This window comes from Rhinatrema bivittatum, chromosome 13 (genome assembly GCF_901001135.1).
Source record: "Rhinatrema bivittatum chromosome 13, aRhiBiv1.1, whole genome shotgun sequence".
NCBI classification, from domain to species: domain Eukaryota; kingdom Metazoa; phylum Chordata; class Amphibia; order Gymnophiona; family Rhinatrematidae; genus Rhinatrema; species Rhinatrema bivittatum.
This window is the reverse complement of record NC_042627.1, coordinates 11,499,290-11,643,468: the sequence shown is the minus strand read 5'-3', so window position 1 is coordinate 11,643,468 and position 144,179 is coordinate 11,499,290. Positions and strand designations below refer to the sequence as shown.

Here is a 144,179-nt window from a genome sequence, read left to right as displayed (position 1 = left end):
GGAAGGTGCGGGGGGGGGGGGGGGGCGGAAGGAAAGTTCCCTCCAAGGCCGCTCCGAATTCAGAGCGGTCTCGGAGGGAACAGAGGCAGGCTGCTCGGCTCGGCGTGAGCAGGTTGCGCAATTGTGCACCCCCCTGCATGCGCCGACCCTGGATTTTATAACATGCACGCGGCATTTATGATTCACATAAATTGCATTCAATTACATTGTATAATATTGTATTAATAGGTTCTTATTTAAAGTAATTGTATCTATTTTAATACTATTGAATTATCAAAACATTCAAAATTAACAATCTAATATTATTATTTACTGTTTCAGTTTTGAATAGATATTAGTCCAATATTATTTGCTGTGCTGAGAAGAAGTAATATTTCTGGAAAAATAATGTTCATTAAATGGCCCGTTTGAAATTTCTTTACAGTAGTTCATAGGCTTTTCTGTAGAGCCAGGTTTTAAGTTCTTGCTTGAATTTTTTTTTTTCCCTTAACAGTCTTATTGATCCGGGTATATCATTCCATAGTTTGGATCCTTACAACAAGACAACAATTATTCTATTTAATTCATTAATAACTTAAATGTATTTTTTTTTACTATGAAAGCTTGGTCTAGATAGAAAGTTAGATCTGTCTAGCTTTGTATGATGAAATGTAGGCCACTGTTTGCTCTTTATTCAACAGCAATTACAAGTTAGGGCGAGTTTGATAAATATTTAATCTAAAGCTTTCACAGATCTTTACTTTTGAATCTAAAATTCTTTTTACATCTTTCAAATCCTTAATTATCCTTGTAATCTATATTGAAACTGAACTAGTAGAACCCTTTCATAATGAATTATAACTCCAGCTGCTTATAATTCCAATATATGCACATTTCTTTCTGAATCATCTTCTTTTCATTTTTTAGAGCCAGAGGACTTTGGCTAATGATATCTTAAAAAGGAGTCTCTTTCCTTTCTGCATCCTTTCCTATGACAATCCTTTCCTTATAACAAGCGCAGAGTGGCTCTATAGGAAACTTGGAATAGTTACACAGTACAAGTCTTAAGAGAAGGAATTTGCTTAAATGTACTTGCAGGATGGCCATCTGGTTCAGGTCATATGACATTGATGGAGCAGTCTTTCTTTTTCAGCTTCTCTTTCAAAGTTCTGTTATTTAAAAAAACTCTCAGAATATTTTACTTTAGGAATTAAAAATCAACCCCGGGATTTATCATTCCGCTATAAATATAGCGGAATGATGGCCTGTGGGAAACAAAGGGGCGGGGAAAAGTATGCAGCCGGCCGCATCACGGCAGTACGTTTTCGCCTGCTGTGATTGTGGTTGGGCTGCACACTATCACCACCCCATAGTGCCACGGGAAACGGTGCTATTTCCCGTGGTAATGCCGGCAATAATGTGGAAAACATTATCGCCCGCAGCGCTGCCCAGGCCATAGCCCCGCACAAACCTTGCTCACACTCCTCCCCAACCCCTGTTTAAATTTTACCACCGCGATGCAGCAGGTATCGCATGGGTTAGGGCCTTATCGTGTGCAATAAGGCCCTAACGCACGCCATAACGACACATCGCAGTTTATAGAATGACCCTGTTAGTTTTGTAATTCATCCTGAGACACCTTGGTTCTTGCTGTTTTGTGTTAGTTTCCTTCTGCACAAAACAAAATGAGATTTACTCAATCACAAAGCATGCTGAATGATTTAATTCATCAAAGGGCAGGCTACTCCCTGCATTCCTTAAAAGAAAAATTTTATCTTTATGGCAATAAATCAAATAAGATGTTGGCAAACTTAAAGGTGAATTTTAAAAGCTGGGTGAGCCAAAATCGGGTGCACATGAAGGACATGCACGTGTCTACTTGATTTTAAAAGCCGTCTACAAGCGCGCACATTTCCCGATAAGCAAATATCTCACTTGGACAAAAAAGGGAGGTGGTCTGGGTGAGGTTTGCATGTTCCGGCCTGGGCCAAGAGATGTGTGTGCAAGCAGCTATGAGCCTGGCACATGCCCAGGTACTGTATACATTTACTTCTGCTATGGGCGCACACATTCACATACCCAGGCTATTTTAGAACATACATGCGTTTGTGCGCAAATGTTATAAAATTGCCACATCTCTGGGCTCACGCTAACACATATGTGCTTATGTGCACTCGGGCGCCTGTTTCTGGTTACTGTCCGTGTGGGTAATTAGTTAATGGTACTAGAACGCTGTCAGTATGGCTCTGTTCTGGATCCATTATTAGTGGACTTTGATGCTGAAAAGATATGATAAATTAAATTTATCAGCTTTCTGTTCTGCATGTATGATAAATTTATCATACATGCAGAACAGAAAGCTATCCCAGAGAAATTCAGTGAGTATGTTTTGATAAAGTCTATGAGCAGTACTTTGAAAGAAAAATGCTGGGTCTCTCTTCTTGTATATGGATTTTCCATACACTACATACCAGGCATTAGTGTCTCCAAGAATCAAAACTGTTTCACCCTTTTTAACAGAAGGGGGAGACTGAGCCCATACTTTTATAAATTGCAAAGATACTCTGGATTTCAGTAATGAGGATTGTTTTATTGACCTCCAAGTTAATCATTACATACAGTATATACACTGTTGACTTGAGTGTGGTTATCCACGATATATGAAACAGAAAGGATCCATGTCAAGTCTTTGCACATTTTTATATGCTAAAAGATGAATTTTAAAAGCCTGGCGCACACCAAAACTGGGAGACGCGCAGACAAGTTCAGCTTGCGCACTTACGAAATTTAAAATCCACCCGGTGTATTTCCAGCTGCATGCACATCTCAAATGATTTCAAAAAAGGGTGTGGTCTGGATGGGGCGTAGACATTTCAGGGAGTAGCCAAGAAATGTGCGCGTATATACTTATGCACCCTGGTACGCATCCAGGTCCACTGCCGCGTAACTTTACTTCTGCTATGGAGGAGGTGTAACTTAAAAAAGAAAAGAAATTTGCTATTTCTGCTGGGTTTAAAGGGTTGGGGGTAACTGGGGGAGGTGCAGGTTATCAAACCAGGGGGGATTGGAGGACCTAGCTCTTAACTGGGTGAACTGGTGGAACTGGCAATGGCATGGATGCACCCCTGACTTATGCGGTACAATCAGGATTTGCACACTTAAGTGTGTGCCCAACCAGGCTATTTTATAACTTGCATGCATATGCACGCGCAAGTTATAAAATGGCTACATATTTGGGCATGCGCCAAAGTGCGCCAGTGTGCCGGTTTAAAAGCTACCATCTTAGCCTTCATACCTACTGTTGGTGGCATTTGCTGATGTTTGGCAAAAAGGTTTGAATATTTTTTGGGGGGGAGGATGACTTATACTCTTGTTTGGAGTAGGGATGTGAATCGTTTTTTGACGATTTAAAATATCGTCCGATATATTTTAAATCGTCAAAAAATCGTGAGGGCCACGATACAATACCAATTCCCCCGATTTATCGTTAAAAAATCGTAAATCGGGGGAAGGGGGAGGGCAGGAAAACCGGCACACTGAAACCCCCTAAAACCCACCCCCGACCCTTTAAATTAAATCCCCCACCCTCCCGAACCTCCCCCCCCATGCTTTAAATTACCTGGGGATCCGGCGGTGGTCCAGAACGGCGGCGGTCCGGAACGGCCCCCTCAATAGAATCGTGTTGTCTTCAGCCGGCACCATTTTTCAAAATGGCCGCCGCAAAATGGCGGCGGCCATAGACAAAAACAATTCGACGGAGGAGGTCGTTCCGGACCCCCGCTGGACTTTTGGCAAGTCTTGTGGGGGTCAGGAGGCCCCCCCAAGCTGGCCAAAAGTTTCCTGGGAGTCCAGCGGGGTTCCGGGAGCGATTTCTTGCCGCGAATCGTTTTCGTACGGAAAATGGCGCCGGCAGGAGATCGAGTGCAGGAGGTCGTCAGCGGCGGTCCGGAACCCCCGCTGAACGACCTCCTGCAGTCGATCTCCTGCCGGCGCCATTTTCCGTACGAAAACGATTCGCGGCAAGAAATTGCTCCCGGAACCCCGCTGGACTCCCAGGAAACTTTTGGCCAGCTTGGGGGGGCCTCCTGACCCCCACAAGACTTGCCAAAAGTCCAGCGGGGGTCCAGAACGACCTCCTCCGTCGAATCGTTTTTGTCTATGGCCGCCGCCATTTTGCGGCGGCCATTTTGAAAAATGGCGCCGGCTGAAGACAACACGATTCTATTGAGGGGACCGTTCCGGACCGCCGCCGTTCTGGACCACCACCGGATCCCCAGGTAATTTAAAGCATTTGGGGGGGGTTTGGGAGGGTGGGGGATTTAATTTAAAGGGTCGGGGTGGGTTTTAGGGGGGTTTAGTGTGCCGGCTCACGATTTTAACGATTTTTCACGATAGTTTACACACCCAAACGGCAACAATACGATTCCCTCCCCCTCCCAGCCGAAATCGATCGTTAAGACGATCGAGGACACGATTCACATCTCTAGTTTGGAGTTAATTAATCAAAAGTACTGAAAATGTCTTACAGAGGGAACAGCAGATTCACATTGTACATAGAATGACCTCAGCGGTCAGAGTAACAGATTATGAAAACAAATAGGTGTGAAAGCTTGCTGGGCAGACTGGATGGGCCGTTTGGTCTTCTTCTACCGTCACTTCTATGTTTCTATATATATGTTAATTGTTATGTCCCCATTGCAGGCCTATAAAGCCGGCAGAATTTATTAGTAATTTTCTGAAATGTCATTAACCAAATGCTATGTTAGGATTGTCCCATGATTGATCGATTGTGGCCCAATATAATGTGGGAAATATTGTCTATGACCAGAAAAGACATTTTTAGGACTGACCATTTTTGCCTTTTAGGTCACTTTCCAACTCAGACTTTCATGGGTAACGATCATAAGAGTTTTTTGATGAATGCTACCATTGTAAAATAATGCATCTTATTGAAGTGTCTAGATACCTACCCATGTGATACAACTATGAGGAAGACCAAATTGTATGAAATGGTGTGTATGGAATTCCATACTGCATTTAATTTCTTTTAAGATTAAGCAAGCGTTTCATGGAATTTGGGATCACTTTTTAAAGACATTACCAGTTGCATCAAAAGCGATTGACACTTGTGACATCATGACCTGAGATGCTGTTCCTCTCCGACATGAGTGTGATGGTGTGCTAAATCCCACAGTCCTTCATTTTTGGTTTTGTACAGGTCTGTGCTTATGCACTGATTATTGTTTATGTGTTAAACTCTTTCGAGTGTATTCTGGTGTTATAGCGAAGGGAAGGGAGTGGGGGTTAATGCTGGGTTAAAAATGGGGACAAATTTTGTTATGTACTCTCTGATTGTTTTGAATTTTTGGCAGTTGATGTGTTAATAAAGATATTTACATTTAAAAAAATCAACAAAAGCATTACCCACAGAAAAGGGCTTTTAAAAAATTGCCTGTCTGCTGCATGGGTATGACTTGTTCGTGTGTAAGTTTGTCCAGACTGAGTAGAAGGGTTCCTGGGGGTGAGGTTGGGGAAGGGGTTGTACCTATACCCATATTTTTGGATTTTACAAACAGGCCAATACAGAAAGGTGCGCTCGGCCGAGCATACCGTTAGCCCCCGTTTGGACGCGCGTTTCCGACGCGCTATTATTACCCCTTATATAGTAAGGGGTAATAGCGCGAGAAAAATGCGTGTCCAACCCCCCAAAAACTAATAGCGCCCACAACATGCAAATGCATGTTGATGAGCCTATTAGTTATTCCCGCGCCATACAGAAAGTAAAATGTGCAGCCAAGCCGCACATTTTACTCTCAGAAATTAATGCCTGCCCAAAGGCAGGAGTTAATTTCGGCTGGCACCGGGAAAGTGTACAGAAAAGCAGAAAAACTGCTTTTCTGTACACCCTCCAACTTAATATCATGGCGATATTAAGTCGGAGGCCCCAAAAATAAAAAGAATTGTAAAAAAAACAACAAAATCAGCCAGTGGCTCGCGGGTTGGAAGATGGATGCTGAATTTTGCCGGCGTCTGTTTTCCGAACCTGTGGCTGTCAGCGGTTCGACAACCAACGCCAGTAAAATTAAGCGTCGGCTATCAAACCCGCTGACAGCTGTCGCTTCTGCCAATAAAGAGGCATTAGGGACGCGCTAGTGTCCCTAGCACCTCCTTTTTACCGTGGTTCCTCATTTGCATAGAGAATCGCGTGCCCAGGAGAGTGGCCTGGGCGTGCGTCAGGAGAGCGGGTGCTCACCTTGGAGCGCTGGCTCTCCCGTGCATTTTACTGTATCGGCCCGAAAGTAAGGACATTCATTGTTCTGAAATATTTCTATGTATATTTTATGAGGTATAAGTGTGTATAGGGAGATTTGATTGGATCATTTTCAAAGCAGACTTATGTGCTTAAATCCGCTTTGAAAACTGGTGTAAATTGTGGGAATATTTCTCAGCTAACCTAAGCATGGTATTACAAAATTATCCCCAAAGAGGATTTCTTTGTGGTTCCCAAGATAAGGCCTTTAAGTTCCTTTTTATTTGAACAGGTCTTGAATATTTTTTATTCATCATAGTCAGCGCCAAATATCTTTCTGCTGCAAATATTTCTAAGTGATGAATTGGGGTGATCATCAAGCCGTAATAATTTTTTATCATGGTCACATAATGGAAGAACATCATTAAGAAACAGAAAAGACCTTTATTATCAATCTTTGATTTTAGCAAGCCTCTACGTGTTACTTACAGTTTAAGTAGAGAACGGCTTGTAATTTCAGTGAACTTTCTGTCTCATTAAACCTAATTTTTTTTTTTTTATTTCAGACTCTTAATTTGAATGGTAGAAAATTATAGGCGATAGTCAGTATAAAAGCATATGACTTGTACGATGAACTCCCTGCTATTTACTGAAATAGTACTATCTTTATGAACAAGCCATCTTAGCTAATTATGCTAAATACATCCCTTGCAATGTTAATAAGCCTCCATAACTATGTTTTTAATTGGTATTTAACATACAGTACAATTACTGTTATAATTGGTCCAAACTGAAAGAATAAAGAGAAATGGATGAACAAAACCTACCACCTTGGTTACTGATTCTGAAAAAGTGAGGAAAGGGCAAAAGAAAATGCATGAATACGCTTACGAGGCCAAGACAGTTAAGGCATCAGAAATGTCCTTCTTTTCATGTGTAATAGAATGAGCTCTGCCTACTGTAGGATTATTGCTTCTTCAGCATGCACCTTTGCGGCAGGTGATCTGGAGTGGTGGCAGCAGGGCGAGGGAGCGCTGGGGAGGGGTGCAAGGGTACTTGCCAGGTTCCTATGGCCTGGATTGGCCTCTGTTGGAAACAGGATGCTGGGCTTGATGGACCCTTGGTCTGACCCAGCATGGCAATTTCCTATGTTCTTATGTTCTAAGGGTGAGATCAGTCGGGTCTGTAACTAATAACTATCCACATACTTCTGTTTAGGCTGAATGGTTCTTTACTGTAAGAGATTGTATTATCAAGGGAGGACACTCTCATAAGTCCGGCCTACTTCCCCATTGGCATGTTCTTATTTCCTATGAAGCCAGAGCAATATGGACTTTTTTTTTTGGTTGATTGTGATACAGCGAAGCCAGGGGGCGGATTGGCCTATCAGGGCTTTGGGCGTGGCCTAGTGGGCTGGTCAGAGCAGTCACCTGACTGGTGTTGGTCTCAGCAGCCCCATGCTTTGCGGATCCACGGCAATGAACATCAGGAGCCCTGCCGAGACTTTCTACTGACTTTAATTTTCTTGCGGTGACAGCGACAGTGGCAGTAGCAGTATTAGCAACAGCAGCAACACTGCTCCCCCAACTGTTTTCTCGGACACCACACCATCTTCAGCAGAGGCGTTGGCAGGAAACACTCCCGCTGGGTGGTGTCACCGGAGAATGGGGGGTGTAACGACGCAGCCAAAAAAAGCATAATCCGTGGGGGCCTATCTGGGAGCCAGCATTGGAAAAAGAAGCTCCTTACAAAGGTTTTCCCACGTTCCTCTCCAATTAGTCAAAAATAAACACAGGGGACATTAAATATTACTATTTCAGTACTCATTGGATACATCGCCTTTCTCTCTCGTATCACCAGGGACTCTGAAACCTGTCAGCGGTTATCTCTTGTTGCTTATCCAGGCAAGGGATGCCCCTGGTTCCCTGGCTCTTACCCTTCTGGGCGGGATTGTATTTTGCATTTGTTTTATGAATAATTTACAAAGAACCGATGTAGTGTTTATGCAATTGCCAATTTTTTTGTTTGCTTTGTAGTTGCCATTGACATGCGTTGGACACCGCTGATGTCATCATTTCATTGCATTTAAATCATCGCTACATTGACAAATTCAAAGGATCGTTTGATGCTGGAGACGCGTTCATCCGTTTGGGAGCAGCATGTTGAGACAGGTTGCATTCCACTGTTTCTCCCCGATGCGGTTTTATAAATGAAACATGGGCTGATGTCAGGACAATCTTGGGGGGAAAAAACCCATTGGGACAATTCTTGCATTAAAGTTTTTTACTTTCTAAAAGAAAACTAGTCACAAAAATGGAAACACTTTTGAGGTACATATAGAGATGACCAGCAGGGAGTCAAATAGTAATTAAAATAAAAAGTAACTTATCTCAGACACGGAGGTTACCATTTCAAACATGGACGCGGCGTCTCAGTCTCTGGCCTTAAACCTTACACTCTCTGTTTTCTGTTTGGGCTGAGGGTAGCAACAGCAAAAACATTGCCTAGGGACAGCAAAATCTTAAATCCATCACTGTTCCAAACCATACCATTCTCCTTCGTGCAATACACTTCACTGGTATCACTCTTTCAACTAGTGAAAATCACAAAATTCTTACACAGTTTTGACTCAGCAAGTTGAAAAAAGTGAGAATTATCTGGCTCCCTGCTGCATGTTTGGATGCTGCTGCACCAAGCCTGATCCCTGCTGACCGGAACAATAAAGACAGGAGCATGAAAGTTCATTCTGACCATATTATTTTAAGGAGCTCTAGACGGCCAAAATGCTGAACCTCAGAAAACTATGGCCACTTCCATTGCTTGTCTGAAAAGGCAGTGCCAGTTCATCAAGAGAGAGAGAGAGCAAGAAAACTGTGTCTGACAAAGTGCCCCAAGCACAGAGCTTGTCGTCACATGACAACTCCACTGCCATCAGTCATCAACCCCATCATTATTCCTTTCCAACCAGAGCATGATAAGGTCACTCACCGTGACACCCTGCCATCCCGGGGGACTCTCAGCTCTCAGATACCTTTGCGCTCATTTTTCTGAGTTGCACTTGCTGGCAAGAAATTTTGTGCTTGATTTCTGCACTCTTTTGGTTTTGCTGTAACCTTTTTCAGTTTGCTCCCTGTGTACAGTACAGTCCTCCCCGAGCTTTCTTCACCAAGTGAAAAACTGAAAATGAGCTATTCTTGAGTTACTTAATGCATTAGAAATAATGCATTTGAAACTCATGTTCTGTTTGTCTATGCAGAGATGACTGCATGTGATCATGTGTTTTTCTGTAACTGGAACTCAGGGCAATAGGACCCACAGTGCCCCCTCAAAATCCTCCATTAAAACCAATCAGATTCCCTATATCTTTTGAAGTGCTCTGGCCAGAACACATTGGCAAGACTTTATTTATTTACTTAAGATATTTCTAGCCCATTCATCTAAAATTCTAGGCAGGTAACAATTGAAAGTACATATCTAATCAACTACTTGTAACTAACATAACAAATAGATTAAAACAAGTAAAACATACCAAAATCAAATCAATAAAACAAACAATAAAAATGATAAATATTTTAAGTACTGCCAATCTGGTTCTAATCCAATAAATATTATAAAATTAACTCTGGAATGCCTGTTGGAGTAAGAATGCCTTAAACCTTTTCTGGCAGGTTTTTATACACCCTTCGGAGTAAAGATCTACTGGTAATAAATTCCAAAACACTGGACCTGCAGCAGCTTTTTGTATGCTCTCTAGTTTCACACAGCCATAAATGTTTAAATGATGGAATTTTTACAAGAATGTTTGCCCTGATTCCAAAGCAGGTGAGTAGTAGTAGAAATTTTGAAGGTTGCACTAATACATGAAGGGTACCTTAAAAATTAATAGTATGATTTTAACCTGAATGCATGAAGTAATGGGTAGGGCCCAGAAAACAGCAAGGTAGGCAATCAAACAACGCTCTCTCACTCAGGTATCAGTCTGGATGTTACTTTTTATGTATGTTATATTTGTTTTTATAATTTTTTATATATGTTCAATTTTTATTTATTTTTAATGTGAGGTTTTTAATATTGATTTGGTGTTTAAATGTTTTGTGTTTTATTAATTTTATGATTCTTAATGTATTTATGATTTATTGTGCTCATATTTATGTTCATTTATAGCCCCTTAGGCAGCCACTGGAATGTGGCGAAACCTGGCACAAGTCGGGCTATTTTAACAAATAACATACGTGCCCACCAATAAAAGATTTGGAAAAGACCCTTGGGCATCTATTCTCTTGTTGTTTCCTCATGGTGAAGTAATGGGTAGCCAGTGCAAATATTTCAAAATTGGTGTACCGAGAATCTCCAACCTTAATATATGCAGCAGCAATCTGTGCAAGACCCTTAATGTAGAGGCTGGAAGTGGGTGCTATTACTGCCTGTTTTGTGTATTTCCCTTGTGTTATGGATATATAGGAGGACTTTAGGTTTCAGAGCCGTTAGTCTAGTACCTATCACATGGGCCATATTCAGATACCCTGTTTTACCTATTTTATGGCTAACAAGATGAATCTCCTCTTCAAGTCAAACAATCCATCTCTTTTCACAAGGAATAAATCAATCAGAAAAAAAAATACAGTTTTACATTAAATAGCAACCATTCTGCAATGATCCTTGTATGTGGAAAACAAGCCATTCTGCAAAATACACCTGAAAATGTAACCACAGCACTGGCTGTGCAACATCTGCGATGGAAAAAGCCTCCTTAGAAAAATAAAATTTACTTTTTTTCTGCTTGCAATCCTCTGTTGATGCATTTCAGACTTGTATGCAGTGGCCAGCATCCTGCTCCTTTCTCCTGGGCTCCGAGATGAATGACCAGCCATGGGTTGTAGTTGCACCATATGGAGGCAGTTTGTTGATCAATGAGCTCCCTGGTCACCTTTAGAGGTTGACCTGCTTTAAAGATATCGTCACAGTAAGAAAATACTCCCCAGTCCAGAAGCTTGAAGTAGAGGGCCCCTGGAGGCTTTAAGCAGTTGCGCACTTGTCTCAGATCCGCAGAAATAAACATTGGCAAAACTATAATTACTCAATAACTGATTCCACATTGCATAATCTGAAAAGGGAAATTGGTGGAGCACAAAAACCGAAATGCTTCAAAATGATTTGCTCGCTGTCATGGCCAGGGGCTCTGGGCTTTGCTAACTGGGTCAGCTCTCCCTGTCTTCTACAGATGCAGTTTTTAGTTTTAATTAAAAATTAATTAGAAATTGCTGTTTAGCTCTCATTTCTCTTTACAGCAGGGTCTTGAAAACATGACGTTTGCTGCTGCTGAGCTCTGAAGTATAAAGAGACAGAAGCCAAGGGTTTAATTAAGGAGAATATTATTTCTCTGTTTTATTTTTACCTGGTCCGTACTAGAGGAGTTGCCCTTAACCGTTATGGCCACAGTGAAGGAGAGAAAGTGTTAGACGATTTGACACTCCTCAGAGGGAAGGGTCCTAGGTTTGATGAAATGGCTGTGCACATGTGATACAGATTCACAGGGAAAAAGACTATCGGGGGAGTTTGGGGAAGGCTGAGTCAGGAGAAGCCAGTCTGCAGCAAACCACGGTGTGAAGGTACCTTCTCCCCACCTTGTTGTTCTAGTAGAGTCTTTCCTTTTCCTGGGAAAGTATCACTCCACGTTGCGACCACACCTTGAGTATTGCGTGCATTTCTGGTCACCACCTCTCAAAAGAAAGATACAGCAGAATTATAAAAGGTAGAGAAGGGGGATCAGAATGATAAAGGGGAGGGAACAATTCCCCTATGATGAAACGCTAAAGAGGTGATGGCTCTTCAGCTTGGAAAAGAGATGGCTTAGGGGAGATATGACACAGGTCTATAAAATCATTAAGTGGAGTGGAACGGGTAAACCCAAATCAGTAGTTTATGTCTTTCAAAGAGTACAAAGACTGTGGGCCATGCAATTAAGTTATTAGGTAGTACATTTAAAACAAACAGGAGAAATATATTTTTTACTCAATGCATAGTTAAGGGCTGGAATTTGTGGCTGGAAGATGTGGTAAAAGGTGTTAGTGTAGTTGGGTTTAAAAACAGTTTGGACAAGTTCCTGGAAGAAAAATCCATAAACCATTATTAATGTGCTCTTGAGGAAATCCACTGCTTATCCCTGATTTAAGCAGCATGGAATTTTATCAACTTTTAGGGATCCTGCCAGGTACTCGTGACCTGGACTGCTCACTATTGGGAAGAGGATACTGGGCTTGATGGACTTTTGGTCTGATCCAGTATGACAAATCTTATATACTTGGAGAAGGACCTTTTAACTACTGAGAGAGTCTGGTAAAAAGAAGAATTCCTATCCAGTGAAGGGGCCTGGAGTCTGAGAATCCAGTACTTCCAAGAAGGAAAAAGAGTCCTGGGATTCAACAGTGAGAAGCCTAATAGGCCTGAAGAGGAGAAGAAGTTACTAGGAGGCAAAGGTGTTTGAAATTCTGCATCTGTCTTGGGAGGTAATGGAGAAGTGCATATTGGGAAGGGATTTTGTTCCCAGAGAAAGTTTTCAGAAAAGAAGATACCCAGCTGAGAAAGGAGAACTAAGGAGCTCCTGGTTGCAAAAGAGTCAGCCAGTGACTCCCTAGAGTTGAGAAAACAAGAATGCTTTTACAGTAGGTTTTAAGAAGGCCCAGTCCCAAGAGCTGACCTGTTTTGGGAGGGCAATATATTGCTGGAAGGGCAGTGCTGAATACATTGAGTAGCACTATAGAAGAGTCAAGTATAGGCCAAGAGCTCAACATCAGGATGCAGCCTCCAGGCTGGATCCCGGTATCAGGCATGGGTCTAGGCCAAGGCCTCAGCAATGGGAACCAGCTTTTAGGTGGGCACTGGCATTAATATAACATAGAGATGATGGCAGAAAATGACTGATGGTCCATCCACTCTGCCCAGCAATCTTCCTGATACTATGTGGCTTGTGGCTGATACTATGTGGCTTGTGGCTGCACTTGTGGCTGATACTATGGTAGTATCAGCCACAAGTGCAGGCTACCTCAAGTTTTGCTTGATGTGCTTTACTTATGGACTTGGTCATAAAAGCAGTCCTTTGCTTTTTTTTTTCTTAATGTCTGAGCATCAGTATCCCAGACTGTTAAAAAGTCATGGCTCTTGCTGGTTGTCCCTGAATCCAAATTTCTCTTTCTTTTCATGCCCCGCCCCCTTCCTTCGGAGCATCAAAAGCATCAAGGCTTATTGGTTAGGCCTGGGCCTGGGTCTAGGTGGAGACCTTGACATGGGGACCCACCCTTTGGACTGAGCCCCAGCATTGGGCCGGTGACTGGGCCTCAGCATCAGGGCCCGGCCTCTTGGCCAGACCCCATCAATGGGCCTGGGCCTAGGTCAAAATCCTGGTGACCTGCCCAAGCCTGAGCTTGGGCTTGGGCTTAGGCCTAGACCAAAGCCTCGGCATCATAATCTGGCCTCTGGTACAGGCCCTAGTGTTTGGCCTGGGCCTGGGCCTAGGCAAAGTTACTAGCATTGGTGGGCATAGCCCTAGGGTGAGGCCCCAGAAGTCCAGCCTGGGTTTAGGCTGAGGCCCCAGTGTTGGGTTTGGTTCTGGGCCTATGTGAGCCAGAAGTGTTGGTCCTGGGCCTCAGCTTTGATCCAGCCACTTCTGCAGATCCCTCCTGGACAGGGTAAGGGGGGCTGGGGTCAGATTCTAGCCCCAACAATTTTTAGGGGGTGGAAGATGGATACAGGGGGGCCTGGGAAGGTCCTGTTTCCATTTTTTTTATACCTTTTTGTTTTTGTTTTACGTTTAGTACATTTCTGCAAACTACAGAAGCTAAATAAACATTAAACAAAATGAAACTTGGGGGGGGGGGGGGGGTTAAACAAAAACAAAACAGAAAAACAAAAAGAGTTTTTCCCTTTCACATCACTACTGAGGAATGCCTTTGCATATTTTTTATTATGTAGAATTCAGGGTCAGCAAACAAGTTATAGATGATATCTTTTTACTTGACTAGATTATTACATCTGTGACTAGCTTTAAAGAGTTATCTTCACGTCATCAGGTCAGTGAACAAATAGCACGGTTGCAGTGGGTTTGTACAGTGCAGAGTCATCCAGGCTGCTCAGTAAAAGGAAGAAGAGAGGATGAGGTTGGCAGAAATGATGACTAGACAATAAAACCATTCAGTTGAAAGAGCCTATAACTGATGATGAGTGGGAGCACCAATATCAAACTCTTTTTTTTATTTTTGTTTTAAAAGTGTTTGATCATCCTAATTTCAAATCTTTTCCATTCTTATATGCTCCTAATGTTTCCTTTTAGTGTACTGATTGTAGGAATGTGCACGGAAAATTATTTCAGTTCAGTTCGTTCATTTGGCTCAGTGAGTTGCTTCACTCTGAATACCAAAACTTCATTTGCTTATTTAATCCATTCGGTCATTCATTTTACATTAAAGCAATGGGGGAAGCAATGTGTCCTATTTTGGATGATTTATTTATTTAGCTATCATTCCTGTGGGAACGCTGATTCTAAAAATTAGGATGATTGATGTATATAACTGTTATTTTTAATATGTTAGTTTTATGTTAATGGTTATTACTTTCGGCTATGGATTACCATTGGAAACCAAACTGATTTTATGGAAAGGCAGTATGTCAAAATAAATTAAACTTAAACTTTGTGTTCTAACATTAGGGTTTCCTATCCAAATTTAAGGAGTGACCTAGTGGTTAGATCTACGGGCTAAGAACTGGAGGAACCAGGGCTCAAATCCTGCTGCCGCTCCTTGTGACCTTGGGCAAGTTATTTCAGTCTCCATTGCTACCGGTACAAATCAGTAGAAGAGCTTTCAAACTACTGTGTGTGGCAGCATATACATACATATGCATGTGGTCACATGCTTATTTGTTATAGTATTTTATAATAGGCACATGTACTATGTGCACATTTTATACAATGTGTGTAATTTTACCAAGCAACATATGCGTGTACACAGGCTTATGCAGGGACACATGCAATGCATTGAAACCACATTATCAATAGATTGAATGCATGTACTTTACCCACCTAATTTAAACATTTACATGTGTATATTTTACGTGTGAAAATAAATTAGGACTTACTTGTATGAGTTCCGATTTACACTCATAAGTCATCCAATTTTAAAACATGTGTATGTCGAGCAAATTAAGCAATTTGCCAATGAGTCAACCAATTTGCCCAGTTCCTCTCCAGGTTATCAAGACCCTCCTGGTTTTTAACCTGTTCACCCAGACCCCCATTCAATCAGTACTACACAACACATTTAATGTCACTTAATGCCAGATAATTAGCAGGTGTAAACATACACAAGCAAGTTGGCAAATGTACACTTCTAAGGGGGTCATTTACCAAGCGGCTCGCACGCGATAAGGGACGTTTCGCACGTGCGCGATACCAAGATGGGGGCGGAGTCGGGATGACGTCAGCCCCGGAAGAGGAGGAGTCAGGGCGGCTCTGGGGCTGACGCTGCGAAGACTGCGCCGACAGCGAAAGGTACGCACCTTTATCGCTGTCAGTTTCGCGCCGAATAACTACACCTTTTATGGTACAGTTATTTGGCGCAGCGCCAGCAGCAATCGCATCATGGAGGTGCGATCGCTGCCGGCTATCGCAGGACCGCCCCTCCGTTTCGCCCCCTGCCCCCCGTTACCGCGGGATTCAAGGAGCCCTGCGACGTTGGTAAAGACACTTATCCTAAGTGTCTTTTAAAATAGCAACTTACACACGTAATTATTAGTCCCACCCCAGAACACCCCTAAACTGCCCCCTTTTTTACACAAATATATGCATGCATGAAAGTGAACATACACCCTTATTTTTGAGTTTTATAAAATATGGAATTCACAAGTAGAAGTTATTTATGCATGTATATGCTATATTTTATGTGAGTAACATTTTCAAAATTTACCTTTACATTGAAGCCATTTGGGACAGGGAAATACCTACTGTATCTGAATGTTACTCAGCTTGAGCTACCAATGAGAAGCCTTCAGTGAAATGTAAATAAATATATACAAATAAATAAAAAGAGCACCAGAAACAGTAGCATTAACACCCTAAGGCACCATGAGAGGGGCAAAACGACACCAACAGTGGAAAGAACATCCCAAGACCCCACGAGCCCATCCATAGGTATGAAAACTCTAAGGCACCATGGCAGGGGCAAAGCAGCACCATCGGTGACAAGAGTACCCCAAGGATCCAAAAGAGGGGCAAAGGGAACCAGTGACAGTTGCATGAAGAACCCAAGGTTCCAGAGAAGGGGCAAAAGTGGCACATGAACACCACAAGGAGCCAACAGGTACCAATAACTGGGGCAAAGTGCACCAACACCAGTGACATCAGCACCCCAAGTCACTAAGAGCGGGTCAAATAGGGCCAATAGTAACAGTGCTATGAACACCCCAAGACATCAAAAGAGGTGAAAAGGGCACCGACGAAAGTGGCATGAAGATCCCAATGCACCAAAAGGGAGACCAATGGCATCAAGTACAGTGGCATGAACACCTTAAGGCAAGGTGAGAAGTGCAGAAAGGACATAAAGCATCAGATCAGCATGGAAAGACCAATAGTCAATAAGTACCTTAAGGAAATTAAAAAATAATTTGAAGACAGCAGGATTGGAGGCAAAAACACACAAAGGCACCAAGAAAGGTGCACATTGCAAAGCAGCCAGGAGCATTGTTGTTTAAATCACAGATGAAGGGCAACACAGCAAAAGGACTAGCACGAAATCTAAAGGCTCCAAAAAACAGCAAAGAAGTGACAAAAGTGGCATTAAGACCCCAAGGGAAAAATGGCGTCCAACATCCTAAGGAACCACAAGAGAGCAAAAGCAACAAGAACATTGGCAAGAACACCCCAAAGCATTATGAAGTCGATTTTAAAAGAACTGTGCAGGCGTCCATGTGTGCGTGGTTCCCGGCGTGCGCATGTGGATGCGGCTATTTTATAACATGCACACGTCGGGGGAAATTTCATAAACTACGCGCGGCGACGTGATCGGCCGGTTCCCAGTTCTCTCCCAGTCCGCTCCAATTAAGGAGCGGACTGGGATGGAACTTCCCTATACCCCTTCCTACTCTGCCTCCCTTTTCCCCTCTCCTCCCCGATCCTTAAAACCCCTTTCTCTATCTTTTTTTTTCTTTATTTCTCAGTCCCGGCTTGTCCCCTCCTCGCCCAGACCCTGCCCCCCCAGCCTGCCCCTTTTTGATCTGCCAGGACTTCTGCACGGACCGGCAGATACGCGCGTGGCCGGGCCGTTTCTAAAATGCACTCGGCAGGCGCATTGCCCGGCCACGCGCGTATCTGCCGGATTTTACGTGCACGCGCATTTTAAAATTCGGCTGTAAATGAGAAGTAAGACCATAAGCCCAGTGGAAGCAACACCCTAAGGCACCATAAAGGGTCAAAGGGCCTGTTTTACTAAACATTTTTCCTATAGACTCAAAGTGGGAGAAAACCTTTAGTAAATCGGCCCCAAAGTGTTTCCAACAGTGGCTGGAGTTCTCCAAAAGGTACCATAGGAGGAGCAGGAGCAGTCTGGGCAGTAACAGTGATCAAGGAGCACAGCAAGGCGCAGAACCAGAAGAGAGGCAAGGTGGGAGGAGCAGGTTTTTCACTTCTTTTCTCTTTTTAAATATTTTGGATTTTGTGGCCAATACACCCCAGTATAACCAAGAGATAGGCAGGGCCGGAGGAGCAGGCTAGGCAGTAGCAGTGGTAGAACAACAAAACCAGGTGCTGAACCAGGAAAGAAGCAAGGTGGAGAAGCAGGCTGGCAGCAGAAGAAGGCCGGGCAGCAAGAACCTCAGAGAAACCCAGCAAGGTGATGAACCAGGAGAGAGGGCGGGCACAAGGAGTGGGAAGAGCAACATCGGCAGGAGCAGAGCAGGAGGCAACAGGGCGACAACAACATAACAAGAGGAGCAGGCCAGGCAGAAGAACAATCGTGAAAACTGGGAACAAACAACAGGGCACTGAGGGCGAAAAAGCCCGGGCAGCACTGGGTCGCAGAAGCAAGGAAATTCAGAGAAACCCAGCAGGGGGGGAGTTAGTGCAGGGGCCCTCTCGGAAACCACTAGATGTCCCTAGCTGAATGAGTTAGGACTTAGGAGTACGAGGGCCAGACCATCCCTGGCCTCTCATGAGGTTGCTAGTCCCATCAGCCCAGCCTGTGTAAAATCAGGCAGCGCAGGAAATCAGTGCGGGAGTTTTGAGTTAGTTTTGTGGCAGGAGGCGTCTGCAGTTCTGGAAGTTTCTCCAGCCAGACAGCTGAAAAAAGGTTTTTCCCACAGCCTGATATTTGATAGAGGGGAAGAGGCATATTACTCTCTAGTTCCCAACCGGTCTGGAAGGGGTTGTCTCAGGAGAGTGAAAAATTGTTGAAAAGTTTTTCTTGTTTTGATGTCAAATCTCAGTGCCTGGCTTCAGGAAGATCCCTCCCCCAACTCTAGTGCCAGCCTTGAACGATGTGAATTCACAATGTTCCCTGCCATTGAGAAACCCATTCACCAGGCATGCTAGTTGGTGGGCAGACTACTGCCTTATAGGGATGTGCAATTGTTTAAAATGAATAAGGATTCTGAAGAAAATCAGGCAGATTTATTTTGGTCCATGGGAAATGAATACAAATGGCTAGTGCCCCATAAAATCACAAATTTGTTTTTTGCATTTATTTTCATTAAAGTCTATGGGACAAGCCAAACTTCAGGGTTCTTTGTTCTGCTCGAAGTAAGCTCCTAAGGCTCCTATCAATCTTAGGAATCTAATTTAGGAGCTTACATTTAAGAGCTCATCTTTTTTTGAATATTGGCCTCTAAGATTTCAGCTGAAATTTCACCTAAATATAGGCACCAAAAAATTAGGTCCTAAATATAGGCTTGCTATTCATTTTCCTAGATTTAGGCTCTTAAGTTGTGCCTAGTTCTGAAAAATCAGTGCTAATCTCTTAATTTGAGGCGTCTGATTTTCAAAAGCTTGAAAGTGGGTTATCCATTTAAATGGCCTTGAATACTGACCTGACAATTAGCCTTGGTTACTGTGCCGACAGTTCCAAACTGCTAGGAGTCGCTGGCCATCCTGCAAAGTCTCGGAAATAAATGCCTATGGCTCCACTGAAGCCCATTTGGGCTAATTGTAGGTTTGCTGGAATGCCATGGAGAGCCACAGAGGGCCAGCGGTTGCAGCTCTGAGTCTTATTTATTTATTTGTTTATTTTAAAGATTTTCTTTCTATTCTGCTTTTATTGAACAATCCTTGCTAAGAAGGATACACCAACAACTTAAACAATATTTGAAACAGAAACAAACTAGACAAACAGCACACCATTAACACAATGTAAGCACAGATAAAGGACAGAAAAGGGCCTTAGCAAAGCTATGCATATGTAAGCCAAAACATATGGCCTTGAAGCTTTATACAGAAAAATTTGTAGTCTGTAATAGCACGAAGCTCCTGAGGGAGGTCATTCAAAACTTCAGGCCAATTACTGAGAATGCTGGATTCCTAGTTGACTGCAAACGGTATTCCCTGAAAGATGGAGTGCATAGTAATAATTGCTCGGCAGAATGTAGAGCATAGGAAGGAACATATTGCGTTAAGGAGCCTCACCCTGGAGGGCTTTGTATACCAGCATCAGTAATTTAAAATGCACTCGTTGAGCCATCAGCAGTCAGTACAGTTGTTGCAAAACTGGTGTAATATGTTCTTTAATTGAACAAGAAGTAATCAGCCGAGTTGCGGAATCCTGTGAAAGCTGAAAGGATTTTAGAGAACATTTGGGAAGGCCCACGTATGAGGAGTTGCAAAAATCAATAGTAGTTAAAAGCCTGAATAATTATATGAACTATATATTTCAAAGATCAAATAACTTTTAACTTGAAAACCCCCCACTCTAATAATAGAGGAAAGCTGCAGTTTCAAAGACAATTAAGAGTCAATAACGAAGCCCAGATCCCGAATAGTATCAACAAATGGTGGCAGGTGAATTGTCAAAGGAGTGTTGCCTGAAAACATTATATACTATCAATGGACAATTCAATGGCATATATTGTAGCAATTTCCAAAAGCCTACTTATACAGGTAAAGCCACACCCCAAGCTTTCCTGGGCTTGGGTTGTGGCTAACCCATTTGGGGAGAATTAAATAGAGATTAGTGCATGATAGCCACTTTTGGAAGGCCTGCAAAAAGCTTAAGAAAGAATCAATATTGGAGGACAAAGAGGTATTAAAGGAAGAGAAGCTGGGTGTCATCTGGATAAAATTAATATGAAATGAAGAAAGTATGGTACATAAAGGAAACAAATAAATGTTAAATAGGTTGGGGAAAGATCAGAACCCTTGTAAAGAACAGCTTCCAAGAGGACTGGGATTGCCTAGGATTTATTAACAGCTATTAATCAAGTTTACTTACGGAATAGCCACTGCTATTAATTGCATCAGTAGCATGGGATCTTCTTAGTGTTTGGGTGATTGCCAGGTTCTTGTGGCCTTGGTTTGGCCTCTGTTGGAAACAGGATGCTGGGCTTGATGGACCCTTGGTCTGACCCAGCATGGCAAGTTCTTATGTTCTTATTTGTTGTGAATGCCAAGATAAATAAGAACAAAATGATTGCACCACTAATGGAGGATAATCTGTCCAAAAGTAGGGGATGACTGCCCCTGTCACATGGTAGGAGCACAAGATGGCGCCGGCCGTCCATTGCGCCAACCATGTGACAGGGGCCGACCAATGGCACCGGTAGCCTCTGTGACATAGTAAGGGCAAAGGCTATCTGCGCCATTTTGAATACCGGCCGCCGATGGCCCAAGTGCAGGAGATCGCTTCAGGACACCCGCTGGACCACCAAGGACTTTTGGCAAGTCTTGGGGGGGTTAGGAGGGTGGGGTTTTATTCATTAATGATATGTTGTATTCATGGGGGTTCGCCATATGTTTTGTGGACCCATGAATGCAACGAATAGGGACCTATACATTGCTGATTGGGCATTCGTTCAAAACGAATGTACATCCCTACAGAACAGTGATACTGAACACCACCCCATTTCTTCTATGGTGGGTTATTGTTTCTAATGCATGGCAGGGGACTGCTGGCCTGCTGCCTGACTTCTGGAAGGGCATGGATCATCTTGGGGACTGCTCTTCCCCTTTTTGGCCACTTTCCTCTGGCAGGAAGAAAGGGTCCCCTGGCTAATACTGCCACCCTCCCCAAATGCCTATGCTAATGGATGCTGCTTCTGCAGGTGATGCAGCATACCAGCATAAGTAAGATGCCCCATGTGCTTGCCTCAGCTGATATCCTTGATACAATAAATACAGCGACTTTGCAGAGCTTCCAGATCACAGATTTCTTTCATGCTCTCTTCACTTTATCCTTGGTGGGTGCTGGCACTAGAGTTGAGGTTGAGAGTGAGAAACAATGCCAGGGCATCAGTCACACTCTCTACCTGCATTGCCTGTTCTTCCTCACCATCATCACCAGTTTCCTCCATCACTGACGTGGTGGCTAAGATTCTTGTAATTAATCTTTCAAAACTTTCTTCAGTTAATAGTTCACTAATTTCTTCCTCAGGGAATTTTGTATAAGAAAATTCTTCAGAATCAGATGCAAATGCTGCCATCTCTGCCTCGGCATCGGCAGCGCTATTAAGGAAGGCATGCTGCTGGTATGGGGTTCTTGCACTTCTGCCAGTTCTACTGCCCTGCTACTGTCTGCCACCCATGCCCATGCTTCCAAAACAACAGAGAGCAAGTAAAACAGGTGCCTGCTTCTCCTGCCATTTTGGATTTGAAACAGCCCCTTTCCAATGTAGGTGTGTGTCTCCCTGGCTTACTGCTTCCTCTGCCAACAACATTTTTCCTCTGCTATTGCCTTTCCCTGATATTACTGATCTTGTCACTGTTTTCTGGGGATTTGGATAATAATAACAGGATTTGTATTCTTTATTAATTGTACTGTAACTGACTGTGCGTATACCACTGTACTACTCTGTGTGTGAGTGAGAACTACAAACACAGAGACAATGCACACGGTAATCCATTACAGATGAAAAGTAAATATTTGTAATAAATAAATGGTATGCTGCTTGCTGCAGTCTCTCTGTGCACTGCAGGGCTCACCTCACTGGGCTGGACTGGTGCTGCAGTACCTACCCAGCCAGGGGGAACACCTCCCACCCCCCCTTGTACTGGCACCACTGATCCATCGCTCACACCCAGACCCTGTCTACACCCTTCCCCAGGGGAGAAAAAAATTCACTGCTGCCTGGCATTGCCCTCCTTTCTCTGCTCAGTGGATGAGACCAGTGCAGTAGTGACTAGCAGAGCCAAAAAGCATTTTACAACAAGCCGAATAAAGTACTTTGCTTTTCTAAACACTGTGAGAGACATAAACTGTGTCCTTCCAAGGCAATGTCTCTAGACTCTCAACAGAAGAAATACACACTTTGCACAGACCTTCTCACACATGCTTAGCCTTGAGGCTCAGCTTTGCTGGATTGGAAAATGCTTCCGTTTGATATGTCCCGCTTATTACTTTGATAGGTGCATGCCCATGGGGTGCCCGGTTTCGTGTACGCACTTTGAGGCCGATGCAAAACAGTGCATTCAGCCGAGCACACTGTTGAACCTGTGGTTTGATGCTCATTTTGTAGGTGCGTCCACAGGCCCACAAACGCATCCAATGCGCAGCAAAACTAATAGCCCTCATGCAAATGTTTGTTAATGAGGCTATTAGTTATTCACCCCACATGCAAAAACAAAAATGTGTGTCCAATCTGAACATTTTTGCGCTCAGAAATTAACGCCTGCTCAGAGCAGACATTAATATCTGAGCACCCCAAAATGTTGCACAGAAAAGCAGAAAATTCTGCTTTTCTGTACATCCTCTGACTTGATATCGTGGCAATATTAAGTTGGAGGAAAGAAAAGTTTAAAAGATTTAAAATAAATAAGAGTGCCATGGTCAAGTCAGGGAAATGGATGCTCGGTTAACCAGCATCCATTTCCCTAACCTGTGGATGTGCGCCAGTTAGGAAAATGGACGTTGATAAATTCACTGACCACTTGGTTACCCCATGGACAGCCGACTGCTCCTGGGCACTCACTGCCAAGGAGGTGCTAGGGATACACAATCGATCCTAACGCCTCCTTGGCAATGCAGCCCCTAATTTAAATATTGCATGGCGCCCCAGGAGAGATGTCTAGGGGTGCATTAGGAAAGCGTGCACTGAACACTCCATGCCTGCTTTCAGCATATTTTTTTTTTTTTGCATCGGTCCTTTTAAGGCTTTCAGCACCTTCTTGCATTGGGAGTTGTCCTGGCACATCGTTTTGACAGGCATCATTCATTACTTGAACAATTTTCTATTTTTGGGCTTTTGCAACTCAGATGCCACGATCTCTTCAACGGCTTTCAAACCGTGGCTAGAGATTTTGGCATTCCGCTGGCAGTGGACAAGTTGGAACCACATACTAAGGTGCTTAATTTCCTTGGCATCGAGCTTGACACCATTCAAATATTGTCCAGACTCCAGACCAATAACATTCAGAAGCTGGTAGAATTGATCCGGGGCATGCACCTGGCTCGCAAGGTAACCCTAGCCACCATGCAATCCCTAATCGGGAGATTGGCTTTTGCTTGTTGGGTAATTCTGATGGGGTGGGCATTTCCAAACTGATTGATTAATGTGTCCATGACGTTCACGAAGAAGTACCACCACTTGCGAGTCACGGTGTTGATGGTTTCCTCAACAATATGTCCTTCCCAGGCTGTGATAAGGCAATGAGGTCATACCCGACTCATAGGGAAGGGCTGGCTGCTTCTGTGGTCCATACATGAAAGGAATGAAACGAATAGGATATAATTTCATTTGTGAGATGGTCTCCATTCATTTCAGGGGGCCCCACAAATGGGACAAAAAGGACCCATTTGTTTTGGATGTCACATTTGTTTTAAATGAATGCACAGCCTTAACAGACAGAGGTAGGAACAAGCACTGGGTAAGCAGGCAAGAATAAAATGCAGAGTGCAATCCCTCGAGTAGTTTGTCAGTAAAGTGAACAGTGCTGAAGGCATTATGCAATAAGCAAGCATGTGAATAAAAATGGGATTCGTTTCAACCCTTGAACTGAGCAACGATGAACCGGAAATCATAGAGTAGTCACATGTAGATAAGCCAAAGATCTAATTTTTGCAGAGGTTTTTTCTTGTCACTGGGCATTGCAGTAATGTACAGCATGAAGGGTTGCATGGTCAAGCAGCCTACATAATCCTTTTATTCTTCACCTACCCCTGGAAGCAGGCAGTAATGACTCTATTTTCATGGCTGGATGTTCACTGCAGTTTGTCTCATTTTATAGCTCATATCCTTCATTCCAGGGTACAGAGCTCAGAGTGGCAGCCAGGCTATTAGGCTGTGATCTCCACTCACTCAAAGAAATGGATCTTTCTCAGAGTAATCAAAGCTTTCCTTAAAATACTAAAGGTCTCTCGCTTCAAGTCTTTCCTATCCACATCTCACCAGGAAGCCTCCAGTAATTTCTCTGCTTCCTCCCCTGTTGCCTCTAATGCATAGACAAAGCATTGCAGCAACCATCTGCATTTGAAAGAACAGAAGGCAATTCCTTCATAACTATTGGCAATGCAGTTCCACGCCCTCATCCTACTGTATATTCAAAGTAAGTGCAATGGGGTTTAGAGTGCTATTTCGCACTGCTTCCGGCGCTGGACGGCCTCAAGGAGGATCGAATTAGGAATTAAATCCTGGTGTTCTCACGTGACTGCTTAGAGAACTAATCACTGAGAGGTCATATTCAAAAGATTTATGCAGGTAAGACTGGCTTTTACCTGCATACATTTTGCCTTTTAAATATATCTCCCCTTTGTGTAGGTGCTGGACAAAAAGTAAGCAGGGATGGATATATAGTGAGGGTAGGCTAAAATATTTAGTTAGATAGTGTGATACCGAGTGAGGGCTATCTGGCTAAATTTGTGCAGGCAAGTGGGTCTGCACCAAACAACTGTCCTAAAGTTACCCAGATAACTCTAACCAGGTATTCAATGGAAAGCTTAAATTGGATAAGTTTGTCGAATATCTGGGCAGAGTTATCTATGAAATGTTCCCTGGATATACATATACATTATACAAGAAATATGTAGCTCTGGTTTAGGTGGCTGGCTTTGAAAGTCTGTAGGCTTACATACATTTTAAAGTCAATTAAAATCTCAGGGTTACAATGCTATGAGTTTTAGTAGATAAAGCAGGCGTCGCGTGCCGGGTGTGCTCCCCTTCATGCTAACCTTTGTGCTCCTTCTAATATAATTATGTTTATGTTAATAATTTAACTTTTATTAATGTTATTTAGCTTTTTGCTTTGTTTAAAATTATTTCATTATTGATGTTTAAATGTATTAGACTAAGGAATTTTACTTCCTGCTCATTCTGTTTCATTGTAAACCGGTTTGATATGCATTTTATGCAGGAAAATCGGTATAAAAAAACTTAAAATAAATAAATAAATAAATAAAGCGATGGGGCCAGATGGGATACATCCGAGAGTACTGCGGGAACTTAGATATGTGCTGGCAGCTCTGCTGGCTGACCCTTTTAGAGTCTGGAGTAGTTCTGGAGGACTGAAAAAGGACGGATGTGGTTCCCATTCATAAAACTGGAAGTAAGGAGGGGGCTGGGAACTACAGACCAGTTAGCCTGACCTCTGTGGTGAGCAAACTAATGGAATTGCTGCTAAATAGAGGATAGTGCAATTTTTTTAATCCAATGGATTGCAAATCCAAGGCAGCATGGTTTTACCAAAAGTAAATCTTGTAAGATGAATCTGATCAATGTTGTTCATTATGTGACCAGAGAGTTGAATCAAGGTAGAGCAATAAACATAGTGTACTTGGATTTCAGCAAGGCCTTTGACATCATCTTCATCTATTCCCTCTCCATTCACAAACCTTGGCATCATTACCACCTTTTTTCCCTCTCCCTTCACAAACCTTGGTATCATTACCACCTTTTTGTCCTCTCCCTATTTCCCTGGCATCAGCAGCACCTTCTTTTCCTCTCCCCTGACATCATCACTTTCTTCCCTTCCCTTTTCTCTCCCTCCATCCCCTGGAATCATTACCACTTTCTCTTCCCTCCCCTCTCTGACATCATCATCATCTTAATCTTCCCTCTCTCCTGGCATCATCACATTCTTCCCTTCCCTCTACCACCCCCCCCCCCCCCCGCCCCGGTATATCAACTTCCTTGTCCCTTTACCCAGCCCCTCTTTCTCTTGTCATCATCACCTCCCCTCTTTTCCACCCTCAGGCATCATCACTTTCCCTTCCCTCTCCACCCAACACTCTGTGGCACAGTCATATTCCCCTCTCTCCCCCTCCCCCCCACCCCCGGCACATTCAGCTGTTGATTCTTCCTGTCCCTTCCCTCCCCAGAGCCAGCAGAAGTCTAAGCAGCACTCACTGCAGCTGATGCTGCTTCCTCCTCTGCAACGAAAACAGCACGAGGCCAGCATGTCGGATAAGAGAGAGCTAAGAGAAAGGGGAGCAGCGGGAGTAGAAGCAGAGAAGAACTGCTCTCTGCAGGCAGGAAGGAAAAAAAAAAAACAAGGAAGACTGATGGTGGCTCAACTTTTCATACCCAGTTCAACCCGCAACATACCTGCAGGTCAACCGGGGCCCACTGGTTGGGAAACACTGGTATATGGGGATACCAAAAAGAGGTCTCTAAAAGAAAGTGCTAGGTATGGTGCTGGGGCAAGGACATTGTCTATAAACCCATAGAAATATTAAATTCTTTTTCTTTCTTCTACGGAGAGTTTCCCCTCCCCAGGCCCAGAGAAAATTGTACACTTCTCCAAGGGGAGGGGGCCACATATCTATAGCTAAGAGCTTTATATCTCTCGGTTAATGAATTGCGCCCTTTCTCTAGTGGGACGTGTCAAAATTCACTCTGCTGGAGCTCTGACTGTGACTGTTTCTAAGCTGTGAGGTGGGATTTTCGTCACATTTTCAGTATGCTACCCCTATTTTGGCAGGGGCTCCCGATGTGAAATTCAATTTTTAAACAGTCTGCCCTATGGTATCTTTTTGAGGAGTAGAAACAAACTCCTTCCCTCCTAGAGCCATGTATTGTACAGACTCCCGCCCCCCCCCCCCCCAAAAAGGGGGTTAATACATTATATGAAGTTGGTCTATTGCCATCCAAAAAAAAGTAGTGCCTTTGGCACTGTTTAGTTTTAAGCCAGTCTTAAACGGGGAGTCCCCATTTGTGAGGACTGCCATCCTGCTAGTCCTCAGAGAAAGTGAAGTTACTTCTCTGTAACAGAGGTTATTCAATGGATGTCAGTCCTCATGATGCCCTCTCATTCTGGAGTTGGTTTCTTTTTCCAAATCTTAGCATTTTCATAGACCGAGGGGGCCCTGGCTGGTGGCAGGGAGGTGACTAAGGCTGCACATGCTCAGTAAAGCATGTTCAAAACATCTAAAAGCTTTGAAATCCGAGTTCTGTGCCAGGATACATCAGATGATGTGTTACCCACATTGAGGACTGACATCCTTCTGTCCATTGGAGAACCACTGTTACAGGTATGTAACTTCACTAAATCCATGTCGGCTCTGTCCAATTAATCTGTCTATCAAGATGGCCAGTAATTCTTTCCTTCAGAATAACTTATATCATTTTGCTTGTAAGCTGCTATAGGTCTTGGTATTAGTGGCCTATAAATACAAACAAATAAATAAATCAATCAAGCTCCCTAGTCTATAATTCCCCAGATCATCCCAGAGCCATTTTTAGAAATGGGTGTTACATTGGCCACCCTCCTATCCTCAGATACTATAACTGATTTTAATGAGAAATTAGATATTGCTAGTAATAAATCTGCATTTTTATCTGTTAGTTCTTTCAGTAATCTGGGATATATACCGTCTGTCCCAGTGATTTGTTACTCTTTAGTTTTTCAGTTTGTTCTATTATATCTAACCTGAGAGGATTGTCTTTATAGGACTGACTGAGAGTGAGAGGAAGTACAGAGAGATGTAACAAGAGCTGTTGTATAGAAAAAAAAAAAGGGCTCCTGGGAGGAGGGTTCCTGCCCCAGGGACTTGACTGTGAGTGCAGCAGAGTGCTTTTAAAAGAGATTGAAATATGGGTTTTTTTTGTGCATTTTGGACTTTGCAGTTTGGTGCACTATCAACTGGTATCTCATTGTTCCTGCCAGTAGTGTCAGTAAAGACTTTTGTTTGGAACAACAGTTTTGGTATGTAGTGCGATGATTTTTACCTTGACTAGGCTGATGAGCAGAAGAGCCCCAGAGAGGAGAAACCTTAAGAGCCATGAAAAGAAGAACTCCTAGGATTTCTTGGGGCCTGCCCTAGCTCATGACCCCTATGCCCAGGATCTGATCAGGGCAGGGGTTTCATATGTTTTTTTAATTGTATTCACAATCTGCCTAGCAGGGGAGAAAGACTGATACTTCACGCAGATCCAGCATAGTTCTCTGCTTCAACGGCAGGGGAGAAAGACTGATACTTCAAGAATATCCAGCATAGCTCTCTGCTTCAACGGCAGGGGAGAAAGATTGATACTTCACGCATATCCAGCATAGCTCTCTGCTTCAACGGCAGGGGAGAAAGACTGATAATTCACGCATATCCAGCATAGCTCTCTGATTCAACAGCAGGGGAGAAAGTCTGATGCTTCACTTTCAGTGCATATCCAGCATAACTCTCTGCTTCAACGGTGGGGGGAATGAAGAAAAGTGGATCTATATACAGACAACAACCAACAAGGACTGAATTACATAGTCTGGGTAAACAAATAAGCATGGATGTAACTTGCTTATTGCAGCGGTTACTACCCCTAACTAATTAAGCTAGATATTTCACTTAGATGCAGTTCCAACACTGTTCTCTACATTAATGGTGGGGGTGGAAGGGAAATAGAACCAAAGGGTTACTAAGAGCCAAGAGTAACAGATAAGTATGAGAAAAAAAAATAGTGCGAAACTTGCTGGGCAGACTAGATAGGCTGTTTGGTCTTCTTCTGCCATCATTTCTATGTTTCTATGTAAATGGGTGGTTTGGAATCATTTATCACTGCCATAATTTTGTGATACTAAGCCACATTTGGATACGTGTCAGATCCGATATGGTTATGGTGCTAAGTCCCTTTGTAGCTGTGAACTGGTTTAAGTCCCATATTTCTGAAGATTGCTCTCTGACCAAGTTTAAAGTTAAACTGGCAGTACTGAACCCCACATCAGATGCTGCTTTTTGCATGGTTTCGATCGAGTTAACTACATATGCTAAGAAGAACTTAATCTTGAATGGCAATGATTTTAATGACTGTAAGATTTGTCAAGAGTGTGACAGAAGCTGTATGTGGCCTACATTTGAGATGAGTGGTGCTGTGTGTCACAGTAGTAGTACAATTCTTCCTTGAAAGCAAAATTGAATGTAATTCCTTATTAAAAAATTAATTTGAAAAGCATCAGTGGTAATTATCAAAGTTAGTTTTTCCCATATTACTATACAATTTACTACTGCCAGCTAACTTTAATCCTTGAAAGACAAGTGATAGTTAAAAAAAACTTATTAAAATTATTAAATTACTCCATTAATAAGGTTTCTAATATCCACTGAGACCGGGTTATGGATTGGTGGAATATAATGATATCAAATAAGGTAATCTTTTCCAGCAGAGCTCAGAGAATGTGGTTCATTGACAAGATTGTCATATTAGTCATCCAGCTTGGGGGAATCACTATAATTCTGCCCCATCCCCCTCTCCCCCTTCGTTCCCTCAATAATGATGTAAAGGATTCATCTTTTTCAGACTCCTGCACACAAAGTGCTGGGAGCACTGCCTGCTGTGCCCTATTCTCTGCATCAGCTTCGAAGCTGCCAAAGCCCCTCTGAGAAAATAGTAAGTCCTTAAGAGAGGCATCGCGGCTGGATTTGAGAAGCTACTGAGAGAGCTTGATCAGTACAGACTACTTGCATGCTTCTGCACCAAAGAAATGATGGTTTAGCTTTTCTCTCTCTCTCTCCAAGCAGCTTATTTTATCTTTCGCTGCATAAAGGGTTTGATTGCTAACCCCAAATGTGATTCCTTTTCTGAGATTATTACTTTTGCTGTAATGCATAACAGTAGAAAGAGAACTTTTGAAAGAATAATTCTATTTATGGCTGCCTTGGAGGGCTCAGTCAGAAGCACATTGTAGAACCAAACAAGATTAGAGATGCTTATTAGCTTAAAGGTATATCTAACAGAGCCCTGGCTAGCCTCATAATATATGGTTATTGACTATACCTCCCAGACCATAAAATCAAAACTACCTCATTGAAGCATAGAATTTGTTAGCAGGAAAGGCCCATTTGGTCCACCCAGTCTGCCCATTTGGGCCTGCCTATTGTGCTGTCACAGATATTATTTGATCTGTGTTCTTCTCTCTCTCTTCCCTGCCTCTAAGATCCTTTTGAGGCCAGGATGTCGGTATAGAAAAATAAATAAATAAATATTCAACAAAAGCTGAGCTCCTAAGTTAGATGTCTAAGGGCTGGATTCATCATTCTTTGCAGAATGATGAATCCAGCCCTTAGACATCTAACATAATTTAGGACTGCTATTTATTTGCCTATATTTAGGATCTAGGGGCTTAATTCTGAAAATCAGTGCTAAGCTCCTCACTTTGTTTTCCTGCCCTAACTCCACCATTTATTTATTTATTTAATTAATTTTGGATTTAATTTATATTCTGCTTTTTTTTAGACACTTCAAAGTGGATTACATTCAGATACTTTAGCCATCCACTTTTTAGTCTCCTAAATTTAAGAGCCTAGAGAAACTAAAGGCCCAATAATCAAAGATATTCAGTTTATGTATTTATTTATTTATTTATTTATCAAATTTTATATACCGTCATTCAGTAATGCTATCACAACAGTTTACATATTTAAACAAGGGATATGAAAGTTTACAAATAACAAAAAAGGGAGAAATAAATAAGTAGAATAGAGAATATCACCAGGGTACAAATAAGGTAAATGTACAGTTGGAAGAAGGTATAGCAAGTAAGGTAAAGGAGGAGTGAGGAAATAAAAGTATGGGAAAGGTTATGTTCTCAGCTGGAAATGGTTCAGAGTTAAGTTGAACTTGGTAACTGAGAAAATCTTCATATCATTTGAGAGTTCAGTTGATGAGATGATGTTGTGAGAGATAGGGTTTCATTATAAGCTTTGAAAAACAGCCAAGTTTTCAGATCTCTTTTGAATGTTTTCAAATTGGATTGCGTTCTAAGGTCCATGGGGAGAGAGTTCAATAATTTTGGGCAAGCGATGGAGAAGGCTCTTTGACGGGTTGTTGATAGATGAGCTGTTCAAACAGGGGGAATTTTCATTTTACTTATCTGGATAACTTAGAAGGGATATTCAGCTGCACAGCCATACTGCTGAATATAACTGGATAAGTGCTGGATAAGTTATATCGGGATAACGTTAGACCTGCTATTAAGCAGGTCTAACTTATTCAGTTAACTTAACAGGATAAGGCTGAATAAACGCTCCGGTTAAGTAGCGCCACTCCGATCCACCCATTCCTCATCCATTGACTATCCGGTTATCTACTTATCCCAGCACTGAACTCTTCTTCATGGTAAATAATCAGAGCAAACCTTGGTTTTATATTTCCAGGAATTGAAAATGGGTATACAACAGCAGCTAACAGAATTTATAATCCTCCACAACACTTAATTATGAATGAAAACATCATCCTTTGACAAACGGGTTGTTAATTAGGCCCTTCAAACACATACACTGTAATTAAAAATACATTTTTAAAAACACATTTTGCATGTTAAAATCCCCACCGATCAGCTGTATCACTGGCACGATTGGAACTCAGCTCAGATCCTGCTGTGACAAAAAGAAGGCTTGCTTCGGCTTTTTATAGAAGGGAAGATATTATTTATAAGGCATTTTAAGATATTATTTATAAGGCATTTTAAGATAAGGTATTCTTGCTTTCTTCCTTTCTCATTTAAGGTTCTTCCAGCAGCTCTGAAACTAAACTTGGTATTACAATGAAATCTTCTTGTGGCAAATACATTTTGTGCTATTTAAACAAATTACTTAAAAAAAAAGTTATGTGTTTGATTTATATTCCACCTTTCAGACACTTCAGAGCGGATTACATTCTCATCACGGTAGAGAACCATTTCCCATCTGCTTTACATCAGACAAACTTGGGCCGGCCTGGTAGATCCTCAAGGCGGATCTTCGGTTCCTGGGTCGGCTGGGGCTGCGGAGGTAGCGTTCACAGCCCCCCCCCCCATCCTCAGGTGGGAGGGGGGAAGAAACCATAATCATTGATTAAGGGTGACAGCCGGTAGCTGAATTCAGGGCCCGTGACTGCAGGGACCCAGAAGGAGGCTTGGTGCATGGCCCCGGCCCATGACCGTCACTGCAACTACTGGACTAAGCATAAGCCGGGAGGGGATATCAGCATAGGGGGTAGTTGTGAATGAAAGCTAATGACACCACATCCCAGCCCCGGTCCTGACTGACCTGGAAGTACAAAGGTGTGCAGGTGGAAACTATCAGGTCACAAACATTTAAAAATAAAAAAAATCAAAGATGAATAAGGAACATCGTACCTGCCTGGGCATTTCTATCATGCAGTATTGAAATAAAGGCTGCAACCAGGCATTTCTACACTGCCCTCCTTACGGTGTCATGCTGCATGCAACCACAATAGATTTACTGGGATGGAAGGCTCCAGTCTGGGATTTCATGGAGAGGGAAATATTTGGAGGCCACTGGCCAATGAGGAAAGTTAGCCAGATAAGCTTATCTGGCTATCTCAGCAGGGATACTCAGCGACATGGAAGCACCACTGAATAATATACTCTGCTATCTTAAACTTAGCCACTCAAAAATGAAAGAACTGGTAAATTATGTTATAGAGATTATATGCAAGCTATAGAAAAACCACATATATAATGTACTTTATCTTATGAACGTGTTAAGCCCTCATATATGAGCAAATGCACACTAATGCGTTGCAGAGCTGAAGCGTTCTGAAGCTCTAGCGTCACTTTGAAGAATAAGTGTCTTTTTCAATAATACGTCTTTTAAAAAAAAAAAAAAAAGTGGCATACTTTATGACAAAATCATTGGAGTGAATGTTGAAGTTGACAGATAAATATTTTAAAAAATTCTTTTCTAAAAAAAAAAGTGTTTTGTAGTTTAATGGTCTGAATATTCCCTGACCTCGCCAGGGTGAATTCGGAAACCTGTATGGCTTTCTTGGCTTTAAGATCTAAGGCTGTTCAGATAGATGCAAATGTTTATTAAATTTCCTCGTAAGCATTTAGGGAACAAGTGCCAAGCTGCCTGTATTGGTGCAGAGTCTACGGGTATTTTTTTTTTTTTGCCTGAGGTCTTTGCACAAATTTCCACAGAAAATTGCAGGCTTACATTTTACTTTGGGAAAAGTGCTCGCAGAAATCTGCGCCTGCTTTTCCTCTGGATGCTTTTTCCAACCAAAACCACATGCGACATTTTGAAAAATCTAAAACCGCGCGCCTGGTTTTCTCCCCAAGCTAACCCTGCCCTGGGAACTCCCTCACTGCAATGTGGGGGGGAAAAGTACCCAGGTTCTGGAACTACACCAGAGATCCCTTTGGGAATTGCCCTCTGTATCTTTTGAGATCCTTCCCAGTTAATTAGCTTTAGTGAGGGACATTCCCATTATCCATTCGTTTCCAGAACCTCCAAACCTGCTGGGACTGATCCCGTGTGATTAGTGCTTCTCTATTCTAAGCTCGCTGTTAATTATTGGGCAGCTATAATGCATCCATCGCTTCTTTTTCTATTTGTCTTCTTTTATTTCCCTTTATTGCTTTAAGGCTTCATCTGTCTCTCTTCTCTGGACCTAAGGGGACATTAATTGCATTGCTTATATATTTTCTCAATTTACCTTTGTTTGTCTGGTTTGAGATTTATAATTCTTGCCATTCTGAAGTACAGTGCCAGTGGGGCAGGAGCAACTGGGAATCCAGTTCTGCTCCTGGGGGCATCCCGAGTAAAGGGTGAGGTCATCCAGAGCATTGTAGAAGGAGATGTTAGCAGGCCCACTGAGGTTTTGGTTCATATTTAAGGCATGTTTAGTCATCAGGAAAGAGTTTTAAATGTGTGCTATTGGTAACAGCATACACTAAAACAAAATTTAAATAAATGGGAAAACAAAAAACAAATAACCCCCACCCACATATACACTGACACAAAATAAAAAGAAAATGAAGGAAAGAGAAACTACCTGTACATCCCTATTGAACACTGGTATATGGAATGTCATGTGACTGTATAGCAGATGTTACATACTCCCCAGCATCTAGTCAGGGACACCTAACATCTTTATCACACTAAGAAGTCAGTATACTAAGGGAAGGAAAACTTCACATGCCGAGTTGGAGATCAGTGCATGTTATTTGCAATAGCATGCACTATTTGGCAGTTTAAAGGGCTCTTTTGAACAGCATGCATAACTCAGCGCCTATTTATTTACTTGCAAATTTATTACCTGCCTATCCTAAAAAGTAAAAAAAAAAAAATCAACAATACAATACAACTTTAAATTTGTTAGAAAATACAATACTGGATGACACTGAAGATGAGAGAGGCCAGGGAGACTATAGGTTGCTAGCCTGGTTCGAGAATGCTTTTTTGAATAAATTTTTTTAGGGATTTTTTAAAGAAATTTCATTCACGGAAGCTCCTCAATTCTTTCAGTAAGGTATTCCAGAGAAGTGGAGCCTAAAGTTATGCCTCTATGTTATAAACTCACGATCTATAAAATACTGCATATTAATGCCCCGAAAGTATGCACACATTCTTGTAATGCAGGGAGCTGCATAGTTTACACACCTATTTTATAAAGTACACCCATATATTTCACACGTTAAATAATTGTAACATGTGCATGAAATAACCCTCAGTTTATGCATGGAAGCAGGCACTTTCTAAAGTTGGCTGAGGTCTGCGTGCATGTGCATTCGTTTTAGATGAGATAGACAATGGCAACGAAATTGTCTATTTCATCTTGTTTTGGGAGTGACCCTGAAACGAAAAAAAAAAAAGTCATATAATTAGTATTTTGAGTTAGTGCACACTAATGGGGACTTAGTGCAATGCATGCTAATTGAATGTAGCACCTACTAACTATAGTTAGCACGCACTAATGGGACTTGGGGGGTCATTTTCTATTGGTATCGCACATGATAGCTTGATAGTAGTGGAGTCGGGGTGGAGTCAGGACCGGAAGATTAGAAGTCAGGGCGGCGTAGGGGCGGATGCGGCAGTAAGATAAAGTGACACTGATAAAGTTAGCATTGCTTTTAATTCCGAAAAAAAAATTTAAAAAACTCCGAACAGTATTGTATCACACTCCAATTATTTTATTTTAACAAAACTATGTACCGGACCGATATGGCACCTGTGTAAAGTAATGTTTCAGCATCCTTATTTTTATGTGCCTATTGTAAACCGTTGTGACGGAAGCTACTTAACGATGGTATAGAAAAGACTTAAATAAATAGATAAATAAATAAATAAACTTCGCTGGCAGTGATAAGGTAAGACCCGTTATCCCTGCCAGTAGCGCGCCCAATAGCGCCACCTTTCACGGTGGCACTATTGGGTGCGAAAGCCGGCAGCGATAATACTGCGGTGGTGTGATCGCTGCTGGCTTTCGCAGGCCCACCCCCCCGCTTCGTCCCCCCGCCCCCGTTACCGTGGAATTCAGTAAGCTGTGCGCCGGTAGAAAATCCAGGCCTTAGTGTGATAAGTCCCCCGTTAGTGCGCACTAAGCCCAAAATTAGGGAAACCTGAAAAAAGCACCCTTGAACCATTTAAAAAATGAAAATAAGCACAACCCCCCCCCCCCCCCGAAATGAAAACGACATGAAATAAAAATCAGTGCGCATCTCACTTATGAAAATGCTTACCTGGGCACACACTTCCAAGCCTCAGTTCATCTAGACCTCCACCAATTGATCCAGACTTTAACCATTCCACCCACACCTGCTGTTGGCTCATCCACACCTTTACCACGTGCTTCAGATCCCCACCAAAAAACTGCAGACAAAAGAGTACTCGGATTTAATATCTGAGACTTGATTAGCAGATGTAAAAGCATGTGCATGTTTGATGTATGTGCATACTCCATTTCTAAAATAATTACAAATCCTGTCTCAGAACATCCTCTTTCTATGTGCACGCTTTTCTGTACAGCAGCAACAGCTCATATGCACTCTTCCCCTTATAAACAAATTTGCTTACAGAGGCTACTTACACATGTATATGCTGTTTATATGTGCAATCCCCGCCCCCTGTAAGCCTTTGAAAATTACTCCCTCAAGATGCAAAGTTGTCTTTGCAAATAATAACATTTCATGCATAGTTTATTTTTTCTGTAAAATGTTATTTAAATGAATAGTTAATGAGCTGCTGCAATGCAAAATTATGCAAAGCAGCTTATTAACTTTTCCAGGGCAGATCAAAGTACATGCAAAATAGCCTTCATAGACCACATTTCATAAAATAACTATACTTCAATGAGGGGTATATTTATTTTAGCAAACTTTTGTGTGCTATTTTGCATATATAGAAAAATAGCATGAAAAATTCTGGATAGTGTGCACAAAATCATACAGTTTATTACAATGCCCTCTATATTTCTTAATTAAAGTCAACATTTTCACTAAGTGCTATACGTATAAAAACGTAAGAAGTGCCGTACTGGGACAGACCAAAGGTTTATCAAGCCCAGCATCCTGTCTCTGACAGTAGCCAATATGGGTCCCAAATACCCAGTGGGATCCCAAAGAATAGATCCAATCCTTCTTGCTCATAACCAGACATAAGCAGAGGCTTCTCCAAATCTGCATGGCTAGTAGTGTTTTAAGGACTCTCTTCCAGGAACCTATCCAAACCCTTTTTGAATCCAGCTATATTCACTGCTTTACCACACTTTCTGGCAACAAATTCCACAGTCTAATTGTGTAGCAAGTGAAAAAAATGCTTTCTCTGATTTGTTTTAAAAGCGCTACCCATTAATGTTATGGTGTGTAGGAAAAGGTAGGAAAAGGCAGTTTTATATAGAAGCTAAAGCCTGTTATCTGTAGTTATCAGTTAACTGATGCCTCATATAAACTCCATTAGCTGGAAATCTATAAACAAACACTCTAGCACCCGGAGAAAGGGAGAAAAGTTGGTGGAAACCTTTTTTGCATGTAATATCGGTGCCTTAATAACAAAGAAACATTTCCTTGAAGACAGAAATTGTAAACTACATTGGAAACAAAAGCTTCTGTTTCTTCTGTTAAAACATAAATCAAAGGTTAGATTATTTAGATTTGCGCTTGAGTTGTAAACTGCTGCAGCGCGATAAGTAACTTAGTCCCTGTAGTTATTTAAAAAAGGAGAAATTTAGTTCCCTTTCTTTTTGGAACTAACATCCAAATCAAATCACTGCGTAAAGGTCTCAACTTCTTGGGTTTTTTTTTTTTCTCTCTTTAAAAGTGAAGCTGCAGACGACAGCACCTTGTAAAACTACACACAGAGAGCACTGGGAGCCTAAAACCTAACAGCTTATGCTCCATGAGAGTTTACAGTCTTCAAAATGGTTTCGTCTCCCGTGATCAATACAGCTTAAGCAGTATTGATTGGTAATTGCTTGCCAGAGAACACAGTGTTGGTGTGTCTGTTCATTTTTCAGACTCCAGAACTTGGGCTAAATGGATTTTGGTCCCTTGCACCATTGTGTTGTCACCCATAATAAGTGAAGAGAGGCAGAAAATATCAAAACATGGGTTTCTTTGGAAGCTACGGCCTGCATGTGCTATTTACACAGACAGAAAACGTTGCTACAGTAGAGCAAACAGACATACAATAGAGAGAATGCATGTGATCGCTCTCATGCTGACTGGGTCAGGATCCAGTGCCCAGAGAGAAAATCTCAGCAATACTGAACCAGGACAAGTTTATTTAATAGAATAAAGGAGAACAAAGTTAAACAGGATGAAGACAATTCAGCAGGGCAAGTAACCGGCAACACTAGATGCTTAAATTTAATCCCGAAAATATTAAAACACAAAGTGCCTGTGCACACTGTTTGAATATTAGCTTGTTCCATCTAAAAAAAATGCTGTAAAGCAGTTGTTCCCAAACCTGAACTGGAGGATCCCCAGCCAATCAGGTTTTCAGGATACCTGCAATGAATATTCATGAGAGATATTTGCATGCACTTTTATAGGAATTTTTGAGTTGTGGTCACTCTGAGATTACTGTTGATTAGCAGATGGTGGGGGGGGGGGGGCGGGGTGAATGGAATAATATGCATCAGCTTTTTCTCTTCCACTCCCCTCTCCCCCCCAGCTTTCTCTCTTTTACCCCCACAGTTTCTATTAGGATTTACGAATCGCCTACATCAATACTGTAGGCGATGTACAAATAAAATAGTCACAAAATAATACAAAGACCATCACAAAACAATTGACATCTAGTCATAAGAATTCACAGGGATACCATAACAGTCCATAATCAGGAAAATGAATCATGCTAGCAAATATTCAAAGACCCAAAAAGGCTAATAGCAGGCCTGTTGAAACAGCCACATTTTCAACCAAGTTTTGAAAGCCTTCACTCCATCAGCCAGGCTTAATGCCTCTGGAAAGGCGTTCCAGAGAATAGGTGCCGCGATAGAGAAGGCTCAAGTCTCAGATGCTGCTCAGTCCAGCATGGTGCAGAGATGGTGTCTCCTTTAAAAAAGCCTCCAACAAGTGATTCTCTTTTTGTTATATGCATTGTTCCATGCTGCTCAGTATAAGTCCTGGTTAAGTTATTTTCCTTTCAGTATTCTGATATAAATATGCCACACACCAAACGGAAGGCCAAGTTAAGGCCTCCAGCTGGAGTGACTATGGCAGATTCCGGACAGAGAACTGTAACAGAATGGATAGACTCTAACTTAAATACCCCTGTAGGACAGACCGTTGGAGGAGAAGCATTAGAACGGAATGCCTCCTCCCAGGCCCTAGAAACATCCTTAAGTCCAGGGGCGCCACCTCCCCCTGGAGGAGCGGAAGGTTTCACTTCAGTAAATCCAGGGGATCTGCAGATGGAGTCCCAAAGATCTAGTGAGCGGGTGAATGAGGCCGTGCATTCTGCTAAGGAGACAAATATATCTGTGCAATTAGGACATCTGAGTGTGTTAGAAAAATCTGTGCCGACCCCCAAAGAAACAAGTACCCCAAAGACTTTTGTATCATCGGTAGAAAAACAGGATAGTATTGAAGTGTTAATAAAAACGGATTCTCAAATTAAAAAACCAGTAAATATAACGTTAAAAAGTTTGTGGAACTATTTAGTGAAATTAGATGACTCAATTAATAAATTAACTGGTGCAGTTTTGAAAACAACTAATTCGTCAGCAGAAACATATTTTAAGTAGGCTAAAGACTCTCTTGATGACTGCCTTGGTCTGATGGTGAGTCTTGCTGTAGTGAACATCTGCAATGGTCTATAGGTTAGCTAGTAGAATCATGAACCAAGTTTTAAGTGGATATCCTCTATCACTGTAAGGGAGAACACAGAGAAAAAAAGTTCAATATTCCTTAGTGTTGAGAAGTGGGGTAGCTCACTGCCATGGTTGGAGTAGTCCTTCTGGGCCAATGCTGTCACTCCAAGAAATGAGGGAGACAGAAAGAAGGAGAAGTTAGTTTCCGTGTGCTGTAGGGATAAATGTATTCCTACCTAGAAGCCAACCACAAGTGATGTGTCCTTTCTGGAAGCGGAATTAATTCCTGACTGCGAGAGGATGTAGGCATCATGACAGGATCCCAGAAATCTGGCCATGATGTCCATGATGATCCTCTTGGCATTGCAGACCACCTGCATAGTGAGGGAGTGGAAGCCCTTGTGTTTTCAGTAGGTGGTCTCATTGGCCCCTGGTGCCATTATTGGGATGTAAATGTAATAGCCCTTGAGACAGAATGGAAGTGTGCAATGTGGTAGAAATCAGTCATTATTTGCTGCTGTTGTTGTGTGCTTTGAGGGAAATATATATAGTGCTCCGTATTCTTGAGAAATGCAGCCAGGAACTTCTCAATAGATATGGAGGTGGCAGTGGCTTTTTCCAGTTGTGAACCTTAGAGATGTCTGGAAGATGCGGTGGCCAAAAATGACAGGGTAGTGGTGACTTTGACATGTGATGGCAAGGTGTGGTCCTTGCAGATGGAAGGGTGCAACTCCTGCTCTAACTGCTGGCATAGGGAAAAGAATGGTTTCTTTGTTGAAGCTGAACCTGAGCACAACTTGCTCCTCCGATAGACCCAAAAATGGTGCCCTAGTCCTGTGTATGCTCTGTAAGGGGTACCTCCTCCTCTGTTCTCTCTCTCTCCTCATTTGTTAGATTTTCTACCCTCTACCCCTCCATTATGACTCAGTCTGTCCCAGGTGCACTCAGATCCACACCCCCCCCCCCAATTATGGCCCAGTCTGTCCCAGTCACATTCAATCCCAACCCGTAGCCTGCTGCTGCATCCACTCACCTAGAGAAGCCAGTTCGCCAAACACCAACTCTAAAATCACTATGAAAGTTTGAACCTGGCGCATAAAATAGCTGTAGTAAATCTACTCACGCAGTGTTGATGATGCTTGCGTTCATGTCGTTTTTAAAATAGCAACTTACAGCTCATACATGCAAACCGCTTCTTTTCATGCCCCTAACATGCCCACCTTTTTCACGCATGGAAGGCGGATTTACACACCTATGTGACCCTTTTAGAAAACACAGATTACGTGCAGATGCCTCACGGATTACGTGCAGATGTGTAACGTTTTGAAAATTCACCCCTAAGGAATTAAAACGAAAGTTGCTTAGAACAAGGTGAATGGGGCTTTACTGATGGCTCAAACTTTCTTACTTTGGATCAAAGTCCTTTTGTCCAGTTGTTGGAATATTCCTGCTTTATTTGCTCTCTGAACTGTAGATGTTTAACAGTAGACAGAATGTTTTATGATGCATGAGGAGGCTCTGTTCATCCATGGTTTCTGTTGACTTCTCTCTTTTGCAGACATTTGTAAAAAAAATTCCCCAGATGAGATGATCTTGCAGCTTGCCTTTTGAAATACTCAGCAAAATCGCTAGGTTTAGCCAGCTGGTGAAGGTAAACAAACTGTAAAACTTTCTTCGAGGTGTTGAGTCTCCTTGTTGAACTGAAATCTCTGAATGGTTTCAGATGGCCTGAGTGAGCTTTTAGCACAGCCACCTTTATGCCATAAGGTTTATTTGTGAGTGAAGTCAGAGACACTAATGAGCAGATTTATTTATTTCCAGGCATTTTTATACCGCACAGGCAGAAAACTGATCAGGGGTTCACAGTATCATCATAAAGCAATATAGAAATCATCACAATACAGTCAAATAAAAACATAAATTCCTGAACAGACTACCAACTTTATAATATTCTTGGGTGGAGCCATGCTTTTTCTTCCTAAATGACAGATAATTGGTCTCCAACCTGATGTCCACAGTGTAGGCCCAAACACTGAAAACATCCTATTCTGAAAGGCTACTTTTTTGATTGCTTCTTCCCCAGGGATGACAAACAAAGTGCCAGTTGCATATAATAAATTACAGCTTGGAAGATGCCTACTTACTACTTACTAGCATTCATAAATAATTAGCTCCCTCATCTCGGGCCACCTTATCCATCAGGGACATGATCTTACATTTTATCCTTTCTCTGATGGGGAAGCCAATGTAATTCATTTAGGAGTTGGTGTAGCACGAAGTCTCATTGGGCAAGCAAAGATCAATCTGGCCGCCATATGCTGCATTACCTGGAGCCACTGAATGTTCTTTACTGTCACTCCCATCATAAGCCCCATTACAATAATCAAACACCGACATCGCCAATGCCCGAGGTAGTATCGGAAACACTTGAGATTTTATCAAACCCCTGATTTTCTTTAATTGATATAACTTCAGAAAGACCTTTCGTGCCATCAGTGAGATCTGTGGTTCAAAAGACAGCTTTATCATCATACTGTACCCCCAGGTTTCAGATTATTGTCATACACAAACGAGGTCTCACCCATTTCTAAATTTAAAGATCTGGGTATCTCTGAGGTTGTAAACAACATCCATTCTGTCGTTCCCTCAGAAGTTGTGTTGAATGGACTGTGAAGGTGGGAAGAAGGACCCTAAGGAGCAAGAAGGTCATAAGGCCATAAGACTCCAGAGGCAGAACAATGTTGGCCACCCCATATGGTGATGGCACAAGAGAGGTGCAGAATTAGCTGGGCCCATGGTTACAGTGGAAGTGAGAGCAGTGTCAGTTGGATCAGCACAGCAGGAAGAGAGGAGAACTGAACAAGAGCAGCTTCAACTGGATCTACAGGCCCAAAACAGGAAACAGAGGAGGTTTCTTAAATATTGGGCCTGCCCAAGGATGAAGCTACTACTCTTGCTGCTGCTTGTGTGTTTGAGGAAGAGGAAAAAAGAAAGCGAGAGCATGAGTGCATATGTGTTTGTGAGAGTGTGTGTGTCTGTGTGTGTGTGTGAGAGAGAGAGAGCATGTCTGAGAGCATGTGTGTGTCCGGTCATGTGTGTGTGTGAGGGAAAGAAGAAAAAGTTTGTTTCTGAGGCCCCCTCCCCACTAATCCACGACAATCTCAGGGTGAATGGAAATCAAAATTTCCCAGTATGGAGAGCAAGAGATTTTTAAAAATCTTTATTAGTTTTAATTATTGGGTGTTATCTGTTATATCTGTTGGTTTGAAATATTTTATTGGTGTTTGGAAAAATTATAATTTGCATATGAGTTTTTAATTATTGGATGATATTCTGTTCAATATCAGTTTTGAAATATTTGTTTATTAGTGTGGTTTATTATTATGATAGATGTTTTCTATTTCTTGATTTTATTTGATGTTTTGAGGAATGTTGGGGATTCTGTTTTTCCATTGTTGTGCTGCATACAGAGTCTGGCTTGTAGTGGTTACCTGTTCAGCTTTTGTTTGCATAATATTTCTATTTATTCTTTATGGTGTCCTTATTCTGTATTTGGCGAGGGACAGTCTGTGTTCTGCATGTGCAACTGAGGTAAGGTATTCTGCTAGCTTCTAGTTTTTGTGTGAGGATCTATTACAGCCTGACTTGTTCTGCTTTCCTAATAGAAGGAGAAGTATATTGATGTTATAGGATTTGTGGTGTTGTCGTTTCATAGGTAGGGTTGTTACTGTTTGATTTCCTTCTGTTAGTGCTGTTTTGATATAGGAGATTTACTATGTTATAACTATAAGTCAGTTTACCTATAGCTTTTTGAAGGCCAACCTTAACACGTTTCAAAAGACTTAACACTCTATGAGTTCCAAGTAACTCTTTTGCAGGGTTTTCTAGTTCATGCCACAGTATTGCTTTAAATACATGATATAAGGTTGTATATGATATTTTTACTGCAATGTCCTTTTTCATGTAAAATCTCTATTATAAAAGCATAGAGGATAATGTCCTGGTGAAATCACTCGCCTTGCTCATTGCTCACTGTTCTGTAATTTGGTGGAATAAAACCTGATTGAGTGCAAAAAATGTATCATTAGTGCCATGTTGCATCCAAAGCTTTTGTATGTCTTGAGGAGGTTTTCCACCAACTCCTTGCTGTTTCCACTAACTGGAAGGATTTCCATCCCGTCTTTTCCTTGTCTCACAATGCACGCTTTAAATGCATCATCTCCAGGAAGTTCACGAATCTGAGGGCCAACAAAGATACCTTCCTTTATGTTAGCTTCACTTAACCTCGGGGATTTACCACCGAGGTACTTGAAGGCTGCTTTAGTTTTGTCCATGGCCTTGATAAAGTTCTTCCCAGCTTGATGTCCATACCCGTCATAGATATGTATTCATAGATTCAGTCAAAGATGTTTATTAGTCATTTCTGGTTTAATTTGAGATCTTTTCCATTCTTAACTCACTTATCCTCCGCAGTTCCCCAAGTCAAAGGTCATATATACTGACTCAGTAGCAAATCTTGAAAACTAAAGCCAATCAACAATTTGAAGCAGCATTTTCATTCTCAGTGACTTATATTTAGCAAAACTTGACTACATTCATTTTGGAAGCATTTTGGTCCTAGATCAGTGGTCCTTTATCTAAGTTATCTGGGTAAGTTAGCCTCACCCAGAAAGCCCCTGGAATGCCTCCAATTTATCCAGGCAAGATTTATTCAGCTGGAAACATATTTGGATAAGTCTGATGTGGTTTGTCTGACTAGGCCCTGAATTTAGCTGGACAAACTGTTTCAATAAGGACCTCTACATGAACGGAAACTGAATTAAAAAAAACATCCAAAACAAAAAATTGAGCCAAAATGAACAAAATGTCCCTGCACATCCGTATTAGCTTTCCAAATTGTTTTGTCATGCTGACTGGTTACCTTGAGGTCCTCAGAGAAGAGAGAGAGAATGTTTTGCAACTGTAACATAACAGGTGGATTTCACTTTTTGGGAGTCTGTTTCATCTAAACAATAAAATCTATTACATTTTATTGCAAAAAAAAAAAAAAAATAGTTTGCAGTAATAATCATTTTTTGTACCTTTTCCACAATGTCTAGTTCACATATGTTATGAAATCGTTGTACCTTTTTGAGGAAGTAAAGAAATAAAAAGCCTTAAAGATCTTTATTTTATATTTTGGTTCACTCTTGCATGTTATTTTCATGCTTCCTTGTTTTCTGTATTGTGCATGCATTTTTTTAAATCTCTTTAGCCAGAGAGTGGAAACTTGACTATTGTTTCAGGGATTTCAGGCACTAGACCTGCTCGTGTCTTTTCACAGTGATGCAAACCTGCAGGATTTGCTTATTTTCCTGTGATCAAGTTAATCCTGTGAGTCCTTGAATTGATTTTGCTGGGATGCTATGGTACCGGGTACCCACGGGTTAAAAAACAAATGTATGAAGAAGACCTAAAGACAATACACACTCAGCTTTTCAGCTTCTAAGCAAGTTCCTGAGATAAGAGCCTCTCTAAAGCACCTTCCCCATGCATCCAAACAGATTTCAGTAGGCAATGTGACTTTGCAGCGGCGGACATCTGCTTCTGCTGGAGCTCTTATCACTGTGAAGCTAAATAAATTGAGTGCGCCCGAGGCAAGCCGTGCAGGTCCCCTCCAGAAATATCATATCGGCATGCAGAAATCAGAAGCCCAGTTCCATTAATCACTCATCATAAAGCAGATAAGGGGCAATGCGTCTTGACTTCTGCAGAGCTTCATCAGCATTGCTTGTGACTCATACTGAGGACTCACAGGATCAAAAGTAAGAATCCCAAGGAGATTTTCAATAGAATGGCTGACCTCTGCGGCTGACGAGGCATTTCTGCACCACGTTCTCGTGCATTTTATAGAAGGGATGCTACTTTTTAATACTTTTTGAGCATATATTTTTTCAACTTTGTCAGAGCTAGCCTAGCCATATACCCTAGTTGCTGGAGCTTCTAGCTGTGAATTAAGCTTAAGATCGCCAAACACTTTCCAGCCTGACTTCCATCCTCACTGTACAGCAGTGATCTTGACAAAATCCTGTACTCAGCTTCCTTCTGTGTCTGTCTTACTATTTTTCACTTAAATTATAAGCTCTTAGCATTAATTTGCTCTCTGCATGCACAGAGCTCTGTACACTGAAGAAAAAACAAACAAACCCACCAGGTATGCTGCAGAATTCAGAAGTACATATAGCAAGTAGTAATACACACCTTGTACAAATTCAAAATGCCCACTGCTCAACCAAGGGCTGTTTCACACTAGCCCCACACCCTGCCAGCATGGGAGGAACAGAATTAGCATGTGGCTATTTTAATGTTGACAGTCAAATAACTTTATGCTACATATCGGTATAGAAGTGGCAAATATCCTTGGCAATAAAGAGCATAATTATGCAATTTTGTGTATAAAGGTAAATTACCAAGATGTTCCATTATCACTGCCACTGGAATTAGCAATTTACTTTTAGACCTAAACTTTTAGGATTTTTCCATATAAACTTAAGTTTACATCTTGCAGGCTCTCATTCCTTCTGTCAGTAGTTTTGGTTCTTGAGAAAGGTAACACAGTAACATTATAAATGATGGCAGAAGATGACCAAATTGGCCCGTCCATTCTGCTCGGTTGCTATTCTTCAACTTTGTGCAGATGAGCATATAAATTCCCACACTCAGAGCCACACTAGCTCCCTACTCCCATGTCTTTGATCTGAATTTTGAACCCTTTTCGTACCATTGACCTTCATATCACTCCCAGAATCTGATAAAGTAGTTAGTTGTATTTAATTTAATAAAACCCCTTTAAGAACCAAGGTAATGTAGAATAAAATAACATTTGAAATACAATTAATAACCAAACTGGTATACTGGTAGGCCATTTCAGGCTTTGTCATCCTCATCTATGATTCTTATATACGACCAACACTAAATCCAACACCCGGGTCCTCTGCCATGTTCTCTAATAATTCACATAGCTAATGAGACAAGCAAAGCAATTGTCCAAAACATCCAGCGTCTCCATGCTCATTTAACCTTGGGTTTCACAGTCTGACCGCACTCTCTTTCTATAAAGGACAAAAAGACTGTGATGATCACTATTTGCGCAAGGTTCGTCCAGCATGCTTCACTGCCGATCTGTTCTGACCCTGCCTACCTCTGGATTTAGGAGGGGCAGAATCCAATGGTCTCTCTGTTGAGACTGCCAAATCAGGTGGTGATTGAAGTTAGTGGTGTTAATGATTTAGGCACCTATTTTCCACAAACTGAGGGAATGTGAGGCCACCAATCTATTTCACATAGCGATGAAATGGGAGTCGGCCGCTAACATCTTTCAGTCAATGCCATTCTGGGAGAGATTCAAACCTGGCAATAAAACGGTGGAAGGCTTTGTATTGATAAATCGATCTACTGAGCCAGAGCAGCAGAGTTTTTTTTTCCTGTTTCTTTGAAGTTGTCCCTTGAGACTTGCTTTTCACTTTTTAAACACTTTACTTTAACCAGTTAAAGAATCTGATCTGTTCCAGAAAAAGTAAAAAAAGTTTCCATGTATAGTCATGCTTTCTCCCTTAGATAGTCTTAGCTTTGTCAGCTATGCTGAATTTCTTTTGCATGTTAATGTAGGAATGTTTTACTTTGTAAACAATTTATTGGAAATTTGCAGAACAGAAGAATGCAGAAATAAATACAGTAAGTGGGCGTACATAAATGCCTCTGAAAACAAGGTGCTTGGCTCTAATTGTACTTTCCTGGTAACCCATTTAATCTGTTTATGCAACTATAACAAAGTAACTAGGGAAGGGTTGTTTGTGAATAACAGGACCAAACCTGTGCTACAGAAAGGAGAAACAGAGCAGGCAAAGAGTGCAAGTCATGTAGCCACACTCCTACTTACTTATAAAGAGGCCAATGCAATAAAGTGCGTCCAGCTTTTTGAATGGTTGGACACACGCTTTGGACACGCATCCATAACCCCCGTTGCAATAAGGGGATCAGCGCATCCAAAATGTACGTCCATACTCGCACGTAGATAATAGTACTCATCAATATGCCAAATTCCATGTAGACGAAGCTATTAGCTGTTATCCCGTGACGCAATAAATTATTGCTCATCCAACATGCCCTTGTTAATGCGTCAAATTTAATACCAGCCCCGGGACTGGTGTTAAGCCTTGTTAATAATTTAGAATTTTATTGAAAGTGTAAACATCAAACAGTATATACAAACAACAATGTTTGTCATTTTGAAACACAAAAAATATAATAAAGGTATATACTTTCACATGAGTTTTGTGTTTTAATTACTCCCCATCCTTCCCTCCCTCCCTTCCCCCAAGGTAGAGCTGGAAGCAGAGAGTAAGAACAATAACCAAACCTCTCCCAAAGAGAAATGCTCATATCACCAGTGTACAATAGAGCTACGGATGTAGGCCAGCTACCTAGACATGCGTGACAAGGGCTCACAAAAACACAAAAATTCCTGCTTTCTGTGTTGCCTCCTTCTTAGTATTGTGATGATAGGAGGAACCACAGAAAGCTGTAGCGTGACAAATAAGAAAGGGTAAAAATATGAAAAGGCAAAAAAAAACCCTCTGGGTGCACGATATACATGCACAATATATACGCTCCAGGCAGTGTATATTGTCCATGCATATTGTGCCAGCAGAAACCGTATTGAGCATTTGTTTTCCAAACCCACACACATCCATAGTTCCTGGGCGCCCAATGCCAAGGACGCACTAGGGACAGACAATTTTATCTAGCGTATCTTTTTCAGCGCGGCAGCTCTTTTACCTATTGCATCGGGAGCTCAAGAGAGGTGAATGTGCAAACATTATAAAATGGGCATCCAGTTTGGATGCCCATTTTTTCGCACACTTTATTGCATCGGCTCCTAAGTCTTTTCCTTGGCTCAGAGAAGGGAGGGGGAGCCAGAGGGCAGAAATATTTTTGTGTAGCTGATGCCAAGTCAGGTAAGGGAAAGATTGCAAGGAAGGAGGTAATTTTCCCTGGTGTAGGAAACATTTCTCCTTGATAGTGCCTTAGATAAATCCAAGCTGGGCTCTCTATTTGTAGCAGCAGGAAGTTTTGCTGAAATGGGTTTTGTTATGAATCTCCCATCCCATTCAGGTCTTAGGCACTGGGACAGCCAGGGACAGTCAAGGGTTCCCCAGGGTTTCTACACAGGGGGAAAAAGCAATCTTTTCAAGGTCCTTAGGGTTCCTGCCCACCAAACACCCCCAAAAGACACTCTCCACATCTGTGCTGTTGCTTGAAAATAAAATCCTTTACTGTAACTGATGGCAAGATAAAGAAAGTCCATAAACTTGGGCCCACTTCAGGATGATGCACCAACACTGTTACAAATCCACAGTGCAAATAGATTTGCTTTGTTTAAAGATATCGGTTTGGGCTTTGGATCGGGCGCTTCGCGGAAAATTTCGTTTTCCCACGGTTCGTTTTTTTTTTCTGGCAATTTTTGATGAAGTGCATTAGTGCGCATTAAGGAGCCTTACTGCACACTAACAACCAGTTAGTGCGCACTATCTCAGCATGAGTGCGCAGTACACCGAACGAGATAGTGCGCACTAGCTAGATGTTAATGCGCATTAAGGCCCATTAGTGCGCACTAACAGGTTAGTTAGTGAGCCCTAATAGAACTTACAGCACACTAAGTATGTAGTAGTGCGCTGTAACTAATGTTAGTGCACACTAAAAAATGCAACTTAAAAATTAAAAAGTATCAATTCAGAGAAGTTTGTTAGCTAGAACAACAGTGTGCACTAATTAGTATTACTGAGCACTAAGAGATATGCAGTGTGCAGTAACTCTGTTAGTGCGTACTAACACGAAATATGAATTTTGCCAAAATTTTAGCAAAAATCGCTTCGTATATCGGCGCTACCGAACCATGATGAATTAGACAATATTGTTGACATTGTCTAACTCGTGAAAAACAAATGTACATCCCTATAAATTACAGCATCCTCTCACTCTCCTTCCCAGAACAGGTCAGCTCTGCCCCCCACCCACTCCCCACTTAGTACCAGTTGGGTAGCGCAAATCTTTTCCTCAAAAGTTCCTTTTGCTCTTCTATTTCTCTTTTGTGAGTCTCTGGCTGATTTTGTTAAAATGAGGCTTTGATTATGGTGAACTTTCTCAGGCAAGATGCCTCTCCTCTGGCATCTGCCAGTACCCTCATCCCCAGCTTTCAGGGGAAATGCTTTCCTCCTCAGTACTCCAAGCTTTGACTCTGGTGGACTTTGCCAGGCAGGCTGCCTCTCCTCTGGCACCTGCCAGTAAACCTGCCAGTTAAGAGGACTTTTCCCAGAATGGACATTTCTCCATGTTGTCTTGTGTGTTTGTGCTTAGTTGCAGGTTTGCTGAGGAAGCCTGGGTTGCCCAGTTGGGCTAAAGCCTTATTAGAAATTTGGACTTAAGGGGAGAAATCCCTGAAAGTGATGACCTATTTTAGTGAAAAGAACAAGAAGAATAGAAGCTCACAGGAAAGCCCTACAGTTGATTTAAGGACTATGAAATGATTTATGTTTTGAGATAGTCGATGTGTGGAAATGTGTTGGGAAAAATATATAAAACAGATTTGAAAACATTAAAAAATGTGAAAATATTGTGTAGAGATCCACTGGTCTCCACTAGATGGCCCTAGAGCCCTGTCCTAGGTATTTCACTGTGGAGGGAGATAACATTTCTAAACAGCACCTCCCCTTGAGACTGGCTGGGAATGGTAGCTCCTTAGTTCATCAGGGGGAGGGGCTTGTGGCTTGGAGGGTGTGGTCATTTGAGTTTAGCTTCTGAAGGAGAAGGAGCTGTTTTCAGGTTTCTTGTTTTGTGATAGGACCTCCTTGTTTAACTTTTCTTTTGTGAGGAGAATCTCCTGCAGTGTAACACTTGCCTGCTAGAACTTGTCTCCAATTTTCAGTAAAGAGACCCTGCGACAGAAAAGGGGTTATATACATTTTTGGGTGCATTATTACTATTTTTTTCCATAATTAAAATACAATCTTACTGAAGAGGAAAGGGGGAGGTTGAATAGCCACAAATATATGTATGGAATAAAAATCTGCACATTCTCCCTTCTGTGTCCCAGGGTATGTTGATGAGATTACTGCTCATAGGCTCAAACGAAAAAGCAAAGCAAAGCAAATACTTGTCAGCTTCTTCTTGCAGAGGGTAGCAGTGCAGGAGACTGTAAGAACAACAGATGTGCTTCAGCCTTCTCTTAAATCTCATCTCTGAGTAAGGCCCCACCACTACAGCATTTCCTGAACAGTCACCAGCTGATTAGTGTCAGCTAATGCTTGAAATACACCATAACATGCTGTGTGCTGAAAGAAGATGCACTTTCATTAATGCATAAATAGGTACATTAGGAAGACTGACATGGGTATATTACCTTCCCTTTATTCGGTATTTTTTTTGCCGTAAAGCACTAAAGGAATACATTATGTACCTGACAATTTGTCTCTCTGTGTAATTTTTTATCTGCACATTAGACAGATAAGTTTTCATACAAGAGCAGACGAAGAAGCCCGACACAGAAGGAGAACAGCTGGAGAAGCTGATGGCTGAAGCATTGTGGATAGTGGTGGTCCACAAGCCATGCCAGCTGAAGAATAAAGTGGGGAGCGGCTGTCAGAGTAGTGGTGTCCCCTGGCCCCACCAGCTGAAGAGCAAAGGGAGGAGCTGGCTGCTAGAGCAACATTGCTCTCGGGGCTCCCCAAATCCCAATGACCAACGAATAATGCGCCTCGTGCCTCCTTAAAGAGCCATGGAGAACTGAAGACCGGCAGCTGCTCGGTCCCATCCTCCTGATGTGCTGGCTCCTCCTGATGAAGACAGCTGGAGAAAGCTAGGAGGCCAGGGTGATGAATTAGGAAGTGGAGGGGAGTATAACAGAAGGCTGACAGGGCCGGAGAGAGAACGAGAGAGAGAGGGGATGTGTGGAGCAGAGATAATAAAAACTAGGTGGTATGACTGGATAGGGAGGAGAGAGAACACAGTGAGAAAGGTGAGTGAATAATGTGGAAGAGAGAAGAGTAAGTAGTGAGGGAGATGAATTCATGAGAAGAGAGAAAAGAATGGGGGTGTGGGGGAAGCATGAGGAGTGAGTAGAGGAAGAAATAGGAAACTGAGGGTGCATGGGGAAGAGAGGAGAATGAAGGGGTGAATGGTTGGGTCCAGAGGGGGAGAAAAATGAATGTAAGAGAATTGCCATATTGGATTAGACCGAGGGGCCATCAAGTTCAGTATCCTGTTTCCAACAATGGCCAATACGGGACACAAGTACCTGGCACAGGATCCTAAACAGTAGACAGAACTCATGCTGCTAACAAACAGGGATAAGTTGTGGGTTTTCTCAAGTCTATCTGGTTAACAATAATTTTTGGACTTCTCCTCCAAGAACTTGCCCCAGCGTTTTTAAAACATAGCTATGCTAGCTGCCTTTACTGCATCTTCTGACAATGAATTCCAGAGATTTTGTGCATTGGGTGAAAAAGAATTTTATCTGATTTATTGTATATGTGCTACTTACAAACTTCAAGGACTGTCCTCTAGTTTTTGTATTATGTGAAAGAGTAAATAACCACTTTCACATTTACCTGTTCTATTAGTGGAATGATTTTATAGACCTCTATCTTATCCCTTCTCAGCCGTGTCTTCTCCAAACTGAACAGCCCTAACCTCTTTAGCCTTTCCTCACAGGGCAGCCGTTCCATTCCCTTTATCACTTTAGTTGCTCTGCTCTGTATCTGTTCCAATTCAGCTATATCTTTTTTGAGATGCAATGACCAGAATTGGACTCAGTACTAGTCTAGAGCAATACAGGTGTATTATGACATTCTTCATTTTATTCTCCATTCCTTTTTTAATAATTACTAATATTCTGTTTGATTTGCAACCATTGCCACACACTGAGCAGAGGATTTCCAAGTATTGCCCACGATGATATCCAGATCCTTTTCCTGGGTTGTAACTCCTAAAATGGAACCTACCAACCTGTACCTAGAGTGTGGGTTACTTTTCCCTATATGCACCACTTTGCTCTTGGTATCAACAAACAAGATAGATGCCAGATGTCCTTTATAAGCATTTATTGTAGTGGAGACGTAAAAATGCCCGACTCAGGCCGAGTTTCACCACAACTCAAGTGCCTGCCTCAGGGGCTGTTTGTTGATACCATTACGGCTTTCATAGATCGCCTCCCTTCTTGTTTTGTGGGTCCATTTTGCACTTGTCCACATTAAATTCCATCTTCCATTTGGATGCCCAGTCTCGTAAAGTCTTCCTGAAATTTCTCACAATCCTCTTGTGATTTCACTATTTGGAATAATTTTGTGTCATCTGCATTTGATCACCTCACTTGTTGTTCCGTTTTCCAGATTATTTATATTAAAAAAGCATTGGTCCCAGTACAGATCCCTGAGGCATTCCATTGTTTACAATTCTTCACTGAGAAAACTGACCATTTAGTCCTATCTTTTAACCAGTATGCAATCCACAATAGGATATCACCTCCTATCCCACGCCTTTTTATTTTTCTCAAGAGTCTCTCAGTTTGTCTGAAAATCCAAATACATAATATCTATTAACTCACTATTACCCACATGTTTATTAACCCCCATCAAAAAAAGTATCAGATTGGTGAGGCAAGACTTCCTTTGGGTAAATCCATGCTGGCTGTGTCCCATTAAACCATGCCTTTCTGTGATTTTACTCTTTAGAATAGTTTCTACAATTTTTCCCGGCACCGAAGTCAGGCTCACGGGTCTATACTTTAATTTCCCAAATCACCCCTGCAACCCTTTTTAAAGATCATCTTCTCGGTGGCCACCTTCCAATCTTCAGTGTGTGGATAGTGAGGTTGGAGAGGAATGCATCTGGATGGGGTGGAGAGTGGAAGAGGAGAGAGAGCCGCATGGGATGGAATGCAGGGTGTGCACTCGCCAAGAACAATTGCACTCTCCACATACTCCTGCCATTTGCACCCATCAAAACATACTAAGGGGAGAGCAGCTATAGGTGGCTGCATTTCAAGCTTGATGACTACATGCTAGAGGCAAATAATATCTTTTGTAAAGTTTATGCAGTCTATGGAGAACATCTTGCTACATTATGTGTCTATAAAGTCAAATCCAGATGTTCAATAGCAATTCATTTTAATAATATACATCTTTTGCAGCAGCAAGGGACAGAGCTAGAAACTTTTATAGAATATTTATAGCCTTTAAACCTTCAGATTTTAAGTAAAAAGAAATCTTTAACGCCATCCAAAGGTAAGTTAATTGTTAATATCTGCAAATAGCTAAATATCTGCTGCCAGAACTGCTTAATTATAAGGCAATGAAATGAACTGTCTCACAGGTAATATTACATTTTTTTGCAAGGGCCAGATTCCAAAAATCTTATCTCATCTGTAGCGTGAATATCAATAGATGCCACATGTAAGATTCTAATCTGCATTTCCCTTCCTTGGGCATCCCTTTATAGGATGAACTTATTTAAAGAATGATAGATGCTCAAAAGCAACCAACATATTCATATTCTCTGAACAAACTTTACTATTAGTTTAGAATAGATTGGTTCTCAATCTGATCAAACATAATTTATGCCAAAGTGAAATTGTATTATTCATTTTCAGTGCTTTTATTAAATCATGATTAGGTAATAGAGATAGACAGTTGTGGGCCATAATGCAAATACAGTGTCTGACTTGTAGGTAAGCAAAGAACTGATTGATTCATTGGGTATATGAAATACATAATCATTTTTAGCAAACAGCAATAAGGAATCATACGTTTTGTCAATCAAATCAGCATGTATTTTAATTCATTTTGTAGTGCATTGAGAACATATCACACAAAGCAAATACCCTCTAGACCTGCTCTAGAACTCCAGTACACAAAACAACTAGAAACAGAACAAGGTTCCAAGTCAATCAAAAGCACTTTTTATAGCTGAATCAATTTAGTCATAATAATATCACAGACAATCTTATAAACACAAAATAGGCTCGGCGCGCACAGGATTTACGCGCGTAACCCTTTGAAAATCCGGCCCTATATGCGTAAATATACTTGGAAATTTGCTATTTTTATATGCATAACTCCTTTGAAAATTCACTCCAAAGGGCTGAAGTTTCAAAAGGTTTTATGCACATAAATGTACTTTTGAAAATTCTTATGATATGCTACTTTAATACACATAACTCTTTTGAAAATTACCTAAGAGGAACTTAGTGAGCTGCAAGCTGATTTTCAACAGGAATCAGCCTGTAGAGTTTCCCTTTGAAAATTGCAGTGAGCAGGAGCCAGCGAGGACTCTTTACCCTAAATACTTTGCAGATGCAAAAGGATAAGTTGGGACAAAGTGCAGGAAATCTTAGGTTAGTTCAAGGTATCGCCCTTAATTCTCCATATCTGAGTGGACTAACATAGCACCCACGATTCTTTGTTCAAAATGAAACCTCCATGCTTAGTTTCTCTGGCCTGCTCCTGCCTCCAGTGCCACTCTAGTTATCATTTGCCATATTCTGTATCTAACCGAGCCCCACAATTTTTCTTTCATGGGAGGGGGGGCAGTTTGAAGTGGTCCATTTCGGCCCTGTTTGGCCTTGGCTCTGCCAACCCAGATAGGCTCGGGCCCCAGGGTTGTCTGGTGGGGGAAGTGGGGTGGTTTGAAAGCCTTGGGGAGACCACTTAAAAAAAAACAACAAAAACTGAACCAAAGTTACCCAAAACGTTTTGAGCAAGGCCATTTTGGTTTGTTAAATTTGTAAGGAACTGAAAAAGGGGCCTCTATCAGTTCGAATGTGCCATGTGTTTAAAATAAACGCACATCCCTAACAATCACATGTGCCAGACTTACTTTAATACAGATTTGCAGCAAGGGGACTACGTATGGATATCTAGTGAACAGCCTCAAGGGGGCAGTAAGCGATACTGTCAATGCTAACAGCAGCCTTCAAGAAGAGCAGGTAGTAAAGAGCATGACAGATGTCCCTGGTCTTGTACCTCCTGGTCTGCCCTCAACCCCAGTCCCAGCACCCAAGAATCCATAGCGGATGAGGGGATCTCATGAGACATCGGAGGTCCACTTTGGAGTTCTGAAGCATCAGTGTTTTCTAGAAAGCATTCATTGTCAGGTTACCATCAGTAGAGGAAAGGCCATCTTATAAACAGTGGAATGTGGCAACGTCTGTAAAAACAACCTTCAGCGTTGTTTTCAAGGGAGGCTGCTAGTAAATGTCTGGTGACCTCCTCTTCCACTCAAATCAGCAGAAACAGGAAAGCCAGGGAAAAGGGTAAATCCATCTCCTAAGCTAACCCCCTCCCCCCCCCCTTCTTTCCTCATTGACGTGGCAGCAAGCCTCCAAGGACCAGATGGAGGAGTTTTACTGCATCACCGTCCCAGGCTAAGAGGCAGCCAGCATCAAAGATGGCGACACAGTGTATTTATTATTATTTTTTTTTATTTTAAATCTTTTCTATGCCGTCGTTAAGCTAGGCACCGTCACAACGGTTTACAATAAGGCACATAAAATTAATGATACTGAAATCTGTCAGATTACACAGGTGCCATAAGGTTCGGTAGCATAGTTTGTAATCAATATCAATTGTTAAATGTGATAAATCATGTCCAGGTCTCTCTATCAGTTTAGAGTACAAAACTAGCTTTATAATTGTAACTTATCCTTTAGGGATGCATTATTAATTTAAAAAATATACACTTAGTGACTACTGCCGTGTGTGAGGGTGTTCAGTTATTCGTACCTTGCACTTCCCTGGTTTCTATTTTCCCTTCTCTTTTTGATAAGCTAGTTTAAAGAGCCAGGTTTTTTTAATTTTTTCTAAAGGTTTTGTTTTCTCTTTGTAACCTTAACTCCAAGGGCATGGAGTTCCATAGTATGGGTCCTGCCAGGGATAGCGCCCTTTCTCTTACTTGTGTTAGTCTTGCTGTTTTGACTGATGGAATAATTAGGAGTGCTTTGTTGGCTGATCTTAGGTTTCTGTTAGGGACGTGTATGCGAAGGGCTGTGTTCAACAGTCTGCTTTTTCGTTATGTATTAACTTATGTATGGTGCATAGTATTTTGTACTGTATTCTTTGTTCAATGGGAAGCCAGTGTAATTCAGCCAGTGTTTCGGTAATGTGGTCTCTTTTACTTTTGCCAGTCAAAATTCTAGCAGCTGTGTTTTGCAAAATTTGTAGTGGTCTTAGTGAGGTGTATGGTAGACCTAGTAGAAGGGCATTACAGTAATCAGTGCTTGCAAATATCAACGCTTGTAGTACTGATCGAAAGTTGGCAGTTGTTAGAAGTGGTTTAAGTCTTCTGAGAACCATGAGGTTGGAGTATCCTTCCTTTACTTTTAAAGACATATGTTGTTTTAAGCTTAGTTCTGTGTCAATAATTACTCCCAGGTTCCGTACTTTTTCTGCTAATATTATTTGTTGGTTGTTATTGAGTGTGATTGAGCTCTGTGTGATCTCCATATTTTTTCATTCTAAAAGTAGGAATTCTGTCTTCTCTATATTAATTACTAACTCCATTTGGTTTAGTAGCTGTTTTATGATATCGAGATACATGTTAGTGTGACGGGGTCACTATGCCAGCCCGGGCAGGTAGAATAAAGCCAGGAACAAAAACTCCCTGGAACCAAATTCCTAGAAGGAGGGGGAGGAAAACCCAGGCGACACAGAGTCAAGGATATACACTGGTGGCTTCCCCTGTAACCATAGAGACAAACCCACAGGTGTGGGAGGTTAAGGGTGGGACTTCCCCGGAGCCAATCAGCTGGCAGAGGAGGAGGAGTTACAGAGTATAAAAGAGACTCCCTAACCCAGCAGTGTCTGTCTCCTGCTGGGACTGAAGGACCGATCCGTCAGTCCTTCAGCTTGCAGCTCACTAAGTCCCTAAGAGGAACTTAGTGAGCTGCAAGCTGATTTTCAACAGGAATCAGCCTGTAGAGTTTCCCTTTGAAAATTGCAGTGAGCAGGAGCCAGCGAGGACTCTTTACCCTAAATACTTTGCAGATGCAAAAGGATAACTTGGGACAAAGTGCAGGAAATCTTAGGTTAGTTCAAGGGATCGCCCTTAATTCTCCATATCTGAGTGGACTAACATAGCATCCACGATTCTTTGTTCAAAATGAAACCTCCATGCTTAGTTTCTCTGGCCTGCTCCTGCCTCCAGTGCCACTCTAGTTATCATTTGCCATATTCTGTATCTAACCGAGCCCCACAATTTTTCTTTCATGGGAGGGGGGGGCAGTTTGAAGTGGTCCATTTCGGCCCTGTTTCAGCGTTGTTTTCAAGGGAGGCTGCTAGTAAATGTCTGGTGATCTCCTCTTCCACTCAAATCAGCAGAAACAGGAAAGCCAGGGAAAAGGGTAAATCCATCTCCTAAGCTAACCCCCTCCCCCCGCCCCTTCTTTCCTCATTGACGTGGCAGCAAGCCTCCAAGGACCAGATGGAGGGGTTTTACTGCATCACCGTCCCAGGCTAAGAGGCAGCCAGCATCAAAGATGGTGACACAGTGTATTACCTTCCTCTAAGGCAGGGGTGGGCAATTTTGGTCCTCGAGTGCTGTAAACCAGTTGGGTTTTCAGGATATCCTTAATGAATATGCATGAGAGACCTGCATAAACACTACCTCAGTTGTATGCAAATCTATTTCATGCATATTCATTAGGGGTATCCTGAAAACCCGACTGGTTTGCAGCCCTCGAGGACTGGACTTGCCCACCCCTGCTCTAAGGATAGACTAACTATCTTTGCCAATATCGGGGATACAGTGTTGGCTACTTTTTTTTGTCTATGGTTGTTATGTCATATGCATGTGGGGTGGGATTTAGTTATTTAGTATAGATTCGATTTCCAGTTCTGATACTTCATTGAATGGTGACCATTGCATAACATCTATTTTTTTTTTTTCATTTTAATTTCTTGTTTCATTGTATTTGGAATCTTTTGGGCAGATTTTCAAAGGCTATGCATGTAACCTGAGGAAATCTGCCCCTGCGTGTGCCGAGCCTATTTTGCATACTAATAAAATATTTCAAAACAAATGAATAGAATACCTAATAAATAAAAAGAATAAAGATACAAAAAATGAAATTTCCCAAAAATCAATTAAATATTTCAAAACAGCAGACATATCAAATAACACACAATACTCAAAACTAATAAAGATAAATGTCCCCCTCTCCAGATCTGGGAACTTTTGAATTTCAGTAACCCTGAGATTGTCATGGATTAGCAGAAGGGACACACAAACCTTCACCGCTCTTTTATATATGGGTCCACCCAGGCCCACCCATAGCTTCACCACTGCAGAACAAGTTTCCTTCTCATCATCCTTCAACCCCCCCCCCCCCCCCCTTACTCCACAGTCCAACAGAAATATTGCAAGGGTTGTGTGGTTGAGAAACACTGCAGTACTGGGTGCTCACATCTGCCCCTTTGTGGGTACTTTGTCCTTTACAACCATGCACAATTTGGGTTCAGCTGGTCTGAGTGCCCTCAGTGTGTGTCTGGGGTCTCAAGAGACTCTGACCTTTAGTGATGTCAGAGTAGTGTCAAAGTGGTAAGGAAGAGCACCACTCTCCATTGGGAGGGGTAAAATAATAGCATAAACCCCCCCTGGTACCATATGGGTGGGGGAATTGCTGAAAGTTAGTGAGGATTTCAAGCCCGGGAGTCCTGGTAATTTTAGAGTCATCTTCCACTGAGAGCCTCCATAAGACCTGTCTCCCACTGAGAGGGTCCTGAGAGGTTTAAAAGGAGGAGAAGAATTCCAGGATGGAAGTTTCTGGAAATTCCTGGAGAAAGCATGAGGAGAAGTTCTTGCAGAGACTGGTGGACCTGTTTTTTAAGAGGTACCAAGGGAAAGGATGACCTGCCTGGGAAAGTCACCAGAATTGAAGACTGATTCATCTATCATCAGCCAGAGTCTCCAGAGTTGAATGAAAAAGAGGAAAGGATTATAGAGGAAGAATTTATAGCTGCCAACAGGTATTGGAAATGCCTAGTGAGGAAAAGAGTACCTTAGCCAAAAAGCTAACCAGTTTGAAGGAGACTTGAAAAGAGACTGTGATTTTTTTTATTTTGTTCGCTGTGAATTTTATTGCAGTAATGGTGCACTATTGTAACCCAGATAGAAGATCCAGAGGCCACATTTCAATTTATATTTCCAGATGGTTAGTTACTGCAGGATTCCCTGGAAGGAAGGAAAGATCTCTTTTAAGGCCTTTTGCATTGCTACTCTTAATTCACATTTTAACATTCTTGTATACTGAGTGATGATAACAGCATTGATAAATGTTAAAGTCATTAAACAAGGAAATGCGCTTTAGTGATTTCCAACAATACTTTTACTAATAAGTTATAAGATGATGAATAAAGCTCTTTACAGCTGACTGATTCACTTTTAGATGATACATGTGCTTTTAAATAAATTTGTGACTTCCTTAAAGTCTTATTTAAACTCAAGATGGTAAAGCTGATTGACATAATCTTTAAGTTGCTGATTTTTTTCCCTTCTATGGATATTGGGCAAGTTGTTTACTTCCCTCCCAATGTAGGTGACATATCAAAGATGCAATTCATATTGCACAGTCATTTATCTCCTACCTCCTCTATGCTGTCTCCTTACACACTTTAGTGTCCTCACTCTACATGAATGGCACCAATCCTTCTCATCTCCTTTGCTGTATCAAGGTGATAACTGTATCTTCTCTCCTCCAAATCCCCAGTAGATGTTCTTGGGCCCTTCTGTGGGTCCATGCAACTCCTATTCTCTCCTCTCTCATTCTTCTCATCAGGATGGCTGAAAGTCATCATTCTCCTTGGATCTTGATGATTTCAGGTCCCTCTTGCATGAAGGGAACTTTTCCCATTAAATATTAGAGTAGAAAATAACTAGTTAAGGGGTACTCCAAACTTAAATCAATTTAAGGATACACAATGGATTGGGAGGGTAGAAAAACTCCTATCCAAATATAAGGTTCCATGGAGACATTAACTCAATTTAATAGAAAATTAGAGGACAGCTAAAACATGCTGCCTCTACTAAAGAAAATAAGGAAGCCACATAGTAAGATGGTAACTGTGCTTGAAGAATAAGAGGAGCTTACTATTTGCCAGCTTCAACATGGGGGAGCTATACACTCCCACTGTTGCTACTATGTTTCCTCCCCACATTAATGATATATTCTGAATAATCCTAGTAGGAGACTAGCAGCATCTCTACACTATATGGGGCAGATTTAAAAAAAAAATGCGAGTGTGTACTTTTGTTCACGCAACTGGCGTGAACAAAAGTACGCCAGATTTTAAAAGATACGCGTGTATCTTTTAAAATCTGGGGTTGGCGTGGCAAGGCTGCACAAAATCGGCAGCCTGCGTGCGCCGAGCCGCACAGCCTGCCTCCATTCCCTCCGAGGCCACTCCGAAATCGAAATCAAAGATAGTTTAGTTATTTTTAAACCTTGTTTCTTTCGGCATATTACAGACCATTTGATGCATAATCATAACTTTCAACTTGGACATTCAGAAATTCCAAAATGAAAAAGGCCATACATTATTATTAATATACAGTTAATACTTTCTCAAATTTAGTTTCATATACATTATTTTTCAGGTTTACATGTTACACCACACACGCATATATATGTTACCATTGTATGTGTCTATTTTAAATGATTTCTTATGATTTCTATTTTGTTTATTAGTATGTCTTTGTTTATATGTTGTAGCCTCTGATGCAGCCCCATTGTAAGAGGACAAAACTTGACCTGAGTCGGGCTTGTTTAAAGATATTTGTCTCTGTCCAATAAAGAATCCAGATCAGACATCTGGCTTCTAATTCTGTATTGTTGCCTCTACAGCTTGGTTAGACAGCCTCCCTTGAGAAATGAGCAATAACTATCTGAACTCATGATGTGGCCTTTAGGCTTGTATCCAGGACTACCTGGTCCAGGGCTTACACTAGTTATATCTAAAAAACAGAAGACTTCATTATGTTAGATCAGAGGTCCACAGCTCTTGTGCTCAAGGATCACAAACAAGCCTGGTTTTCAAGGGTATCCGAAATAAATATTCTTCATTGAACATGTCTGAAAAGGTTAATTTGAATATCTTGGTTCTTTGGAAAACCAGACCTGTTTGTGACTCTAGTCTAGAGGACCAATGTTTACTTCTAACTTAGAAGGTGCAGCAATCAAAGCCTATGGGCATGAATGGTTTGATCAAGAAGGTAGCTGTCATTTTATCACAACATTACTCTCACTATGAAGTAGTATAAATTAGGAACCATTAAACCCAAACTAAATATACTGTTGACTTGGACCTTATGAATTTTTCTCAAAGGCTAAAAAAGGTTTAAATGAAAATAACTTTTACAACAACAAATGCTTAGAACTTTAAAAATCCATATTCAGTAAAGCAGCAAGTGAGAAAGTTATTCAGATAAAGTTACCCACATATGCAGCAGAACTTATCTGGATGAGCTTTTCACTGATTATCCAGGTAAAGTTACCAGGATAACTTTTAGGTCAGCTATTAACGACCCAAATTTAGCAGGCCAGAACTCAATATGGCACTATCCAGCTAAATATTTTAGTCCGCCCTCACCACACCTCCAAGCACCCCAATTTGTTTTGAGCAAGTAAATTCATCTACACATTTTGTGCAGGCATACACAAGCAAAGGGTGGATATATGTAAAGGGCATGATTTATGCTGGTAAAAGCCAGTCTTTTCCGCATAAATCCTTTAAATATGGACTCCTCAATTTTCATACTATTTTCTTTATGAAAGATTTGTGGATGCTCAAGAGAAACCCCCGGATAGATGGAAGAACAAATTAAGCTGGCATCAAGATTAGGATCTGATGTTTTCCAGTCCCTGAAAAAATGCAGAGAACAGTGAATAAGATGCACAATATTGAATGCAGAGAAATTTGTATGTCTGGCATATATATTTCCCACTTCACATTCAGGTCAATGAACCTCAGCCAGCAGGTGATGCTCACGCGACTTCTCGTAGAGTGACATAGGTGAAAACAGGTATTTGACAATGATTCAGTGGAAGGGCTGACAAGCAATGCTACTTGCCAGGCTTAGGACTGGATTATGGATTTTATCTCATGCTTTCATAGCCCTCTTAGATAATATCGTAGGGCAGGCTGTGCCGTTTCCTTGGCAATGTGTGTAAATGAAGTAAATAGATTTCATGAAAGATTGACATTCCGTATCTGTAATATTATTGTAGAGAAAAGCCATTGTATTAGTTCAAAGGTCAATTGCGATTTCCTCTGCTGTACTGTAATTTAGTTAACTGCTGGTTTCCAAGAACCAGAATGCTCTTAATGCACACAGCCTGTGGTTTCTATAGCAAATTTCTATTGGGATGTGTTTGGACTTACTAGGGCATCATTTTGCTGATTCTTTGTATAGCCCCCTGCACAATAGAACCAGGTGCCACATTATATTTTCGAGGACCCTCTATTGGTTTGTAGTAATGGAGTCTTAGTGGATCAGCAGCTGGATGTCTGTGGGACATAAGCCCTTGCATAACAAATTATGGAACACCTTGTATGTAGAGTCCGCTGCAAACTAGGGGAATCGATAATATTAATCCTGCAGAGGGCTCCATGGGAATGACCATGTAACACAACAAAGGTTTCTTTTGATACAGGGTCATATGCATTTTATTTACTTATTTAAAATGATTCATTACTCGCCTGTGCAAAGGTACTAGAAGAGGTACAAAAACAAATAAAAACAATTCAGTTACTATCAACAAAAGCACAGCAAGTCAACAAGGAAGATAAGAACTCCCTAACCAAGAGCTGTCCAAATCAAATCACATTCCCAGGTAATATTGTGTGCTAAAGTTTGTGTAAAATATTGAATTAATCCCCAAAACTTAACTAAACCTCCCTGAAGTATAGGTAAGTTTTGCCCAAAAACATGACTTACGCATTTTTGCATGTGATATTTAAGTATATGAACATAGATAATTTGATTTGCATGACTTTTTAGCTCTTTGCTTATGTTCCATATATTTTACCTTTGCATTAGCAAAGGTAAAATATTGTGTGCTAAATGCACCATTAATAAACATTCACAATCCATTTTTCATGCACTATTATGTTTATAAATGAAGTTTAGTAGGGGTAGGCAGTGAAAAAATTGGTTCCATTCAGCCTATTTAATTTTTTGCCTATTTCTGGCCAAATTTCATTTTGTGGGTTTTGTTTTCGGGCGTTTTATTTTTTTTTATTTTCCAGATCTTTTGCTGAAACGAATGATCCAGAAATTTTTGGACGAGTCAATGGTTTGCTTGTAATGAACAGTCAAAAAGACTCATTTATCGCATTTTTCACATCCAGGTCATCTGAATGATCATCCTCTAGGTCAGACTCTGTGGGCCACATTTTCGAATCTACGTGCGTAGATTTGTGCACGCAATCCGGCATGCACAAATCTACGCACGATTTTATAACATGCATGCGCAGCCGCGCACATGTTATAAAATCCAGGGTCAGCGCATGCACCTTGTGCACGCCAAGCCCTAGGGAGCCCCGATGGCTTTCCCCGTTCCCTGTGAGGCTGCTCCGATTTCGGAGCAGCCTCACAGGGAACTTTCCTTTCGCCCCACCCACCTTTATTTAAGTTGCGCATGCCTCTGGGCAGGCGTAGGATGTGCGTGCTGGCCAAGTGCTGGTGCGCGATCCCCCGGCCTAGCAGGCCTTCGGAGGCCTCTGGCCACACCCCATCCCTTTTTTCAAGCCCCGAGACATACATGCGTCCCGGGGCTTGTGCGTGTTGCCGGACCTATGAAAAATAGGCTCGGCGTGCAGGCCTGCGATACTTTAGAAAATGAGGCCCTTAGTGCTTTACCAACTTTGCAGTTGCCTTTGAAAAGACATCCTGATAAGATGAGACTTCACTTATGAGAGGGAAATTTGAAGACAAAAGGAGAAATTTTATGAAACCCCTCCTCCCAAGGGAGAGAGGGTAAAACATTCTACTATTTAAGTGAATTGCAGCAGAGAAAAAAGAGGAAAATGCAGCTGTGTAACATGAGCTACCAGCCCAGGAAACCCAGAAGGAGATTGAAAAGGTTGCTGGACTGCTTACTGTGAAGGTGTTTAAATGACCATAGAACAGATGAGTCAGACTCAGGTAGGGATAATTTGCATGTCACAGCCCCCTGGACTACTATTGGTAACATGCAGTGAAATATCACTTTAAATCAACAGAACTATGACTGGAAAAGTCCTACATTGGAGAATTCTGAATGAGAGAGGAATTTGAGTAATGTGCTGAAAAACAGGAAGATTCTCACCCTAACAGGGGGAGTCAGACTGGGTACATTTCTACAACCGTACATAAAAATAGCACCATCTGAGCTGGAGGAATGCACCAAAATGACCTCACTTTGGAAACATCCTCCAGGCAAGATGGTGTCATTTTGAAGCACCTGGACCAGGAGGAGCAACGGGAGGCCTAGCCCAACACAGCCCTAGGCCTTGGTTCCAGGAAGTCCCAGCCAGGATCCCCAGAGGCCCTTTTTTTTTTTTTTAATGCCATGAATACAAAAATACTTGAACATTTTCAGTTCATAGAAGCTCATTCCTTGCATTTTTGATCATTGTTAAAAACAAATGCACATCCCTAGTAAACAACCAATTGCATTTACTTATTCCACTCCATTCATGAATTTACAGACCTTTTATCATATTTTCCACAGCCATCTCTTCTCCAAGCTGAAGAACCCTAACCTCTTTAGCCTTTCCTTACCAGGGACCCTTTCCACCCCCTTTATCATTTTGGTCAGGAAACACGCTGACTCCAGCCTTCTTCATGAAATGACATTTTATTTACGACACAAAACAAGGTATTCACCAGACTGTCTACCTCTTGCAGTATCTCCGTGTACTTACAATACCTTGGGTTAGGTCAGCAATATTGCAGGAGCAGCCTTCTCCTGGAGATGTATAGGGCCTGTCTATCCCTGGGTCCCAGCTCTTATTCCCCCTTGAGCCAGTCATGCCCTCTGAGCTCCTCCATGGAGCATTCTCCCTTTAGGGAATTTAAAGAGGTGCAGGCATCTAGCCTGGTCCTGCACAGACTCATAGGGCCATACTCTCACAGTCCACTATATCCTTTTTGAGATACAGTGACCAGAATTGCACACAGTACTCTAGCGGTGGTTGCACCATGGAGTGGTACAGACATATTATGGTATTCTCCATCCCTTTCCTAACAATTCTTTACATTCTGTTTGCTTTTTTGATTGCTGCCATACAACAAGAGGTGTATTTCAACAATGTATTATCCACGATGACACCTAGATCTTCTTCTTGAGTGGTGACTCCTAATATGGAACCTAACCTCGTGTAGCTACAGCAAGGATTATTTTTCCCTAGCTGCATCACTTTGCACTTGTCCGCATTAGATTTCATCTGCCATTTGGATGCCCAGTCTCCCAGTCTTGCGATATCCTGCAGTTCCTCGCAATCTGCTTGTGATTTTAATAATTTGAAATCATGTTGTGTCGTGGTTGTATTATCCATGGCTTGCTGCGCTCTTTTGCTTCTGGTAAGCATTCACGTTTGTGGATTCAAGCTAAAAATGGGTTAAAATGGTTGACCCTTCTTAGCAGCCATTGTGTGCATATGGGACCAAGGAATCATGAATAGATATAAAATATCTCCTTTTTTGCATAAAGTGAGCATAATTACACACACATATTGGCAATTGTTTGGTAATTATGTGCATCTGCTTTTAACTAAATCTATGCACATCACCTGTATAAGTATACTTTACATGAAATTATGCACTAATATTCCCTATTTATACATTCATATTCTCTAGTGCTCTCCAATGTGCCTTAAATAAGTTTTGAAATACTTTTATCTAGATTTTATATGGTGTGCTCAGCCTCTTTTATTAATAGTAATAGTTTTAAGTAGATGAGAATTTTAAGGTTTCTTAATCTATTAACATTCTAAAAGTGTAAATTATGCAGGGCCAGACTGACCATTTTGCACGGTAGGGCAATACTAGAGGGCCCACAGCACTCTCCCCTAGCCTTAGATGGGTGATTAGGGGGCCAATGAGTGGTCAAGGCTTAGATCACTGTCAGCCCACCCTTGAAATTATGTGTTACTAATTCTTATAACTCCCACCTGTAATTTTGTTCCTGAGAGTCTCTCAGAAGAACTACTTAGTTTTGTTTTTCTACTTTTAGCACTGGGCCTGACTCAGTTCTGCCTTGCCAGGCATATCTGTCCTTACCTATGACAGCGCCAAGTCAAGTGTTCTAATCCTTAGCCTCTATGGAATATTTGTCGTGTGAATTGTCAAACCATAATCTGCAAATGTCATAGCAACAAATGCCCAGTCAGAACAGGTTAAAACCAGAAAATTCATTTTAGTTAAGCACCTAAACTAGGATTTGGATTCAGGTCTCTGGAGCTGAAAGCCTTTAGTGTACTAACCTTATTAAATACATATACATCATTTTATTTAAAGATAACTATGCCATGTAATACTTTTTCCCATTGTATCCTCATAAAAGGCTCCTTTGCCTCTAGACCAAATCTTTCTGCCTGTTCCGTTATTGCCTTCATGCAGGCATCAAAATCCTTTATCTCTTCCGAAGAATACATTATTAATGTCTAGCAAGGCCAGGCATCAGGGATGAAACCTGGAAAACAATGAATTTGAAAACAGCCTCCCTAACACAGGAGCTTAAGAGAGTCTGCAAATGTTATGTGTCGGCACAGGTTTCATTCCAAATCCTGCCATGGTTCAATAATCTTCATTTTCCGAGAGCAGTTTTCTGAGCTAAACGCTTTTAAACCAGCCAGACACAAAAATAAAAAAGCAAAACACAAAACAAAACAGTAATGAGGTGATGTGGAGCCTATAACACACATCTGAATAAATCAATACATTCGTCCAGCATGGGGCTTGCTTTTTAATGGACTCCTCTGTTATTTCTTGATTCTGTTATTTTCTCAGCAGGTTGCGTTATGTCAGGTGTTGTGGAAAGTAATATTGGAAGAGGCAGTCATCTGCTGGCACATTTATTTCTACACTTTTTTCTCCCACCTCGTCCTTAAATATTTTATAGCATTTCTGTGCATCGTAACTAGCCAAGGACTGGAAGGCAATCTGACTTAATTCTACTCCCATTCCTCTCATCAGCCAGAAGCTTCTGCCTGCTGCATAGCATAGCACCCTCTCAGTCGTAATCAGTTAACCCCGACATTTTAACTTTTTAAGACTGAAATAAGCCTCATTTATATATCATCAGCTTGGAAGATTTAACTCTTGTCCTAATTGGTGACTAAGCAGGTTGAAGAAGGAACAAGCAGAGCTGTGCATGCACACTGTCCCTGCAATGCCCTTCCCCATAATGCACACTTCCCTTTAAACTGGAAGTTATTTAAAAACATTTTGTATTCTGCATCTTGCAATATTTATCCAGTGCAAATTACACAATAAACATCAACAAATACATTTAAAACACTCACTAAATAAACAAACAGGAAGTATATAAGAACAAGGGAGGGACAGCATGATGAGGGGGAAGGGACACCATGAGGGTGCACATCTCTGCTTCTCCCTGTACTGGTTACAACTAAGGACGGCAAGGTCAGGTCTACAAAGCTCCTAATTAGTGACTTTGGAAAACTAGAGCATCTGGATCTTCTCTCGTTAGTGGTTTTAAGCATTTGGAGACCCCCAAATGCTTGAAACCCGGGTCCTCATGAGTCTGATGCTTGGGATAGTCCTGAAGAATAATCAGCAGAAGTATTTGCATACATTTAGGGAGCAAGCTTAATCACGAAAACCCCATTTTGAAAATAGCCCAAAACCCCACCACTCCCCACCCTCCAACAGAGAAAAGGAGGTCAAGCTCAGGGCAGGCGAGCCGAAATATGCATGGGAAATTAATTTTGAAATCTTCGTACGCTGTCTAACTTTGCACTGTCAAAGTATGAGGGTTAAAAATAAACCCCGCAGCACTGGCTGCCCGGGATTTTCAAAGGGAAACTGTGGGGAGACTCAATTCTCATAATGTAATTACATTAATGAAATGACTGCCATGTATTCATTTTTTTTTTTAGGCTAAAGGAATGAATTTTGGATGTATACGCGATTTTCTTTTTCTTTTAGAACGAAATGGAATTAACCCTCTCCCCCACACATACATTAACATACACTAACAAGATTGGAAAGGTGTACGCCATGAAGTACCCACAATGTAAAAAGTGTTCCCTCCGGCACTTACAGGGATGAGACGCAGCCATTCCCGCCTCCATATAACTTTTTTTGAGGGATGCGGGTGCAGGAATAACAAAATGAATGCTTTTCTTCCCTGCTGAGTGCACCCACCTCCCCTGATTCTGACCCCCACGCAGCCCCATCTCTCTCCTCCTTCAATCTTCACCCCAATTCCCGTGCTATTCTAACCCTTCCCCCACCCTCTCACCCTAGCACAGTCCTCTTTCCATCACCACCCATTCCCTCTCTCTTCCACTCACAGCCTTACTCTCCCCCCACCCAAAACCTCTTTCCCTGCAGCTATCCTCTCCCTCACTTTTCTCCCCTTGCTCTCCCCATCTACTCCTCACTCTTTTTCCCCACTCCCACCCCACCTTCCCACTCTATTTCTGCCCCAAGCTCCTCCTGCTGTTGGCCATCTGTTTGTAACCTTGTACATTTAATCTTCCGCTTTGCATGCCAAGTCCTTATCATGTGCAGATGAAAATCCACCCTGACTGACAACTGGCCAGGCATGAAAGGAGTCCCTACCATGCTATAATGTAAAGAATGCCCCAAAAGTGACAGGAAACACCAGTGCCCATTAAAAATCAAGATTCCTAGTCATTTTCATGGTGATTTTTAGTATTGCTTTATTTAAATAATGGGTCAATTTTAAGTGTTTCTTGTGCTAAATTGCCCACATTTGTGAGTATTTGGACTGTGTGCGAGCAAAGCATATTTTAAAAGCCAGAAATTACGTGCATGAACGAGTGAAAGAAAAAGGGGCAGAATTGGGGGTGGACTATGGGCATTCCAGGACGGGACCAAGATTTATGCACGTAACTTCATATTTTGAAACCGGAGGCCATGGGGGCACAGTAGCTTTTTAACTGCGTAACTTTTAATGACGCTCCTGATGAGGAGGAAGTCCACAGATCTTACACTTTTAGGCTTACATGACAGGATGAGGGGTTAGGGGCAACTGCGGATGAAGAATCAGAGGGATCTGGATGAGCTCAAGATTGACTCGGAAACCGGTGGACTATTTGGGAAAACTGTAAATGCCCCTTGTGCTTACACAAACATGTTAAAGCCGGCATAGTCCTATGGAAGATTCGCGAAGAAGATTTGCTCAAATAACCCCTTAAAATTAGGAGCACACATATGCGATGTAGGTGTATTTTAAATCGAACGTGTGCAATTGCACGCACAATTTAAAAGTCCAGTGCACATGCGCTTGTGTGCGCCTACGCGCATATGCGGGGGCCCGCACGCTCATTTTAAAGTGACCATCAAACTGTTTGAAAAACTTTGGGTGCGCATAAATCTGACACATTGCACAGTTCACAGGGGGCTAAACTGTGCATAGTCTGCTCTTGCTGTAATAAATGAGATGAATTAAAAGCCATTGCCCTGTGTGAAGGAGCTTCCAGGAAGAGGCACAACCAGTTGGCAATTTTTGTGCCACTACATTAGTGTCTTAGCAGGTTTGTAAGGTCCAGGGCTTCCTTCATAATTGAATCAGCAGGTCAGGTCTCGGGAGACTCCCTCCACCATGCTTAGGTCTTTAACGCTCCGCACATTGGAATGAACAAGTGGAAACCCAATAAAATTCATAGAAAGTTTTTTCACAAATTTGTTTTTTCACAAAACATGTTTGTTGGTTTTTAGAAACATTGAGTCATAGTACAACTAAAAACTGTAACCGTTGACAGCTATAACCAGAAGATTTGTCAGATACCAACCTATCATATCTATATCTTAAAAATCTATTTCATTGCCTCATGTATTCCCTCTCCCCTTCCCCCATTCCCCCCCCTTCCTCCAATGTTCCATTCTCTTCCCCTTCCATCAACCTCCCATTTATCTTATTCTCTAATATCGATTATGTCCCCCTAAAAACCCCACCCACCCCCCCTTTACTCCCTAATCTCTCAATCATAGAATTAATTATAGGGAAGATGAGGGAAACGAACATGAACATTACTAGTAACTCCCTACAACATTTATTGCAGGTTTATAATTACAAAAAAAAAAAAATAAATTCATGCAGGGTTGCATGCAAGCTTTACCCTGAATTGTTAGGAGATGCTATAAATAAAGTATTTTATTTCTCACAGTTGGGGATAGCACAGATAAGTAGTCCTGCCATATCTGTAACATACTGTCAAAACTTTTCTCAAAAAGCATTTTTGCTGTTAAATATTCAAACGTTAAGAGCTTAACCATTCTTGATTTCCATTGGGAAAGATTTGGGCTTTCTTCCCAAGCCATGTAAATAAAATAGTTTTTCATTTGTACACATGCTAGTGCATTGGCTTCATAGCTACCAAAATGCCAAATTTTGGATTCAAGTGATAGATGCACCTTAAGAAATTTTCTACATATGCTTGTAACTCACCCCAGAATCTCTGAATCTTGGGAAAATTCCAAATGCATGCAGAAAGTCTCCAACATCATTGTTAAATTTTGGCACATGGCTAACTATAGATTGTAGCTTGATATGCTCTTTCCTTGTGGTACGTATGCATGGTAGAGAAACTTTAAACTGTGACTGCCTTAAGATTACATTTTCTGTAGATCTGTCTTTATTTTTAAAACAATGTTGAAATTCTTGCATTGTTAAGTTAAACTTTCGGCCACCTATTCCATTTATCAAAAATCTCTCAGACATCATCTCCTATCAGAATATGCAGTAGTGCTCTATTAAACTTAGCATAGGAAGTCTTTTCCTTTTTTTTTTTTTTTTGCTACCTATCATAACCTCTTCTAGAAGCCCATGTTACCTATCTTCAGATTACTTTTGAATAAATTAAAAGCATAGGGGTGACACTTTCAGAGAGGAAACAAGATGGCTGCCGGAGAGGTCGCATGTTGAGCAGCTCCCTTTCTCTGTCTCCTCATAGAATTGTTACCTCTGGAAATGCCTCACAAAAGAGAGGGGAAAATCCAAGTTTTTCCTCCCGTATTGGAAAGGTAATCCCAGAGAAATCTTCCAGAAACTTCTCCCGCCTCTGATTTTAGAACCCTTCCCTGTCTCTCCCCTTCTTTCATCTTTTACTTCCATCCCCCGTCTCCCCCTCCCCTCTTGACCTTTTCCTTTCTATGCCCCTCTGTACGTAAATGTTCCCTTTGAGCGAGCATGAGGCATATCTATTTGTGTATGGATGCCAGCACCTTTAAAAAAAAACTCAATCCACTGTCATTCCCCCATACCCACCTCACCATCCAACAAGCATTTTAACAACTTTTAATATAACCTTTAACAACAGGTACACTCTGTCACAAGTCTCGCAGTTTTATGTCGTAGGTCACATGCTGTCAATAAACAAACTAGTTGTATTGCCCCCCGGAGTCTCCCTTCAAACTAATCAGCAGGGCATTCCCTGGGAAAACCAGTAATACAGGCATTGCCATATTCCATGAGAATCTTCATTGGGTCGTCATAACCGGCACGGCCCTGGTTGCAAATCCTGCGTCCACAATGACAGACCAGCACCCTGATGCGTAATATATCAGCATGGGCAACCTTTTTGTTAATTATTGTTTACATTGTGTTTCCCAGTATTCTCCAGCATTGTACCCACCTCTCCAGATCGTCAACTCATACCAAATCCACAGGGCCAGTTTTCTACAACACTAATCAGAGCAAAAAGCAAGAGGTCACTGCCCTTCCTGCAAACATTTCTCTTGAAACCTGTCTAGGTACATCCTGCTCTAATTAAACTCTCCTCAAGCGGGTCTGAGTAGCTAAGTGGACAGTTAGCAGAGATCCTAGAAGGTGCAGACCCCAGTTCTACTTAATTCCAATGGCAATAAGCCAGCAGGTGAACTCACATTTCTTTGCTGTCCTCTGTCATCTTGTGGTGTTTGTTTCAGGTTCTTGAGAACATTAAATAAAACAAACTATTCCCCTCTCATTAGAAACATAAATGTAGCCTAATCCCTTTGTGCCCTAAAATATCAATTCCTGAACCAACTTGGGGACAACAAATCATGGTAGCTGATCAATAAACTCTTTAGCTGTCTTCATCTTATCTAACAAGTGTGCCAAGCCTGCATGCCAGATGCGAAGGCGTGCTGGGTATTGCAATGCGAACTTGATTAGCTTTTTCACCAGAGCAGCACAGAGAGGATTAAATTCTTTACGTTGCATGGAAACTTTCACCAAATAATCCTGGAATGTACAAATTGGGCGCTCCAGATAAGTCACCTCTCGGAGCTTGTGAAAAGCTTGCTTAAGCTGTTTATGCAACCATTTGAAAACTCTGGCAATTGTAAAACGGGGCCGAGTTTAACCTTCATGCTTTCTGCCCGGCCGGTGCGCTCCCCCCATTGGGTCTGGCACGTATAGGGCCTGAGGCAATCATTTCTCCAGGAATCCTGCCAAATTATGATCCTCAAGCCCCACCAGTCTAATTATATTTCTTTGCGATCGATTTTCAAGGTCTATCTTATCCTCCTGTATTTCCACTTTCTTTTCTATTGCCATTAGCTTGCTGGTGAGAGCTACCGAGTCATCTTTTAAGAGGAACATTCTCCCCTCTACGGAATCCAACCACAGGCCGAATTCTGAAATTGTGGCTTTAAGGTCTGTAATTTTCTACAATTTGGTGTTTAGTCTGCTGTTAAAGCAGCCACCACCGCAGCAGTTAATTCTGCAATTGCTTCACTATTTAATGAGGGCCCGCTTCGTTTCTCTGATTCGGCAGCCATCTTTTCCTCATGCACCTCTGGTTTTTCTCGATCTCTTTTTTTCCCCCTCTTTTAAGGGTATACTAGAAGGCCATTTCTGCATGTATTTATCAATAGACATAAGCTGTGCTCACCGAGCTGGAAAACAATCATCTTGGTCACTGGATGCAGAAGATTTCACACACGATATCTGGGGATGGTACCTGGAGCCTGAACGAATCCGTCTGCCCAGGCTCACCACATCACATGACCTGCTTCACAATTTTATTTTTTTTTGACAGAGCAGTTCCATCCTATGGGCTCCCAGATCAATCAGCACTGGCACTGGGATCTGGCCCCACAAGCCTTTGTTTGCAACTACCCAGGGAGGTTTTTTTTTCTCCCTTCTTGTTTACTTCAGTCTAGTCATTGCAGTGACGGTCCTCAGCCTGGTACCCAGGGCTCCTTCTAAAACCCTGTTACCACGGTCCCTAAATCTAGCCATCACAATGTTGCCACTGTGCAATCGCACCCTCCTCCCCAGGGGCTGTGAACACTGCCTCTGCATCGAGTAGAAGATCATATCTGGGAATAGGACCCGAGTCTCTCCTCATGGCAGGTGGTAGCCTGCCTCTCCCTGACCCACCGACTCGGCACCATGCTTTTTTTATTTATTTCCCTGTTCAGCGATTTTATTTTTAGAGGGTTGTGGAGAGTGAATAATTAAATACTGTAGTTTTCAGGGGCTATGAAATGTTGTTTTGAGAAGTCACCCTGTGGTGGTCACTTTCACACTGGGGATTTTTGACAGCATGCAGAAGGTACCAGCCGCTGTGGGGCTCTCAGGTGGACTTTCTGCGTGCTGGCAGGAGCCCGAGTTCGTTGTATGACGTCAATAGGCGGCCACTACGGTTCCAGTACTGGAATTCAAGAAAACATGGGATGAGCACAGGGGAGCCCTGGCTGCAAGGATTTGAGGGGAAAGCCAAATGCCAACTGGAATCTGTAGCACTGAACAAGATTAGAAGTGCCTATTCTAAATTATGTCCTGCATTTTATGAACTTAAATTTAGAAGGATTTGCAACTGCATCTAGGAATCTAAATTTAGGTGCCAAAAACATAGGATTCTAAACTTGGATCTAAAATGAATTTGCCTAGATTTAGGAGCCTAGAGTTCTGATTCATCAAGGTATTTTCCCATAGACACAGAATGGGAGAAAAGCCTTAGTGAATCAGGCAGTGGGTTAGGTGCCTTGTGCTGAAGATCAGTGCTAATGCCTATATGTTTTTCTGCTTCCCTAACTCCACCACTATAGCTGTTGGAGAAGCAACAATACATGAATGGAGCTAAGTTAACATACTCTAACTAGAAGTGTAAATAGCTTCTCCCACCAGTTAACAGTGCTATACCCCATGTGGCATGCTTTTTCTAAACGCTTGTCCTCCTTTTTTCGGTCAAATGCTTAATGCTGCATTGTTTGGTTTAGTTACCTTGGTTGCAATCTGTTATAATAACATTATTTTCTTATACGCCTTACTGCTAAAGGTGTCCAAAACTTGCTACAGCATAACAAACAAGCAATAAAACAACAAAAGACCCACCCTCATCCGCCCCAGATAAACCCCCTCCAAAATCCAATCCGCCATTAAATGCTTATCTATTTTTATCCTAACCACACACAAGACCCATTTTCCAAGAACAAATATGGCATAATAGTAAAGATTCAAAAAATGACTCAGTTGTATGAGTTGGTCTCATTTCACAAGCCCTGCTATCAGTAGCTACCCACTTTTTAGGTCCCTAAGTGTAGGCGCTTGTAGAGGGCCAGTGCGAGCATTAGATGGCAGCCTAGGGTGCTGGAAGTGGGAGGAGTGACGGAGTCAGAGGTCAGGGCGGCATGTTCGAACAGAGGAGTGGTGAGAGGAGACAAGGGTGAGGTTAGGTACTAGAGAGATCACGTGATGCTGACGTCACCTCCTAGGAGGCTGCAGACCCTTTCACGGGCACTGCACTCATGCCACTCAACCCTAGGCAGTTTTCAAAGGGTCTAAGTTAGGCTCCCAAACCCTTTGAAAATTGATCCTTATGTTTTTCAGTTTCTTCCAGTCCCATGAGTCTTTTTTTTCATCTTTCCCTGCTGTGTTCCTCTCCCATTATTGTGCCATGGTAGCCGTCCCCATGGCTCTCTCCCCCCCCCCCCCCCCCCCCCCCCTCACTGTGCTCTGCAGGAGCCTGCTGCCACAGCTCTATTCCTTCCTCTTTGTGTGTGGAGGGCTGGGTCACGCCAATTATCTCCTCCTTTCCTCTGGCTTTCTGGGATTCTTTGAACAATGAGTTGGCTGGCCCTGAGTGGCTTTTATCAAGAAGTGCTTTGGAGAGTGGATAATCAGAGACAAACTTGTTGACAAAATTGGTTTTGGAGGACTGTGAAGGGTGAGTCACTGATTTCCTGAGAGTTGTGGAGATTGGGCAAATAAATAGCATGGCCTTGAGGGGCTGTTGAATGTTGTCTAGAGAATACCTACATAGTTGTAGTCACATTTGGGTCAATGACAGGCTTTAGTGAAAACAGCTAAAGCACAGCTGATACTTTGCTTTTTTTTTTTTTTTTTTTTTACAAATTATGATTTTTGAAAAACTCTGCACCCAGTATCTTAAAGTCAGCTCAGTCATGTGTATTGTGTAGCATGATGAGAAATAAGCTAAGCTGTTCATATAAACCCATAAAGTTTGCTATTAATATATAGAACTATAGTTAGCTACGGTATGTGCATGTATTTATGTGCGTTTAAACTGATGATGCACATGTACATACATTTTATATCTAGTATATTACTGCAATTAACTATAAAAATAATTTGAGTCATTTATTTAAAGGCTTTTGTGATAGAGATTTGACTTTTTTATTATTTTAGAAATAAACTGCATTTTACACACATTAAAACAATGAATCAAAACACCTTCATGTTCCAAGTTCTTACTAGCAGGGATCAGAACTTTTCTGGCTCTCTCAGCTCTCATTTCTACAATTTGTAATGTAATAAATATCTTTCTCCCTGTAAGTCCTTTGGGTTGGTGATATTGTAACCATGAAATTTAACCAGCCCAGTCCTCTGCATACTGAGACAGATACATATGTATATGCATACACACATACATAATAAAGCTTCTATCTTCTATTATCATTACCAAACACTAGCACTGACACCCTCACGCATAGTCAGCTCTCCCCTGTGCTGGCTTTCTTCTCCAATTCAAACTAGGGATTGGCTTTTATTTTTATCAACATAGGCAATGTTATTGACATTACCTATTTTGTTTCATAATATGGGCAACCAGAACTCCTGGCCTCCCTCGCACCGACCCCTTTTACAATAATGTCCAAATCACATGAAATAAACACACAGAACAACTGATCGGAATCATCAAAGGCTGCAGCATTATTAACACAACAATAATTCACTCAAGCCTCAAACTGCGCTGTACAACTTTCCCAGTGGACATCCACTTCGGCCCCGCAAGATACACCACCTTCAGGCCACCCAGCCTGCAGGCACCAGCAGCAAACAGACGCTCACCGGGACCCTCATCACAGCCCATCAAGGTGTCCCACCATGTGACTGAACCCAATCACATCCAATTACCCAGAGTACTCAGTTTCATTGAATCCAGCCACCTAGCTGATCTTTCAACAGTACCCCTATCACAACAAAGGCTCAGATAATTTCTGCCACAGGGGTGATGTAAGTGAAACCCACCAAGTCCTCCCACCACATAAAGATGCGGCCTTGTCTTAGACTTCTAAATGCAGAACATACTCCAAGGCCTCTTCAATAGCATTATTAAACCAATCATACCCCACTTCAGAGAGATGAACTCCATCCTTACCATACAAACATCCCATGACCAAGCATGCTTGACATGCCAGCCACCTTGTGCACCCAACCAGGCATTAATCTGCTGATTTACTTTTGCCCATCTCTAACCCCAAATCCACTGACCCATATACACCAGCCTTGGACTGATGACTAACCAACAAAAGACTGTAGCAAGCAACCACAACATAAGGATAGACAGGTCTTTCCTAACAGCCTCCAATAATTGGTGACATGACCAGGCACCTAAGTCATTCCCTCCCAAGGTGAATCAACAGCACCTCAAGAGACTCCCACTTGGCCAATAAGGACCGGATGCATGACAGCAGCTGATTCCAGCGCATCCCACATTGTCCAAACCATCAAACTCTTACACCGTATAGAGCCAGACCAAGGAGTAGACCATACAGCTGCTACAGTGCCCGCCAATATGCCCAGACCACATATGAATGTCCAATAATGCAAACATTCCTGTCACAGTTGCCACTACCTGAAAAACACCAAGAACATTACCGTAGCATCCAAACAAACTACTTCTCCATCCATACAGAGAAGGGAACATTGCAGATGGAAGTCTCCCTCATAATTTATCCTTTTGCACATAGAATGCAAATGCCCCAGATTTCCAATGACCTATGCAATGAATGACACTGTCAGACAGACCGGAGTCCACTGCAGAGATGGCTGCTCCTATGCGAAATGAATGGGTACCATATTTGCCATCCCCCAGACCCAACAGCAAACTGATATCTGGTAAGAGAACTACAATCTACATGCACTAAAAATGGGACCCTTCCCAATGGCTGTACATCCAGATAAGTATGAACATTGACAACTGGACAAGTCAGCAACTCTGACACTGCCGACAGAACAAGCCAAGAACCCTTTTCAGCCTGATCAGTCTTGGAATGATGGATCTTTAAACACATCTTCTCTTTTTCCAAGATTACTTGCTCAGCCCTTAAACCAAGTGATCCATACAACTCCCTGCCCAATCCATCAGTTCACCAATCCTAAATGCCCAAAACAAGGCCAAAACTAAAAGCAACCCTAAACAGGCAAGTCTCATAAAATGAAAAACAAATCTTTGGCAAACACTCGCACATTTGAAGTAACAAATTATGAGTGATAGGCAACCTTCCATCAGCTACAGGAGCCATGCCACTCAACCAGCCAGCCATCAAACACTTAACAATACAGCTATCAGATGGACTACCCCAACTGTGAGCTTTAATAAAAAATGACAGACCAGCAATATGAGCTGCCACCGAAAACCTAGATAACCCACTCCCTCTAGTGTAAGTAATATAATCAGACATCAATTCGTCAGATACAGACCCCCAAAACCAACCTTGGGCAAAGAAAAATTGTAACACCTTATTACAGCCACTGTTGTAGGAGGCCCATGTCGACGCCGCCATAGATGCCCTCAACTTCCATGCCTAGAGATTCCATAATGCCAAATGAAATTGGGAACCACCGCTCCTGTTGTATGCTCATCTGGTGCCAGCTTCCGAAATAGATCCCACTTAAAATGAGAAAAAGAATCAGCAATACTATTGTCAACTCCTGGAATATGCCACGCAGAAGCTGCAACATTCAGCTGCAAACAATTCAAAACAAATCCTCTCAAATAAGCCATCAAAACACACTTGGATGATAACTTATTAATAACCATAGTTCTCCCAAATTGTCACAACAGAATATCACCTTTTTATTCTTCAATCTGTCGCCCCAAATAACCAAAGCAACCACAATTGGGAACAGCTCCAAAAATGTGATATTCTTAGTGGATCCAGCCAAAATCCATTCTACAGGCCAAGCAGCAGCATACCAAGATCCCTGACAATAGAGGCCAATTCCTATTTTCCCCATTGCATTGGAAAACAAATCTAAATCACGATTGGAAAGCGGTTCATTCTGCCAAACTGACACTCCATTAAAACCACTTAAAAAGTCTTCCCAAATCTTCAAAGCCTCCTTTATGCAGCGAGTAACACTAATATGATGATGCCTCTTCTGGACTCCTGACATCACTGCCGACAAGCACCGCAGAAAAATCCATCCAATGGACCAGACCCAACAAGCAAAATTAAGACTTCCAACCAACAATTGCATCTGGCGAAGAGTAATCTTCCTAACCTGTAACACATCTGCCACAAGCAATTTCACTTTCCAGTCTTAAATACTGGCAAACGAGACACCATTGCCTCAAATCTAGTTTGATGCCCAAGAAAATGAGACACATAATGGGCCCCTCAGATTTGACCTCAGCAATAGGGATATCAAATCAACGAGTAATATAATAAAAAACGGACATAATACTAGTACAAACCAAAGAACCTGTTGGCCCCACAAACAAAAAAATCATCCAAATAATGGGCGATACTGCTAAAACCAGCTACCCACTCAGTAACCCAATGCACAAAGGAGTTGAATATCTTGAAGTAAGCACAGAAGATGGAACATCCCATAGGCATACATTTATCAAAATAATAACTACCCTGGAACTGAAAAGCCAATAATGAGAAGCTATCAGGGTGAACAGGGAAAGATGGAACACGGACTCAATACCTTCACCATCAAAGCCCCCCTGCCACTCCTATGGACCAATTGAACAGCCAAATCAAAGGAAGTTTAATACACCACACAATCTTCCCTAGGTATAAAATCATTGACTTAAAAACCAGCCAGAAAGGACAAATTATGAATAAGCCTAAACTTCTCGGGGTCTTTCTTAAGTATCACTGCCAAAGGGGATACAATCATCCTATGGAATGGAGGTATAGAAAATGGACCTGCAATCCTACCCAACAAGAGCTCCTCCAAAATCATCTGATGCACTACCACTTCTAACTTCAACAAACTAGAATTTGAACCCCTTCCCTCCAAGTTACCATCCGAAATCTGATAGTAAAACCTTCCTCCAAAATCTGAGCTGCTTCATAGGATAAGACCTAAGCCAGAAAACCATGGCTGAAACAACAAGAGTAGGGGTTCTATCCAAACACAAGTTACTTTGCACTGCCTGCTGCAGAGCCAGCTCCTCCTTTTCAGTAACACTTAGTGGCCGGATGATTGGCAGCACACACTGAACAGAGGTGCTTGAACTTGCAATCTGGGAAGTTACACTCTGACTGATTAAATCGCCAAAAGACATCCAGCAAGCCTGTCGTATGTTTTCCATGGGTAACACCTGCACTTGCACATGAAAGGACCACCCCTGCTGTACAGTCACAGACTGTCCCACTCTTCCCTGCTGCCCAGAGACTTCTGAACCTGCTACCTGAGCCTTATTGGTTATCTGAGTTAACCAAAGGCTCTTATCTTGAGTGCCCCAACACATAAACCTATCCCCTTTCATCTTGTCTCTAAAATGCTCATCATAATTGAGCCAGGCCCACCCCTCATAGTCCTTGTGAGCCCCTAAAATCATATCTGCATAAGCAAGCAAAGAATCATATTGTGATGGGTCAAAATGACCCACCACACCAGCCAATCTGAGAAAACACCTAACCCAGTTAAGAACTGTCATAGGCACCCTCCTCTCTGTATCTTGGAAACCTTCTTTCTTACTCTTTCTCTTCTCCTTCCATTTGTCTCATCTACCCTCAAGGAAACAAAAGATATCCATATACTTCCGCTTCCTAATTTTCTCCCTATGGGATACCTCTTCCCATAATTCTGTAAGAGCAACCAAAGATGGAGCTCCCCCTATCTCCCTCCTGTACTGTCTCACTAGCAACAGCCACATTAGGCCCTGTCGAAGATGAGGAAGAAGAACTAGAAGAAGAAGAACTGGAGTCCAAGCTACTAGACTTCCAATGCCACCATGATGCTTACGCTTATTAGTCTTAACCTTGCCTTCTCATCCCTCTTTAGCTTTTGCTTGCTCTCCAAGCCCAACTGAAACAGCCACACCATCAACAAAAACACTGCACTGATGCACCCTGCAGAACCAGGTTACCACCTGTCTCACCATATTCACATCTTCCAACCCGGCACTGCAACTGACCACGACCGTATCCTGCCCTGTCCCACTGAGATAACCACCCCACCCCACCAATTAAACTGAACTACGAGGAAGAACTGCTGAACCCTCCTGACTGCACGCCAAACAAACATTCCTAGCAGATAAATTGCTGACTTCCTTCACAGGATTCATATTAGAAATACCAGTACCCCTGGCACTGGTATCCCAGTACCAGCCACAGACTCACCCACAGCAACAGATGCTGGATTGACGTGAGATCTTCCCAACTGTTGTCCATAAAATTGACTCTCTCCGTCTGCCTCAGAGTGGGGGGTGGGGGGGGGGAAGGGTAGAGAATGTGATGATAGGGAAGCTGGTGGTGGGCTACAATGAAGTGAGTCCTGTGCCAGATACATTCCTCTCTCTCTCCCACCTCTGGAAGAGAAGCCTCTTTGGTGGCAAGTGGGATGGCAGGTTATTTCTTATCTGTGCCTCTCCCCCTTCCCCTCCCCCCTCCCCCTCCCCCTGCTTCCTGATCCCCTCACTCACCTCCATGTTCTGAGAGATCTGGAGGATCGCAGCCCTGCAGCGCCTCCTCCTCTTCACCATTTACTGTAGGTGCCTGCAGTGGAGGAAAAGGAAGCAAAAGCCAAGGGGCTGCGATCCTCCAGATCTTTCAGAACATGGAGGTGAGTGAGGGGATTATGGCAACTGCCAGGGGGGGGCACAGAAAGGAAATAATGCCATCCCAGCTGCCACCAATGAGGCTTCTCTTCCAGCGGGGGAGGGGGGAGGGGGAGTGAAGGAGTGAGGGGATTGTGGGGAAAGGAGTAAAAGTGTGTGGGGGGGAGGGAGAGAATGAAGGGATTATGGAGAAGGGAAGTAAACCCAGGAGGGTGAGGAGATGAGGGGGAGGGAGAGTAAGAGGACAGGGGGAAGTGAATGGGGGAGAGTGAGGGGATGGTGTGTGATTGGGAGGCTATGGCTTTCTTCTTTCATCCCATCCCAATTTTCCCTCCTTCTCCTCCACCTCTATCCTTGGTCCTCCCTTCTTCCTCTTCCACCCCTTCAACAATACGCCCTACCTCCTCCACCTCATTCCTGATTCATCTTCTCTCCCTTTCTTCTCTTTCCTTCCCTCCCTGAGTCTCCCATCCTTTCCGACATCTGTGCCTCTTTCCTCCTCCATCCCTTATCCCTCTACCCCTCTTACCTAAGATTCCTTCTTCATTTCCCTCTTCTGCGATCTTCTCTCTCCCCATTCCCAGATCCTTTCTCCTCTCTCCTCCTCACCGCAATCAATAAGATTCCTTTTCCTCTAATAAAGGGTCAAATGAATTAACTGCACTCAGAAATGTCAGAAGACAGCTGTATTCTCCCTGCACAGTATTTTAACTTGATTTTGAAATTAGCATTATATGGTTTATATGAAGAATGTATGTCCGAGAATGACAGTTGGGGGCAATTTGTATGCCCCCCAGCAAACAAAAAGGCATTCCGCTGCCCCTGCCCCCGTGTTCAAGAGGACATTTCCTATCATCACCACAGCTATAGAAAACTGCAATGCCCTACAACCTACATGATTCCCATTCACCCCTTCCCGACAAGACCACAGATAAGGAACAATGCGGACAGTAACGCTCAGCTCAGGCTGTGATTCGAGGTTTTGTCAGCTGCTGTAATTTAATTGTGGCTAAGCTGGATCATTGTCAATTTAAAACGGAGGATAATTAATCATTTCCATTGTTATTGTGATGAAAGATTTTATTTGCCAGATCTAACTGAAGTGCACAGCAGAGACTCAGTTGAAACGTTTACCTTTGGAAGATTAGGCATTATTTGTCTCTAATTAGGCTTCTTCACCATCACAATTTACTTGTTTATGGTTAGCCTGAGCAAATTGAATTAACCTCATGTGTCCTTCTCCTAGCACATGGATGCCTGATCCGCCTAGAGCAGAAGTTCTGGAAATAGGCAAATATAAATTATTGTAAATAAATAAATGAATACTGAATAAACGAAGGTCTAGACTGAAAGGCACCATAGGCTCAGTTGTGCACACTATGCTCAGGGATGCTTACCAAAAAGATGTGAAGGAAGCTGCCGTCCCCTAATAAAGTCCCTCCAGTTCCTCTTTTCATCTCCCTTTCCCACAGCTCTAGCCATTCAGCTTCTGTTTACGTGCACTGACACTTTTTTTGACTAACTCCGGTACCAGTGAGGTTTATAACCCATGATAGTGTAATACTGAAGAGTGATGACTCTGGCTGTACCACTGATTAGTGTTCAGCGTAGCAGAAGGAAGTATAAGAACCAGAAAGTGACAGTACCCGAGAGAGCTCAGCCATTCATCAGAGACCGAGTGGCTCCAGGACTGGAGGCAGGCAGACAGACAGAGTCCCTTTCCCCAAATGTGCAAGTTGGAAGGACATTATCCTTTCTGAGGGCTCTGAATCCAACAGTTTACAGCAGGGGTAGGCAATTTTTGCCCTGGAGTGCCACAAACAGGTCTGGTTTTCAGAATATCCACTATGAATATTCATGAAATATATTTTCCATAAATGGAGGCAGAGCATGCAAATATACCTCAGCACATGCATTGTGGATGTGCTCTAGGACTGGAGTTCCCGAACCATGGTTTACAAGATTCAAGATAATATGCCTTTTAACAGAGGGAGGTCATTTCAAACAACACTAATCAATTTCCTTGACTAGGTGACCAGGCAATTAGACTGGGAGGAGTACCATATGTTAGGGATGTGCATTCATGTGAAGAGAATGGGCAATGCGTAATGAATGAGCCCATATTTATTTCATTTGTGGCCCCGAGCTAAATGGAGAGTTCCCACCAATGAAACAAATATTCTTCATCCTATTCATTTTACTAGCCCATTGAAATCTATAGCTGTGTACTACTAAGAAAATAAACAACTGGTAACTATAGAAACCAGCTCTCCCCTGTATGACTTCACCATCTTGTCAGAACAAAGGCAGGGTGGACAAGTTGGCAAGGCCATCTTGCCTGCAGAGAACTCTCTCCTGACACAGACCATAGTTAAAGCAGCTGGAAAGAGAGACCCTCGCCCCACCCCAGCAAAGGAGACTCCAGCACAGATGTCTGTGATAAGCTAGCTTCCATTGAGGTCATGGACCCAGATGCACTGGCATATTGGGCATACAAGTCTGCAGTCTGGCCAGACCTAGCCAAGGCAGCTCAGCAATATCTTTTCTGCTCACCAACAGTATCCCCAGTGAATGTATTTTCTCAATGACAGGAGACATCATGAGCCCTCAATGCTCAAGACTGGTGCCAGAGTTGATGGAAAAGCCAGTTGGTTTTTTTTTTTTTAAATCGATCTGGTTAAAGACAGGAAACAGAGTAGGATTAAATGGTCTTTTTTTCATAGTGGAAAAAGGTAAAGTGACGTGCCTCAGGGATCTGTATTTGGACCTGTGCTTTTTAATATATTTATAATGATCTGGAAAGGGATACGATGAGTTAGGTGATCAGATTTGCAGATGACACAAAATTATGCAAAGTAACTAAATCTCAAGCAAATTGTGTTAAATTGTAGGAGGACCTTGCGAAACTGGCAGATACAACGAATATGGCATATACGTTGCGGATTCACAATACGTCAAACAATGCACACCCGTACTGAAATCCCTGCTGCCACACTGCTAACCTGCCATGTCCCAGAGGTACTGCCTTAGGGGTGTTGCTGCTACCAGTCTGCCTACCTGCCAAGCCTTTTATCTACCATCTTAGGAGTCTTTCTGCTACTGCTATGTCTATCTGGCATGCTCAAGATATACCACCTTAGGTTTCTTTCTGACACATGCCTACCTGCCATACTCCTTATGTAACACCTTAGGGGTCTTGCTGCTGCCACGCTGCTTATGTGTCATGCTTATTATGTACCAACATGGGAGTTTTGGTGCCTCCATATTGTTTGCTATTAGGATCTCAGCCTAGTTCTTCCACACCGTTTGCTTTTTTGTTAGTTATATTGGGTTGTTTTGTTTCCAGAAAAAAGAAATGTGAAAAAGAAAATAAAAATACAAGCTTCTCCTCCCATGCCACCTATTTTATGGTTCTTAGTTTTGTTGTATCCCTCTACAATCCCAGCCTAGTTCTCCCACCCTGTTTCTTCCTTGGTTATACTGGGATGTTTTTCCTCCAATCCCATCTCTTTTCTAGATCTCTACTGTTTTTTATTGTTCATGTCTGGGTAGAGCTGGATTTAGGATTTTGCCACTTCTAGCACGTTTGGTGTTTTTTACTCTCCCGTCTTTTGTAAAGATCTGTTACAGGGCAGCAGAGGGCTGTTCTCTGCTGAATTAGTTTCAGCAGATGGCCAATCTTAGCCAGCCTGTTCCCCTTAAATGTTGCTCTAGGCACAACTATAGACGGAACCTTTAAAACAACCAGGTGGGCGCACACTTACGAGTGTATGCCAGCTCGAGTCCAGAGACCTGGCCATTTTATAACATACGTGCTTATATGCACGCATGGAATAAAATACGCTGAATGCGAGTATGTGTGTGCACAATTTTATATGGACATGCACATGTGCGGGTACTTTAACAGAAATGTACGCCAACCACAATAACCGGTTAAACCACTTTGTTCCCAGTTCTCCAGGTAAGGAAGAGGACTTCCTAAACCCCCTATTTAAATATCCTTCCTTTTCCCCTCTTATCCCCAATCTTTGAAACCCTGTTAATATGCTTATATTTTGTTTTAGGATTTACACGCCATCCAAGTAAAGTTACGCAGCAGAGGACCCTGGTGCGTGCTTGTGCACATACGTTTTTATGCGCTGGTTTCATTCATAAATCCAGGAATGCCCACACCCGACCCATGCCCTGCCCCTTCTTTGGACATTTTCATTTGTGTGTGTACTGAAAAATTTGCATGTACATGGGCACCTTTTAAAATCCATGCAGCACGTGCTGGCCCAACTTGTACATGTATCTCCCAGCTTTGGCACACATAGGGCTCTTAAAATTTGCCTGATAATAGGTAAACATTGACAAATCCAGGACTGTCTCTAGGATCCAGCCTAGTTCTCCCACTCTTTTTCTTTCTTGGTCATACTGTAGTTTGTTGTCCCCAAAATCTCTCAGAACGAAGAAATGCAGGCACAAGAGATAAGATACAGCAGAGACCTTTTTATGTTCTGAATGTGGTAAAGGTTTTAGAAGGAAGGGAGAACTATTTATTTATTTATAAATTTTATATAGCACCTAAAGCAAATATATTGTACTAAGTGGTTTACATTCAAACATATGTCATCAGACAATAAATACATAAAATTAGACAAATGAATAAAATCATATATTCAAATCAATAACCTTCTATACTAAAAATCTCACTTCTGTTAGACTAAAATTTCCCATAGGCTTCCTGGAAAAGGTAAGATATCTGGGATATGTTATAACCCACCTGGCAAAGAATTCACAGTACTGGGCCAAATAGAGAACATGCCCGAGTCTGAGATTTTACTAGCCGACTGTTTCAGCGGGGTGAACAATCAATAAAAGATCATTGCTGGATTAAAAAACCTGAGAGAGTTAATATAAAGACAGAAGATCTAACAAATAAGAAGGAGTAACTCCTGTAACAGTTTTCTAAATAAGAACCAGAACTTTAAATTGTATGCGTTTCACTGGAAGCCAATGTAATTGAACCAAGATAGGAGAAATGTGTTCTGCATGCTGAATGAGCACAATTAAACAAGCTTAAGCATTCTGAAGCAGCTGCATTGCCTTTAGGTGACATTTCAGTAGACCAATTAGCAAAGAGTTTCCCATAATCAATCACAATCAAAAAATGCTTGAATATCTGTATGCCAATGCCAGAAGTCTAAGAAGTAAGATGAGAGAATGTATAGCAGAGAATGATGAGATAGACATAATTGACATCTCAGAGACCTGGTGGAAGGAAGATAACCAATGGGCAGTGCTATATTAGGGTACAAATTATACAGCAATGATAGGGAGGATCAACTTGGCGGGGGTGTAGCACTTTATGTCCAGGAGAGTATAGAGTCCAACAGGATAAAGATCATACAAGAGACTAAATGCTCAATAGAATCTAAATGGGTAGATATAGGAGTATACTGTCATCCACCTGGCCAAAGTGGTCAGACAGATGATGAAATGCTAAGAGACCAAGGAAGCTAACCAATTTGGCAGTGTAGTAATAATGGGAGATTTCAATTACCCCAATATTGACTGGGTAAATGTAATATCAGGACATGCTAGAGACCTAAAATTCGTTGATGGAATAAATGACTGATTCATGGAGCAATTGGTTCAGGAACCAACAAGAGAGGGAGCTATTTTAGATTTAATTCTTAGTGGAATGCGGGATTTGGTGAGAGAGGTAACGGTGGTGGGGCCACTTGGCAATAGTGATCATAACATGATGAAATTTGAACTAATGACTGGAAGGGGAACAATATGTAAATCTACAGCTCTAAAATTAAATTTTCAAAAGGAAACTTTGATAAAATGAGGAAAATAGAAAAAAAAAAGAAAGGTACAGCTGCAAAGGTTAAAAGTGTACAACAGGCATGGACATTGTTTAATAATACAATCTTAGAAGCACAATCCAGATGTATTCCATGTGTTAAAAAAGGTGGGAGGAAATCATTACAGGCATGGTTAAAAGGTGAGGTGAAAGAGGCTATTTTAGCCAAACAACATCCTTCAAAAATTGTAAGAAGAATCCATCTGAAGAAAACAGATAAAAGCATAAGTATTGTCAAGTTAAGAGTAAAACATTAATAAGGCAGATTAAGAGATAATTTGAAATGAAGTTGGCCATAGAAGCAAAAACTCATAATAACAACTTTTTAAAATATATCTGAAGCAAGAAACCTGTGAGGGAGTTGGTTGGACCTTTGGATGACTGAGGGGTTAAAGGGGCTCTTAGGGATGATAAGGCCATTGCAGAAAGACTAGATGAATTCTTTGCTTCTGTGTTTACTAATTTGGATGTTGGGGAGATTCCGGTTCCAAAGATGTTTTTCAAGGGTGATGATTCAGATAAACTGAACCAAATCACTGTGAATCTGGAAGATGTAATAGGCCAGATTGAACAGCTAAAGAGAAGCAAATTACCTGGACTGGATGGTATGCACCCCAGGATTCTGAAGGGACTCAAAAATGAAATTTCAGATCTATTAGTTAAAATTTGTAACCTATAATTAAAATCATCCATTATACCTGAAGACTGGAGGGTGGCCAATATTTAAAAAGGGCTCCAGGGGTGATCCAAATATAGACCAGTGGGCCTGACTTCAGTGCCGTAAAAAATAGTGGAAAATCACAGAGCATATAAAAAGACATGGTTTAATGGAACACTGTCAGCATGGATTTACCCAAGGCAAATCTTGCCTCACAAATCTGCTTCATATTTTTGAAGGGGTTAATAAACATGTAAAGGTGAGCCAGTAGATGTAGTGTATTTGGATTTTCAGAAGGCATTTGACAAAGTCCCTCATGAGAGGCTTCTAAGGAAACTAAAAAGTCATGGGATAGGAGGCAGTGTCCTTTTGTGGCTTACAAACTGGTTGAAAGACAGGAAATGGAGAGTAGGATTAAATGGTCAATTTTCTCAGTGGAAAAGGGTAAACAGTGACGTGCCTCAGGGATCTGTACTTGGACTGGTGCTTTTCAATATATTTATAAATGATCTGGAAAGGAATACGACAAGTGAGGTAATCAAATTTGCAGATACAAAATTATTCAGAGTAGATAAATCACAAGCAGATTGTGATAAATTGCAGGAGGACCTTGTGAGACTGGAAGATTGGGCATCTAAATGGCAAGTTGTCTTAGAGAATAGCCACTGCTATTACTGGCATCAATACCATGGGATCTACTTAGTGTTTGGGTACTTACCAGGTATATGTAGCCTGGATTGGCCACTGCTGGAAAAAGTATGCTGGAAACAGATGTTACTCAGGTAGAGAGTCCATCAAGCTAGGTTGAGAGAACATTACATAAATCTCATCTTTGGGTGAGTTTCCTCACTCCAAGGGTCACCAAATGTTCACAAGAGAGCACTGTTCTGTTTGTACATCTCACATTGAATGTCAAAGTGGCCCCTAACCCCCCCTACACTAATGCCTAAACCTCACCTGGAGTTACTGGTGGCCTCCCACAGAGATATAAATACTTATCTAGGGTGATGGCAGTATGGCTAGTCTCTCTCTCTCTCTTTCTCTCATAAACATGGTCGCCCCAGTTGTTGTATGTAGGAAATACCACATTCTGGCACTTATCTCAAAGTGTGAAAAAGTTATTGCAATTTGCGGTAACTTAGCTCTTCACATAGGTATTAACGCAAATTGTGAAACTCCCTATTACCATAAAACACACCCCTTTTCCCATCGCATGCGATATTTACCGTATTTTGATAAATCCAGGCCAGAATTAGCAAATGGCACATAAATCCCATCAATGTTTAGTCCTAAATATGTCTGGAGGAGGAAAATAAGAAATTCACTTGGCTTCAGTCTTCTGAATATTCAAAACCATCTGATTGGAAGACATCTAGATCTTAATTTTCTGCAAGCAATAAGAAATTAATTGAAAAGTTGTTAATAAATTCTTTTGAACAGGAAAAAATAACTGCAACACCAGAAAATCAACAAAGAGAAGCTACAGAATATGGGAAAAGCTTTCCTAATAAAGCAAACTTTACAAATTACCAGGAAAGCCACATAGATTTTATTTATTTATTTAAAGACTTTTATATACCGGAGATCATGTAAAAGTACATATCGCTTTGGTTTACAGATAACCAGCATTAGAAATACCAAGAGGATAGCTGGGGAAAGACCCAAGCAAGGAGGGTCCCTTCCGCAAGGAGCAGACTTGTATATGAGAGGGTGAATTTTGCTGAGAGACTGTTTGTGTACCATTTATACTAGTATAACAGTGTTTTGTGGATTTTGTGTTCCCATCTTCAGTGCAAATAAAAATAAATTCTACTTTTTCAACAATGAATGTGAAAGTCCATGTGGTTATTTAATGTTGACTGGGCTGGTGAGTTGACTGGGCTGGTGAGTGGAGAAGCCCTCTCCAAGGGCTCCTGTGTCCAGGACTAGGGTTGTGAATCGTTTTTTGACGATTTAAAAAATCGTCCGATATTTTTTAAATCGTCAAAAATCGTTAGAGTGCGTGATACAATAGAAATTTTCCCGATTTATCGTGAAAAATTGTTACTCCCGTTAGTTTCCACCGATTCCGATTCACATCTCCACCAATCAGATTTTTTTTCTCCCTCCAGCTGAACCCGATCGTTAAGACGATCGGGCACATGATTCACATCCCTATCCAGGACCAGATCGGGCAGCAACTACACAAAAAAAAGACAAAAAATCCCCCCATTCTTTGAGACATTTCTTCCTCTCTTACAAACTGCCTATCCTGTGCCACACTGTGGCTGGCTCTTTGCTGTTCTGGACTGTATGTTAAAGACGTCATGTTGTCTCTTCTTAGGCCTGCTTTGACTTTGATAAGGGTGTGTGCAGGGAACCACACTGTTTTTGCTCGGCCATGATTGACTGTAGTTATTGAAATTACTTTACAGCATAGTTAACAGTCAAAGTTCAAGGATTCCCACACTGCCTAGCTATTAAAGGATCTTTTTCTTTAGAAGCCTTAATAATAAAAATAACCCAAAGCTGCATATCCAAATGCCAAACATTACTGAAATCTATAATTCTCGTGTTCGCTCAATAAAAGCTATGTACGGGAATAGGTAAATATATTTACTGGAACCTTTAGGACCTTTGGGTTGCAAACTTAGCATTATTTATTACTGTAATATAATTTCACAGTATACACAGGTACAATGGCACTACGTGTTAGCAATCAATTGTTCACGTTCCAGGAGATCTGAGCACTAACTTCAGTACAACATGGATTTTTTTTTGTTATTAAAACATATTTCTTGTTTACCATAGGTGACAACTGTATTAGCTTAGAGGCCTAGCAAACAGATGAATACAGAAATGTGCGAGTTATATGGCAATGCTATATAAAACCTCTGCTGGGCCTACTGTGTGCGCTGTAACTTTTAAACAAAAACCATTATACAATACTTTATTTTTTCAGGATGTATTTGCAATTGTCTATACTATTCCTCTTCCTGTTAGATGAGCAGTTCCCAAATCTGTCCTGATGACGCCACAGCCAATCGACTATTCCGGATATCCACAATGAATATGTATGTGATAAATTTGCATATGCCGGGTCTCCAATTTATACAAACATATCTCATGCAAGGCCGCTTTTACCTATGGGTAAAACAGGCAGCTGTGCTGGGCCTTGCATAGCAGGGTTCCCATTGCATGACTACACAGGACTGTGCCTTAATGGCTCTGTTGGTAACGGGCTCCCAATATCATAAGAACATAAGAAATTCCCTTGCTGGGCCATCAAGCCCAGCATCCTGGTTCCAACAGAGGCCAAACCTGGCAATTGCCCAAAAAAAGAAAAGCCCTCTGCATCCTGATCCAGCTTCTCCTTTCCCAGGCAGCCTGCAGAGAACAGGAGTGGAGCCTGGAACAAAATGGAGCACAGAGCAAAACAAAGAAGAGCCACTCTGCTTCCTAATCCAGCTCCTCCCCTCCTGTCATCTAGGGGTCAGGAAAGGAGGGGGTAAACCTGGAGGAGGCACTGCAGAGGAAAGAATTAACTCCCTAATCTAGCTCCCTCCTTCTCTCTTTTCCCCCTCCCCTCTTGTCTGTAGGGTTTAGGAAGGGAGGTACGAAGCTAGAATGAACAGCAGAGCAAAGACAACTTTAGTTTGTGTCTGCAGATTTCTTTTTCTTATTTGTCGACATTTATTCTGTATTTGGTGAGGATCTGCATGAGTGGCCGAGGTGAAATATTTGGCTGGTGTGTAGATTCTGTGTACAGGTCTATAGCAGTCCAAATTGTTCTGTTTTCTCTGTAGGAGGTATATTTCTGTTGTACGGACCCATGGAATATTTTCAGTATTGCCTTTTCATAGATAGGGTTGTTGCTGTTCAAGGTTCTGGGAGCTAGTGATGTTTTGGTATGTCAGATTTGCTATATAGGTTATGAGCGTCTTTTTTTTTTTTTTTTTTTTGCAGGTTTTTTGTTATTTTACAAGTATATGGTAATATGGAATTAGAATGTTTGTTTGTTTTTTTTATAATGAGTTTTAAGGAGAAATAGTTTGCCAACTATTTTAGAGATTACCTTCAACCAATGCAGTATGAATTTCTTTAATTTATAACTTTACATATTTTTTGAAAATTATTTTGCAGTCTAACCCCAAAAATGACAGGTGACACCGTAACATGATTTCTGCAAACATATTCGTATGAATATATGAAACCACAAGGCATTTGAAACTGCTCTCGCACCAGCCCTCATCGGCCAGAAAGAGGAAGACAGCTCACACCATGGGGGCCGATGCAATAATCGTACGTAGGAAACAGGTGCTCAGTGTTGAATGCCCGTTTTCCTAACGCATGTCCAGCCACCTCTCCTGGGTGCGCGATTCAATATTTAAATGAGGGGGGGTCACGCTAAAAAGGAGACGTTGGGGAAATATTTGCGACCCTAGCGCCTCCTCAGCATCGAGCGCACTGGAGAGGTGGCCGTCAAGCAGGTTGGGAAAATGGACGCTCAATCTACGAACATTGCTTTCTCCCGCTGCCGGCATAGACACACACAAGATAAATGACCTGGGCCGAATACCTAGGGTATATAGTGGACATCCAGAATTTTTTTTTTTCAAAAACTTTTTTTTTAACTAAAAACTGCTTTATTTGGTTCCTCCTACTTAGTATCACGACGATACTATTAGGAGGAATAATAGAAAGCAGGATTTTCTTTTTTTCAATGCACCCTTGGAGCGTGGCATACCTTTATGTCAGCCCCTGGCTGGCGTAAAATTTGCCGCATTGCAAGGGCGCACGGGCTGCGTGGAAAATTTATTGGATCGCAGGGATTAGCTAATAGCCTCGTCTACATGGAATTTACATGTGATGAGCTCTATTAGCTATGCGGTGATTTGGTCGCGTGTTTTGGACACCAATCCCCGTATCGGATCGGGGATTATGGACGCACGTCCAAAACGTGCATCCGATCGCATGTCAAGCTGTGCGCAGTGGCTAGCGCATGGTATTGCATCATATCCCATGTTTGCGTGGGCTTGCGTGGGCTGGAAGAAGGTAGAGCCAGGCAGCTGCCTTCCCATTCACTGTTGCAGAGAAGAAAAGCTACAGCAGTGGTCCCGGCAGCAGCAAATTACAGGGAAGGAGGAAAGTGCTGGGAACAGGGAGGAGAAGGAGTGTGGTGGTCAATATGGGAAAAAAAAGAGGTTCTGCTTGCCCAGTGGATAAAGCAGCCCTTATCTCAAGCATATTCCTTACGGATATCCTGATCTCCGATTGGATATTGGATTACCAGGACATCTTTGAGAACCATTCTGAACAATTTTACTTTTTTTTTTTTTTTTTTAAAGACTTTATTAAAAAAAAATTTCCATCATGACAAGCTGTTGCCAAAATTCGACCAACAGTGACTCACTCGGGTCTGAAATAATCACATAGTGGTAATTGTAAACATCGGTTCCCTATTATCTATCTGGTCATAGAATTTATCAGGTGAATTTTAAAAGGAGTTACGCGCGTAAAGGTAACACATTATCATAGCGATTTTTAAAAGCCATTTATGCACATAAAGTACACTTGCATGTGAATATCCCAGGGACAATTCAATGGCATTTATTGCAGCAATTTTTTAAAAGACCATGGATAAAGTGCATTTACACGAGTAAAACCCAATTTTATGCATGTAAATGCTTTTTAAAATCTGGCCCTAAGGGGCAGATATTCAAAGGGTTACGCGCATAATTTACGAGCATAACCCCGAGAAAGTGCCCCGATGCGCACAAGCCCCGGGACGCGCGTATGTCCCGGGGCTTTGAAAAAGGGGCGGGAAGGGGGTGGGGAGGCGTAAAAAGGACAATAAAGGTAGGGGGGGATTTAGGTAGGGCTGGGGGGGTGGATTAGAAAGGGGAAGGTGGGGAGAGCGGAAGGAAAGTTCCCTCAGAGGCTGCTCCGATTTCGGAGCGGCCTCGGAGGGAACTGGGAAAGCCATCGGGGCTCCCCTAGGGCTCGGCGCGTGCAAGGTGCACAAGTGGGCAACCCCTTGCGTGCGCCGACCCCGGATTTTATAACATGTGCGCGGCTGCGCGCTCATGTTATAAAATCGGGCGTAGATTTGTGCACTCCAGGTTGCACACACAAATCTACGCCCGCGCGCATGTTATAAAATCTGGCCCTAAGTGAATAAAAATTGCTTTCATTCAGAGGGTCAGCTTCCACTGTTCTTTCAACGTATAAACACAGCTAAAGTACTAAGAAACCAAGACACTCAAAACCAGGAACTATTCCACACTGTTCCATTTCTTTTTAAGTAATAGATTTTGGTAATGTAGCATTTTCAGAATTATTTTCAAATGTTAATTTCTTTTTTGTATCTGCTGCTTTTAGTTCCAGGCTGGGTGACCTAAGGATATGTACTGTTTGCATATGCACATATACCAATGCATGGCTTTGAGAATACTTTCCAACACAGATATATAGAAGGGGTAGATCCCTCAGACTGAACCCAGGGGCACATGGAAAGAGAGATGGACTCTATCTGCTCTCAGTTTCTCTATGGATAGCTTTGCACATCTGAGTTCCAGGGCTCCCTGTGGGGGGAAACGTAGCTTCAAGGCCCTTTTGTATTAAATTCTGTATAAGCCCAATTTCCTTCTCTGTAAACAGCACTGATAAGTCGCAGTCTTTTGCATCCAAAAACCACACCGAGAAGCAATGTGGTTTCCAACTTCTTTACTGATAGTTGACAAGATGACTGAAGAATATTTACACAACTCAAATCAGATTTCAAATAAAATCAAAGGATAATTAGGCAGAAGAACAATTAATAAATGTGACCTCATTCTTACTTCTGGAAGCCAATTCCTTAATCCTCAATCCCCTTCTCTTTCCAGTTTGCTCAGACCGAAGATATTTCAATCCTCCTTGTTCTTCCAAATTTATCTCACCTTCTCCCCACTGTAGAACGGTTAGAATAACGTCCCAATAATCTATCAGACCGTAAGCTCCAGTTCTCATACCTTTCCTGAAGTCTTCTCAAATATTTAGATCTCCTTATGACAGTACCAGCGGGCCCTCTCCTCTCGAGTGCAGCACACCTGAGACAGCAGCAAACACAGTACCTTAAATACCTTCAGCTCCTTCCCTCTGCAAGGGACAGGACTCCACTTCTCAGGTGTACCCTCCTCAGGAATGGAAACTGATTCCCTGCTACCAAGGGCACTCCACTTCCAGGTGGAATAAAAATAGTCTTTCACAAAAAAAGGGTAAAACATATAAAAAAGAGACAGGAAGGGTGGAAAAACTTCCTTGCCTCACAACTGAGGAGGTAGTACAAAACAGATCCTTTACCACTGAAACACCTCCGCATTGAGTCACTAACAGGTCGATCCCCTGGAGGAGAGATAGAGCTCTGCCAGAATCCTCCCTACTCTTGATTTAACCTCACACAAGGGTTTCACAATGGAATTCTCCAAAAGTGGATTAAAAGAGCAAAAAAGCAATTAGAAGTCGGTCAGATTAACAGACTGACCCACGAAAGGTAAAACAGATAACCAATCCTTCTGGAATAAGTTAGAAAAAACAAAGAACAGGAGTGTCAGGGAGTATAAACCCTTGCACTGAGGTGAGATTGGCGCTGCCCAACTGGTAAGTAACCCAGTTTGGCCCCACCACTGGTAGTAGGCAGACTCGCTGGAACGAGGACCAGGTCAGGGCTTCACCTATACCAGTCTTCTCCACTACAGGTTGAGCCCTGGCAGGACTTAGGGTGAGGGTCCCCGTAGATGCCAGACCGAAGAGTTAAGAAACGGGCAAGGATCAGGACAGGGTGCAGACAACGGCTTCAGTCCAGGCAAAGATTGGAGAAAAAAAAGTGTCAGGTTCCAGGCGGTAGTCAGGGCAGGTGGCAATCAGGCAGTGTCAGGTCTGGGCAATGGTCAGAGCAGAAGGAATCAGAGCAGAGCAAGGCAGACAAAAGGCAAGGTGTAGGATAAGGCTGGACAGGCAGGAATAATGCAAGACAGACTGGAACAAGGCAAGGAACAGAGCAGCACAGGCAGGGATGAGCAGGAACAACACGGGATCCAAGGAGCAACACACATTGCACAGAATTGTAGGGGAAGTGAGGCTGGGCACTTCTCAGCTTGCAATGTGAAAATATTGTGGGTGAAATAAACTTAACACGCGTTGCGGTAAAATACCTATGCGAAGTGGTACCAGGAAAATTACCCTAACCACGCCTCTTTTTTTATCACGGGCATTATTTTGGCAATATTTATTGCAAAATGATGAATCTAGGCCTAAGTTACTTAGCCAGCCAGGGTTTGAATATCTACCCCAATATTAGTATCTTAAATATAATTCTCTGGAGTAGCTACCAGTAAGCAATGCAACTGCTTCAGCACTAGTGTATTATTTATTTATTTATTTATTTATTTGAATTTCTTATATACCGGCATTCGCGATGGGAGTCGCATCATGCCGGTTTACAAATAACAGGGTGTGATAAGAGGATAAATACTTAAAAAAACTTAGAACATTAACATGTGATAGAAGAATAAAGTAGCAGTTACAATAAAACAGGGATAAAATGCAAACTTGGAATGTAGAGAAGGCGAGAGAAAGATTAACAATGAGATAAAAGATAATATTATGATCCCGTAAGTTGCTTGAAGTGATAAGCCTGACCACGGCATTTTGTATTATCTGCAAATCTTTCACCCGACAATGTGGCAGACAAATATACACAAAAGAATTCAATAATCAATCGTCGTTAAAATAAATAGCCACTACCTGCCTGCTGCCCAGCTACCTGGATAATCTTGTTACTGTCTAAGGATGATTTGTAAGTTCTTTTGCTAGCGCCCTAGTCACCACAGAGCTTCCCCCCATCAGCAATGGGTGCCTGTCCTTTAAATCTGTGCGGCAGATGCCAGCGTTTTCAATAGCTACCGCCGATCTGCTGCGAAACCATCTGCTGATCCTGTTACTATCTAAAGCCAATTTGCAAACCCTGGTCACAGTAGAGCTTCCTGCTCAGCCTCTGTAGGTCCTGCCCTCCCTTGTGACATCACCAAGGGGCACTGGCTCTTTAAATCTGGATCACAGACACCCGAGGAGTCCATGCCAGAGGGCACATGCCTTTGTCACGCACACAAAAGAGCACTTACTCCTTTATGTGGCATTGTGCCCCTGCGTGTACATCTATGCCATTGCTTTCAGTGTCTTTAATTTGTAATCATGAATATATCTGTTATCACCGGAAATGGTTATTATGACCCCATTCCAACAAGATGCTTAAGGAACATCTCACGTACCATCAGGTCACTTTTAGTTTCTGTGCCATTTCATTCGGCTGGAACTTTGCTATTATCAACTGCATTAACTATCTTGCTTGTTAACATACAATCAATTAACAAACAAAAATCAATAGTAATTCATGATCTTTTGATAAGTCAAAAACCAGATTGTCTTTGTATAATGGAAACATGGGCTACTGATAGTGATATTCCATTATTGAATCAATGCTGTCCTAGAGATTATGCATGTTTTTCAACCCCTAGGTCAATGCAGGGAGAGAGATCTACTAACAATAAATCTTTATTTAAACCTTAAGTCTTCCCTTGTTTTGATCTCATTACCCTTTTGAAATAATGCTGTTAACCTCAAAAACCTTTAATCTGTTTTTAGTATATTGTCCACCTGGTGTATTAGCGTATAACTGTTCTGCTTTATTTGAAATGCTCTCTTGTTCCAATAATAATTAGATTAAAATATTTCTACTTGGGGATATCAATCTCGATGTGGATCAAACAGCATGAGACCTTTTTCCTGGATTTGACTTCCTCTCATGGCTGGGGGCAAATCATCAAAGGCCTTACGTATAAGGCAGGTCATACACTAGACCTGTTTTTTCTAAATCCTTCAGTATTCTCTGTTAATTTGCAAACATATCCATGATTATGCTACCTTGGTCTAATCATTTGCGCTCGAGTGGTCATTTCTGGGATCGCTGCTTCCTGTTTTAAAGGTGAATTTTTAAAAGCCCAGCGTGCACATCACTTGGGAAATGCGTGCACAACTTAGGCTGGCGCACGCCAACTGAATTTGAAAAGCCGACCAGATACGTGCATATCTCCAGCCGCTTGCACATCTGAAAAAGGGGTGGGGCGTGGGCATTATCTGAGCCAGGCATGGACATTTTGGGGCATGGCCAAGAGATGTGTGTGTAAAAACGTACACGCCTGGGCGTGCACCCAGATCCAGTGGCCTGTAAATTTACTTCTGCTATGGAGGAAATGCAAATTAAAAACTAGCCATAACTGTGGTGTTTTAAGGGTCTAGGGTAACTGGGGGGCGTAGCTGGTCCCATTTGATGGAATGCTCTCCTGCTCACATTACGCAATATAAAAGATCCCAAAGACTTTAAAGAAGCTTTGAAAGCTCTTTTATTTAAGATGGCTTTCCAAGTTCTGCAGAAATGTTCTTTGAATACGACTGCAGCCTGTTATGCACAGCGTAGTAGCATCAGGTTATCAATCAATGAATCTTAAAGACAGCCTTTGGCTGACATTGATTACAATTTCAGTGGTTATGACTGCATCTAATATAGTATACCAAGCTTTGAATGTAATAGAAAGTCCTCAGCATGCCTGGATTACAGCTTCTTTTTCTCTAGTTTAACAGACAATTTGCAAAGCAGCATTTACAAACATTCTCTTTATGTCCCCATATCGGTATAAAAAAAAAAAATCCCTTAAATAAATTAATAAAGAGAGAAATATCTGTGTTTTATCTGTAAATTTTATTATCTATGTTTTTTGTGCACTCCACCCTGAACTTTGGAGGGAGCAGGAAAGCAAATGATTTTAAATAAATAAATACAATTAATGCCTGAACAATCCTGCTTTGACAAAATACATTTCAATTGCCTAACAAGCTGCAACTTAAAAAAAAAAAATGTCATCATGAAACCAAATTTAAATGAGGGAGACAAAGTCAGACAGGAATCCATTTGAATCCCTAAGGTTTCTGACACCCTGAAAAAAAACAAAGGAATCCCTTCAATCTGTAATTTAGACATAAGGCATGACTTACCCCTAAGGCTTCAGTTTTAGACAGATTTAATATTAATCCATTTTGTCTGAGCTAATAATCAGTCGCCTATCAGAACAGACAAGGGGACATCCATATTCTTATTAACAGGGCAAATCGACTCTAAGGGCTATACCAAAGCTCTCAATACATTAACAAAGTGGCTGCAAGTAGACATTAAACAACATTGGAGAAAGTGCCGACCCTATAGCCATCCATACTGACTTTTTCCCACATACACTTGCTGCTGATGGTGTGCTAGAAATAAACTTAAGGATGCCCCCTCCTAAGCCAATCAACCTCAACCTCTCTAATAAAAATCATGTCATTAACAAACTCAAAAGCAGTAGAAATATCTAAAAATATCATGGCTGCAGCACACCGCTTATGCGTTTCATACAATAGCAAATCTGACACCGATAACAGCAACAGTTTCAGTGTAATGATTCTTACAGAATACACACTGACTCATGCTTAGGCAGTCATTATCCTCTAAAAAAGATCATTTAACTGTGATAGCACTACTTTTTCCAACACTTCTCCCAACACAGGATGTTTAGAGGTAATCCTATAACTTAATGGCTCAGCCACTGGTAAACCAGACTTCTTCATCACTGGGTGAACTGTGCGGGGGGTGATTTGATGGGAGAGTGCATGGGTGCAGGTGGGGGTAGGATATGGATGTGCTTGTTGGGGTGGTCTGTCAGGATGTGTGAGTGGAGATGTGTGTGTTAGCATATGTGGGCATGGGGTTGTTGATTGGGAAGGTGTGTGTTTGAATACGTGTGTCTGTATATGTGTGTCTGTAGGAGGCCTTAAATCAGTGGCCACAAAACTACATTAGGCAGGCTGGATTTGGCCCAGGGTGCTTGTTTTGATGGCCTGCAGTATTTTTTTTCTTTCTGAAGCTGATCCTAGCCAGCGGAAGAAGTTTCTAATTTCATGCTCAGCAGCAACAGAGAGGCTGGCAGGGTTACCCAGGGCTTCCTCACTATTTATTTATTTAGTTTTAGTTTTTATATACCGATGTTCCTGTATAATATACATATCACACTAGTGGTAGAGAAGCCAGCTGGACCCACAATATTGGAGCCAGACCAGGCCTCACCTGCAGTAAGGAACTGGCAGGACCCACTAAGATGCAGAGAGCTAGTGGTGGGAGACCAAGTCCTGCCTATGGAGAGGAGCTGGCTGGACAAACTGATATGCAGAAAGCCATTGGTGAGGAGGCCAGGCCCCCAACAGTGGTAGACAAGCTAACTAAAATGTGAAGATGGAGAAAGCTGCTGGCAGGAAACCCAGATTCTAAGGAGCCGGCTGGACCCATCAAGATGTAGAGAGCGACTGGCCAGGGAGGCCAGACCCCACCAGAGGAAGATCAAGAAGGGGTTGGAAGGAGGTAGTGAGTGAAAAAGAGTGGAAGAGAGTGAATGAGAGGAGAGATGGGTGAGTGAAAGGGAAGGGAAAGGATGTGAGGAGAGTGAATGAGAAGGAAGGGAGGGGAATGGGTGAAAGTGAGAAGAGATTGAATGAGAGGGAAGGGTAGATGAGTGAGCGGAAGAGAAGGTGACTGAGTGATGGGGTGGGGGCAGGGTGTGAGTGAAAAGAAAGGAAGGGATGAGAGTAAGAAGGAAAGGGGTTTGAGGAGAAAGGGGGAAGGGTTGGGGTAAGAGTAGAGGAAATGGAAAGCAGAAGATGAGAGGTGGGAGGGAGGCACTACACCCCCTCCCCCCCCCCATCTCCTATACCTCAGTGGGGCAAATGCAAGGAAAGGCAAGGGGTAGGGTTGCCGGGGTGTGGTAGAAATTCCAACTTCTTAGAAATCTAGAAATTATTACTGACACCTTATCTGCCACACCCCAGGAACCCTGACCCCTGTCTTAGATACTATTTTGGAGCTTGGCCTCTAAAAATAATGAAGTAAAATTTAAGACCCGTACTCGTGTGCACATGGACGTGCCAATTTGATGACATACGCGCATATATGCGTGCGTTTTATAAAATCGGCTATCCACGCGTACATGCATGCACGATGTTGATGGGCACAAGTGCGCAAATACCGTCTCAAGTGAGTAAGTGGGGGGAATTTTAGTAGGTACGCTCGGCGACTCAAATGGCCTTTTTCCCCAGTTCACTCCCAGTTCGCCCCAGTAAAGGAGAGGACTTCCTAAACCCCTAGCTAATCCGCCTCCCTTTCACCCTATTGCGCCTGACCTTTAAAACCCCGCTAAATAGCATTTTATTTCATTACGTGACTTCCATGCCATCCATAGCAGAAGTTACGTTACGTGGTAGAGGACCCCTGCGCACTTGTGCATGTAAATACTTACGTGCTGGATTCACACCACAGACCTGGCCCGCCCATGCTCCACCCAGACCACTCCCACACCCCCTCCCCTTTTGGAGCGAACATTCTTTATCCGCGTACCGGGAGATACACGTATACCTACGCTGATTTTCAAATCCGCACGGCACGTGCCAGGCCGAGTCACGCGCATATCTCCCGGCTTTGGCACATAGGATTTTTAAAATTCACCCAATTGTTTTTTAGAAATGGGTGTTGAGATGAATGTGTGTAGGGGGGTGCACGTGATTGGATTAATACAGGTGTATAGCAAGGGCATGCATTAGTTTTTAAATGAAATGAAAACATGATGACACAATCACGTTTTGCTTTGTTTAAAAATGAAAAGAAAAACCCATGAAATTAATTTTTTTCACTGACTTTGAGAAAGTCAATTTAAAAAAAAAACCCCCACACAATTCCTCCATTCTAAGGGGCAGATTTTCAGACATACGCGCGGGTGCAGATTTGTTCGCGCAACCCGGTGGGCACTCACAGTAAACCATGTGGGAGAGTGGGTATCAGCCCATTAGATTGTAAGCCCTCTGGGGATAGAGAAATACCTACAGTACCTGAATGTAACCCAATGTGATATCTCAGATTAAATGTCGTTATATAAAAATAATAAATAAATTAAGATATTTAAAAGTGTTCGACATGTTAAGTGGAAGTAAATAACACCTCTATGAGATGATTTGTTGTTGGTAATATTGTTATCATATTTTGGATCCTTCTGCAAAAAATAACATTTTTAGTGCGTTGAATCTTGAGTCCTTATCTGCAGACATTTTGAAACTTTTTAAAAATTCCCCCCCCCCCCCCCATGTTTTTAAGGGTTTTGAGTGCCAACGAATTAATGCTAGAAATTTAACTCCAGCTCTGATCCCGCGGTTGGGAAAGGTTCACTGGCCAAAGGCCTTCTCTCTGCATCGGGGGAGTACTGCTTATCGCCCGAATTTGCATCGGCAGTAGGTTTTGCACACAGAAAATCCACATTCAAGTGCAGGCAGAAAGCTGCGTTGCTGGAAGCTCCTTTCTGCATCGGCCCTGTCAATGTTCATGGATTTTGAGTTTGTCCAACACAGTCCTGTTTTTCTTCCAGTGACCTAAACCTGGTGACCTTCTGTTCTTTCTGGAGAGCTATTTTCCTCCCCGATGGACAGACAGACATGGATCTCTCTCTTTTATGTAATTATTTCCAACATTCCACAGAGAGATGACCCAAATGCAAAAGCTGATCCATATCAGCCAATCTGCAGCTCGGTGCGGGTCATCTGAACCAAAAATGGGATCATTCCGAAAATGCCTAAACTTTTCTGATTTGCTTCAGTACACAGCGCCCACTACAGTGCCTACGGGATAGCAAGCGATGTTCTCAAAGATGAATAATCTGAAAATGCAAACCCTCCGAAAACAAACTTTTATTAAAAACAGGCCAAAAAAAATGATCTGAACAATTTAAAAAAAAAAAAAAAAAGCTGCACATTCCTAACTTTATCTGCTGTAAAATATAAAAAATATTTTACATTTGAAATTACTAATGTAGCTACACTATCAAAAGCTATTACTTAAAATAGACCAGTTTTGCATAGCTGATGGTAATTTATTTATTATAAGCATTTGGTATTCCACCTGTCCCTAAAGGTAAACCCAAGGCGGTTTGCAAATTGTAAATGGTTGCATTCTTTGAATATATGGAAATGAATGCAAGAAAGAAATTATCCCATCAACTAGACATCTCTATTTCAACTCATGACAGTTCAAGTTTTAATCTTTTTTTTTTTTTTTGGGGGGGGGGGGCAGGTAATGGCTTATGGTACGATGACCCTTCAGTCAGGACTACGCAGTTCCCTCCCTCCCTCATTTAAATGCATTCCCTCTTCCCCCACCAACTCAGCTCAGCTATCATAGAAACAGCCTCCAGTCAGGGACCACACACTACAACTCATTCTGAAACCCAGCTAATGTGGGTCCTGAGTCTGACCCCTAGGTGTCACTGTGGCTCTCTCCCCCCACAGCATCCCCAGCCCTGGCAGGTCCAGGGAGCAGAAGATCTGACCCAGGTCCTTTGTATGTCAGTACTACCAAACCATCACAGTTTTCATCTTTATGGAAGGTTTGCCATGGATGACATGAACAATTCAAGAGGACTTCATTGGATAGTAGGGATGTGCATTCATTTTGAACGAAACCGCAATCCGCAACGTATAGGTCCCTATTCGTTGCATTCGTGGATCTGTGAAACGCATGGCGAACCCCCACAAATGCAACATATCATACGTTTCCATTCTTTTGGTTCGCGCCGTGGTATTTTAGAAATAGAAGGCCATGTGAGAGTAGGGGAGGATTGGCCTATCGGGGGATCGGGCTTCCCCCAGTGGGCCAGACTAGCAGATCACGTGGCCTCCTCTACTCTGGGCCATTGAGGGTGCCAGGCCGAAGAAATGAAGAGACCAGGCCGGTGGGGCCAAAGAAAAGAAGATGGCCGCTGCCAGCCGCCACCGGAGAAATGAAGACCAGCACAGCCAGCCGGCGACGGACAAGAGCTGTTCAGTTGGGGACCTTTGTGTGTATATGTATTTGAGATCGGAAGGGTGCTTCTGTGTATGTGAGAAAGGAATGGTGCTTCTGTGTGTGTGTGTATGTGAGAAAGGAATGGTGCTTCTGTGTGTGTGTGTGTGTGTGTATGTGAGAAAAGAATGGTGCTTCTGTTGTGTGTATATGTGTGGTGTGTATGTGAGAAAGGAATGGTGCTTCTGCATGTGAGACAGGGAAGGCGCTTCATGTATGTGAGAAAGGAATGGTGCTTCTGTGTGTGTGTGTCTATGTGAGAAAGGAATGGTGCTTGTGTGTGTGAGAAAGAAATGGTGCTTCTGTGTATGAGACAGGGAAGGTACTTCATGTATGTGAGACAGGGAGGGTGCTTCTGTATGTGTGTGGTGTATATGTGAGTCAGGGAGGATGTTTGTGTGTGTCAATGTGTGTGTGCGAGAGAGAGATGGAGCATGTTTTTGGCTGGCTTGTGGCTGTGAGAGAGGGCATGTGTGTGATTGAGCCTGTTTTTAAGTGAGATAGAACATGTTTGTGATTGAGAGCTTGTGTGTAAGTGAAATAGAGCCTGTGTGAGATGGAAAGCCTGTGTGTAAGAGAGAGTGAGAGCAGTGTGTGATTGAGAGAGACTGGCTAGAGAGGTGACGTGTGTATGTGTGAGAGACTGATCAGGGAGATGACTGGTGTGTGTGTGTGTTTGTGTGTGTGTGAGAGAGAGCGAGAGAGAGACTGGTTGGGGAGATTGGTGTGTGAGAGACATAAACTGGTCCTGAGGGTGTGACTGGTGTGTGTGTGTGAGAGACACAGAAGAGATTGGTTGTGGTCTCTAAGGAAGAGGTCAGTGAGGACAGCTTCAGCAGCTACTGCTGCTTCTGGTGTGGCCTGCAAGGGAAAGGAGTAGGAGAACTGATGGAGAGGGTAAGTAAAGGTGGCTTTTTAAGTTCATTTTTTTTTATTGACTACCATTTTAATAATTGGGTAATATGTAATGTGTCTGCTGTTTGAAATATTGTATTGGTGTTTGGTAAAGCTTTCAAAATTTGCATGAGTCTTTAATTATTGGATATTCTATTCATCAGCTGTTTTGAAATTATTTTATTAGTATGATTTTACTATTATGATTAATGATTTATATATCTTGATTTTATTGATTGTTTCATGAGGAATGGTGAAATTTTTGTTTTTCCATTATTGCACTGTATAGAGTCTGGCGTGATGCGTTTTACAGTTCAGTTGCTGCCTGCACATTTCTATTTATAGTTCATGTGGCTTTATTCTGTATTTGGTGAGGGTTTGTGTCTGCATGCAAAGACTGAGATGAACCATTCTTTTCATCTGTGGTTTCTCTGTAGGGATCTGTAGTAGCTTTAGCTTGGCCTGTTCTGTTTTCCTGATAGGAGGTGTATTGATATTTTAGATTCTGGTAAAATATTTGTGGTATTTTTTTTTCATAGGTAGGGTTGTTATTCTTTGAGTGTTGGCAGATAGTACTGTGATACAGGAATACCATGCCGAAATATATCAAATAGGTATGATGTCATATGAATTCTAAGATGCAAAGTTTTCTTGTTGGCATCACAACAGTGCATGAAATTATCACAATAACGTATATATTAATTTTACCACAGAATGTCACTTTTCATGTAAAATATGTGTTAAATGCATAATTTAAAATTGTGTATGGGGAGGTGGGGGTAGGGTGCCAGGCTGTAAGGTTTGCCTAGGGTGCCTAATACACCGGCCCTGTGCACAGCAGCAATGCTCCACCCCACCCAGGCATAGTTCATCATGTTTCAGGTCTTAGCACGCGTGTTAGACTCCTTGATACGTGTTTCAAGATGGGTCAGGTGGACAATACACCCCGGTTGACAGTCGCACCGCATGCTGAGCCTCGTCTTGTCTTGCCTCTTTGTCTTTCCCCTAACAACACCACAGTGACCTGACTACCTCCGCTCTGCCAGCCTGTCTTGCCCCTATCAACTTTCTGCCACTCTGCCTGCTGCCATACGCCAGATGACTCACTCAACTCCTTGTGGTGTTCTTGCCACTATCATGGTTCCTCAGTGTGTTGGTTTTAGTCTTTCTGCTTGCTATGTTCCCCCTTCATTGTGCTGTAGGATGTTGATGCCACTTGTCTTGCCACTTTGCCTGTCATGCTGCCTTCGAGAGTTCATGCATCTGTTATCGGTGCTCTCTTTTGAAGCTGTGGTGCGTTTTTGACACTCTCGCTGCTGCTTTGCACCTCTGTTAAAGCACTCTTGCCACTCCTGGTACCCCCCTTTAAAGTGCCTTAGGCTATTCATGCCACTTTGGTGCCACTTTGCCACAGTCTAAGTACCTCGGAGCTCTTTTCTCATTCTGATGATTGCTCCCCAGAGGTTTCAACAGAATTGATAATAAAACCCCAATTCTGCAGCCAAAATAGGCTGCAAATACTTCCCCCATTGACTTTAATGGGAAAACAGAAAACAAATAAAACAAATCAAACAAATTGGTTTTTCCCCCCATGAAACGAATGCAACTAATTTGGGTCCTGGCGAAATGAATAAGATTGGAAACACATTTTTTCCTTCTGCACATCCCTATTGGATAGACTTTGGCATTAACTAACAAGTTATGGAAACTCTTACACTTCATAAACAGGGCTTTTTCATTATGTGGATTAAATCTTTGATAATCTTCAGTGCACGAGACACCATGCTGGTTGGCAACTTGGCTACCAGCTAATGGCAGTAGTTGCTGCAAATCAGAAATTGTGGGCTGCTTGGAAAGAAACTTTAAAACATCAGATTTCTAGTAAAACAATATCTGGGATTTGTAAATCGGGATTTTTCAGATTTTAATTTGAAATACCCCCGAAACTTCTGCCAGCAGCTGGGAGTCTCTGTCAGACACTAAAGATTTCCAGAAAATAAATCCCAGACACCTATAAACAAGAAAACTGGTTATGTTTGGCTTCTGTCAGTGGAATTTACAAAGGAACTCTCGTGATCAAAATTCAAGAAATCATTGTCTAGTCAGGTGGCAGGACTACCCCGTCCTCCCCCCATTCTACACAATGATTTATAGACCTTGCCACAGTAGATTTTGTTACAAACTACACTGTTTTGAAAAAGTCCTGGAACAGATTTATGTCCCCTGAGGTCTGACAAGTTTGTGGGATTTCCACAGAAGTAAATCAGGCAGGGATCCTTCTAGCCCTTTTCCGTAGCAAATTTAATTCACACACCAGTATTCAGGAAGATCAACACAATGGAACCTTGATTTATTTAAATTCATAATGATGGATGTGGCTCAGTTGAAGGAGCTTTCAAAAATGTTAAATACTTTTTTTGTGGAGAGAATTGATATTCAAACCGGTATGAAAGAGAGAAATCTGTATGTTTTTATTTTAAGTGCCAATTCTTAAGGATGTGCATTCATTTCAGTCCAAATGGAAGAATGCAATAAATGAGTTGATTTTTTTTTATATTCATTTCATTGCAACCAAACTAAATTAATGTGGCCCCTGAAAAAAAGATGAATATTTTTCACGTCATTCGTTTCAGTGCCATTAAAGTCTATGGGAAAGCAAAGCAGTACATTTTTTAAACTTCAAGCCAGACGAAACGGAGTTGGTTGGGGAGAGGGCGAGAGCTTATCACGTCAAAGTGTCTTTCTGTATGACTTCCTTTTTTTTGTTGGGTGAAATTGAAACAATAAACGGATGCCTTTTTTTTTTTTTTTTTGTCATTCCTCTGTTGGATCTCAGGGACAGAGGGCAGAGGTTCTTAAGCTCCTTACTGCAAATCTGAAAATTAAATAAAAGATGTGCTGTCACAGTCACCGTGTCATAGCTGCAATTTGAAGTAGTAGCAGGAGAGAGACTAATTTCTCGCTGGTGGTGACTCCAAATGGGTGGCTTTGCACATACTATGACAGAAATGAACCTCACATATAAGCCAGAGTATATATTGGATGTGATCACAGCCTCCCAAATTTACTGCTAATGATCTTAATACTTGCACAGTGCCAATGAATGCCTCCTTCAGGAGGTCACAGATGTAATATGAATAAGGATACGGTGTATATCAATAGTTAAAGGGATGAGCAGATAGAGTGTGTCTGCAGGAAGGCAGATACTAGAAACCGGCTCTGTATTTCTGAATGTGCATCACTACGGTGCAGTGACTGTGACAGGCAGTAGCTCACTCTGCTTTCTCTGTCTAAAGCAATGAGTGGACTTCTACTGTGCGTATTCAACTTTTCCATTGAATTTGACTTAGTGTACCGTACATAGTCAGCAAACATCAGCAGTGTGTGCTCTATTTCTATTTCGAGTCACAATCTGTACTTCTATTTGTGCGTGTACTGGGTTTACATTTCAGCACTCAAAACCCTATCCACTCGTGATCTGTTGCTAATAAGTTCTGTCTCATCACTGGCATCAAGAGGCAGTTGTGGCAATGAGAGAGGAGAAACGTCTGCTCCCCCTGTTGCGACCATCGCTGCCCGACGGCTTCACTCCGCCTACCTTTCCTTTCTTGCGACTCCTTCTGCTGTTGACGGACGCCTGGTTGCCGCGGCATCTGCCTGCCGTCCTCTCCGGCGTCCCCAGACCGGCTTGGGCGCTGCCTCCCGCCATGCTCTTCAGGTACCTTAGGGCACGCGCGCCGCGCGGCCCTCATTCTTATTTCCTCATTGGCGCGTTCCTCAGGGGCGTCCCCCTGTGATAACGTCACGCTGCCCGGATATTTAAGCCTACAGTTTATTGCTAGCCGTTGAGTTAGCAGCTACTCTGCCTCTCCAACTTCCATTGGACTCTTTCTGCTAACGGGGTACCTGCTCCTCAGGGGCCTCTTTTGCTTCTTTCAGGTCGCTATCGGGTAACCGGTACTCGCTCCTTGAGGGCCCATGTTCCCTGACTCGCTGCCTGCATCTATCTCCTCTTCTATTTGGAAGAATTCGCTACAGACACCATTATCGAGTACTACTATCATCTACTCCTCAGAGCTGTCTCCCTGGAACCAGGTACTCGCTCCTCGAGGGCCTGCCTCCGTTCCAGCGCCAGTGCCATCTCCTACGTGGAACCGCTGTGTGAGTACTTTGCCAACAAGTCTCTCTACCTCCAGGGATCTGGTACTCGCTCCTCGAGGGCCAGCTCTTCCTATTTCGGAGCTTCTCCATATTTGGGACTCTGTGAATGTTCTATTGTACTCATCTTCTCAGTTCTCTCCACTACAGCACTGCTACCGGAGAAACCGCTGTTCCAGCGCCCTGTGGAATACTAGCCCAGCCGGGCTACATCTTCTACTCACTACTGCCACCTCTGGTGGTCTCTCAAACTGTCTAAATAAAGAACTATCTGTGTTTATGTATTCAGAGCTGAGCCTTACCTGTGGCCCCTCACGGGACATCCCCCCGTGGGCATGGTCAGCTGCCACAGCGTCCAAGTGTCCACCCAAACCTCACTAACTATAACAAAATCTATGTGGTTAATAACAGTCTATGGACTTCTCCAGGAACTTGTCCAATCCTCTTTTATACCCAGCTATGATATTCACCTTCATCACATCCTGCAGCAATGAATTCCAGAGCTTATTTGTGCATGGAGTGAAAAAGACTTTTCTCTAATTTGTTTTAAATGTGCTGCTTCCTAACTTCAAGTACCATTTGAATTTTTTGAAAGAGTAACTAATTGATTCACATTTATCTGTCCTATTTCACTCATGATTTTAAAGACCTATATTATATCCTTTTTCAGCCATCTCTTCTTCAAGCTGAACATCCCTAACCTCTTTAGCCTTTCCTCATAGAGGAACCATTCCATCACCTTTATCATTTCGGTCACCCTTCTCTGGACCTTTTCTAGTTCAACTATATCTTTTCTGAGATGCAGCGACCAGATCGTCACACAATACTCTAGGTGTGAGCTCATCATAGTGATATAGAGGTATTATGACATTTTCCATTTTATTCTCCATTGCTTTCATAATAATTCCTAATATTCTGTTTGCTTTTTTGACCACTGCGGCATACTGAGCTGAGGATTTCAAAGTACTGTCCATGATGACGCCTAGATTCGTTTCTTGGGTGGTAACTCCTAATATGGAATCTAAGATCATGTAACTACAATGTAGGTTATTTTTCCCTCTTGTGCATCACTTTGCACTTGTCCACATTAAATTTTATCTGTCATTTGGTTGCCCAGTCTCCAAGTCTCGCAAAATCTACCTGCAATTTCTCACAATCCATTTGTGATCTAATAACTTGGAATAATTTTGTGTCATCTGCAAATTTGATCACCTCACTTGTCGTACCCTTTACCAAATCATTTATAAATATATTGAAAAGCACTGGTCCAAGTACAGATCCCTGAGACACTCCTCTGTTTACCCTTCTCCACTGAGAAAACTGACCATTTATTCTTACTCTCCAACTTTTTTTTTTATATGTTTAAAATGTTTATTAAGGAAACAGGAAAAAACAACAGATGCTTAACATACATTGGTATCTTTGTGAGCGACATTGCGGACGGGATTGAAGGTAAGGTTTGTCTTTTTGCGGATGACACTAAGATCTGCAACAGAGTGGACACGCCGGAAGGAGTGGAGAGAATGAGACGGGATCTAAGGAAACTGGAAGAGTGGTCGAAGACATGGCAGCTGAGATTCAATGCAAAGAAATGCAAAGTCATGCATATGGGGAGTGGAAATCCGAATGAAATGTATTCGATGGGGGGGGGAAGGCTGATGTGCATGGAGCAGGAGAGGGACCTTGAGGTGATAGTATCTAATGATATGAAGTCTGCGAAACAATGTGACAAGGCGATAGCAAAAGCCAGAAGAATGCTGGGCTGCATAGAGAGAGGAATATCAAGTAAGAAAAGGGAAGTGATTATTCCCCTGTACAGGTCCTTGGTGAGGCCTCACCTGGAGTACTGTGTTCAGTTCTGGAGACCGTATCTTCAAAAAGACAAAGACAAGATGGAAGCGGTACAGAGAAGGGCGACCAGGAAGGTGGAGGATCTTCATCGGATGACGTACGAGAGAGATTGAAGAATCTAAATATGTACACCCTGGAGGAGAGGAGGAGCAGAGGTGATATGATACAGACTTTCAGATACTTGAAAGGTTTTAATGATCCAAAGACAACGACAAACCTTTTCCGTAGGAAGAAAATCAGCAGAACCAGGGGTCACAATTTGAAGCTCCAGGGAGGAAGATTCAGAACCAATGTCAGGAAGTATTTCTTCACGGAGAGGGTGGTGGATGCCTGGAATGCCCTTCCGGAGGAAGTGGTGAAGACCAGAACTGTGAGGGACTTCAAAGGGGCGTGGGATAAACACTGTGGATCCATAAAGTCAAGAGACCGCCAATGTAGAGTGGGTGGCTCACCAGAACGATGGCTACTGCCCGGAGACAATACCCTTATTAAATAAACATACAGATGCTTACTGTGACTCCAACATCACTCTAAGCTTCAACGGCAAGAGGAAATGTGGAAAAAAGGATTTGCTATCACAAAGAGGGGAGTAGCTGGCTTGTTACGGCGGTTACTACCCCAAACCCAAATAAGCCTAATACTTCACTTTCCAAGCATATACAGCATAGTTCTCTGCTTCAACGGCAGGGGAGAAGAAAAGAGGGTTCGCACTCACAAAGCGGGGAGTAGCTGGCTTATTACGGCGGTTACTACCCAAACCAAATGTGCCTGATACTTCGCTTTCGATGCATATCCAGCATGGCTCTCTGCTTCATGGCATGGGAGAGGCTGATACTTCAAGCATTTCCAGCATAGCTCTCTGCTTCAACAGCAGGGGAATAAGAAAAGCTGAGGCTTCACGCATATCCAGAATAGCTTCAACTGCAGGGGAGAAGAAAAAAAAAAAAAAAAGGATTCGCACTCACAAAGCAGGGAGTAGCTGGCTTGTTACGGCGGTTACTACCCTAAACCAAAAGGGCCTGATACTTCACTTTCAATGCATAACCAGCATGGCTCTCCGCTTCAACGGCAGGAGAGAAGAAAAACAACCAATAGGGGCTGTATGACATAGTCTGGGTAAAGGGAATAAACATGGGTGTAGCTTGCTTATTGCAGCAGTTACTACCCCTACTATCCCTAACTAATCAAGCTAGGTATTTCACTTGGATGCAGCTCCATCACTGCTCTCTACATTAATGGTGGGGGTGGAAGGGAAATAGAACCAAGAGTTAAGAGAAAATGATAAGTATGAGAGAAAAAAATGTGTGAAGCTTGCTGGGCAGACTAGATGGGCCATTTGGTCTTCTTCTGCCGTCATTTCTATGTTTCTATGGTTTCTGATGTATATCAAACCAAACATATGAAACAAGATTTATATTTTATACATTTTCAGTCCCCAACCTCCCCTTCTTTCCGAGTAGAACGCAGTCAGAATAACAACACCATGAAACTAAAAGTATCTCAGGAATGCCTGACAACCTTTCCCTTGCACCCCTCCCCCCCCCCCCCCATCCCTCTCCTATGTAGTAAGAATCTGTCTAGTGAATTGAAAAGGAAGAATGATTTGTAAATCAGTAGCAGAGATTACCATAGAAAAGTCAAGATAGTTTGCAGATGGTTACGGATAATTGAACTAATGCAACACCAGAAAATCGAGAAAGGGAAGAGACTGTGTTCAGCTATATAATATGCAAAAGCTTTCTTAGTAAAGCAAACTCACAGCCAAACTGAGGAGAGACTATTGTCATGTTCTGATTGTGATTAAAGTTTCAACTGGAAAACAAATTTCACAAGAAACCCAAAATTCCAACCAGCAGCAAGATTAAGTAAGGAATGAAATAAAAGTTCTTGAGAGAACAATGATACTGACAACAGATGATTTCCTTATATTAAATCTGAGAAGTGGCAAGTGTTTCAACAGGAAGACCAACATCTCCAGTGCCACTCTGTCTTACTGCTATACCCCACATCCTTCACCTTAGGAGTTTTCTTCTGTGCAGCATTGCTGCACCTTGGGTTTATGCCACTGTTGTCGGTGCCCTCTTTTGAAGCCTTGGGGTGTTCATCCCCCTCTTGCTGTTTCTTTACTCTTCTAACAATGCCTTGGAGAACTCCTGCCACTGCTGATACCCCTTTACGGTGCATTAGGCTATTCATGTCACTTTTGATGCCACTTTGCCATAGTTTAGGTTCCTTGGAGATCTTTCCCTCTTCTGATAATATCTTCCCATAAGTTACTGATTATAAAACCCAATTCTGAAGTCCAGAATAGGCTGCAGTGTCTCTCCCATTGACTTTAATGGCAAATGAATGAGCAAATAAAATGAACAAATGAGGTTTTTTTTGTTTGTTTTGAAACTAATGAAACAAATTTAGATGCTCACGAAACAAATGAACAAACCGAACCCAATATTTTTCCTCTGTACATCCGTGATGTTAGCCAGTGTTGAAGTAGGAAGAAAAGATTTAACCCATAATGAAAAGTAAGACTGAGTTATCAGAGATCCCAAGGCCCTTAAATTGACTTCCACGAAGTTCACGATTTCATTTAGGATTGTTCTTGGTTTGGTTGACATTGTACTTTAAGATTACAGTGCCTGTGATAAAAATAAAAACATCTTCCTGTGATATATAACCACAGATATGAACAACTTTTGCCTCTAGCTTTTCTAGATTGTTTTTTTCCCAGGAAGGATATAAAATAAGAAAGCAGCTCAGCTTTCAGGTCCAAGGCTTGAAAGGAAAACAGGTACTCACAACTGAAGCCCTATGCTGCACCCAGGAGGACCTGGGAAGGGATCTGCTAAGAGTACTTTATAATCCTCTAATACTGCCAGAAACAAAGAAATCAGAGAAGACATGGATAATGTTCTTTTCACCTCTAGCACTAGATGGCTTAGGATTGGTACAAGAGTACAAAACTATCACCTATACAGCATCAATTTTCAACCCGGGCTTTGGGACACGCACAGCCAGTCTGGCTGTTAGGATTAGTGGGTGTGAGGGCCCTGGACTGAGGTGAGAGATGGTACCACCCATGGGGGGGAGCCCTGTGAGCCTCACCGTCGGGACACAGTTCAAGTCTAGAGTCTTTATTAAAGAGAAAGAGCAGCACTACCTACGGAGCGGGGGTGCCAGAGTAAAGTCTTACAGACATTGGGGTGCCAAAGGTCTGTGGAATTGAAGATACCCAAGGAGGATATCACAGTAGATATGGTAGTGGAAGAGTGAGAGAGAGAGTGCATGTGGGTATGTGAGTGTGAGAGAGAACAAGTGTGTATGTACACATGTGAGAGAGAGACAGAGCATGTGTGTATGAGTGTGGAAGAGAGAGAGTGTGGAATGTGTGATCATGAGAGAAAGCATATGTGTGTGGGAGAGAGAGCATAAGTATATGCGTATGGGAGAGAGACATAGCATGTGTGCATATGAGAGTAAGGGAGAGCATATGTCTGTGTGTATGTGAGAGTGAGCAAGAGCGAAAGCATGTGTGTATGTGTGTGAGAAAGTGTCCAAGTGTATGTATGGGAGGGAACATGTATGTGTACAATAACCCACTTCCTTTCCTTTCAGGGCATCTAGAAATCAGAAATTCCCAGGTATGGATAAAGGATGATTTTTTAAATTTATTTATTTATTTAAACATTGTATATACCATCATTCCATATCAAGATCACAACGGTTTACAAATAACATTCAAAATATTAAAAGAAAAAAAGAAATGATAGAATAATAAAACAAACTAATGAAATAAAAACAATAAAATGGTAAACATAAACTAATACATAGTAATCATTACAACACAGGTAATCACATTTAATCCTTCTTACTTCCAACCTAAATATAGATTTCATCATTAGTATTGCTATTAGATTTAATTGTTGGGTATTATTTGATGTGTTTGTTTTGAATTATTTTATTGGTGTTTGGAAAATGTTTATTTGAGTTTTTAATTATTGAATGTTATTCTATTCATTAGTTTTGAATTATTATTTTTATTGGTATTGTTTTACTAATTCTATTGTTTTATGAGGAGTGGTAATGCTTCTGTTTTTCCATTGTTGCTATGTATATAGAATTTGGCTTATTGTGGTTTCCAGTTCAGCTTTGTCTGTACATTTCTATTTATACTTTATGGTCTCTTTATTCTATATTTGAGGGTATATCTGTGTTTTGCATGTATGACTGAAGTGAGGTATTCCAATAGTGTGTAGTTTCTACAACAGTTCTTTTAGACTATATCCATTGAATCAACCCACAAAATCTCTTTACAAGCAAATTTATGAATATCAGCATCCCCGTCAATGCAGCTAATTAAATTTCTCCGGCTCCATTGCTCTCTTTCTTTCTGCTTGTGGTTGTTGCTGTTAGCATTTACAATTCAATTAAGAAAAACTACGATCCACCAATAATGAATTTTCACTGTGAGGCTTCCATAATTTCTAACAGTGCAGATAAGGGATAGAGATGTCTTTTATCAGGCAGTGCTTAAAAGGAAGCAATAAGTAAACAGGAAGTGTTATATAGGGGATCAATATAATTCAGGTCAGTGGGGACAGGTGAGCCAGTCCTGGATTTATTGTACTGCTGCATTCTGGGGATTAAGGTCCTGCTTTTCTAATTGGAGAAGTGCCAGCTCTTTAGATAAATCTTAATCTTACAATCATGTCCCTGTTCTTTTTAGGAAGATAGGTGGCTACCATGGGATTTCAGCATAAATATCCCCGCTTTTGCAACATGTTCAGATGTAAAGTACATAGATTAATTGGCTAGTGAGAGAGAAACTCCCTGCCTCCAAGATGTGTATAACATATTGTGTCAAGCTAGTGGTGCTCAAGTCGACTCTTTCCTCAGCCAGTCTGGTTTTTCAGGTAATCCATAATGAATATTCCTGAGGTATTGGTATATATTTTATGTATGAATTAGACCAGTGTGCAGAAATGTGTTTCATTTGTATTCATCACGAATATCCTGAGAGACCAGTTAAGGGGGAGCATAAGGACTGGCAGGATCCTTTGCTTTCTGTGATTCTGAATTTGCTTACTGCTGTAGAACCTTTTCCTTTCTGCAAAATTTTAATACTGAACATTTAAAAAAATTCACTGGGTTCCATATTCAGCAAGTTATCCAGCTATCTTAACCTATATATTCAGTGGCATGGCCATGCCGCTGAATATATACGGCTATCCTAAAGTTAGCCAGATAAGTTTATCTGGCTAACTTTAGAACAGGGACAAACCAAGAAAAATCAATGTGCCACTGCAACAGCGATAAATTAATATAATGCAACAAATCAAGAGCGTTAGCTCAATCGCTGGAATGTTGAAACTTTTCTGATTGTTTTTAATAAGGTTTGTTGTAGAATATTTTATAAAAAAAATTTTTGATTGAGTTTTTTGAATTAAATTCTTTGTGACACCTACTCTGTGTAGATATTATTTAAATGTTGCTTTTTAGTTTAAGTATGATAAATTTATAAATATGAATGTGAATATTAATATAAAGGAATTGGAGGGAAGTTTCATATAAATTCGTAGGTGTCTCCGCACCACGAGTGTGTGGTATTATAATCATTAACGATCCCCCGCCTCCTATGTGAATTTTTTAAACATTTTTTTACTAGAGATTCCTTCACCTCTGTGAACCTCTTCCGTGTAGTGAGCACCGGTAAATTATTTTATATACCTAAACGGTATTTGATGCCAAGAATTCTGTTGTCTATATAAATGGATTATAAGCTTTGAAAGAGTAAAATTCAGACTTCCCTTTAAGATGTCAGTTGGTTATATTGTCCAGATTTGAACGATGGTCCCGACACAGCCGATCCGTGTTTCAGACTGATTGTCTTTCTTCAGGGGCGTGAAACGTTGTAATGCAACCAACTTTTACGGAATCTGGATAAACTCCATTAGAAAATGCTCTAGCTGTCTTGGCTCTGGACAGTGTTGCTCTGGCTCCGTCTCCGGAAGAGTGGTTTGTGCGTTGTACTGAACCCTTTTTATATGTCAGCAAGGGAGCTAAGATTGACCAATGACCATATGTTGATTTACTGACGTGATCACGCCGGAATAGTGCTGGCTAAAGGTACTCTCTGACCTGACAGGAAACTGGGTCTATACACTCGCGTGAGGCACCCTCAAATGTCGCGATCAGTGGCGTGTAAATGCCTATAACAGATGTCACTGAATAATAGCTGCGATTCTGAAGGACATGTATTATAACAGAGAGTTCCAATTTAGATCGTCATTCATTCCCCGAGGGGCTGATGTCTTGAGAGTGAAGATCCAAAATGCTTCTCGCTGATTAAGGAGAGCCCTGTCATCCCCGCCTCTGGGCGGGGTTTCAAGATGTTTTTACTCTTTCAAAGCTTATAATCCATTTATATAGACAACAGAATTCTTGGCATCAAATACCGTTTAGGTATATAAAATAATTTACCGGGTGCTCACTACACGGAAGAGGTTCACAGAGGTGAAGGAATCTCTAGTAAAAAAATGTTTTAAAAAATTCACATAGGAGGCGAGGGATCGTTAATGATTATAATACCACACACTCGTGGTGCGGAGACACCTACGAATTTATATGAAACTTCCCTCCAATTCCTTTATATTAATATTCACATTCATATTTATAAATTTATCATACTTAAACTAAAAAGCAACATTTAAATAATATCTACACAGAGTAGGTGTCACAAAGAATTTAATTCAAAAAACTCAATCAAAATTTTTTTTATAAAATATTCTACAACAAACCTTATTAAAAACAATCAGAAAAGTTTCAACATTCCAGCGATTGAGCTAACGCTCTTGATTTGTTGCATAACTTTAGAACAGGTCTATGGGGTGATCAGAGTTAGCCAGATAAGTTATCCGGCTAACTCAGATCCTCCTCGTTACACCCATTCACCTCCCACTACTTAGTTGGATAAATCTGTAATCCTCTCTTCATATGGCTGGCTGAAATAAGGGGTCACACAGCTACAGGGCTTGGACCTCTAATTTGCTCATACATCTCAAACAACTTCTGCTTCTCTCTGGGGTTCCACCAGTGGCATACAAATGCATGTGAATAGACATTTCTTCCCATTTTCATTCCTTTCACTCACCAAGCCATCTCATTACTGTATTCTGAGTGACTGCAAACAAAGTCATAATCAATTTTGATTACGCACTTGTCCGCGTGCTCCCAGATCCATTCCTCTTGATGATGCTCGATGTAATTCATAATATACACTGGAACATAGGGATGTTGTAATCCAAAAAGTACCTGAGTCTTCCACCATACAAGTCATTCAGCTGCCGTAGGGTATTCCCTTCCTTAAGAGTGCTGGGGACCACCCAGAACTAGTCACAAACCTTCCAGGGAATAGGGTGATCAAACCCATCAGCCGCTACCAAACTGCTAGGCACCATTCTCAAAGCAGCCACTTCACTAAATAATAAGGGCAAATCTTTACCCTGTCCACTACTAGAGGACACAGGGGATGCCATACTACTTGTTGAGCCTCTGGATGAAACGTCTGAGCTTGTATAGGGCAATGCACTGTCCATACATTGCCTGCAAAATGCCAGCATATTCTAGGGGCCCCTTGCTGAAATCTTAAGGTGAGGGTTCTCTATGTCAAAACACCTCTGGGTACTTTTGGCAGAAATGGCAACATTTCATTCACTAGAGTCAAATTTTCAGCTGATTAAAGTCCTGCCAGCCCTCCTAGGGAATCTAGAGGATGTCAGCCCCTCATCTGAAGAATAACCTGAGCTCGCTGCAGGCAACTCCAACGGATGTCTAAACCTCACTGGCGACAGGCCAGCAGAGAGCAGTCTATGTAAGGCAGTGCGACCCTGCAGTAACACCGCTTGTCCTTTCATCGTCACCGTGTCCACCGAATCAAGGGATTCTGCATGGGTGATTTGGCTGCTCTCATCTTCTACCATAAAGGAAATCCCCTCGGGCTTCAATTCATGTGCATGAGTAAATCGGGCCCCATTTCCACCTCAACAATTTCAGTTAATATGGGCTCAGCAGACCCCCTTGCAGCTTCAACTGGCTCAGGCAGGTGACTCCCGACTCCACTACTCTGTTCACTCCCTTCAGATTCAACGAGTGACACTGTAGGCCCCTCATATGGGTTAGAATACTCACAGCAGCCGACTTGTTGTCCAGTGCTGGCATCTGCTTCAAAGAACATGGGAGCACAACATCGGCAATGCTCAAGAGCCACTGGATGTGGCCACTGAAACGAGTACATTCTGCACACTCTGCTGCCCCCATCATGGTAGAGCCACCAAGGCAATTGTAATTGACTCCAGGAGTAAGACCATGGTACTCTTTCCATTCTGGTGGCTAGTACTGAATCACTTCTTGCAGTTGCTGGGCTGGCACTAGAGACCGTTCCATTGGAAAGACTGCAAGTTGAATTGCTGGTCACTATGGTCTAACCCTCCTCCGGGCTTGACAGCCAGATGCCATCTCCCATCTGGGAGTCAGATAGGTCAGCCATTACTGGCAAAGAACTGAAATGAGGTTCAGCGATGGTCTTGATGTTCCAACTCCAGCGAATACTGGCTCTCATGCTGCCAAGATCCACTTCCTGCCCAGGACAAGGTGTACCTACCGAATGGCTGGCAAGTGATGATGCTCTGAGTGACATCATGGTCCTGCATGCAAACAGATTCTTCTCCAGATTTTTGGCAAGCTTGTATTTATTTATTTAGTACATTTGTAATCCGCCTATAGTGACTCTGTCATGCTAAGCAGATTCCAGATAAAACAATTAATATTAACATGTAAGCAAACAAAAATGTATGCAGTTTACTTCACACTGAAGGGAGAAAATATTTAATTTGGAGTAACTACAGCAGCTCTGATAAATGCAAGGCTGGGGAGTAGCCACCATGGTGGCTACCCAGATGTTTAAAAGAACACTATCCTAGTAGTTATTTGCATTGTGGAAGGGGGTCACAAAGCTGTCCCTTACTAGTAGGTCTCAGAATCTCAAGAGACCCTGAGTGAGAATGGAGATTGTTTCAATGGAAGTAGAGTTTCCTGGCTGGAGTCAGGAGGGAGGACTGCCATGCTTGGGGGGAAAAAGTTATCCTAGAGTTGTTGTCTGAGGCAGCCTCAGCAGATGCTTATGTTTCATTGTCTAAAGAGGAGCAGCCAGTTCTGGTCCACTGGATTCCAGTGCAGTACATCCAGATGTGTGTGTACCTACCTGCCAGGGTGTGCAGAATTTCATGTTGCTGTGATTTCTTGGAACTTAATTTTTCTGTATTGAATGTGCACTAAGCAATGTGCACAGTGGGTAGCACTGTGATTTTTCACCTGCAATCAAGTTTACCAGTAAAGAGGATTTATTTGTGAGCCTCACTCACAGTGTAGTGTTTGTTTATTTTACTGTGCTGTTGCAGAAGACCCTAAGGGCCTTGATGGGCTTCTTTTTCCTCCCTCTTGTCACTGAGAAGGAGTTGGGGCAAGGGCTACATTAACATTTTCAGTTTTAAAGGTTTTATGCACTGCTTTATCTAGCTACTATGGAGAGAGTTATTTGGTTTAATAGGGATATCGATGACATATGTCCTGTCTGCCTTTGGCACAGCCCTACAGAAATTGTAGCTTTGTACTTACCTTTTCACAGCATTAAACTTTTGTGATCTATTTACAGTTTATAGGAAGTAGCACAAAGAGAAATTAATAAGTCAAATGCTATTAATTCAATGGCCGTTTACTAATGTGATAAAACACTTTATGGATGATGACTCTGTTTAAAATAATTCTGTCCAAGTTAGCTGAATTGTGTAGTGAAGAGTTACATAAGATGCTCAGTGTGGAAAATCATTGCAATAAAATGTTGCAGTTGCTTTCCAAAATTCACGCAACTGGAACCGAAGTTCTGGCAACCAATACCATAGGTCTGCTGGGCCTGAGAGATTCAGGAAATGTTCAGTGGCATTCCCAGCTTCTGTGTTAAGTCACCTCTCCTTACCAATCCAAATGTGGGTCTGCGTAGAACAGCGGAGGACACAATGAGATAAATGTAGCTTCCCCTCCTCCTCTCCTACCCATGCATCCTCTGCAGTGCATGTGAGAGAGGAAATAATGAGAGAGAAGTAGCTTTAACTCCTCCTCTCCTACCCATGCATCCTGTGAAGGGCATGTGGGAGAGGACATAGTCAGAAGTAGCTTCCCCTCTTTCTCTGCATCCTGTGTAGTGCATGTGAGAAAGAAAATAATGAGAGAGAAGTAGCTTCTCCTCCTCCTCCTCTCCTACCTATGCATCCTGTGGAGTGCACATAGGAGAGGACACAGTGAAAGAGAAGTAACTTCCCCCTCCTCCTTTCTTACACATGCATCCTATGAAGTGCACATGGGAGAGGAAGAAGGAGTGAGATGTTCTTGCTCACACTCCACATTATTAGTGTTCTGCTCTGGCCTGTGACCCTTCGAGTAGTGGGAGGTATGGAAGGCTGGGAGGAAGGAGATGAGAGAGAGATGGAAAGGAGAAATGAAAGGGAGGTGAAGAGGTGACGATGATGGGAAGAGAAAGAAGAGGTGAGACAAAAAAGGAAACAAAAAAGATGTCAGACAGATGGAGAAAAGAGAAACAATGCATAAGGAATAGTACAACAGAAAAAAGAATCAGGAAGAGGTATCAGAAGAGAGGAGAGTCTGAGAACAGTATCACAGGGAATAATAAAGCAGACAAAATCTTTCTATTTTTACTTTCGATATTATAGCATGCCTTTAGAAAGTATTACAATTATTAAACATTGTGGGGGCGATTTTCAAAGTCCATGGGCTATTTCTAGGTCCCCGGACAGTTTCTCTTTGAAAATTTGAAGCCAGCAAACAACGCGGGTACGTCTGTACAAGTGCAATATGCATGAAGTAAAGGGTGCACGGAGATTTCAAAATAATGATTCCACACATATTTTGCCTTCCCTGCCCTTGCTCCATCCCTGGCTCCGGCCCTGGATCTTTTTAGTAGCGATGTGCATTCGTTTTGAACGAATGCGCAATCCGCAACGTATAGGTCCCTATTCGTTGCATTCGTGGTGTCCTGAAATGTATGGCGAACCCCCATGAATGCAATGTATCATTAACGAATAAAGCCCCCCTCCTGACCCCCTCCCCCAAGACTTGCCAAAAGTTCCTGGTGGTCCAGCGGGGGGTCCTGGAGAAATCTCCTGCACTCAGGCCGTCGGCTGCCGGTATTCAAAATGGCACCGATAGTCTTTGCCCTTACTATGTCACAGGGGCTACAGGTGCCATTAGTCGACCCCTGTCACATGGTAGGAGCACAAGATGGCACCGGCCGTCCATTGCTCCTACCATGTGACAGCCTATGTTAGCTTCTTTCTTCATAAACCCAACCCAGTATCACTAAAAAAAAAGATCCCCCAGCTTTATTCCCACCCCTACCTCCCACTGGACTCTCTCAGACCCCCCTCTCATCTCCTCTGTGATGTCTGGGTTCCAAAGAGGGGCAGAAACGATCTTCAGTCACTTCTGCCCCTGCCAGTTCCATATTTCAAAATTTGTAACCTATCATTAAAATCATCCATTGTACCTGAAGACTGGAGGATAGCAAATGTAACCCCAAAATTTAAAAAGGGCTCCAGGGGCGATCCGGGAAACTACAGACCGGTTAGCCTGACTTCAGTGCCAGGAAAAATAGTGGAAAGTGTTCTAAACATCAAAATCACAGAACATATAGAAAGGACATGGTTTTAATGGAACATAGTCAGCATGGCTTTACCCAGGGCAAGTCTTGCCTCACAAATCTGCTTCACTTTTTGAAGGAGTTAATAAACATGTGGATAAAGGTGAACCGGTAGATATAGTATACTTGGATTTTCAGAAGGCGTTTGACAAAGTTCCTCATGAGAGGCTTCTAGGAAAAGTAAAAAGTCATGGGATAGGTGGGGATGCCATTTCGTGGATTGCAAACTGGCTAAAGACAGGAAACAGAGAGTAGGATTAAATGGGCAATTTTCTCAGTGGAAGGGAGTGGACAGTGGAGTGCCTCAGGGATCTGTATTGGGACCCTTTACTGTTCAATATATTTATAAATGATCTGGAAAGAAATACGACGAGTGAGATAATCAAATTTGCAGATGACACAAAATTGTTCAGAGTAGTTAAATCACAAGCAGATTGTGATAAATTGCAGGAAGACCTTGTGAGACTGGAAAATTGGGCATCCAAATGGCAGATGAAATTTAATGTAGATAAGTGCAAGGTGATGCATATAGGGAAAAATAACCCATGCTATAGTTACTAAGGATGTGAATCATTTTTGAACGATTAAAATTATCGTCAGATAATTTTAAAATCGTCCAAAATTGTTAGAGTGCACGATACAATACAAATGCCCCCGATTTATTGTCAGGGGCATTTGTATTGTATTGTTAAATAGGGCGCAGGAAAACTGGCACACCAAAACAACCCTAAACCCACCCCGACCCTTTAAAACAAATCCCCCACCCTCCCGAACCCCCCCAAAATGTTTTTAAATTACCTGGGGTCCAGTGGGGGGGGGGGGGGTCCCGGCGCAATCTCCCGCTCTCTGGCCACGGCTGCGTTAAGAGAAATGGCGCCGGTGGCCCTTTGCCCTTATCATGTGACAGGGCAAAGGTAGCGCTGGCGCCATTTTGGTTCCTGCTCCCGACGGCATGCATGCAGGGAAATCGCTCCTGGACCCCCGCTGGACCCCCAAGGGACTTTTGGCCAGCTTGGGGGGGCCTCCTGACCCCCACAAGACTTGCCAAAAGTCCATCGGGGGTCCGGGAGCGACCTCCTGCACGCGGGCCGTATTGCCAATATTCAAAATGGCGCCAGGGCTACCTTTGCCCTCACTATGTCATACGGGCACTTCCCACGGCCGCAGAATCATGGGAAGCTGGGGTTTTGTAACAGCTTAGTGTTCTGGGATGGGCGAACGATATCTTTGGGTCGCACGGAAATATGGCACTTACCAAATTAGCCTTCCTAGCTGCTAATGCTAACAAACTGACCGAGTGGTCTCCACAATAGACTCTCATCTTCAGGAGGTCAAACGTTAACTCTGTGATGGAGCTTGTGCCTTTACAGGCTGTGTTATATCGTTCTCTGGCAGATATCTTTGGTTGAATAAACAGCACTGTAAAACAAAGAATAAGGGTTAGTCAATAGGCAAAACGGAAAAAAAAAGAGAGAGCAAGAGTCCTAACTTTATTTCAGCTCATACAGCAGGATCAATATTGATAACTCCAATTCTACCCAGGAAGGCCATTCTCTCCGCTCAGAGTATTACAGGCTTAAAAATAATATTCACACTACTCCGTTGGGAGAGAGGGACATGGAGGGTATATTGTGGGTGTACTGTTTCAACATAAGACTCAAGACTCTTGTTTCCTTTAAAAATTATTGCCTTCTTCCCAGATTCCAAACACACACACACACACACACACTCTCCACCACAAGCTATTGCTAGAAATTATAATTCTACCGTGTGCTGATGCAGGAAATGCTGCAGCCAAATAGAATCAATGCTGTGCACTCCCCGCTCATGTCAATTTCTATCTGACATGACTTCAAATCCCCCAAGATGTCTGAGGGATTACATGGCGTGAACAAGTTCAGTTATTTTAAACACGTCTGCCTGCTCTCCCCATCCCGCCACCTGCTTCTCGTCTCCTCCGTGCACGCCCCCTCATGGGACGGTCTAACAGGAGAAGTAATTTTCTTTTTCCTGACATGTTGATGCCTTTAAAATCTCGCTGCTGTTTGATGTGGCATGTTTAACTTCATGGAAGGATACAGGAGGGGGGGGGGGTGTCTCTTTTTCTCTCTTTTATTTTCTCAGTCTGTCGCTTATAAAATAACAAATATGTAAAAAAAAAAAAAAAGATATATTTGTAGCAGGTATCTTTATGTTTGAGAAACTGTGAAACCATTTTAATTAGGAGCCTGTTCCTGTTTCTCTCTGTTGGATTAGTGACATGTGTAAATCGGTCTTTGAATTTGTTAAGTGTTATCATTACGTGATGGCATGCCCTGGATTTTCAGGCAGGGGACACATCCTGTGCTGCGCTGTAAAACTCTAATACAGAGAGACGCTACAGAACAGGGAAAAAGAAAGGTGCGAGCTGCAACCTCCAAGATTCAGAATCAACCCAGTTGAACTCTCCCAATTCCCTTTGTGAAAAAATCTGTATTTACAGGACTGGTTTGGATTTGTGGAAACGCTCTCAGAGTGTTCAGACTCTGATTTATAGGAGTGCATTTTCAGCCTGCCCTAATTTAACATGAATTATTCAAATCCTCTCCCTCCCGATTTAGATATAATCAAAACCCGTTTCTCCATCCAGAGACCCTGGACTTATTCCATCTGTTAAGAATCGCAGGACAATGTTTTTAAAATGTGCATACTTTTTTTTTTACAATGCCAGAAATTTTGGTGGGTCTAGTTCAAGTTTCTGTCCTCATTGGTTTTAGTGCACCTGTTTCCTACAATCTCCTAATTCACAGAGCACGGCCCCTCCAGTTCCCTCACTCAGACCCTACAGCACCTCATGCTTTAATAAATTAGTTAGTCTATAAGGTGCCACTCGACTTCTGTCTTTCTTTTCACACCAAACTGAACACTGTTATCCCTCTGAAGCTATTTCCTATATTTTAGGACGTGACATAAACTTGACACGGTATTTTGTTTGTTTTTTCTGTGTCCTTTCGGATGGGAAATGGCACAAATGATTTAACAATAATTTCACTGATGTTTTAAAATGACAGCACGTCCCTAGCATAAGGGAGGATGGACTTGGTGGACCCTCCGGCCTTTCAACCCAATGCAACTTCTCCAGTAGCTCTCAAAGGGCATTCGTCTCTTGTATCTTTCAGAGACAGGAACCCCCTTGTGTATATTTCAGAGGTGGAAACATTTTCTTCACTTCCCAGAGTAGGGAAACTCCTCTTGTACCTCTCAAATTTGGGCCAGATTCATTAAGGCATTTTTCCCATTTTGTGCCTTTGGTAAAAAGAAAACCCTTAGTGAATCAGGTGCAAAGGAAGGAACTCCTCATGTACATCTCAGAGACGGGAATGTTTTCTTCTCTTCCAGAGTAGGGAATCCTCGCCTGTACCTTGGAAGGAACCCATTTTCAATCGCCCATTCTTCAGTACACAAGCATGGTGTGGCCCCAGAAGCAGTCTCTTTACATAGGGAATGAGAATTCTCATTTAATATATTTCAGCACTTTGATCCAAGCAAATTAACTGCATGAAAACGCAGCGTTATCATCAGAAGGAGGGGAGTTGCATTCAATAGATTGTCTCTGAGTCTGAAGTTAGCTTAGCATGCAACAGCGACTGAGTACAAGCTAGAGAGAGAGGCACTAAGAAAGTAAATGGCAGATTTGTATTCTGAAGAGGTTTCTTCATTCATTTAAAGTCATTGATGTAAGAAGTGGTGCTTAAGATGGTTCTAAAAGGAAGAGGGGCATCTTGTGTAGAAAATAAAATGTGGTGTTTATGTTGGATGGTGAGGAATGTGGCAAACAGCACATTCAGAAAGCAGATGCCCTCTTGTAAGTTGCCATTAAGCTGAGAGGCAGATCAGCTGAAGAGCTTTCTTCACGAACTGGCTAAGGTACTTGTAGTAAGCTAAAATGAAAGTTAGAAGGAAGCTGGTTTAGGATGAAATTAATGAAAGGAATTAGCGAAGAGGAGAGATTAGCTGACAGCCAGAATGCTTTCCTGTTAGTGGTAGGAGAATAACTACAGGAAGCAAGGCTGTCATTGGCTGTGCAAATAGGATGGGTTCAAAGGAAACTATGGTGAATTGTGCCTTATCTACTGACTGGGTCTGACAATATTTAGGAAACTCAGATGAGAAGTCTGTATTTGCTAATATCATTATCTGCCTGAATGCAGTAACATATCTAATCCTACTCAATCTAAAGTACATGTAGTCCTGGTGCAATATAACCAAGCAATCCTTTTTAATCTGGATCCCTGCTTGTGTGTGTGTCTGTGTCTCATTTTCTAACTCCCTGCAGGAGGAAGCTCAAGAGGCAACATCTCTCTGTGCCAGCTCCCATAACGTCATGAAAGACTCCAGTTTACCAGGTCTCCCCTATGTTGTCTCTCTGCTTAGCCCCTAGGAGGAAGATGTAGCACAACCACTAAGAATTTTCCCCTTCCAAATGTTCTTTCTGCCAACATGTATTGGGTAATTGTTAGCACATTATGTATTCAAATTGGGTTCTGGAAAGCTCAGTCCTCTGATGCTGGAATCTCCTGGCCATTTCTGGGACTTTAATTGTTCATGTAAGAAGGGACTCTCAACCAGCTATAGTGCCCTGTGAAGTACTTGATTCCATAATTTAAAAGGGCTTCAGCCTGACCAGAAAGAAGAGCCTTCATGGTAGTAATATGGTTGCTTTTCTTGCTGACTGTGATTGTAGATGGATGGCTGGTGTGACTTCCAGGAAGGTGAGCCGGTAGATAAAGGCTGTTTTATTATCTGGATGTACCTACTTAAAAGGATATTGTTTTGAGAGACTGCCAGTGGGTGGTTGTATCTGAAGGGACAAGTGGAATATCTTGGAGATACAGTGGGAGGTGGCAGTTAGGCCCATGGGGCCAGACTTTTGAACTTTATGACATTACAGAGACCTTCTATTTGAGTTTTCAAGTTGCCAGGAAAGCCTTCCAGGGGCTGGACCTTGAAAATGATGCAGTTGGGAGTGCATGTACTGGTGGACCCGTGACAGTGCCATCCAGTAAGCACTGAGTGACTCCTGGGCTGCAAGTGTCACTCAGTGAAGCAGAGCAGCTCTCTCATTACCATTTGGTTAGATTTAAAAACCCTATGTGTGGCCAAACTGGGAGATATGCATGTGACTCGGAAGCATGTGGGCCTTGTGGATTTTAAAAAGTCTGTGGGTATGTACATTAAAATGTTTTGGGGAAAAAGGGGTGGGGCATGGCGAATCAGGACTGCAGCATGAAGTTCAGCTACGCGTCACAAGCGTGCACCGGGATCCCACAATCACATAACTTGCTTCTGTTGTGGACTGTGTGTAAGTACTATAGGAAAGTCAGTGGGGTTTTAGGGGTCAGGGCTAGTAGTGTAAAATTCCCCCTTATGTGCTCAAGGCAGCATACATGTGCACATGTCCACATCAATATAAAATCTTGCGCACTTGTATGTGTGAGTAGCTGATTTAACATGCGTGCATAAACCCACATAATTATAAAATCTGTGCCTCCATGTCCGCGCATGTGCATCAATTTGAAAGTGACCATCTTTGTGTTTCTTCCATGCCTTCTTGAAGCCTGCCCCTTTCATTGTCATCACTACCTCCTCCAGGGGGGCATTCCAGGCATCAATCACCTTTTCCATGAAAAAAATACCTCCTGACATTGTTCTTGAATCTATTCAACTGGAGCCTGATTTTCAAAAGCATTTACCTGCATAAAACTGGGTTTTACATGTGTGATGCACTTTACCTATGTAAGTGGGCTTTTGAAAATTGCTACAATATATGTCATTGAATTGTGCATAGGATTTTCTCGTGTAAGTGCACTTTGTGCGAGCGAATGGCTTTTGAAAATTGCTACAATATTAATTACACTTATATGTATAAATCCTTTTGAAAATGACCCCTTTGGAGTTTCATCTTGTGACCCCTAGTTCTATGTCTTCCTTTCCATTGAAAAATCTTTAATTCCTGTGCATTAATATCTTTCAGGTATTTAAATGTCTGCCTCATACCTCTTTTCCACCCATGCCCTCTCATCTTGCCTCTCTTCCAGGGACTGAGTCGCATAGTCTGGGTAGACAAATGGGCATGGGTGTAGCTTGCTTATTGCGGTGGTTACTACCCCTAACTAAATTAAGCTAGATATTATACTTAGATGCAGCTCCAACATTGCTCCTTTCATTAATGGTGGGGGTGGAAGGGAAATAGTACCAAAGTGTTACTAAGAGCCAAGAGTAACAGATAAGTATGAGAAAAAAAAAAGTGCGAAGCTTGCTGGGCAAACTGGATGGGCCGTTTGGTCTTCTTCTGCCGTCATTTCTATGTTTCTATGTATATTGTATTAAGTTCCTTCAGTCTCATCTCATAGGGCTTCCTGTACAAACCCTGCATCATTTTACTTGCTCTTCTCTGGACCATATTCAGTAGGGATGTGCAATCGTTTTTCCCGAATTAGGCAATTTCATTAAAATTGTCTAATTCGGAATGGCTCGGGAGAACCGAAAAACATTTTTTCTGAAATTTCGGAAAAAATTCATTTTCGGGTTAGTGCGCTCTAACTCCTCTATAAGATGTGCCAATGGTCCATTGAGCACAGCATTCTGCCTCCAACCTCTTACCTATTGGGAAAGACTCTTTTTGATGTGTTTTGTCAGTCTTGACAGGCTGTCTCTTATTTTTTTTCAACTTTTTTGTATTAGTTTTTGATGTAGTTTGATTTCATGTGTGTTTTATTATGTACCCCACCTTGAATATGAGCAGACTATAATATTTGTAAACAAATGCATGCATTGAGTCATTTCTTTTCCCAACTGAAGAGCTCTAACTTATTTAGTCTTTCTTCATAAGGCAGCTGTTCCATATCCTTTATGGTTTTTGTTGCAATTCTCTGCATATCTTCTTGTTCTTCTCTATCTTGAATTGCAATACTCAAAAGTGAAGGGGGAATTATACAGATTGACAAAAAGAAAGCGGAATTCCTTAACAAGATGTGTTAACGGTAGTCAGAGAGGAATGCTTTGGAGTAGGAGCACAGAAAACTGCCATAAAAAGGAATGGAACGGAGTTTGACCTCGGTACATTTTCAGAAGACTGAATCTGCAAGCAGCTAGCAAAACTAAAAGCAGATAAAGCAATGGGGGTAGATGGAATACATCTGAGGGTGCTAAGAGAATTTAGGGACATGCTGGCACCTCCTCTGTCTGACCTTTTCAACCTTCTTTAGTAGGGTTTAGTTGCAAAGAACTGGAGACAGGACAATGTGGTTTCTTTTCACAAAAATGAAAGTAAGGAGGAGTATGAGAACTACAGGCCAGTTACTCTGATCTTAGCAGTGAGTGTTTCCTCAGGCATAGATACGTCAGCACTCATTACTGCTGTATTCAAGGACTTTATTCTGGGAAATAAGTGATTGCAATGCACAGGGCATAGAAGACTTGTCTTTCCCCCACTCAGGGAATCCTGACCACTCAGATACTACAACATCAAGGGAAGATGTAGAGTAAAACCTATGGGGTAGATTTTAAAAGAATGCGCGCGCGTCCATATGCACGCGCATGTTATAAAATCGGGGGTTGGCGCGCGCAAAGGGCTGCAGAATTGTGCAACTTGCGTGCACAATTCCCAGGCCGCTCCGGTTTCAGAGCAGCCTCGGAGGGAACTTCCTAACCCTCCCACCCCCTAGCCCTATCCTAATCCCCCTGACCTTTATTTTACCGGAGGCAGGCGCAAGTTGTACACGCTGGCAGCCTGCCTGCACACGATCCTCTGACGCAGCGGCAAATGGCTGCTGAGCCTGAGGCCTCTAGCCCCCCTCCCCACCCCTTTTTCAAAGCCCTCGGGACATATGGGCATCCCGGGACTTTACATGCATCACCGGGGCTTTCTAAAATAGGCCTGGCGCACGTAACCCCAGCTACGCACGTAAATCCAATGGATTTGTGCCCATAGGCTTTTGAAAATCTTCCCCTATGTATGAAATATGGCCTCTGGGATCTTGTATCTGAGTCTGTCAGCCCAGGGGTTACATATACAACACTTGCTAGCCACAATACTGCACCATCACCAAGAACAATATATGTCTTTACCTCCCCATACTGTTTTCTCATAATAGGAATTGTATCCATAAGGAAGACCATGGTGGAACTTTGAACAGATACTATTTGCATTTATATAATGAGTGTTCTTATCTGGGGCACAGATACTAAGCATAAACAATGGTTCATTACATAATTCTTTACATTTTCTTTTTCTTTGTAAATGTAGGGTGCCCTGCAGAGCCAACATTAGGGATAGTATATGGGAACTGAGCATATACTGTCCCTAATGCTGCAGTGTTAATGGATTCCAACAGGGTTTCTACCTATACTTTTGCTTTCTCAGCAACCTCGGTGAGAAACTTGCCCTGTACCAGGGGTCTCAGACTGGTCCTTAAGGACCACAAACCAGTCAAGGTTTCATGATATCCCTAATGAATAATATGCATGAGATAGATTTGCATGCAAATCACTTCCACGTATTCAGTAGGGAATATCCTGAAAGCCTGACTGGTTTGTAGTTTTGAGACCCCTGCCGTATACAAAGGAAGCTTAACATTGATTTATTCCTCTTATTGCTGTAAAAGGGAGAAAAAGTAAACTGACTGAAATTGTGTTTAGGTTTCTCTACTGATTTTCACATACTCAAGCAAATGACAGTATAATGTCTAAGTGAGAATGTGTCCCTTTGCAGTGACCAGGGCTTGCTGACATAGGTTTCACTGTATGATTATTATTTAAAAAATTGAAATGCAATTTTACCATATCAGAGGGGGATCAAATATTCAAAGGTATAGGCTGAGAACAAAGACTGTGAATTCTCCTTTCAGGGCTCCATTATTAATGTGCTCATCCTCATTAACATCACTTTGTGTTCTGTCAGGCACCCACCATATGATTTCCAAGCAAGCAGATCACTTTAACAGCAGAGTAGGGCATAAATAATGTATGGACTGAATTACTATTTAGCTTCTGTATAATAAAGGACTGCAAACCTTACTCCCACTGTTTATGAAAACATTGCAGCCGTGCTTAATGTACTAATTAATTAGAAGTGCACATAGTTGACAACAGCACTTTGTATATTTTGGTGTTCTGTGCCTATAGATTATCGCTGCGCTCCATCTATTTAGTGAGACTTTGCTTAGTTGTGGCCAAGTAACAGGGAAGAGATTATGAGCAATGAAAGAGAAAAAGGGCCACAACAGAGAGATTTTTGGCAAAAACCAAACAAAAAGCACAAACAAAATCCTGTTCCATATAGCAGGCAGTAACTCTTATTAACTTTTTCTTCATGTCTTCGCAGACTAATAGAGTTCCACTATTTGGAAGTCAGTTTTTTGGCCACCTTTTCTTTGTTTAACCAGCTAGCAGGGACTTGGCGCCTTGCAGCGTGAATGCCTTTTTCTCTCTCTAGTGCACTTTTTATGAACTCGAGGGTCTGAGCAGTGAGCCTCGTTCATGATCAGAACTCTTCACTTTCTGACCTGCTGCTTATAAGGGAGCAATTTGTTTTCTAAAGCCCATGTAGATACAATGTATGTGCATACTGTTAACACTTTGTGAGTAAATGCTGTAGCTAAAGTATGCATACTTAAAACATTTTTTTATTTTCCACCTGCCGATCTGGGTATAATAGGGTTCGTACGTTTGCAGATGTCAAGTATGCAACACTGATTTCCTCCCTCAACCTAAATATGCCCCCAGGAATGCCTCCTTTTAACCCAGTTAAAAATGTGCACGCTATCGAAGCTCATGTGTGCCTTTAACTGGATGGAGGAGGGCAACTTTAAGCTCGGGTAAAAGGCTTTCAAAATTGTCTTCTCAATATCTTTGATACTCATTATTCCAAGGCATGTCGGAAGGCTTCACAGAAGTCCCTATCTCATCATTCCCCCAGGCATATAGAGAATGTTAATTTCATTTTATTCAGTTCAGCATTTAATTATGTCAATTAATCCAACTTGATCTTAGTTTATTGTCTGGCTGATGTCTTTGTAGATTGTATGTTTTATTGTATACGATTATGCGCATCATTACTGTAACCCACCTAGGATAACAGGCAGTCTGGATAGAAATATTTTAAGTCAATAAATAGAATGTGAGCACCTGCAAATAAGCTTTGGTCAGTCGTGGCTTTGATTACACTGAAATCTCTGAAGAAACAAAAAGCTTCAGACCATATTTCCGCAGATAGCATTGTGCTCTGTGCACAAATGGAAATGTGTGTGTGTGTGGTATACAAAGACATGCATGGGGAGGTGTCATTGAAATTCAGTGTAAACGACACTGTTTTTAATTCAAAGTCTACGCCCTTGCTTCTGCTGACTGAAAATTATGTCCAAAGCTTGAAATATAATTAATAAAATTGAAAAAATCAACAGCTCGAACCTTCTCTTCCAATAAAGTGTTAGGATAGAGAGCTTATAGCAAAGAAATGCTTACAGAAGGAAAGCAAAGTATTAGATCAAATCCAGCAATCTGGCAAACCAGTTTAATGTGCATGAATCTAACACACAGGCTGACAATTGATTGATAACATAAGAGCATAAAATTTGTTATACTGGGTCAGATCAAGGGTCCATTGAGCCCACTATCCTGTTTCCAACAGCGGGCAATCCAGGTCACAAGTCCCTGGCAGGATCCCAAAAGTTTGATAGATTCTGTGTTGCTTATCAGTAGTTTTTCTAATGCATTTTATTGAACAGTTCTTAGGAAAGGAAAGGAGGAGGTGCTGGGGATGATTCAACTCATTCATTCTCTACCATATCAGTCCATAAGGCTTTCAATCTGCTTTTTGTACCATTTCAGTCCAATCTTCTCAAAGGAATTCATTCAGTAAATTCATGACTCATGAAATATTGCAGCATAAGATATTCACCAAGTTTGGCAGATTAAAATATTCACATCCTGTATCAAAAAAATGCCTCAGAGGCCCTTATGCATAAACTCCCATTATGCACCCCGACTTAGAATTGTGTAATATGTAATCGTCTTTATATTGAATATCCCTCCCTCTTAAAGAAAATGTCAGCTACCTGTCCTGGTAGACCCCAGGTATTACCCCTGCAAAAATGATTAGTCCCATTCTAGGGTATCCTTTCCTCCTAATCTCTTGGAAGGGAAACAGAACAAAAAAGTCACTTACAAGGGACAAGAGTAACAGATTAAGTATGGGTAACAGATTAAGTGAAAGCTTGCTGGGCAGACTGGATGGACAGTTTGGTCTTCTGCCGTCATTTCTATGTTTCCCTGCAAGAATGATGCAACTTCCTCCAGGAAAACCCTGCCCACAAGAAAGATGAAGCCTTGGGGGCTACCCCTCCTCTCCCCTGCCATTCCTGAGGTGTCTGCTTTCTTTCCCCCTGAATCAGATGCCTCCTGCTGGCACAACCACTGAACTCAGCATGATGCTGCCAATCCAATGGCAGATTTTACCAAAAAAGGGCGGAGCTTTCGAACAAACAGGCGGAGTGATATTTGTCCATTCTACTTTGTTTCTGAAAGTAGGTCCTGATTAGAAAACAGAGCATCTACTGAATGTGCCACACAGATAGCTGCAAGCAAAGTAATCCCTAGCTAAGAACCGTTGACCCAATATGAATGTTTGTGATTTAAATCTGTGCAATCATACTACATAATCCTCACATAATAAATAATACTGCACTTCTGTATTGGACTGGTGACATTGCTACTAAGGCTTAACTTGTTTTTGGAGAAAGAGCTGAAAACCTATTTTTGCCTTGATATTAAACTCTCTGCGGTGTGTTGCCTTCATTTTGAGTAGACATCTTATTACAGGAAGATTATATAGGCTGCTGCGGACACTTTGCTTGAATTTTTCCCACTTGATGCAGAGATATCTGAAAAAAGTAGTATGTTAGGGTTCACTCTGGGACAGCTGGATAGTTTGGATTGTATTTTGCATTTTATATTCTTGGGCACTATTAATTTTTACAAACATTGCTGTTTGAGCATAATTTGGTTTTTTTTAAAGAAATGTTCTGGTGGGTCCATGATTCTAGGTATCTAAGTGACATTATGAAATGATATCCCTAATGATTTATGACTGCTTTTATTTGAAGGATACTCAAGATTTGCATATACTGTACCACTACTGGGTTTCCTCTTTACTATAAACACAAGTTTCACTTCTGTATCCCACCACTGAAAAGAGAAATGTAAACCTAGAAAAAAGGCTACTGGGTGCTTTTAAGTTCATTCTAACAAACTCCTTACAATCCCGCAAGTCATTTTTTTTTTTGTATTCCCACTTCTTCTTTTTACTTTTGTTGAAAGATATATATTTCTTTAAATCTTCTGTGATCAGTTTACTTAGATATTTATATTTGTTTTGTTATATTTTTACCTTCCAGTTTTCTCCTGCTCCTTTAGGCTTCCAGCTAGGATCTGGACCCACGAGCCTTCATTCACAACTGACCGGCTTACTCTAGTCCAGTCACTGCAGTGTCGGTCCATGGCTGGGGACCTTGCACCAGAACTCTTCAGAACTCAGCCACTAGGTGTCACTATCACACAAGGACTATGACTTCCTAATCCCAGAAGCTGTGAGTGCTGCCCCTGCAGCATCCCCAGCCTATCTGGGGAGTGAAAGACCTGAACTTGCAAACCAACCCAGGTCCCTGTGTATGGCGCTGCTACTGAAGCAGCAGGCTGGTCCTACATTTGCTCTACTTTTTATTCCATTGGTAAATATTTCTACAGCATGACATTCTTTTTGCAGATATTATAATTTGTGTTTTCCTGTTGATGAGGCTCATTCCATAAATCTTACGGGTCGGGATGTGCTGTGCTTTAGAACCAACAACAACATTTGTTGTTTGGTTTCAAGTCATTTAGTGCAGACTACATTGTTTTAGGGTATGCTAAATGGTTTTAATGCAAGCTAAACCATACAGAGTGCAATTTTAAAAGCCTGGAACACATTGTATCACTGGTCATGGGAAGTGATACATTTCAGACTGAGCAGCTTTTTAAATAATACATTGGATCAATTGATTGGTTGCTTGTATGTAAATTGATGAATGTTGGAATTGGGAAATGCAGAGACATGTTCAAGGAATATGAGTGGATGTATAACATGTGTGTAGTATATGGGATGAGAATAGTCAAATATTTATACTAGTGATATCAAGAATTTTTTATTTATGTGGAAAAATTCTTTATTACACATTAGTAAATGTTGTAGTTTCTGATACTCATTTTTTGTAAGATATTACTGTACCTTGTATCATATTATATTCCTGGTCTTTACAAAGATCAGGTATTTTTAATCTCATTGCTAATCAATAAAAGATTTATATAAAATATTTTTATAAACCAGCTGTCAGCTCTGCCAGAAGTTTCAAGTTTACAACTTATACTGGAGCCAGCTGCTGACAGAGGGGGAGCATCGCTGCTTGCAGGAGGTAGATAGACACCAGGGTGCCCATCAGCAGGTGGCAGCCGCAGTTTGACATCAAGAGCCACAGGTTGCTCATGAGATGCCAGTCTGGCACCCTGACAGACGTGCTACACTTCTTATGTTAGCGTGCATGCTAACACTGTGTACATGTTAAGGAGGCAGATTTTTGGCACGTACACATTACAATTTAGTGCAACATTTTAGAGGATTTCAGTGGTCGATGAGGCCTCTGAAGCCACTTTACTTTTATGTTTGTATTTCCTCAAAACAGAGATCAAATCCTACTCCTGTATTTTTTAAATAGGCTAGCTCTCTTCTTGGGGGTGCGAAGTATGGATTTTGCCTGAGCTTTGTAAATCTACATAGATCAGATGGAAATAAATGTCGAACTGTATGCCAGGAGACCATTTCACTTGGTGCTTCTTTCCTATTGCATTTCCCATGTAAGTCTTTTTGCTTACTTTATCTAACACGTAGCTTCTGCTCTTAGGAGGGTTCAAAGATTTTTTTCTAGATGCTAAGAGGAGATGCCTGAACGAAGAAGGTTAGCGGTTCAGGGGGCCGATTTTTTTTTTAAAGCAGCGCGCGCCTGTCCATGTACACGTGGTTCCCGGCATGTGCACATAGTCGCACCGATTTTATAACACGCTCGCACCGGCGTGTGCATGTTTTCAAATCTGATGGCCGTGCGCACATGCACGCTGGATATTAAAATCCAAGTGCACACGTGCAGGAGGTGCATGCAGGGGCAAATTTTTGCTAACTACGTGCGGCGATGCAATCGGGCCTCTCCCAGTTCCCTACTCCCCTGCCTAACCTTCCTTCCCTTTCCCTTCTCCATCCTGACCCCTAACCCCTACCTACTCCAAACTTTATTTCATTACTTACTGCTCCTCCAGAGCAGAAGTAGTTTTTGCGTGCCAGCTGGCTGCCGGAAGGCACTTCCCAGGGACAGCGGCTCCACCCCACCCCTTTTTCAGAGCCCAGCACTTGTGCTTGTACCGGGGTCTACACGCGTGGATGGGCCTGTTATACAATGCGTGCTGTGCACGCACGGAATGACTCTGCACATAAACCCCGGCTTTTACACACACAGGCCTTTGAAAAATTGGCCGTAAAGAAATGGCCACAGTTTGACTATGTAGGGTTGGTAGTCCCCAGATGTCTTATTTCTTTTAGTTTTTAATCCTAGTAAGAACCAATTTCCCAGTATTTCTTTTGGTTATCTATCTGTATTGTGGGCTGTTATAAGTACAACATACTGCCCTGTGGCTTTTTCTTAGCTTTCTGGCTGGATTAAACTTTTTCTGTATAGACTCTTTCATTTGCATGAGGATGCTTGATGTATACATCTTAAATGACAATAAAAATAAGTGCATTTCCCGTTAAGTGACGGTTTTGCATGCATGTTAAATTTTTAATGATGTGTATGCTACAAATTTTTTAGCAGAGCCTTTAGTGCATCAGCCCCAAAATGTCTGCTACTGACCCTTGCTGGGAACAGTCAGCAAGCTCGTCCTCCTCCAACTGTTCTTTGAAGTGATTCAATGCAGTGGTTAGAGAAAAAGAAAACCATAGAATAGAGCAATATTTCCAGAGAATTTTAGAATACCCCAGGAAAATATTCAAGTCTGTAAAGGATAAATCAGAAAACATGGTCTGGGGACTAGCAACAGAGTACCAGTCTTAACAAGTACAGAAAGACCTAGAACTCAGAGGCCAATAGAGATGCATACACACAAAAAAAATGTATTGGTTTGTTTTTTCTTAATTTTTTAATTCCATCTTAAGTTTATTTTATTTAATTTTGTTTAGTTGAATTGAAATAAACATAATACTGAAAAAAAAAGAAATAGGAAAATGTTTCCTGCCATCCCTCCCCAATGTCACCACAAATAATAAAAAAAAGACCCTGGCCTTCCCCATCCCCCACATTCTCTGTAGGTAGTACTGTACCTCATCCATGGTGTCGTAGCAATCCAAAGGAGAGAGGAGTGATCCCTAGCTGCTCTTGCCCCGCTGTGTCCTGGTTTCAAAATGGCACCAGCTGGGCTTGAGGTTGACACCATTTTGTTTCACATTTCTGTGCTGTGTGGTCATACAACTTACTGTTGTAAAACAAAATGGAAACGTCTCAGGGCTGGTCAGTGCCATTTTTTGCAACCAGGATCTGTTAGTTAACAATCATATATGGTGCTTCAGATACCTCGGTGTAGCCTATTGAAAGCATCACAGAACCAAACAGGCCGAATAACTGGTAGCTGGTAATATGGCTCTCTTAAGGGGAAAATGTTGAGCATCACTGTACCAGCAGGTCAAAGATGCTCACCTTTTCTCTACTCCTATTTATATTAAGGCCCCATGCCCTCCCGTGTTTCTGCACTGAGGGAAAATGTTCTGTCTTTTCAAGGCCCTTTTGGGTTTTTTACCTCTGTGGGGGCTCTTCCGTATGCCAGCTCCAAGACTCAAAATAACCACTAGCCAAAATGAAATCTTTGCTGATGGCAGGAAGATGTCCAAAAAGAGAGCAGTGCTGCAACACAAAGTAATTCCCACTTGCTGTATCCCTTCTCCTTGGTTCTCCTACTGAACCCTTTCTGTGAAAAGAGAGACCCACTGGTGGCAGTCTGTGAAGAGAGCTCCAACAGCAGCAGGATGCCATGTCTTGGAATCCACTCCTTCTGCTCCTACTACATTACATGGGTGCAGGGGTTTTATACCCTCACATCACTGCTCCTTAGGATAGTAACATAGAAATGACGGCAGAAAAAAAAGAATCCAAATGGTCCATCCAGCCTGCCCAGCAAGCTTCTTATGGTAGCATCTTCCACACCAAAGTTGTTACCCCATGTTTCTCTTAAGTGTAGCAATTGCTACTCTGTGCAGTTATCCCCAAGCCTTATGGTAACCCATAAAAATGTACTGTCTTCACATGAAGAGCAAGGTCTGGTGAGACCCCCCCCCCCCCCCAATCACAATGAGGGCACTCGGACCAGCTGAAGCCTCCACATGCACTTTTCAAAGTGCAGGAATACCTTACTAGGGCAAAAATGAGCTCCCGTCTACACATGCTGTAGTTGCTGAAGATCTTACCAGGCACAAACAATGGCAGATTCTCTATTAGATTAGCTCTTTAAGTAAAGAAACAGGAAAGAGGGTGACTCTTTTTACTCAAGTCATTAAAAAAATAGGTCTGTGTAGCTTTGGCCCTGACAAACAGGCAGATGTCCTTGCCTGGCATCACATGTGGACAACATAGTTTTCTACAAAGCATATTGATCACTAGCCAAATCCTCCCTCTATGAGATCATTTACCCTTGGCACCTCTGCTTCACTTTATGACTTGGACCTCAGAGAACAGCGTAGAAAAGTGCCAGTTCCGTTCATTTCATTCAGCTTATTACTTACTAATATGAAGAGTACTCTAAGCAAAGTACAAGAAAATAAACGTGCAATTACAATGACAAGTCAATGACAAAACAAAGAAATATGATACAAACCAGAATCAGAACTAAGAAAAAGACCATGACGACTCTGAAAGGCAAATTTGGCATATTACAAATAAAATTAAAGTGGATTAAATTAAGAATCAATTTAATATTGATAACAGCAAAGAGCAAGTTATCGATTTATTGCTCCACTTTCAATAGCACCTGCATTTAAATTGTCCTAAAATCCATCACAGTCTGGACAAGACAACTCATCTGCAGTTTGCTCCAGTGTGAAGAATATTCATGTATGAGATGCTTGTGAGTTCCTGCCATTAGAAAAATTGCACATAGCGTGGTTGAGAAATAAGACAATGGGCATTTAATCAGTTTCAGAAAATTATGACCATGTTTGCAATTTCAAAGTGAGGAAGTACTGATAGGATTGTCGAGTGCTGTCCTCATTGTGATTTCACTCAATGAACTTGAAATTAATTCCACTCGTGGTCATGCATTTCAGACTCATTGGAGGGAAGGTTACATTGAGGACTGTACTGTTGTCTGAGCTGGGCCTTCTGAAGGAGAAAAGCAATCTCTCCGAAGCTCTGACAGGAAATGGAGCTAGCATTTCCAGGTCAAAGCAAGTTGACACAAAAACCAGAGACCTCTTCAGAGGAAAGAAAAGAGCAGCAGAGAAGGTCCCAACAAGCAGAGTAAGCGACTGAAGCAATTCCAAGCCCTTTATAGCTCTTTTATTGCTTGAACACAAGCTAAGTGCATCTCAGGGGCCTTGCAGGCAGCTTTGGCAGGGATGAGGCGACATCTGGGCTCTCTGCAATGATCATTTACAAATGTAAGTTCTTGAATAAGGCAGGTACACATTGTACATGTCTTGTATGAGACAGGTTGAAAATAAGAAAAGAAGTTGAACTTGCTTAGGAGACGGGCCATTTGGATGCTGCTCCTGCTCTTTGGAACTGCAGCAAAGAATAAAATTGAGACTAGCTGAGAAATATTCAAGCTTCAGAATTGTTCCAAGTCCTTAACTGCTTTCCCTTAAAGCAGAAGCTTAATGTGGTCGAAACAATCAAAGCACTGTGCATGCTAACTGCGAAAACCCACTCCTGCGCATGCCGAGCCTATTTTGCATAGGCCCGGTGACGCGCGCATCTCCCAGGGCTTGAAAAAAGGGGTGGGGATTGGGTGGGGTGGGGGCGGGGCAGGACCAAGGCCTCTGGCACAGCGGCTGTGCCAGGTGATCGTGAACCGGCACTCGGCCAGCGCGCACAACCTACGCCTGCCCGGAGGCAGGCGCAACGTATTAAACGTCGGGGGGGGGGCGGTTAAATAGGGCTGGGTGGCGGAGAGAACGGGGCTCCCCTAGGGCGTGGCGCGCAAGGTGCACAAGTGTGCACCCCCTTGCGCGTGCCAACCCCAGATTTTATAACATGTGCGTGCAGCTGCACGCACATGTTATAAAATCGGGCGTAGATTTGTGCGCGCCGGGTTGCGTGCACAAATCTACTCCCACGCGTACATCTTAAAATCTGGCCCTATGTAATCAAATCTCCACATCTAATTTCTGATGCATAGTTTCTTCCTGCTGTAATGTACGTGCAAAGCGCATAGATACTTTGTACCTGTGCTCTGCATACCAGCAGAATTTTCATAGAGAAACTCCAAATGGACTTGCATTCCCATGGGAAGGCTCATTATTGTCCTCTCCACTATTGTTACTTAGGTTTTGCAGGAGGCACTTTCTCATATCTCTTGCTTACTTGATCAACCTAAAAAGGTACCCACTTTAGGATCTTCAGTGTCAGATATATAATTCTGAAAGGAATAAGGAAGAAATCTATTGGTTATAGATAATCCAGTATTTTCTATTAAAGCCAGTACATTTTGATTTAATTAATCTGTCAGTTCAGTTTCCATCATTGTACACTACCACCATATTCAAATCTTTTGAAAAAGGCCTGATTAGTCATCCAATTTGTAAACCAAAGCCATCTGTAATGCATTGCCTTAGGGGCTAAGAGATTCTTTTTAACCAGCAATTATATGAAAAATCAGATGCTCAGTCTTTTGTTGCATGACTAATGTCCAAGTTCTTCTGCATATGGCAGAAATTATTCACAATATGAGCCTAATGTTACGGGCTTGCAGTGCCACAGTACTACAGTTCTACAAAATGCCGCCGCCAGAATCATCACCAACAACAAAAAATCCTCCCACATCACACCTACCCTCAAAGAACTCCACTGGCTACCCATCACACAAAGAATCCATTACAAAACACTCACCCTCATGCACAAAAAAATACACAACAACAAAATGAACTGGCTAAACAACGCAATACATCCACACCCCACACAAAGAACCCTCAGATCCACCAACACTGGCCTCCTAGCCATCCCCAATCTCAAATCTGCACACCTCAACGCAACCCGCAAACGAGCCATAACAATAGCGGGACCCACCCTATGGAACACCCTCCCCACCTGTCTCAGAAATGAACCATCACTGCAAACCTTCAAAAAACACCTAAAAACATGGCTGTTTTTAAAAGCCTTCCCACCCGACCCTTAACCTGCCCGAACGCAACCCACCTCATCCCATACTCAAGTCTTCTCACCCCCCTGAATCCCTCACTCCGCTACTTCCTCCCACCCCACCTTCCCCCCTCCCTTCCCTCATCCCCCCCACCTCTATTCCTAAATTACCTACCCAACAAGTCCCTTATCCCAATTTTATTTTATCAACAACACATTCATGTACATATGTTATTTTCTATAACCTTTTGTTATATCCTATAACCTTTTGTTCCATGTACCACTGTTATAATATGTTATAATTGTTTTTTGTAAAATAGGGCGGACTACGCCCTATTCCCTTGGTTATCTGGAAACCGATGTGATATCTCGATTGAATGTCGGTATATAAAAGAAATAAATAAATAAATAAATAAATAAATAAATAAACCATAGTCCCAAACTAGCCAAAACATTCCTTACTAAAGTGCCTAACTATATCTAAGAGATTACAAGAGGGAGACAAACGTGTCATACTGTGCGGGCCTGCAAAAGCTACATCACCTCTTGGTTTGGGGCCACAGTTTTTCTCCCAGATCTCTCTCTTGCTCAAAGCACATCCCACTTCAGCCCTGGGTGCTGGGGTTCACTGGTGTGGAGGAGGGATACACCTCTGGGGCCCTCGGTGCAGTAGTGAGCAATGCATCTGATTCACAGTCTATCGCTTTTACTCCGGTCACGATCACTGGTCAGCTTGTACCCACAGATAGTGGAATCAGCCCCAAAACACGGCAAGAAATCAGCCGTGGGGGTTCAACTACAAAAATTTACAAAGTTTAAAAAACAAAATCCATGCAAGTGTGGCAAAATCATAATCACAAAAACCATAGTCTCTTTATCCTTGGACAGATAATTACTGTTAACTTCAGTCCTTCCAACAAGGGGGAAAACCGACCCTTGTGTAGGAAACCAGTCAAAAATGTAGCAAACTTCCCCTCCTGAAAACTCCTACTCCAGAGAGTCTCAACCACACCCATAGGCACGTCTTGATCAAATTCTAATGAAACATTTCTAGACATCATCAGAAGGGTAAAGGAGAGTACAGAGCAACAAGACTGCATTAGCATGGCACCAAAAATAACATAAATACTACAAGGACCTGTATTCGGGGG

At 42.1% G+C, this 144,179-nt stretch overlaps 1 long non-coding RNA gene across 1 annotated transcript; it reads right to left on the bottom strand.

Annotated features, from left to right (window-relative positions):
- Positions 1–36,302: 36,302 nt before the first annotated feature.
- Positions 36,303–124,980, bottom strand: LOC115075467. The gene is made up of 3 exons (XR_003852524.1): positions 124,821–124,980; positions 90,143–90,303; positions 36,303–36,426 (listed from the first exon to the last, which is right to left on the bottom strand). It is a non-coding gene; the product is annotated as an uncharacterized LOC115075467 (long non-coding RNA).
- Positions 124,981–144,179: the final 19,199 nt, after the last annotated feature.